This window comes from Notolabrus celidotus, chromosome 8 (genome assembly GCF_009762535.1).
Source record: "Notolabrus celidotus isolate fNotCel1 chromosome 8, fNotCel1.pri, whole genome shotgun sequence".
Lineage (NCBI taxonomy): Eukaryota > Metazoa > Chordata > Actinopteri > Labriformes > Labridae > Notolabrus > Notolabrus celidotus.
In genome coordinates, this window is record NC_048279.1 from 8,786,667 (window position 1) to 8,889,379 (window position 102,713).

The window sequence follows — 102,713 nt, forward strand, 5'->3', positions numbered from 1 at the left end:
GCGGTCCGCGTCGGCTCTACGCGTAGTTACATTTTGGAGGAGGTGCACGTCAGCTACGTGCGTAGGCCTCTGCGTAGGTACGGGAGCTACGCGGACCTACGGCGTAGGTTACGCCGTCGATTCGACGCAGAAGTATAAATCAGCCTTTAGTCTCTGGCTGTATTTGAAACCACCTGATACATACTACCTAGAAATGTAGTATGTAGTACATACTGCATTTATTAAAGTTTTTATTGAACAAAATGTATGAATGAATACGTTACAGCAGCCTCAAGAGTCATTTTAGCAATTTTTATTTTACCTCAACATCAAAAACAGCAGCAATTACTTTAGCAAAGTTCAGTCCATCATAGACTATGTCTCAGTTAAAGTTGGTTACATGTGCTTTGGAACATAATACATGAGGACGTGGTTGTGGGATGCAACCTGCTCCAGTACTGTTTACTGTCACTTCTTCTTTGTCCCATTGCAGCTGTACCACTTTGCACCCTTAAAAGCTAAAGTCTGGATTTGCAGCGTTTATCTTTCGTAGTTATTTTCTGGGGTTTTTTTTTAGGTTTTTGCTTTGAATGTATTTTGTGTGTATTTGCAGCGTGATTGCTGTTGATGCATTTGTTTCAGCTGTTTGCAGCACATCTCTTTCCCTAGCAGTGCATTTCTGCTTTTGCGTTTGCTCTGGACCTGTGCGTGTGTTTTCGAAGTTGCATGCCAATTCTGCTCAATTAGAACTAAAGTAGACTTTTTTAACCAAGCAGCAAAACTAGACAGAACACCATGCACATGATATTAACATCAACACCCCCACCTGCCTGCTCACAGGTGTATTCCTGAAGATTTTCTGTTGCATTCTCTGAGCTCACCCTGAATTTAACCCAAAATCATAGCATGGTGCTGGTAGGAAATAATCATGGTGAAATAGGGGTGAAAATTACCTCTTTGTTTCCTTCCTCTGCTCTCTGTCTAGGACAGAAGCAAACAACTTCAACATCTTGAGTAGACACCAAAAGGACAAAATGTAGGTATTTGCTTACTTGTGAATGAAAACGGTCTGCTGTGTTGGGCTGTATGCGAGCTGCAGGTGGGAAAGAGGCAGAGCAGAGAGACACATACAGCGCCCAGGATGAAGCATGGCTGCAGAATCCAGCTCATTTCTTTTATGCAGTAAGGTGTGGGCTCAATAGTTCAGCATTTTTGTAATCACTAAGAAACATCCAAAAATCTCCTCTTTTCCCGTGTCTCTGCTTTATTAACAGGGCTCGCTCAACCAACGCTCCTCTCTCACTTTTGCTTGCAGCAGCTGGAGTTTAAAAATATGACTGCAGATGTTATTTATTCAAAGCGTTGTTACTTTGCCATATCAAAAGTAAAAATGACAGATAGTGGTTGAATGAAGCACGCAGAATCAAATTCTTGAAGAATGGAAAGTTTTGAGAACCCCTAAAGCCTCGGGTCCACAGGATGCGCCGCGCACTGCGCAGCCGATACGTTCCATTCGTTTAATGATCGTATAGATCAGAAATACTCATCGATTATGGATGTAAGCTACAAACAGCCACATATCTGTTCCATGTTGACCACAACAGGACTTAAAGATGATAACTGTCAGAAGGTAACAGGACAACAAAATAGAGTAGAATTATTTATAGTAAACTATTCTAAACCTGCAAAAACTTAACTTAACAGTTCTGCAGCATACTCAGTGATGATTAAAGCACAAAAGTAATGGAATACTGTCCAAATGAGCAGAAATTCAACCACAGAAAGGCTCTGTAACCTGTTGTTTGTATGTGGTTCTCTCTATGCTGGACCCAGCTGATCCTGCCTGCTCTGAGCTGGCGCTATGACCCCAACACGCGTCCTGTGGACCAGGGCTCAAGCCCTCGGACGAAGCAAAGCCACGTTGCAGCCGTAACTCGGCGCACCCGCATCCTGTGGACTTTCTGGGTAATAGTTACTTAACCAACCCAAAGAGACTGAGAGAGACTAAAGACTGAGTATCAACGAAAGATGGGCCACATTCCAGATCCGGACCAAGATCTCGCCCTCTCTGACCTGATATTCAACTTGAAAAGCACATCTTTTCATGCCTTTACAGCAGTCTAGTATTAATGGTTCTGCCTCTATAGCTGTGATTTAGTAGCCCAAGAAAGTCCCTGACAATGGCGTTCAGTGAACATCATCACGGGTGATGCTTGTAAGAGGTAATAATTGAAATAGTTAATTTATAAGGATTAAGATAAATATTTACCTGTGTAAAATGATGGTAAAAGCTAAAGTTCATTATGCTGTAAATATTTTCTTATAATATTTAAAATGTTTTTGGATTTGTGACATTGAATGTCATGTGTCGGAAGTTAAATCATTGCATGCTGTCACCCCGCCCCCTTAAGGTTTGTTGATAATTAAGCTAGCAAGCTAGTAGCTAATGTCATTATTATTCTTTGTAGTGTGCTGTATGACCTATTGAAATAGCCACTGTGCAACTGACCAGCATGTGTTCCTGTCCCGTTCAGCTATAAAGTGATGGTCTGGAGATTCAAACAAGCCTCCCTTCATCCTTTAAAAACACAACACAGAGTTTCTTGAACCAGCCAGATGCAGTTGAGGGGCACAATTATTGTTATGGAAACTTCAGTAACTTTTATGTGATGATCAAATTTTCTCTCAGTGTTTCTCCTCTACCTTGATGATCTGGTGCATATGGTGCCACAGGAGCCTCATTTGTCAACAGAGCTGTCAATCATGGTGTTAGTTTTTTTCTCTCGCACTAAGTATTAAACTTGCTGTGCAAAGACAAGACGCTGCTAACAGCTAAATCTAGCCCTCACTGAGAGGGGGGATGACCCCTGATGTCAGTAATTCAATAATACAGCTCAATACAGCTCAATAATACCCTGTCGTGATCCTGTGTGGGCTCTCTTCAAAACTTCAGGGTAATCTGGTGCGTGCCGTCAGCATGTGTGTGCCCCTCTGTGTGTGTGTGTGTGTGTGTGTGTGTGTGTGTGTGTGTGTGTGTGTGTGTGTGTGTGTGTGTGTGTGTGTGTGACACAATCTTACCCCTACCAAAGGCAACAAGGCCTGCAGGTCGTTTGACTGTTTTACAAATTCAAGGTGCAGGGGCAGTTGTGGGCAACAAAAAAGGTGGTTGATGCAATTCCTCAGCTCAGAGGTTTGTCGTACACAAACAAAGCTCAGCTGCTGTTTCCTCCGTAAATAGCTGTGATGAGTCTTCAGGCTACGCTGTGACAGAGGCTGGCTTCGGATCGGGAGTGAAAGAACACAGCAGCACTGGCAAAGTGGAGGAAACTGATCTAATAAAGTCAGAAGTCAGCTGTGATCACAGAGAGGGGAACTGACAGGAATTGGGAGGATTTGTAGTTCTGTGTGCAGAATATTTGGAGATAGATATAGAAAACATTGAACAAATAAAAACATGAATTCCAACACAGGCTGCAGAAAAAGTAAGGGATTAAGTATAGTGAATTGGTGGTTATTCAACGTAAAATCCTGATGGGATGAACAGGTGGCAGGTGTGGTGGCATATTCTTGAACAAAACGAAAGAGTCTGGTCTGATGATCTGAGGCTCATTTAATGATAGATCACACTCAGCTTTTATACACTTCAAAACAGCGTCACACAATCTTGGCTACGTGATGGCCTCCATGACCACCAGGTCAATATATGGTGATGTCTTGGTCCATTTTAGGCAATGTCCTGGTCCAGTGACAACACTGATTAATATTCCTGAAGAGCATCCTGTGGCTCCCTCCTCAGTTCCATACACACACTCAGGTATCCCGTTAGTTAATGTTGCTAGCCAAAAAGGATGTTTACATTTCTAACTCTCATAACCTCATACAGTTACACAATGGTAACAGCTGCACAATGCCTGAATGTCCCAGCTTATTGCCTTATACGGATCTGACACCAAACCTCCCAATAATATTGAATCTCCCAACATCATCTCTGCTTCTTGTCTCTTCTTGGACTTTGCGTTGTATAGCCTTCTGCTCACTCTTCATAATCACACTGCCAAGCCAACAACTAAAACTAACACACAAATTAAGGTCGGTCCCTGGTGTTGCTTCTGGTGCTGATAATTTAACACCAGTGTCACTGAGCTCTGACCAAGCGGCAACCTCCGGTCTCAAAATATGAAGCCCATGCGGTAGTGTTATAAACTGCAGTCCCCTTGAGACTGGGTGCAACACCGGAAACCACATACACAACAATTCAAGAAGACAATCTTTACAGCAGAAATAAACATCTTTACAGCCTGGTTCAAAAAATGGTTTAGGTCTGAAAAGCTTACTTCTCTATCAGCACACACTGTATGGGGGTTGAATTTTTTTGTAATGCAACAGTTCAGAAGATATTAAGATTACAAGTTTTGCCGCTTTAAGTGACTTGATTGACAGATGGGAACACTGTAGCTGTTGGCTAGGAGGCTCAAAGGCCGCTTCTTTACCTCACACTAGCTCGACAGGAGTTAGGTTGAGTTCAGCATTTCAAATATGGCTCCCGCCGACGATAGGCTTCAAAACAGTGCTCAGGAACAGATGGGTGATGCCATAGATACTACGTCCATTATTTACACAGTCTATGGTTCTAAGTGATGGGCAAATGAAGCTTCAGGAACCAGTAGTTGTATTTTTTTGACTCCTCTAGATGGTGCTCTTGGTTTAAAAATAAAGGCTCAATGAATGGCAATTCAGTGTGCTTTCAACTCTTTGTTGAACAGAGAGCGCCATCTAGAGGAGTCAAAAAATACAACTACTGGTTCGTGAAGCTTTATTTGCCCATCACCAACCGTTCTAACCAATCAGAATCAAGTATTTAACACAGACATGTAATGAGAACTTCAAAACCCTGGTGGGAGAGGTTCATGTCTGTTTTTATAAATTGAAGTTTCTGTAATGGTTCATTGGACACCTAAATTAAGATGTTACCAAACCATGTGGAAATAAATCTATGTCTATATTTATGATGAGAACAGAGCATTTTCTTCCAGTGACTGAGGAAATGAGTCAGAGTGATCAGTCTTGAATATACATGAGGAAAGGAAGGAGATATCATGCAGACCTGGAGTCCTCCTTGAAGAGTGAGTCATCATAACAAGAATAAGGTTTATTTTGGGATAATCTCAGATTAAATGTAACATATTGAAATGCATTTAGATAAATTATAATTGTAAAGAGTGCTGGAAGAAAGATGAGTCAGGTGGAGACTGATTACAAACTGATGAATATATTAATGTAGTTTAAAGCTGAAGTAGGACATGTTAGTTTGATACATTTTTATCAATCACTAGCAAAAAGCAATGTATACATCGATAGGGAGTAATACACAAAGTTATCTAACACTGAGATGAGAAATCTCAGTTGTCTGTGTCAGCAGCTAGACTGCAATAAGTCCGTCCAATGATCCATACCGGAGTGCGCGTGACCTGACTGAGATCATCATCAACAGGCTGTTCACAAACACAGAACACCTGATAAACATGTCAGAGAGAGAGAAACCAATGTTTTTAAACCAACTTCTGCCCTCAACTTCTGCCCTCAAGTTCTGCTCTCAAGTTCTGCCGCTACACAGAGCAAGAAGAGGAAGACTGTGATGGAAAAGGAGACGACTTAAAAACGCTGGAAGAAGAGACAAACATGAGTCAATATTTGGGATGCATTTCCGCGACGGCTGAAGGATTTGTAGGGTCTCTAAAGCGACGCCATGGTTGCTGATTTTCTACAGGACAGGTAATCATGTAATTTCATTTGTCTTTGTGTTCATGCTTTTGTTCATCTATGAGACAGCTAGCTATAACTTGGGCTAATGCTAGTGGCCGGCTAACGGCTTGTAGCTATGTTTATAGAGACCTTTTCTAATAAAAGTAAATGTAAAACAACTCTTTGATATTGCAATTATTTGTTTATAATGTTGTATGTTACTTGATACGGATTTAATTATTTTGTAATTTGAAGAGAGAAGGCCAGTGTACATTTAAAGATTTATTTAACAAATGTATACACAGCACACTCAAGTATTTTTTTTACATGAAGATAAATATAAAATATATACAGAGGAACTAAAGGGTCACCATACAAGTATTGTATGTAATCATGTCATAGTTTCATTCACTCCCCACTGAAACCTTTATACTGTCCATTTGGATCTGGGTAAGGGTCACAGATTTTTCCATATACAGCAACAAGGTATTACTCCTCTATGACCTGCACCAAGTGCTCCATGCTGCCAGACAACAACCTGTCAGTGCAGCATGGCAGAACTTTTTGCTGCTGTCCCCAGGATCTGGAGCTCGTCCCCGGTCGTTGCTCTCCCTCTCGCTCGTCTGGCTCTGCCTTGCACTCGACCCCGGCCTCGTCCTCTCCGACCTGAGGTGCTTGGCTCAGGATCGTAATCAGCAGTCATCATGAGAGCTCTAACAAGCACAAAAAACAGCCAATATGTTGTCGTTCCAACACGAAAATGAAGACTGTCAACAATGGTGAACACTAATAAATATATAGGCCCTGTAGCCGTCTAGTAACTAAACATCATGAAATGCGATGCTAAATCAAAATAAACATGGCTAGCCGGAGTTATTAGCCCGGCAGCAACAACTTTCTCTAGCTGTATTCAGATGATAAAAAAAAAACACAAGTAAAGCTAACATGCAAGCTATGCTGTGCATTCTAACTAAGTACATTATTTTTTAATGTGGTAATATCAGCGGTTTACTTATATGGGAGATAGACACTTTTTTCTTCGATGCAAATAATAAAGTCAATTGCTCGCCGCTCCACAGCTAGCTATCGTGACGTCATTCTCCAGCTGTAGTCTGCCACAGCGTGTTCATGTGTTTGGAGGCGTGTCCCTCCCCTCTCCCTACAGGCTGCCCTGAAGGAGAGGGAGGGCTCTGTTCGGCTGTGTGCTTTCAAAATCAAGCTAACTGCTGCGGCTTTCTCAGGATGTCCTACTCCAGCTTTAAGATTTCTGTAAATATGTGAAAATGTTTCCATTCATGGAGCTCAACATCGACGTCGCAGCTCTGAATGGTCAGGCTGTTTCATCACTTCTACCATATCAACATCACTTTTCATGAGATCCATTCGAATTGAAATCTATTTACCCATTTTTGTATTTGGACATTTATAATTTTTATTAATGATTTAATCTTAAATTAAGTCTCATTAGTGGTTTTAGTCACTCATCACAGTCAAAAATGGGTTTAAATCTTGTTGGAAGTCTGAAGACTAGACGAGAGTGTCAGAAACTGTCAACATGTACATCACAGACTCCATCATTCAATAAACAAGACACTCAGTAAGGTGAGAAAAAGAGGGAAAGCACCCACAACAGCTACTCCCTAGAGACAGACACAGATAACTGATTGTCTCAGCACCTTAAAAGAGTCGTTCTAAAGGAGGCCTCAGAGAACAACCTGCACCAACATCTTGGATGAAGTTTATCATCTTTGGGTCAACTCAGGACGACTCATCAATAATGAGCTTTGTTGAGCTGAAGGAACACAGCGTATACGCTCCCTGTATAAATAAGGCGTTAAAAAACACAAAGAGTAGATGTATGAAAGAAGACCGAAATCTAAGCGAAAAAGGAGAAAATAAAACAATGAGGACAGCTACCAGGGGTCACTGAAAAAGGGACAGTGTAGACTAGAGGAAGCAAGGAGGAAAGATAGATTTAAAAACACGTGCGATACAAAACAAAGAAAAGTAATAGAAGGATGATTAATGACACTCAAAATCAGTCAAAATCAACTTAAGTGGATAAAAACACCAGCTCAGGTTATAGAGTTTAGGTTCTTATTTCAGAAGTGGAAGGTAACAGAAAAAATAAAAAATAAAGGATGGAGGTAGTTTGAGGAAAGTGAGATGGAAAGCACAAAAATGGATAAAACACAAGCATGTGGAGATGGATATGTGAATAAGTACATGAATGAATGGCTTGTGTGTCTGATCCCTGATGCAGCAAATGCAGAAGGATAGCAGTGTTTAGAGGAGGCCACCCTCCCCTCGTGCCAAATAACAATAAATGATTAGAACCACAAAGAAGGATGGTAACGATGGCCTGAATCGATGCTGCTATTCATCACAATGGAATTTACGTCCGGTCGAATCCACAGTGCCATTCTTACAGCTGAGAGAGAGAGAGAGAGAGAGAGAGAGAGAGAGAGAGAGAGAGAGAGAGAGAGAGAGAGAGAGAGAGCACGGACGTTTCAATGTATTTATTTTCATTTTGTGTCGGGCTGCAGTGGAATCCAAGGCCTTCATGATGAAATGCTTCTTCTTTTTTATTCCTCAAAGCTCTTCTGCTCTTTTCTCCATACACCAAACTAATGTTTCCAGTGTCAGGCTCTCGTACAAACAGGTGGTTATGCACATTAGAATCCTGACAGGTTAGACAGTGTGGACAGGACTTCTGCAGGAACATTTATGTTGACATTTCTGTCCTCATTCAGCTCTCCTCCTTCTTCTCAGAGCTTAACATGTTTAAACACCTTTAAACATACTTGATGTAACTTTAAAAATTGCTGATGTTCAACAGTGAGTCATTTGATTTACAGGTTTAAAAACAACAGAATGAGATCAGCAAAGAGGTAAGATGTGGACTGCTGCTCTGTCCACAGGGGGCGACAACATCATCACAAACTGATGGTTCCTCACAGGGGTCAAAGGGTTCATGATGCAAACATATCGTACCTGTTCGGCAACAACTGGTACAGGTAGGTTTATGTGGACACTAGGGATGTCAATTTTAAGTATTCTCCGTGATCAATCTTTAGAAATGTTAACGATCTATTATCCATAATAAAAAAAACATGGAGTTTTCTTCAAAAACGTCAAAAACAATGCCAAATACGTTGTTTCCCTCCTAAATTCATAAGAATATCATACAAATACTCGCCGTGGACACATAGTCTTATAAAGTGAAGGCTTATACAACTAACTGTAGTTTTGAACAGAGAAGTACTTCAGACTCAAAGTTCTACTTTTCTGTCTACTCGTTCTTATTGAGATTGTACTCAGGTGTCAGCCGGGAGTGCAAGCGGGTCATAATCAGTCCAGCAGCAGAACAGCCCAGACTACTCTGATGTTGCTGGTCTGCAAACATAGCGTACTAGCAATTCCCAACAGTCTGTTGGTTTTGTATCTAAAGGTGAAATGTCCTGTTTAAAGTTGTCAACCTTTGTGTCCGTGTCGTTGTTGGCAGTTGCGTATTGATCCTCTTTTAAAAAGCGCACGTGGAGACCAGCTGGCGCACAGCCGCAGCGGCCAGCTGATCGTATCCACTGTGCACAAACACTTTTAACCAGCTGATTCACTTTGAAACATGCTTTAAACTTAAAACACCTCCCTGATGGCTGAATTAAATATGAGACCACATGATGTTTGTTCCACATGATGGAAAATTGTATGTTTCGAGGAAGGTCTTAACAATCAATTACTTGATACTTGTTTCATTGTTTACATCTGTAGTGGACACAATGAGGGTTTAATGAGTCGGACCACTGACCTGGCTGGCATAAAAGACGAGTTAAGAGCGAGAGCATTTTGGTATAATATGGCGTGTTTCCCACATCCCAACTGTTTGCACCAAGCAGCAACTTCTGGTCTTGAAACACACTACCAATGCAAGAGTGCAGAAAACTGCAGTTCTCTGAGTGTCCAAAAGCCCCGGAATCCACATTTGGTCACATTGTAAAATGCCAATTTTTAGAGCAGAATTACGTGTTTGCAGCTTGGTTTAAAATACAGTCTTTGCTTTGTAGCTCATCCGTTTGGCGTTATCAGGACTAGGATTTGTATGTGCGGGGCACTGCTCAGTTCATGGACAGGTGGCTTTGTCGTAGCAGTTTGTGCCTCAGCTCTATCTCTTTGTTTCTCACTTCATCAAAAGTTAGGTTGGGTCAGCATTTCAGTCGTTGAGCCACTGTTGGGCTAAACAATGTTTTTTCAGAAACTAACGACACACCTCACAGAGACATCAGCCATGTTTCACACAGTCAGTGGTTTGCATCTTTGCACCATGGTAGCCATCCTCACTCAGCATCATGCTACTGTCTTCCATTAATGCTAATAGCAGGACGCTGCAAGGATCTGTTTGGTGTTTGAACTTCTCTCTGCCACACTGACTTGGAACAACACATCCAGCGAGTGTGTGGTCACCTGGAGACACAGAGGAAGAAAACATGTTTCAAGGACTGTTGCAGCTGTGTGTATGTTTGTTTGTGTGGAATAACAATTTCATGTAGCACTGTAATTTTATCATGATGACAAAAGAGCAGAGAATAAATCATCCCCTTATCACATCAGGAAAATAGCGGTGCTCTCTCTCTCTCACACACACACATACCGCACGCAATTCTCACCTGTTGCCTGGTAAATGTGTGATTTATTTTATCCATCTGTCCTTTAGATGCACACATACACATACACACACACACACACATACACACACACACACACACACACACACACACACACACACATACACACAGTGGTGATAAAGGTGTACAAGAAAAGCACAGATTGTATCTTTAATTTTTGTCCCTTTTCTTTTCATTTGTTGTTTTTTCATCCTTATTTCTGTTGCTCGTCTCCATTTCTCCGAACATTTTCTCTCTCTCATCGTTTCCTCTGTATCTATCTGGTGGTGGCCTATTTATCTGACTGGAGCTTCCTTGTCAGACACCAACATTTGGATAAATTAGTGCAGAAAGGGCACTTCCATTCATCTCAACTTTGCTGAGAGTCTGTTTTTGCAAGTATATTTATAAAGCTGCAACATACCTTTTTATAATGTTTTAAGGTACTGGAGCAAAAAAGGCTGATTGATAATGGTTTAGACTTGACTTTGTTTATCCTCAGCAGAAGACTCTTAAGTGGTTCAAACTGAAAGTGATTCTTGAGTAATTTGTTGTACAGGCAGTGTCTTCACAGAGCCTCTGGGTTTTAAAAGCCGAGCCTGGGACAGCCGAATACACCAGATTTTCTCTCCTGTCTTTTAGCATTTTAAATGTTTTTCTGAGAGGTTCTGAGAATTTAAACAAGATAAAGCACACAAGTATTAAAAAGAAAGTGACTATGGATTTGATGATACTGTGACATTCCTTATTTCAAAACCAGATATTGGATTTGGTTTTCGTCCAGGCCGTGGGACAGTGGACCAGCTCTTTACCCATGCAAGGCTTCTGGAGGGGGCATGGGAGTTTGTCCATCCAGCCTACAACTGTTTTTGTTGACTTAGAGAAGGCCTACGATGGCTTTCCCCGGGGGTGTCTTCTACTAAAAGCTATCCAATCCCTGTACGACCAAAGTGAGAGCTGTGCCCACATACTTGGCACAAAGTTGGACACGTTCTCAGTGCTTGTTGGCCTCCGCCAGGGTTGCCCCTTGTAACTGATCCTGTTTGGAATTTTTCATAGACAGGATCTCAAGGCGCAGCCGGGCAGGGAAGGGTCTCCAGTTTGGGGCCTCATAATTTCATCTGTTATTTGCAGACAATGTGGTTCTGTTGGCTTCTTCGAGCTGGGACCTCCAGCAGGCATTGGGGTGGTTTGCAGGTGAGTGTGGAGCAGCTGGGATGAGAGTCAGCACCTCCAAGTCTGAGGCTATGGTTCTCTGCCGGAAAACAGTGGACTGTTCTCTCTGGGTGGGGAGAGAGTCTTTGCCACAACTGAAGGAGTTTGTTCGCGAGCAGGAGTAAAATGGAGCATGAGATCAACAGGCAGATTGGTGCAGTGTCAGCAGTTATACGGGCGTTGTACCGGACGTTGTGGTAAAGAGCGAGCTGAGCTGGAAGGCAAAGCTTTCAATTTACGAGTCGGTCTACGTTCCAACCCTCACCTTTGGTCATGAGCTGTGGGTCCTGACTGAAAGAATAAGATCTCGGATAAAAGCGGCTGAAATAAGCTTTCTCAGAAGGGTGTCTGGGCTCGGCCTTAGAGATTTGGTTGGGAGCTCAGACATTGCTGGGGAGAGGGATGTCTGAGTCGATCTGCTTGGGCTGTGGCCTCCGTGTGACCCAACCCAAGAAAAGCGGTAGTAAATGGATGAATATCAGATTTGTACACTTATGGTATGCCTCATAAGTGTCAGACATCTGTAATATTGGCGGTTACATTTTTTGTGTCCAATAGAAAAAAAGAAGCTGATACTTACAATCTGTATTGTTCCACATCAAAATGTAGAATCTAGATGGATGAATGTGAGGAAACATAAAGCTGAATTTCACTTCACTTCTTTCCAAAAAAGAGAGTCAGAAAGCTGACTTGGGAGTTGTGGGAGAAGGAGAGCTAAACTGCGTGTGTGAATCAGCTTTGCCGAGCAGCGTTTACAGTCCTCCACGAGATGATCAAGAAGAAGGCTGAAACAATGTATCCCAGGAGTGACAGGGGGGACGGTGAGGATTTTATTGCTTGTGTTGGCCTTAAAGATGGAAATAAAAGCTGAAGTAACAACAAAGGCCTCTGTTCCTTTAACTCCAGAGCACCTGAGCTGACCTGATATTCGCCAACACTTCTCTGTAGTCATCAAACCACATTTTTGGCCAGCTATTTCAGTACATGCAACACAGTTTATCACCAAGACAACATCAATGGTACTTAATATTCTAGACAGGGAAGTCCCTCTATCTGTTCTCATTCTGAGCCAGCTGCCGTCGAACAGCATGGCTGCGTTTTGGGACCCAGACAACTGAATATTATCTGTGAGGATATCATGGTTTTATGATCCTTCTTTGCAGATAAAAATGGCAGCTGTAAACAGATTGGCATTTTCACTGTCTGGATTAGAATTAACTGTGGAGGGAAAAAGGTGCTCTGGGAGGAGGAAAATAATACAGTCATAAATCTTGCCTGCTGAGTGATCACTGAATGAGGACTGAGTGCTCTTTTCTGTGCACTCGAATTATCAATTCCTCTCTTTGAGAAGAAGAAATACTATTCAGATTTGAGTAGTTTGACGATAAGCAAACGACTTAAAGTACTCTCCACTGCATCAGCCTGCTCTCTCTGTTTGTATTCATCTTTTGCAACACTTTTATTCCACTTTTTTGTTGATTCAGTACAAGCTGTCGTCAATTGCCAGTGGGCCTGCCTGGTTTTACAAGGTGATGAATTTATCAGATGTTCAGGATGGAGAATCATCTCTGAGGTAGTATCCTGGTGTTTATGATTCATCTTTGCTGCTCAGAACAGATCGGCTTTACACCTTGGTTTAGTTTCAAGGGTGAAGATGAAGGAGAGGAAAGAAATACATGTGTCTGATTGCTTAAGAACAGGAAAATATGATAATCAACAGGTGACAAAAACTAGATTAATAGGTCGGGTGGGGGGCTTGGATTGGTGATTCATTTGTCACCCTTTTTTGGGGGGGGGGGTTTGCTACAAGATTATGTTTAACACCGTTATTCAGGACGGTCAAAATCCCACTCCAACATTAAGAGCAATTTCATTTAGAAGCACATTTCACTACAGGCAAGCTCAATGTGTTTTACATTGAGGATAAAAACATAGGAAAACACACCCAACATACATCACACAAAGACATGAAACAAAAAGCAGCCAGTCACAGTGTGACTTTTCATACACTCTGAAAAATAAATAGGTTTTGAGTTTGATTTTAAAAAGTGGAGACAGTTGTGATGGACCTCAGGTCAGCAGGCAGTTTGTTCCAGAGAGAAGGACAGTAATTACAGGCCTCTTCACCAGACTTTGATCTGACAGTGGGTACCATTAAAAGTCTTCCACCTGATGACCTAAGGGGCCGGGTCTGGTTATAGTCAGTGAGCAAGTCAGAAATATACTGAGGAGCTGAACCATCAAGTGCTCTATGGACTAATGATAGGATCTTGAAAGTGTTTTGAGAACCGGAGTGATATGTTCTAACTTTCTTGTGCATGTCAGGACTCTGAATGAGAACTTTTGAATGAGCTGGAGCCATCCCATAGATTGTTTGGATAGCTCTGCATACAGGGCATTGAAATGGATGCATGAACTAGTCTCTCACCGTCAGTTTGGGTTATGAATGATATAAGTTCGGAGATATATTTTCAAAAGGTAAAATGTTGATTTCTAAATCCAAAATTACACCAAGATTTCTGTCTTGTTCACTGTGTTTAATTTACATTAATCTCATTTGTAGCTGGATTCTTTCTCTCTAGGTTTTTGGGCAAACTAAGTACTCCTGTTTTGTCTGAGTTTAGTTTTAAAAAGTTACCAGACATCTAACAGTTGACATCCTTCCTACAGTTTAATATTTTATCAACAGGACTGAGATCATTAGATGAGAGGGAAATATATAACTGGGTGTCATCAGCGTATGATTGTAAGAAATGTTGTGTTTTTTCATGACTGTACTGACTAAATACATTCTAAACCGCAAAAGCAACACCAGATCAACCTGATTCGATTCGTCATATCAAATTAATCAACCAAAAGAAGTCCGGCACATTTCACCTCTGCCTGCCTGTTGACACTGTGGTAAAAAGATGAGTGGCTCATGCTGGTCTTGAGGGTGGGGAAATTATGACAGCGGGCACAGATGTGAGAGCGATGCTGTAGTCACGTCACCAAACCTCAAGTCCAAGTCAAGTCCTGAGTCCCCAGTATTCAAGTCTGAGTCAAGTCAAAGTCACCAAAGAAGAATCCAGGTCAAGTCCAAGTCAAGTCCCCTTTACCTGAGTTGGAGTCTGCGCCAATGCATGTGAACGGGGCCGTCATTTTGAAGGAGCTCTGAGCGGCTGTGAGGGCAGGGGGAGGGGTTAGACAGAGTATTGGGAAATGCTGCATTCAAATTCATGCTAGTTTTCCATGACTATCAACCCTAGCTTTAAGGAGGACCCAAGTGCAGTTCTAAAATAAAAAGGTTTTAATCAACAAAAGGTAAAAAAACAAAACTCACTTAAATGTCCAAAAACTAAGTCCAAAAGGAAATGCTGGGGAAAAACAAGGACACAGAACACAGGAGAGACGGACACCAGGAATATGAGCAATGATCCAACAAGGGACAAAGGAAACAGAGGAACTAAATACAAAGTAATTAATAAACAAGGGGAGAAAATCAAGGCATGAAACACATGGAAAAACTGAACTAAACATAGACTCATGACAACTTTGCTCCGTTTGGTTTCTCTCCATCAAAACAAACTAGTTGACCCCTCACTCGAACACTTCAAGTAGATTTTGGTATTTGGTGCATTCCCTTTCTGCTAAAAAAGAATGTAAATTTGTTTCAAAAATGGTAAAAGTGTTCTGTAGTTTGTAAAATTGTCTCACCGCTTGTAAAAGTGTTTCTTTGATTTTGTAAATTTGTTTTCTTAAATGTAAATTTGTTTTGGACTTTCATCATTGGGTTTTGCTAATGTCATTTTGTTTGATAAAATGTAAAAATCTTTCCCAAAATGTGAATTTGTCTCCAACTCTTTTGTAAATTTGTTTTGTCCTTCAGGGCCACTGTATGTATCAGCTGTGAGAAAGTAAACAGAAATCGTAGCAGGGCCAAAAACAGGTGAAAAGTCTATCAGAGAGACAAAACTGCCCTCAAGCTTTTAGGAGTAGTATTGCTGAGCAACATGGACACATCGTGGCAGAAGTATGTAGTGCTCATATCCAGGTCGACCACTGCTTTGTAGGGTTGCTGCAGAAATATAAACCGGCCTTCAGTCTGTGCAGCCAGCATTGTCATATATGTAGTCTTTCACGATGAACGAAAAATGTCATTACACCTGTTCAGTAACAAAACACACTGCAAAAACCTCAAATCATACTGAGCAGATTTGTCTCATTTCTAGTCAGCACATCTCACTACACTTCACGTCAGCCTAACGACACGACAAGTTCTATAGAAATCTGGTTGTATGTCATAAGTCAATGAGGGCTTGATTGATTGTAATCAGTAAAAATGTCCATCAATGCAGCACGCAACATTTCCTTGATACGTTTCTTGAAAAAAAATGTGAGTCTTATTTCAAGAAACTTCAAGAAAATCGAGCCTTGAAATAAGATTTATACCCCATATTAAGTCTGATTAGATATTTTAACAAGTAAAGGGAGAAAGCACTCTGAAGGTTTGAGTTTTACGGTGCATTAATGTAGATTTTCTATCAGAGGTTTTGCTCCCACATCACACTCTGGTTTCAGATGACACTCAATGTGGGAACCCTCCACCAGAGCACACAAATGGAGCTGAAGGGTGTAGGGAAAGGGTTTTGGAGTAGTTTAATAAAGGCAGTATGTGTGCTTCTGTACTCTGCTTGACTTTGAGTGTTGTGTTCAATGCCAACTGAAATGTTGTCACTCTGTCTTTTAGAACATCTTTATGTGACAGGCTGAACATTTCAACCTGTCACTGTTCTGAGCTGAGAAAGAGACAGGCAGAGAGCAGGAGAGCAGACGAGCGGGCAGACAGGCAGACAGTGGATGACCAAGCTGAAACCTGGAGCAAACATTCAGACTGGAAGCATTCAATCCAACGACAGACTCTACGACCCGAGACTCAAAGAGATATTTCAAGCCAAAGATGAATCTTATGAAATCAAACTATTCGCATATTTAACAATATTCTTGGCAAAACAACTTACCATACAGATGGACAACAGAAAAGTGGATCATGCTGTAGAAGTGGTGAGTATGTAACATTTTGAGTGTTCCTACAAAGAAATGGCTAAATGTCAAGCCTTCATTGTAGCATTGTGAGCGGTGTCCCGTCTGTCTATGCAAACCCTATGAAAAATACATGAAATTACATTTCCACGTATCTTAAATGCATGCTGCTGTGGTGAAGTGAACTGTTCCTGATGAACACAAAGTCAAGAGTACTCGACAGAGAGGATTTTCACGTGGTATTCATAGTGTTGGAATATTTATTGCAACCGCATCACATCCAGATGTTTTTGAATTTTAAGAGTCGACAGGCCGCTGATGGACAGCCGAGTTATTTTTGTGGAAACTGCTCAATTACCCTTTTGACAAAGGTCATGATGACAAATGGATGTGTTGTTCAGCAGTGACCTAAGTCTAACGTGCAGATATTCACTGCCAGGCTGAGAATATATAATATGCATATTTAAAGGGAAGTATACAAGTGTCTATCTTCTACATAAGAAAGACAGACCAATGAGGACGCTTTGAGACAAATTTACATGTTTAACAAAAACTGAAACACTGAAGTGGTGACTGGTATGGAAATCCTAATCTATCATAATATGCTAAGTTTTTTCTTTAATAAAGTACAAAAAAAAAATACACAAATACAGCAGCAGGACGTCTACGGCAGAGACTCAGAGGAACCAAGAAGACAAGGGAGCTCAGGGACTCCAGAAAGGTCTAAGATTAATCATGGGGTTCCCTTTCTGCTGGTAATGGGGTTGAAATGGTCTGTAGGGGCTTCTCTGTTTTTTTCAGTGCAGATAAAGTAGTGTAAAGTTTGAAGTTTGCAGGAATCTGTCACAAAAGACAAACTGTCAAGGGATTTTTCTTACACAATACAGCCTACAGTAAGCATGTCATTGTAAGAAAACACACTCTGATTTCGATCTTCAAACCTGCTCCAGCAAACTGCAACATTATGAAGCTCAAGATGCTGCAGAACTATTCAAACATACATATGCATTTGAACATCAGCAAATCAGCTCTGTCAAAGAAAGTCCCAGGTCTTGTGGAAACAGGAGGTCAAACTGAAGTTCAGCCTAAAGAAAAGCTGTGCGTCTCTGCACAGCACTGCTGCAAAACATGATATGCATTCAAATGAAAAGCTCCATAAAAACAGATTTTATCTTTTGTGTTTGGTGCACAGTGGATGTCTTTTCTTTTTCTTTTTACTCTTTTCTGAGGAGTCAAACTACAATAAATGTTAGCACAATTTTATGACCCAGAACTATCCTGTAAACCAGCAGACTGTCCTCAGATCAACAAACGACATCCTGTTACATACACACAGGTATGCACAGGAGGTCGTAATGGATCGTTTTACATTTCCTAACACTGTCAGAGTCGTCAAAACAGTTTTTGTTTATGAGACAGTTTACAAAGAGAGGCAGATGCTCACTGACTGACGGGAAAATACAGGCAGATTCACCAAAGACAGTTTTATGAGGAGTATCTCTTCTAAAACAGCAAAATGAGCTGAAGATGTAATGGGACAGAAATGACAAAGAAACGTTCATTTTGCACAAAGAAAATGTTCCCAATAATCATATTTCATGTGCAGTTTTCCACTGTTCAGACCACTCTACAATTCAGTTTCAATTTCAACCATAGTCGGATTGTTTTTAGTTTTTGTCTGCATCCTGTTCTTCCCTCGTTGCCCCTGTTTTGACTCTTTATGTAGAAGATGATGATGATTTCTAAATCTTCAGCTCAGCAGTTGTGTAAACCATTGACCAACAGTCTGGTGAACTTAAATTGTGCTCTGTTAGAATATTTAGAGGTGTATCTGTTTTACTGTTGATAATAAAAGTGTTTAATTGGAAATAGTTTTGGGTGCTAATATGATCATTTTGATTTTATTTTCATGGATCTTTTCAAACAAGAGGTTTAAAATGCTGACAATAAACAAGATATATTTAATAAAGCACTCATTTTTAAAAATATAAGGAGACAGCAAGAAAAACCCACCTCATCAAATGTATAAATATACCATTTAAAACCTTCAAAGGAAACAATTAAAATGACTTGGTGACTTAAAAACAGGTCGTTCAAAACAGAGCTGTGATACAGAAAAGGAGACTAGATCAGCCGGAGAGGCAAGTCTGTAAAACATGCATTTAGATTTAAAAGCAGAAACACTGTAATAAAGTGTAGTTTGTGTAATGCTTTAAAAACTCTCCACATTTCTTTCAGGACCACTCTCTTCAAAATAATCAATCATTTGCATGCAGTAAGTTATATTTGGCGGTATGGCTCTGTTCTGGGAGCTCCCTTGCCTTCCACTTGCCTATGTGGAACGCAAAAGCCTTAGGTGGGGAGAGCACACCTCTCCTCTCTTTCATGTGCATACATAGAAAGCCAAGGCAGGGAGAGCAGCAGCAAAGACTCCCATTCGTACTGAATAGAGCGAGCATCAATACATATGACACTGGTGAAATCAGACAAGGCATAAAAGGAGGAGCTGGGGCGGAGGTGCAAAGTGGTTTGCAGGGGAAGCAGGAAGAGAAGGCAGGCTAATGATAGTATTAATAATGAGGACTTAACATGGGCTCAGTGTCAGGACTTGCCTCAGATTCTTTTCAGGGACCTGCATCCTGTTGCAACAGCCAGTAAGTTGAGTCCTAAGCTATGGTGTAGAGTTGTCACTAAACCATACATAGAAACTAGTTAGTTTGTAACTTAAGTTGTGTCATTGTTTGGTTTCAGCACGGAGACGTAAGGTTCATCTTCACTAGCAGGTCATAACATCCAAACTATTCTAAATATTGTCGCAAATATGACTTTTAAACTTCTAGCAGCCAATCAGAGAAAAGCACTAATTTTGATAAGTGCTTAGTTTTTCCTCAGATTTAACATTTACTAAATACTGCTGATTGAACATAAAGTTCTCTATATTTAAACCCTATTGATAGTACTTAATGACATATACAGGACAACGCTCTAATCCATAATGTTGGACTGACATCTCAGCACTCAAATCTGCATTATACTCTTTATTGTTCATATAGTTTGTTCTTCTCAAGAAAAAATCCCAGATAAGAAAAATATAGTGGATAATCTTGACGATTTTAAGAAGAAATGTCTCCCTATAAAAGGTTCGGACAAAGAGCCCCTCAGTCTTCATCAAGAGGAGCAGTTTGTCAGTTTCTGAAGTGTTAGTGTGTTATTCCTATTTGATCAAGATTTATCCTTCAGCTCTCAAATTCAGCAAATCTCAAAGTCATCCAATTTTCACTTGCGCAATATTTCTAAAATTAGACACTTCCTATCTCAGAGTGATGCAGAAAAACTAGTCCATGCATTTGTTACCTCCAGGTTAGATTACTGTAACTCCCTCTTATCAGGCTGCCCTAATAAGTCTCTAAAGACTCTTCAGCTAGTTCAAAATGCCGCAGCTCGAGTACTGACTAGAACTAGGAAGAGAGAGCACATCTCTCCAGTGTTAGCTTCTCTACACTGGCTCCCAATAAAATGTAGAATATAATTTAAAATCCTTCTTTTAACCTACAAAGCCCTTAAAATCAGGCAGCCTTGTATCTTAAAGAGCTCATAGTGCCCTATTACCCCTCTACAACACTCCCGCAGTTACCAGGCCCCTCTCCTTTGGAATCATCTACCAGTCAGGGTCCGGGAGGCAGACACCCTCTCCACTTTTAAGAGTAGGCTTAAAACTTTCCTTTTTGATAAAGCTTATAGTTAGAGCTGGCTCAGGCTTGGACCAGCTTTTGTTATGCTGCTATAGGCCTAGACTGCTGGGGGAACTGGCGCACTGACACACTGGGATCCTAGCTCACCCCCTTCCCCCCCAACCCCTTCATCACTTACCTTAACTCTGCCTGTCCTATTAAAGTTACTAACCATAGACCTGCCGTAGACGTCCTCCTGCTGTGGACGATCTGGACTCCAGCGGCAACTGCTTCTACGACTCGTCTCATCACTATCACCTCTATCTCTTACTCCCCTCTATCTGTCTTTCCAGACCCAACTCGGTCGAGGCATGATGGCTGTCTAACATGAGTCTGGTTCTGCCTGAGGTTTCTTCCTGTTAAAAGGAAGTTTTTCCTCGCCACTGTAACTAGCTAAATACTGCGATGTGCAATGCTCATGATGGATTAAGGTGGGGTCAGACTGAGTCTTACCCTGTCTTGAAGTTGAGTCTCTGTTCATAATTTGACATAGAGTGGTCTAGACCTCCTATGTTTGTAAAAGCGTCTTGAGATAACGTTTGTTGTGATTTGGCGCTATACAAATAAAGATTGATTGAGGATTGATTGATTGATTGTGTCTTGTTTGGAACCTTATTTCACTCTCCTCCTCTCTGACTTCAGAAAAAGCTCCTAAATCCTCTCCTTTCCTCATGGAGCCAATGCCCTGCCTGAAGTGCCCTCAATCTGCGCAAACAAACCCAGCAGTCAGCTTTATTCTAGCGCATGCTCAAACTCTCAGTAACAGTCAAACAGTCAACACAGAAACTATTAGGCCGACTGAAGTTAAGACTTGTTTGCTGTCAACTCATCTTGGGTCAAACATATATTTTGATTACCAGGCAGCTTCAGTAAAAAAAAAAAGAGAGTTGTCAGCTTTTCATCAGGATTAGATGGGAGTTCACGTTAAACCGTGTTAAAACACTGACACCAGCAAAATACACAACTTTAGCTTCATTTTAGCTTGTTGAGAAATAACACTGTAATGCTGTCTCTGCTGACTTCACGGCTGTAAATATCTGAAGAGTCACTTCAGCCTTTTGTTCCTTTTCTCTGTCTTGGATTAAAACTTCTTTAAGGTTGGATGATATGATGAACTAAAATGTATCAAGATACTAAAAGTTCATAAAGCACTGCCTCAGCAAAATCCTGAAGTGTAGAAATACAATTATTAAACTTTGAAACTTCCTTTGTTTCAGACCTCAGTTCTGGTGTTAGCATGTTAAAAACTGTCTTCAAGGTGAAACTAAATGAATAAATTAATATGAAAGAAGAGAGAAAACTATAATCACCACCATGTGGTCGTATGCCTCAACCAGCCAACCAAGTTACAGTTTACTTTCTCCTGTGTTTTCCCACAAAATAGCTATGAGTGTGTAACACGGCTGAAGTAAAAACTAATTTTGGGAATGAATGTGCAAAAAGACAAAGTGACAGACTGAAACTCGTTCGAACTGTCTTTGTCCACTCAGCAAACACTGTGACAGTGAAGACAGGTTGATTTGACAGACTGCCAAAACAATGAAAACTACAGTGAACACAAAGTCAGAATGAGAGATGAAACGACCTCTTTAGTCCACAGGAACTTTCTGACACAGTCACAGTTTACATCTGAACCTCAGGGTTTTCCTTCTTCTGACGTGACGTAATGTGAATCTGTAGGTTGGACAAGTGTGACTGGATAACTCTTTACGCAGATGAAGAGTCTTTCATTCCTCTAAACTCCTTTCTCTTTTTCTCACTCCTGGCTCCTCTCCTCTTCACCCTCACTCATCTATACATCATCAGCTTCAATATGATAACATGCTTCACATACAACTCCAATCCTTATTCTGAACCATGTTTGGGCTACAGCTGCACCAGTTTGTGGAGTTTCAACTCACATTTATCACACACACATACTGCTTCATAACTTTTTCGAACAGTTTTAATATCATTGGAGTCTGACTGTGCCTGTTTATTAAATTTGTATTCCTCCAATAAGCTATTTTTTGAACCAGGCTGTAAACATGTTTATTTCTGCTGTAAAGATCGTCTTTTTTGAATGGGTGTGTATGTAGTTTTGGTGTTTCTGCAGCCAGTCTCAAGCAGATGATCCATGAATTGCAGTTTATAACACTTCCGCATGGGCTTTGTATTTTGAGACTGGAGGTTGCCGCTTGTTTAACACTAAGCCACACCCTGAGGCTTCCACAACTAAACTTTGAGGTAAATAAATAGTGAGCCCCAACCCCAAATGAGACAAAAATACACTGTATAATTCACATAGAAGGATTAAACGCACCACAACTCTGCTCCAGAAACACAGTGTGTTACAGCTAAATCATTGGACTCATTTGCGTTATATATTGGTGTGAAAAAAGGAACTTTAGTCAAAGCTTTGACTTGAACTGCAAAACACACAGAGGAGGTTTGTGTGATGGTCATTGTTAAAGCCACAGGAGGATGTCTGTGTTTTCGAGTGTGTGTTCATAGCATCTGCGTTTCCTCAAGATCATGAAGGAAATGTTATATAAAACTTCAACTACTCACTTTTGACAGTTCAATGTTGCTCTGTGATGCTATCTGATTTGTCATCTGACTGAAGATGTGACCTCAGCAGACATCTTTTTATCACACAGAGAGCTGAGTGACAGCTGTGTCACTCCGCTTTGCACGGAGACGTCTTCAGATCACTCAAGAAAGCTACAAAACGTCAGTCAGACATTTTTTATTTTTTTTTAGCTTTCAAAGTACGAGTTACAACTAAAATATCACAGAGTCTAACCCCTTCATCTTCAGCTCTGAGTTTTGTTCTTGGGTTAAAAGTTTGGAGATATGGAATCTGTAGATTTACCTCCACTGGAAGAAGTGTGAGACAGAAGCACCGATACAGAACACGTTACCATCTTTTCATAAAGGTAGATCTCTGAACCATACCGTGCCTCATGCATATCCTCTTCTTTGTTCTCTTGAATCATCTGCTCTAAAAATGTTCTTAAATGCCTGTTAAATGTAAAAGATTAAAGATTCAGCTTTTGGATGTACTTCCATGCGTGGATGTTAATAATCATGGAGTTCTTTCATTTCAGCAAATGTCCCTCTTTTAAATAGTCTGTTTCTCTGAGAACACATTTGGGCTCATCACGGCCATCTTGTCTTGCTGTGGTAAAATACGCTAGCTGGGTCATATTGATGAGTTTGTCCTGCTACCAGGAATGCCGGACAGCTCAAGTCATGAGACCAGGGCTTTCCTGCTGTAATTACTGGATCAACGGTTTCCCCCCTCTTAATGAGCTTCTCCTCATCCATGTTGTCTTTATTGTCCTCTGAAAACCTCTGACCTGTTGACTCCAAGCCATGCTCCGCTCATCATGGCTATTCTGAAAATGTCAAATCAACCGGATGTTTTATTTTTGTTTTGGTGCCTGACTTCCTGTCCAGCTCAATCTGCTCTGTGCTGACTGGGCGTCGTGCTCCATCATGCAACATCCAGCAAAAATAGAAGTCTTGTGTATCTGCTGCATTCAGGTTCTGTTTCAGGTCCACCAATACGGAGCTACAACACAGCAGAGAGGAGCCAGTGGAAGTTAACACATTGACAGGAACCTTTCAGCTCTGGTGCTGTGACGGATCAGAGACGGACCAACGACAGATTTGGTAGAACTTAGCAATCGGTTTTACTCAGAGCAGCTGCTAGATTCTACTTGGCTAGAGTGGTTGGTTTCATTTTTTTAAATGAATTGCTAACTCTTTAGTCCCAAAGGAGCAGTGAAGCATTAACATGACAGCATAATCATTAAAACCTGTTCACAGACATTTAGCAGTTTTAGCGAGCAATGCCCTGGTTGTAGAGTTTCTTTACTACAAGTGCTTCAACAAAAAACAACTTAAACACAAAACATAAATTTTTTTCCTGCTCTAGGATCACAGCCAAATTCCACCGGATCCATCTCGGATCCATGATGGCACCGGATGTTGTAGGTTTCTATTCTAGTCAATGTGTGCTCCATTGCGTTCCAGCTGCGTCTCTGATCTGGCAGGTTGGGGCCCTCCGGATCAGATATGCAAGACTTCTATTTTTGCCAGATGCCGGAGCACAACGCATCAATTTAAGTTATCAATTTAGTTAATTTTCAGAATAAAACACTTTGTGTTATCACCAGATCGTATCTCACTTAACTGCAACAACAAACAGTCATGATGAGCGGAGCCAGGCCAGGAGTCAACAGGTCAGAGGTTTTCAGAGGACCAGAAAGACAACATGGATGAGGAGAGGAGGAGGATGTTCATTAATTCAATAATTACAGCGGGAAACCTCTGTCACATGAATCAAGCTGTCTGGTGGTCCTGCTCCCTGCTGTGTTCTGAAAGCACAACTGGTGGGTGTTAATGGATAAGAAAGCAAGGAGCTATAACGCAGCAGATCGGAGACAGACCCCAAACGGATCTGGTTGAAGTCCCGGGTCAGCCATGAGGACAAAAGATTATGTGAAAAGAAAATTATCTAAATAAAAAAAACTCCTCCTGCTTGATAACTTTACTTCTCACCGACAAACTTTACCAACAGAGCTCTTAACAGAGACACTTTAGGGTGGGTGACGAATGTCGACTCAGCTTTTTTCAAGTAAAATCCGTCTTGAGCACAGCCCCAGGATAAAGTAATAACCACTCTTGCCGCTAATAATCTTGTTTTACTATGTAGGTCATGAGCAGACTTCAGTTTAGTAATTACGTGATTTCAAAATAAGTTGAAAACTCCTCACCGCGACTTTAAAACTGACTCCTTTCTAAAAACACAGTGTATTGAAACCCACAATGATTTGCTCATTTTTATGAAATTCTGCAACAAATGAAGTTACATTTGAAACAAACTTGGCAGTTGGCTGTAAAAACTAACTGATAGCAGCAGCATGCTTGGGTCTGGTATTATAGACTTGTCACCAGGTACCTAACACCTGTTATGTTTATTGAAAGTGTTCAAAACTTGAAACTTTAGATAGAACTGTTCACCGACTCTTTGTCACTTCTGAGAGAAGCTCTTCCCCAGGGCTGGACAATTTAACTGTAATCAGCTATTGTATTGGGATATGAATCAATAATATCAAGGACATTAAGTTCAGCTTTGGTTTGCACCTTTCATTGATATGAAACACAAAAAGAAAGTGAAACATCTGATATTAAATCCTGACCAATAATGGGGTTGAAGTTTTGCCTCCAGGCCTCCGGGACAAGTCAAACACGGAGGAGTGTTTCTCAGCTCTCAGAGCAGGAAAGTATCTTGTCGACATAACAAAGAGAGATGACGGATCAAAGTTTCCTTCTTGGCAGATCAAAGATAAAATCGGTTTTATAAATAGATCAGTCCCTCTCAGGGATAAATGGGACGAAGTTGGAGGGGATAAAAGGGGATTGATGCAACCTTCTGCAAACATGAGAGACAGGAGAAAGTTAAACAGACTTCACTGTAACTTCATATACCTCTCTTTTTCATTTTTTATCTCATATTTATTCATCTCTCCTATATCAGAATATCCATCAACTCTATGCTAGTATTGAAAAATGTGAATTGAATCAGCTAAACTTTGTTAAAGGATCTTATACAAGAAGGCCCTGGTTTGCAATAACAACCAGTCCCTGTCGTCTGCCTGGTTCAGTTTGTTGGAGAGTCAACATTTTCTTGTCTTCCTTGTTTTGCTAATCTTCTCCCGTGCACTTTAAGTTTTGCTCCCCAAAAATCCTACAATTCAAAAGAAAATAATTAAAATGTAACATTATTTGTAAAGACAAATCATTTCAAACCTGCATTGTTAAAACCAAACTACACTTCACTGGGTGTCTTTTCCTCCTGATGCTCCATACCTTGGCCTGTTCCGCCAACGTCAACAAGTTACTGCTCCACATTATACATTCACTACAAAGTTACCATACAAAGCTCCAGCTGGACTGGTTAGAGGTTTTGAGGCTGATAAAACTGATTCAAGAGGGAAACATGCCCTAATTATGGACATAGTGATTGATATAGAGCAGGGGTACTCAAATATAAATCTTAAAGGGGCCACAAATATTTTTTTCAATGAACCAAAGGACCTTTTAATGAGGTTGGTCAGACCATATGCAATAATACTGTAATATTCAAAACAAAATGTGCTTTTTGTTCAAAATAACAACAAAAATATGAACTTCAATTGTGCTCAAAAGTTGACATACCCTGGCAGAATTTGTGATTTTTGGACCATTTTTCAGAGAATATGAAAGATAAGAGAGAAAAGAAATTTGGTTGGGTGAAGCAAATTATTGTCAAACAACTGTGTTTACTCTTTTTATATCATAATGACAACAGAAACTACCCAAGACATCAAAAATTTTGCAGGGTATGTATAATTATGAGCACAACTGTAAATGTTGTAGTGTGTTTTTGTGTCTCTCACCTGAGACAATGTATGGTGGATGTTTGGTTTTCTGATGTATCTGAAGGACTGAATACTGGTTTGTCAGGTTTCAGTTAAAGGTAAACGTCAAACATTCAAACCATAATTGAGATCTCTTTGCCACCCTGTCCAGATTCTAATTTGCATAACAAACTGTTTACTGTATAATATCCCCCATATATTAAAGAGACATAAAGAGTTTGAACGCAATAAATGATTCAATGGTGGTTTTGTGATTTTATTGGTTTAAAGATGATGAAAAATAGTCCCGCTTACGGTGGCCCTGAAGGGCAAAACACAACATTTCAGCTGCAGCAGTTTCCAGAGTCTTAGACCTCTGTACGTTCAGAAAAGGATGTGGGCTGCTGGTCGGGTACCAGTGGAGCTAATTAAGTGACTGCTTCTTGCATTATTTAAAGAGTTTTATGTTAATAAGACAGACATAACTGACAGCCTCCTGGACAATTTATTAACCCGAATGAGAACAATCAGAGCTGCTGTTCAAGAGTCTGTTTATTTTCCCAGAACTCCCTCTGAATCTGGCAAATATAACACAAAGTCACACGTACGCATGCACGCACACACGCACGTGCACACATGCACACGCACGCGCACGCACACACACACACACACACACACACACACACACACACACCGTAGACTGTATAAATAGATTGACATCACTGAAGCTCCATCTACGGGATACAACATGGGTGTAGTCTCTGTGACTTCACCCATTGGTTTCTGTAGAGGCGTTAAAAAGCTGAATGATGGAGTGTGCCATATTGGTAATACTGACTCAAGCTGACTTTCAGCTCATCTAGGAACAGGAAGAGTGGTGGAGCTGTGGCGAGCCAAATAAAAGCTGGTTTTCTGGCAACAATGTGCCCACCTGTCTTGGCCGTACTATCAGGACGTAGGTGATAGGCTTTTGCCAGATTAGATTTCACACAATACTTTTGGAGTTTGCTCTCAATGTTTTTGTTTTTTTAAACTCAAATTTTGACTACGGACTAACAAAGGTCCTTAAAAATGTATGCTCAGATGTTGTTACCATGTTAAGATTTTAAGAATGTGCACAGTAATATAACATCTGTATGATGCATTAATGTCTAAGTAGCTGCTCACATACACTATTAGTCAAAAGATTGGACACACCTTCTCATTCAATGGTTTTTATTTGTTTTAATTATTTTTGACATTGTAGATTAATACTGAAGACATCAAAACTATGAAATAATATTATTTTGCCTTATAGCTAGGGTTGGTAGTCACGGAAAACTAGCATGAATTTGAATGTAGCATTTCCTCAGGACTCCATCTAACCCCTCCCCCCCTCCCCTCGGAGCTCCTTCAAAACGACACCCCCGCTCACATGCATGAGCGACACTGATTCGTGAACATATGATATTAATTACTCTGTATTTAGTTCCTCTGTTTCCTTTGTCCCTTGTTGGATCAGCAATTAATTCTACAAATTAACTCTTGACAAGGCTCACCTGTTAATTCAACCATTCCGGGAGACCACTTCATAAAGCAGACTGAAAGAAACTGTGTGTGCAAAGCTGTCATAAAGGCAAAAGGGGGCTGAAATATAACACATTTGCTTTTTTTTAACACTTATTTGTTAATTAAATAATTCCATATATGTTCTTTCATAGTTTTGATGTCTTCTGTCTTAATCTACAATTTCTAAAATAATATTAATAAATAAAAAAACCTTCAATGAGAAAGTGTTTCCAAACTTTTGACTGGTAGTGTACTTCTTGCCACCCCTGTATAAATCAGTACCTCAGTTTGGCCACCCCAGGCAAAAAAGACTGAACATGCCCCTGATGATTGGTTGGCTGGGGCAGTGACATCAGCATCTTTCAGAACAGCAGAGGCTGAGATGTTTCAGTAGAAGCGCTGTGGATGCTGACAAAACATACAAAAAGAGTTCAGCAGTTTTTCTCCATGTACCCACATGCAGCTGATTACACACTCTGAATGTCACTCTGAAGTCTGAATGTACATGAGTAACGTGAGCCAATGACTGCTGACATTAGCACATTAATGCTACCATGTTAACCCTCTGTTCATGGCATTTTACCAGCTGTCTGAGATAGGCAAATTCACAAACCTGAAAAAATTGCTCATGATTCACTGGATCCAAACACCATGATCCACTTTCAGATAACTGAATGTTCATGTTAGCAGATAAGCTAACTATCAGGCCATACTTGGTCATCGAGGTTAGGTGGGAAAGCTGTTTGAAACTGAACATACACAAGACACAAGACAATGACTTCTCACTGTTTAATTTCTGACAAGTTCAGATGAAATAACAGATGGTGTTATTCCCCCATTAATAAAACATATTCATTAATTTTTAAATCGTAAAGACTGAAGCTGATAGCACAGAGTTATAGTGAATTGATGGCTGCTGAGTTAACACTCGAGGCTTGAGTCTTCTGTTGGCTGCTCTTGGCTTGATGTGACTTTGTCACCATCTTGTGACATATTGATCCCAGGAACAAAACATATTTCTAAAATCATTCCATAAATAATCAAAATATTAAAGTGAATCAGTTTTTCCCACCCCTACTAGGACAAGATATAAACCATCCTCTAAATGCTGGTACCTACCAATAGAGTATGGTTGAACTGACTTGGGACACATCATCAGTCGTATACCTTGGATGTTTCGACCGTTTACAACTAACAACAACTACAAACACAAGTTGTCGGCCAACATCCACCAGCATCTTCCAGTCACAGGCTACTCAAAGTTGCTCCAGTGGTGTGGGGCTGCTCCTGGATACTTTCACCCGCTCACAAACAAAGGTGGTTTGCAGGGGGTTGAGTGCTGCTGGTGATAAGGAGTTGGTGGCGGTTTGCTTGGTTTCCTGGATAGAGGCAAGGCTCTGGAGGACTTGGTTATGAGGCCAGGTGTAACGTCCCTGGGTAAGGCCGACCTTACACCCTGTCAGTATGTGCTTGAGGGAATAATTATCCCTGTACAGTTTTATGAACAAAGAAATTAACTTTTGAGATCAAAACCACTTCTTTTGAACCAGGCTGTAAACATGATTAACTCTGCCTTTAAAATAGACATTTTTATATCGGACTGATTGGAGGAACACTGAGGAATTGTTACCCCTTTGTCTCTTATTTGGAGGTTGCAAGCTAGTATAATAAGCAGAATAATGATAATGATAATAATAAATATTTCAAAAGTGCCCTTGAGAGTGTCTTCGGTTCATAATAGGTATAACATCATGATTGACAGCTATATCGACAAATAAAGGAGGAACAATGAGAGAGGATAAGACTGACTCTAACACAAGAGTCCTTGAACTTCCCATTACCATGTATGTCTGCTTCATATATACGCATGAATCTGATCTGCCTCAGGGATCTTCAAAACAGTAAGTTCAGTGTGTTTTTTAGGTTGCTGGAGAGGCAGGACGCCAATACACAGCTTCAACAGATCACTAACGCACAGAGGTCCAAATGTGATTGAGAAAATAACAGACTTATGGTGGTATTAATGATCGGCACATCTCCTCTGTATATATCACTCCATTTCTCATGAGCTCGTAGCCAAAAGCTAAATGTATTGACCAATCTGTCAAAAGTAAACGATTAATTGTGACACCTGGGCTTTAATATTTTTTCTTACATACTCCATCTATCCATCATTTCTCACATTTCTTTCGCATATGACCTGAATCTCTGAGGAAAAGTTAATAAAAGAAAGCTGGGAGTGATGAGAACTTGCTACATGACAGCAGTGACAGGCAATTGCAGGAACAACTGGGGAATCGGTTTCACAATATTTTGGGGGACGAGCGGAAAATTATAATAATAAAGAAAGGTGGTGATGAAATATAATTGTTGTCAAACCTCCAGTCAGCATTTGCCTTGGGAGTCTGTCTGACTTTCAACTGTCTGACAGTTCATTCGCAGGCAAAGTCACAGGAGAGCCGAGCTGTGCAGCAGAGCGGAGCTGTCAATCACACACATATATACACACATATATAAGAGCAAGCCCACATCTATCCCAGGGACATGTTATAATGATCCCTCCATGTGAGTGGGTAAGTAATGCAGTAGGTGTTTGTGTGTGTGTGTGTGTGTGTGTGTGTGTGTGTGTGTGTGTGTGTGTGTGTGTGTGTGTGTGTGTGTGTGTGTGTGTGTGTGTGTGTGTGTGTGTGTCGGTATGCTGAGTGTTGAGCAGTGCCAGAAGTTAAAGTGAACTTCTACTTCTTAAAACATCTCAATTAATATCTCAATTAATTATGATATCTTCCATGTTTTAGAACAGTCCATGCTCCACACATAGAATGTTTTGCTATGCTGCTAACGAGAAATACTTCTGGATGATACTTCTTCGATTACAAACAGAAGTTTGGCATCGAATGCTAACAACACCAAATCATAAACAGTAGCACATGGAAAACTGTTACTAACATGGGTTCTTAACTTTACAGTGTTTTGTGTACATATTTAAACTGATAAAATGTCAAGTGATATGAGGAAAACCACACCTGTAGCTCCTTCCTTCACAAGCAGCAACCTCTGGTCTCAAAATATGAAGCCCATGCGGAAGTGCTAAAAACTGCAGTTCATTGAGCATCCACTTGAGGCTGGCTGCAGAAACACCAGAAACCACATACACACCAATTCAAAAAAGACAACCTTTACAGCAGAAATAAACATGTTTACAGCCTTTTTGAAGATATTAAACTTACCAGTTTTGCTCAAATAAGGACATGTCTGATTTGATTGACAAGCAGGCACCCTGTAGCTGTTAGCAAAAAGGCTAAAGGCCTGCCTCTCAACCTCCCACTAGCTCAGACGAAGTTTGGTTGTGTTCAGCATTTCCAACATGACACCTGCTGCAATTTGGCTCCAAAACAGCACTCAGGAACAGTTTGGTGACGTCACAGATACTACGTCCATTTTTATACAGTCTATGGTCCGTGCTGAATGAGAATGTAGAGTATGATCCGTCTTCTGGATCCCGAGGCATTACCTACAGATCATTGAGCAATGTCTAATCCTGTTGCTTGAGCTGAATGAGCTGTCTTGACAACACCAGAGTCTTTTTGAAAATGGTGATATTTTAAGTGGAGAGCAGCTGCACAACAAAATGTTTAAGCTCTCTGGAAAAAGATGCCAGGTACAGAGTTGTCTCCATGCAGCTTTGTGATGACACATACACTCCTTTAAGGCTGGTTCATACTTCTGCGTAGCCCCTACGCAGCAGGGGCTGACACGGACATGAGCACCACATACTTCTGCGTCGATGTGTCCATGACGTGCAGCAATTCTCCCCCGAAACGCTTGAGGGCAGTGTGGTCTCTCTGATAGCCGGTCACCTGCTTCCGGCCCCACTACGATCTCTGTTTACTTTTCCACAGAGATTCAGAGCGTGTTATGTTAATCTACAGCTGATACATGTTGCTGTTTATCATACAGACATGATTACAGGGAAGAATAGAGAGGAGGAGACGAAATACACAGCCAATGTTCGGCCGACTAGCGGGGATCCCGGAAGTGCTGTAAATGCGGGAAACACAATGTGAACCAATCATAGGGCTTTCGGTCCGCATCAATTCAATGCTTAGTTACATTTTGGAGGAGTTGCATGTCAGCTACATGCGAGGGGCTCTGTGTAGGCACCGGAGCTATGCAGACCTCTAACGTCGGTTACGCCGTCGATTCGACGCAGAAGTATAAATCAGCCTTTATTGGGAACAATTACACAAATTAAAATTGGATCATATTTACGGCTACTTTTGATTCAGTTTACAGTGTACAATAAGTTTCAAACTGAGACCCTGTGATGGATGAACTAAAATGAACACATGTACAGTTACATCAAATATCTATACTCACATAAAAGCTTTAAACTTTATCAGGCTATAACTAGTTATTGTTGCTCTTGAATTATGCAAATCAAGAACACAGAGCTACATTTTGCTGCTGCAGCAAAAGGAAGAAGCAATGCACATCAAGAGCATGTTTTTGTTTTTGTGTTCACCCTTTTTATCCAAAAGATGTTGTACTCATCACTTTCACAAGCACTTGCTGGAAGTGCTTTTTTGTGCTTAGCCTTTAATCTGGCAACAATGGGATTATTATAAATTCCCACTTTCCCAGTCCTGCTATTGTCTGCTTTTGTGCGCTCTCTGTTCATCATAACAATATTTTCAGCAGCACTTGAAGGTAACATCATGATAGCTGGAAGAGAAATATATTCCATAATGGTGCTTAGCAGCAAAGAAAAACCGCAAACACAAAATAATGTCAAAGCTTCCCCAGAACTTTTGTTTCTTTAAGACAAGTCATAAAAATTATCTCAAAGCAACAAACTTCATGAAGAATTAAGGCGACACACAGTGAGCAGTTTATTTTCAGTTCAACAACCCACGATGGGTGGGATCAATAATGCATACTGTTAGTGTGTCTGTCCGCAGTGTGTGTGTGTGTGTGTGTGTGTGTGTGTGTGTGTGTGTGTGTGTGTGTGTGTAGGTGTAGGTGTGTGTGTGTGTGTGACTACTGCAGCTGCTGACGGAAGTATAAACAACACTCACTGTGTCTGAGCGAAAAGGTTGACAGTGCTGCCCTTTGCGTGTCTGTGCGTGAGAGACTGTGCGTGAGAGGGAGGGAGAGTTTGCATGAGTTTGGCAGTTTGTGAAAGACGTGCTGGCCCCTGTGTGAACAGAGTGTGTGTTTTTGTGTGTGCTGGTCTTCGGCTCCTGCAGTGACTCTTTGTGACGCTGTTTCCACTCATCACAAATCCACAACCACAGTAACCTCACAAAGTCAGGTTGTTTGGATATTGATGACTAAAGTGGTGTACATACTATCAGGTAATCAAGCAGACTTTGGACTTGATTCATGAGAAGCCACGGGATAATCTGATAAGATAATATTTAGAACCAGCAGTAAAACAAGACTGTGTTCAAATGTGAATCAGCTTGGTTTGTTGATATTTCCAGATTATCTTGCCAGATTTTCCTGTGGTGTGAGGTTTGTTAAGAGTGTTTTTCCCCTATCTGATTGGAAGGTAATTATGGGCACTCCGATTTAAAATCTTAAATACTAAAAGGGGCGTACTGAGGCTGTTTGAGGGGCAGGGGCAGAAACAAAAAACGGGCACCTCCTTTCAAACCCCTAGTTTAGGGTTCATTTAAATGTATTGATACAGTGGTGAACAGAGGGAAGCCTGGGGTCCTCCCCCGGAAAATGTAGAGCATCCAAAACTTAATTCGATCCGATTTGAACCGGTAAACAACTCACCATCAATTGACCAACTGTAAAGCTAGAGTTTCAATACAATACTCAACAAAACACTCACCTTTAGGGCGATAAAATCCACACAGGACAGGAGAGATGGAGCCACATGTGGGAAATTCAAAGTGTGGAAGACCCCTGTAGATTTGAGTTGGAGACCCCATTCTTTGCCTGAAGCATACTCAAATAATTTAGCCAAGCCCCAAACCCATAATTTCAAGTTTTGCCAACCTAACTTATGAAATGAGACCAACTTTACACAACAACCTTAATACAGGTAGTTGAGATAACTACTTTGATGTAGTTTGCAACAAAATGGAATTGTTTTTGTTTACCTTACAAAAAAATCCTTTTCAGGCCAACAATTTTAAGTTTTCATTTTTACAGTGTAGGAGTGATGTGATGTATGTTATAAGTACAAAACTGTCAAATCTGTCATTATTCGTCTTCATGTGAGGTTTCTCACATTTTGAATATCAGTTAAGATATATGTATAGAGGTCCAATGGTGACAGAGGTTTGTCTCTAAAAACAAAGACAAACTCATGGATGTTTTTCTTGGGGGACCAGGCCGTTCCCTGGTAGATGAGGAAAGCTGCAGCAGGAGTGGACACCCTGGTAGAAACAGAGTTCCCTTGTCCTTTTTAAAGTGGGCAGATGTCTGTGTCCACATTTCTTTCTTTAATGAGGAGACGCTCTCATCTAAGACCTGTTCATGGACTCAGGAAAGCTAGCAGTTTTGGAAACTGTCCTTGTTGAACAGAGATGTTAACTGTGCACCAAAACCTGAAAAGGGTGTCATGTTAGCATTTAAGAACAACTCCAAAGAGCTCAGTTGCTCAACAAGCAACGTCTTGCTGTAGAAAGGTGACGGGGAGTGGGTTGCAAGGGTTTTTATGTCCTTGGTTAGATCATGGGGAACACCTGTGGATTCCCACAGTCTTTCTCTAGACCACATTCGAAGTTAGTTAAACCAGTGAAACTGACTCTTACTTTCAAGCCCCTTGTATTTGACTCTCATCCTCCTAGAGACCTCTACCATCTTGTCCTAGGAAATAGATCTAGAACAAGCAGACACTCAGCTGCCACATTCAGATGTAAGCACCTCTTGGACTTCCTCCTAGATGTGTCTGCACCTTCTCTCCATGTGATGGACATCTGCTTTGATCCTCAACAATGGGTCATGGCTCCAATGTTAGTGCCTCTCTACAGTAAAGTCTCTCAAGGTCAAAAGATACTCCACAGGCTCTTACCAGGCTGTTTTTGTAATATATTTTTTGACCTTTTTGCCTTTATTTTATAGGACAGTTGAAGAGAGACAGGAAATGTGGGAGTGGAGCGAGGGGAAGACATGCAGGAAATGGTCAACTGGCCGGGAATCAAACTGACGACCCCTGCGATGAGGACTGTAGCCTCTGTACGTGGGGCGCTTCAACCGCTAGGCCACCAGCGCTCAAGCTGTTTCCAGACTTGTGGGATTTGTACACCTCCAATCAAGAAAGGCAGCTTGTCTGACATCTAACCCTCAGGGTACAAATGGCTCCACACTGGGACCAGGTGCAGAGCTTGTTCTGGCAGCTTGCTAACCTACATGATTTCTTTGAGGGTGGGCTCCTTGTTGTTGAACTGTGAGGTGTTCCTCCATGTAAACAAAGGTTAATAAAGTGTTACATAACACAGCTAATTAAAGTCTTTATGGCTCAACATTTAGTGTCTCTGTTACAGTTAGACTTTGAGATCAGCTACAGGCCAATAAGGAGTGTGACTCAATTCAGACAAACCAGGAAACCGTCTCTCTCTTTCACCATCGACACGCTGACAACAACTTTCATAGTTTGGAGGCTTCCACTGAGAAAGGACTGCTTAAGAATACTGACATACTGGAATATACCACTTCAGCCAGTGACTGACTGCAGACTGTGCAGAGCTCTGGAAACACAAGTCAAAGTAAGTTAGAGTAAACTCTGAGGAGGAGGGAGTGGAGCCTCACCAGCTGTCTGCCTGTCGTGAGTTTTGCTTCACTCAGAGGAAAAATGGCTTCTTGTTCAGAGGAGGATCTGTGCTGTTCTGTCTGCCATGACATCTTCAAACATCCTGTGGTTCTGTCATGTAGCCACAGCTTCTGTAAAGCCTGTCTGCAGAGCTGGTGGACACAGAAACAGAGCCAGGAGTGTCCAGTCTGTAAGAGAAGATCTTCAAGATCTGAACTTCCTTATAACTTGGTGTTGAAGAACCTGTGTGAGGCCTTCTTACTGCAGAGAGATCAGAGAGCTTCATCAGACTCTGAGGCTCTCTGCAGTCTGCACTCTGAGAAACTCAGACTGTTCTGTCTGGATCATCAGCAGCCAGCGTGTCTCGTCTGCAGAGACTCTAAAAAACACACCAACCACACATTCAGACCCATCGATGAAGCTGCTCCAGATCTCAGGGACCAGCTCCAGGGATCCCTGAGACCATTAAAGAAGAAACTTCAGCGCTTCAAAAAAGTAAAACGAGACTGGAATGAAACAGGAAAACACATCAAGGTCCAGACTGCAGACACAGAGAGGAAGATAAAGGAGCAGTTTAAGAAGCTTCACCAGTTTCTAGAAGAGGAAGAGGAGGTCAGAATCTCTGCACTGAGGGAGGAAGAGGAGCAGAAGAGTCAGAGGATGAAGGAACAGATGGAGGCTGTGAGCAGAGAGATAGCAGCTCTTTCAGACACAGTCAGAGCCACAGAGGAGGAGCTGAGAGCTGCAGACGTCTCATTCCTGAAAAACTACAAGGCTGCAGTGGAAAGAGTCCAGCAGCGCCCCCTGCTGGAGGATCCACAGCTGCCCTCAGGAGCTCTGATAGATGTGGCCAAACACCTGGGCAACCTGAGCTTCAGCATCTGGAACAAGATGAAGGACATGGTCTCCTACAGCCCTGTGATTCTGGACCCAAACACTACTAGTTCAGAACTCATCCTATCTGAAGATCTGACCTGCATGAGACTAGGAAAGGAGACACAGCAGCTTCCTGATAATCCAGAGAGGATTAATGGATGGTGCTGCGTCCTGGGCTCTGAGGGCTTCAACTCAGGGACTCACAGCTGGGACGTCGAGGTTGGACAGAACATGTGCTGGGAAGTGGGTTTGTTTGAGGAGTCTACAGACAGGAAGGGTAACATTCACTCTGGATTATGGCGATTAGAGTGTGATGATGATGAATACACAGCATTCACCCCGTCAGGTGAATTTGTTGATCTGTCAGTGAGAGGACTTCCTCAGAGGATCAGAGTTCATCTGGACTGGGACAGAAGGAAGCTGTCATTCTCTGATCCTGACACCAACACACACATACACACCTTCACACACACTTTCACTCACAAGATGTTTCCATACATTTGGACTTCTGAGTATCGTCGTCTGAAGATATTACCAGTGAAGGTCTCTGTATCAGTGAAACAGTAGAGGTAGATGTTGATGATGATGATGATGATGATGTTGATGATGGTGATGATGATGATGATGATGATGATGTTGATGATGGTGATGATGATGATGATGATGATGATGATGATGATGTTGTTGTTGATGATGATGATGATGATGATGATGATGATGATGATGGTGACGATGATGATTATGTTGATGATGATGATGATGATGATTATGAAGATGGTAATGATGATGATGATGATGATGTTGATGAAGATGATGTTGATGAAGATGATGTTGATGAAGATGATGATGATGATGATGATGTTGTCGATGATAAAGATGATGATGATGATGATGATGATGATGATGATGATGATGGTAATGATGATGACGTTTATGATGTGATGATGATAAGAAAACATGGAAAAGTGTTTTTTTCTTAGGATGAGAAAAAACATGAAAAAGGCCAAAATGTTCTTCTGAAGGAAAAAACAAGTGATTTTTTCCCTCTTCCAAAACAGGAACAATTTTTGATTCTGAAGCAAAGAAAACATTTAAGTTCGTTTTTTCTTCAAAGCAAAAAAAATAAAATCACACAGGACTGCAGACTTTGGTAGTAAACCAGCTCCAGTAATTTCTCAGAGACAGCAAAAAAGTCATGTGATGTTACAAAGGCATATACAGTGGGGCAAAAAAGTATTTAGTCAGCCACTGATTTTGCAAGTTCTCCCACTTAGAAAGATGAGAGAGGTCTGTAATTTTCATCAGAGGTACACTTCAACTATGAGAGACAAAGTGAGAGAAAAAAATCCAGGAAATCACATTGTAGGATTTTTAAAGAATCTATTTGTAAATTATGGTGGAAAATAAGTATTTGGTCAATAACAAAAGTTCAACTCAATACTTTGTAACATAACCTTTGTTGGCAATGACAGAGGTCAAACGTTTCCTGTAAGTCTTCACCAGGTTTGCACACACTGTAGCTGGTATTTTGGCCCATTCCTCCATGCAGATCTCCTCTAGAGCAGTGATGTTTTGGGACTTTCAACTCCCTCCACAAATCTTCTATTGGGTTGAGGTCTGGAGACTGGCTAGGCCACTCCAGGACCTTGAAATGCTTTTTATGGAGCCACTCCTTCGTTGCCCGAGCGGTGTGTTTGGGATCATTGTCATGCTGGAAGACCCAGCCACGTTCCATCTTCAATGCTCTTCCTGATGGAAGGTGGTTTTGGCTTAAAATCTCACGATACATGGCCCCGTTCATTCTTCCCTTAACATGGATCAGTCGTCCTGTCCCCTTTGCAGTAAAAACAGCCCCAAAGCATGAGGTTTCCACCCCCATGCTTCATCCAGGAGTCAAAAAATACAACTAGTGGTTAGCCAAGCTTCATTTGCCCATCACTAGTCGCTGTTGCTCGCCATGATTTCAGTCTATGGGCTTGATCTTATTCAGTCTGTTCACAGATTGCTTTATATGAAGTTATACAACTACTATGACAATCTACAGCACACACTGTGAACAACTATAAACCACACGTCATCGCATTTCAGATTTTTATTAGAAAAGACAGCAACACTTATCATGACCCTCGATTTTCACTCCAGGAATACAATCACACCCCTTAAAAAAAAAAAAAGAACAGCTTCCCCCCCAATTTCAACCTATCAGCTGCCTCCAGAGTTCAACCGGCGAGCAGCAATGATCACAGAACACAGAGAGAGAGCGGTGTATGGCAGCAATAACACGTCCTCCTGGAGGGGAATGACATGGCCAACTCTTCCTCCTGCTGTCTGAAACAAGAAGGGACTAAGGCCTCGTCCTCTACTGTGCAACTTCAAAACATCCAGACTCGCCGCAGCTATTTCTACTTTAACTGGAGTCAGCTCCGTCTGAGAGCGACGCTACAAACGAGGATGCAAAGAATTAAAATCGCTCACACTTAGAGGGCCTCCATTCTTATTTATCAAATATGAAATAAAAGAACTGAAGTGTGGCCTCATCCTCTCACATATACTGACTTAATATTTCAGTCCCCCCCAATAGTAACTGAAGAACTGACTCCTGATGTCCTCTGGGCTTTAACCAGTTTGCTAAGAGTCACAGGACCTCAGAGGAAGAGGATCAAATCTCCTCTGCGAGTGCTGCAGATGCTTTTTTTAAACAGACTTGAGGAATAAAACTGATGAAATGAATAAAAGTCATCTTTTGAGTCAATCCTGCAAGTCTTCAGAGTGCATCCAGGAGAACGAGTTTCTGAGACAAGGTCAAATAAACTTGAAAATGTTTGTACTTTAACTCTAGACGTATTGAGTGCGCTATTAAAAGATGGCTATAATGAATGTAGAGCACTGTACAATATTATTATTATATGTAGGAAAGCGTCTGGACTTAGCTCTTCTGGTACGAACATGAACAAGCTGAACTGCTTCAGATGACAAAACAAACATGAAACCTACATGATGTAGTAGACAAAAAAACAACTTTACTACCTCAGAATGTGAATGATCAGCTGTGTAAAAATAAACATACATGACATTGTTTATGAGACAATTAAATTACAAACAGACAGGATATCATAGGACATGGAGGAGCATACACTGACATTTATCTATTGTACTGCCAAAACACAGTAGAATAATTTATTACGCTCAGAATGACCAAGTTTTCAGTTTGTCACTCGTGGCTGCAACCCCCTCCCCGCCCAGTCCAACCCTCGAGTCCAACAGTCCTCTGTTGTCCTGGACTCCCAGTGACACAAAAGTGCAAAGGCTCTACTGCTGGCCCTCTTTCTTCTCTCCCTCTGATGAGCCCGAGCTGCCGCTGCTGCCGCTGCTGCCGCTGCCGCCACTGCTGCCTTCTCGCTCTGCTGCCATCTGCAGGAGGGAAGGAAGTAGTGAGAGGTGAGCAACTCGCACAACGTCTCGTTTTTCAAAATATCCACAATGATTGACAGGAATCTGGCAACACAGCATGAGTGGTGTATCAATTTATAGTGCTACAACATTTTATGGTAATGTCAGACAGGTAATATATGGCAAGTTTTAAAAGATTTCAATGCACTGTAAACGTATGATGTGAACAAACATGCATGGTATTAAAGTTTAAAGATGCAATTGCTGTTTTCATAGCCCCCTTGACTTGAATCCTCACTGCTCTACATTTCCACTCTCAGTGGAAAATAGTTCAACTCATGGGAGGCCACTTAGCTCATCAACCTCACTTCTCCATCACCAACCAATCAGAATCAAGAAAAGGCAAGACTGCTGAGATCATCTTTGTGAGGTATGATTTCTGGTCCAGGTTAAGACCGACCTTTTAAATCTGTTTTTTAACTTGGAATAATTTATTTAACCCTGGACTGCATTATTATAATCATTGTTTTAACAACATTTATTTTTCTTGTTCTTTTAAAATTTATTTTGATTTTGGTTTTCACTCTTACTTATTTTATTAATTTTACTGTATTTGATTTGATTTTAATTTGAAAGTATTTTATCTAGGATTGTCTTTTATGATTTTACCATTACTCTGATCCTTTGTGAAGCACTTTGGGCTGCATGCTTGTATTTATGAAAGGTGCTATATAAAGAAAGCTGAGTTGAGGTCTACAGCTGCTGCTAATGCTACGATTCTTACACCTTTATTTATAGGGATGCATCGAAAATTCGGCCACCCAAAATTCTGACCAAAAATGTCCCAAAAAGAGCCAACATGTCTGCATCCGTTCTTCCTTTAATTGCAGCACTAAAGCGTCTTCTAAGCAAAGAGGTTGAGATGGACCACGGAGTGAAAACAATGAAATACACTCTTAGAGTCTGTCAGCACACGTTTCACTCAGATCTATTCAGATCCTCTACACTTCATCGCAACTGTACTTCATCCGCGTTATAAAGATCATTACTTGGATGTGGGAATAAAGCAGCGCGCACGACAAATGATCCCGGCCGCGATGGATGAGGAGAACCCGCTTGGAGACGGAGAAGCGCACAGTCCAGGAGAACAGAGCGCAGAAAAAAGGACTTGTCTCTGAACCAGATGAGGGGCATGCACCCTCGTTGTCTGATATGTTCAATGAGATCCTTGATTTTAGTGAGGTTAGTACACAGAGCCATAAATGCAATGGTACTAATAATTGGCATAATTTATTTTCGTTGTTTCGGTTTTTGGCCTTGGTTTCCTCATTTTCGGTTTCAGCCAAGAATTTTTATTTCGATGCAATCCTATTTATTTACATCTTTGTGAAATTCCCCTGGATGAAGGCAATAGTAAGCATACTGAGCAATCTGAAACAGACTCAACAGTCACTACAGAAGGAAACACAAATGTCCAGGACAACTCTCTCTTAACCAAGTATCAGTGTGTGCTGGTGAAAGGTGCTCTGAAGTAGAGACTGTGGGTGCTGCCAGCAACTAAAAATACTGTCAGTTAACACAGGCCCTAAATCTCTGCATGTAAACTACTTATTAACACTTAATAGAGCATTGCTGGGAATCCACACAGTATAAGAAAACAATGTAGCTTTAGTCGAGAAAAAACAATCTTTCTCTACATGTACAGGAAGTCTATCCATCATTATTCTCTCTGATTAAAGCTTTTACAAAAACGTGATGACAATTTTATCCTATGAGAACTTTCTCATTTTATATTATACATAGATCTTAACAGCAAAAACTGAATCATTTATATTAAAGTAACATAAAGCACCCTTAGATTATGTTTTAAGACCAATATGTCATAATTACGTTTAATTTAATTTGATTTTTAAAAACTACATACGTATCAGATGCAGATTTTCATGTTTCGTGTTTTTCTCACAATGTTTTGTAAAGTAATGAGTCAGATTCTTTTGATTTTTCCTTCTCGTTCACTCCTGTTTTCTACCACATAATTAAATATATCACATAACTCCTGTCGGGTTAAATAAGTGCCGTCTTTCAGTCAGATAGAAACACAGACAGTAAACGTCTGCAGACACAACAACAGCTAACACCTCTGGTATCTGCTGCTGACATGCTCCCCAACTACAAGCTACACTGCATCCTTTGTAATGGTTACATGTGGCTTCATGTGTTCACTTTCTCTACCTTCTTGTAAGCCATTTCGAAGAGTTTGAGTGACGCCTGCTGCAGGGTGGTGGCTGCCTGCTTGATGTTCTCTCCTGTTTCTGAGTCCTTGTTGGCCAGAAGATCCTTAACCTTGGTGATCTCTTCCTTCAGCTTGGTGCACTGAAAGCAGACAAACAGAGAAATGGGAGGTCATCACAGAGTGTCTTCACAATGTAATCGACTCATCTTTGAGGCAAGGTTCATGTAATGGCAAGTAACTGGCTAGTAATTTAAGAAATGAGCTTAAAAAAGCAAAGCTGTGTTTGAAAATCTGAAAATATACAGAAGAACATTTTTAAAAGTTAAACATCAAGGCTGAAAAGTGTTTGGAACTCTTACACGTTTTGGTTTGAAGTTTATTTGAAGTACATGGTATGACTGTACCCTAATGACACACATCACTAATGATTACAGTTTTTACATTTTGAACTTGATACACTCAAAACACCATTTCATGTGCTGAGAATGCCTCAAAACAAAATCTACTAAACTCTTCATAAAAAAAGTTTGGAAACATTATTTCTGTCAATTATTTCTCCCCTTTAATGATACCAATAGGTGTTGTATTTTATATCGTTAGAAAACCTGATTAGTCAACTTTACAACGAGGTATAACTCGTAAGGATTGTGCATTCGTGGAATGAGCAACACAGCTGAACATGTTGGTAGCGTCCACCCAAAAAGTGTGCCAAAATCCCCTCAATATTCTCTCGTTTTGGAGTTGCATTTATTATTTACTATATTTCAGGACGTCACCATCAGCATCTCCTGCCCAATGAACTGAAACTCCCACCTTGTCCCAAATCTTTCTTTTTATTAACTTCTTCTTTTTAGCATTTTTAAAAATCTTACAGAGAAGCTAAAAGGTTTTTACCTCATCGGCAGGAAGCTGGTCCTTGAACTCCTCCATCTTGGACTCTGTGTCATGGATGATGCCCTCAGCCATGTTGACGGCCTCCACACGGTCCTGTGCACAACAAGGTGTAGGTAAGAAAGTGACAAGAGCAGGCACAAGTGCTGTCATTCTATCATACTCTCAAAATTACATGTTCTAAAATGACTGTTTTTTTAATGTTCTATTTGATCAAAAAGGACCCAAGCTGAAGAAAAACTAACTATCTGCAGTCATATTTCAAACCTGGAGCTAGAGAGAGAGAGAGAGAGCAGCTGTGGTGGAGTGACAGAGTTAAAGTGAAGGGAGTGAGTTCTGCTAATGAACACAAAGATAATGTTTGGTTGTCTTACAGCATTTAAATTCTAAAAAGTGCACCAACACATCCACAGCTCAACATGAGCATGCAGGAAATTAAACTGTTCTTTGTCCTGCCAGTTGTGTGTGTGTCTCTGCTCTGCTCTCTGTCACACATGCAGCTCTCGCTCAGCCATGACAAAGCAGGTTGTTTTCATTCACAGGTTGTAAGACAATAACTTTGGTTCAGTCCTTATGCCGTCTAAAGAAGTACAAATCACACTGGTGTCTGGTGAGGAGAGAGAGGGGGCAAAGGAGAGAGACAGACGTTACAGACTCCAGCCGATACGGACGTGCTGGACTCAAGGGGCAACAGCTACTACTACTCGTCTAATCACTATTATCTCTCTCTCTTATTCTCCTCTATCTCTCTTTCCAACCCCAACTCGGTCGAGGCAGATGGCTGTCTAGCATGAGTCTGGTTCTGCTCGAGGTTTCTGCCTGAAGGAAGTTTTGCCTCCCCGCTGTAATTTGCCAAATTCTGCGAGGTGCAATGCTCATGGTGGATTAAGATGAGATCAGACTGGATCTTATCCTGTCCTAGTGTTGGGTCTTTGTTAACAATATAACAGAGTACGGTCTAGACCTGCTCTGTTTGTAAAAGCTTCTTGAGATAACATTTGTTGTGATTTGGCGCTATACAAATAAAGATTGATTGATTGAGATGTAAAAGAAGCAAAATGAGCTGCCACTAGCTTGTGCATTGATACTCAGCTTTGAATTCCTCCAGTGCTGGTCTCTCTCATTGTTTTTAACTGAGAGCTTAATCATCAAGAGTTCTCCTCCTCTCCTCAGGTAGACCAGGTGAATAAAATGTCAAATAAAACATTGACAAAAGCAGTTTCACTACAAAAAGTTTCTGTAGTGCTCTTCAGAAAGAATCAGAGCTGCAACCCTGAGCTCACCAGCAGCCTGAATCCTTCATCCCATAACTTGATGTTTAAAACACTAAGAGTCAGATTTACTCCTGATTTGATTTACTCCTTTGTTTCTCATCTTTACCTTCCTCCTCCTGTCCTCCTCTGCGTACTTCTCAGCATTCTTGACCATGTTCTCGATGTCGTCTTTGCTGAGTCCTCCTGATGACTGGATCACAACTGAGGAGAGACGAGACAGATAACAGGTCGGTTAAAAGGTGATATTTACATTGATTATAAAATCTGAAATGGACTGCTACTAAACTAAATGATCTGAGATCATGTTAGGTAGTCATGGGATGAGTGATACATACTCTGCTGTTCCCGGCCTGTGCCCTTGTCCTTGGCAGACACGTGGACGATACCATTGGCGTCGATGTCAAAGGTGACCTCAATCTGAGGAACGCCGCGGGGGGCTGGGGGGATTCCCACCAGGGTGAACTGACCCAGCACCTTGTTGTCTGCAGCCATCTCTCTCTCACCCTGGCACACCTTGATCTCTACCTGAGTCTGCCCGTCAGCAGCTGTGGAGAACACCTGGAGGAGAACAGAGGGGGAAATAAAAAATGATCGTTTTAAAACCTGTCAACATCTTTTTAAAATAGTCAAAAAATCTGAACAAAAATTAGTGCTCCGTCTCTTTAAGTACCTGGCCCTTCTTGGTGGGGATCGTGGTGTTCCTGTTGATAAGTTTAGTGAAGACTCCGCCCAGTGTCTCGATACCCAGCGACAGTGGTGTCACGTCCAACAGCAGCACGTCAGTGACATCACCAGCCAGAACTCCACCCTGGATGGCTGCTCCTATGGCGACGGCCTCATCTGGGTTCACAGACTTGCTGGGAGCGCGGCCGAACAGATCCTGAACCGTTTGTTGAACCTGTAGAGACAAACAGGACGTTACATCTGCAGCTCTATCACTACTACTAATACTATTATTATTACTACTAGTACTACTACTACTGCTGGACAATAAATAATAAATTACACTGCACATTACTGTTAAAATTGAGTATGGTTATTGTGTTCATACATGTATTCCTGTACAGACGGTGGCAACAAATCTCCTTATTAAGGACAAATAAAGATCTATCTATCTAAAATTAATGTTTTTTTTCTACCTGTGTTTTAAATGTCACATTGTTGCAGCCACGTGTTTGAAAACAGTCTATAATGTAAAGTTGGTAAAAGCATGTATAGTTCAACAAACAAAGTCCACCCTCAGAAACTTGAAATCTTCCACAGAAAATAATCCTCAGTCCTTGTTATGCTTCTTTTGGCCAGCAGAGGTCACACTCTCCACATCATGTTATGATAAATGTAGCTCCTTGAAGAGATTCACTTTATTTTTCAGCAATAAAATGGGTTCTATTCAAATCAGCCAAACGTCCTTGTTATCATGACTGCTATCATAGCTTTTGAGTGTTTTGTTGTTAGAGCAGTGTCACCTTGTGAATTCACCCTCTCAGTCAAGGACTCTTGCAGAAAACAAATCCCAACTCAGAGTCATCCTTGACGTTTTTCTGCTGCATGTGACTCAATGTTCTTCTTCTGTTATTCAACTACATTTAAAAACTGAAGGCTCATGCTTTGTCTCATGTGTCGTACCTTAGGCATGCGGCTCATTCCTCCGACCAGCAGCACCTCTCCGATGTCTCCCTTTGACACCTCTGCGTCCTGCATGGCCTTCTGACAGGGAGCCACGGTGCGGCGGATCAGGTCAGCCACGATTCCTTCAAACTGAGAGCGGGTCAGCTTCATGTTGAGATGTTTGGGACCTGAGGCGTCCATGGTCAGGTAGGGCAGGTTGATGTCAGTCTGGAGGAGAGAACAAACACGATGCAAACATTTAGTTTTTCATATCATGGCGACTCTGTCACCAGGTTAAAGCTCTTAAACTGTCGACCATAGGTGTTTTTCGACCGCAGGAACTTTACCCCGGAACTAGGGATTTTACCCCCAAACCCCGTGCTTTTTGACCCGAGGAACCAGGGTCTAAATTTAATTCAGGGGAAGTTAATCTCCCCTAAAATGACCCTGCTAGAGGAGTAGTAAAAAAAAGGTCCCGTGGGCTTTCGTGGGGCAGGGCCTGCAATGCTGAATGTATCGTATTGGTAGATTAACAGCAGTGTTTTTATTCCGCCCGCCGTCCACGATAACATCACACACATCTGTGATTCACTTGATTTCTCTTTCTTTTTTTATGTGTGTGTACTTTTCAAAAGGAGAAGCTGTGATTCTCTTGATTTAGCAGCTTGTAACAGTAGTCTTCTCTCAGCCCACCATGAAAGCGTCTCTCCCGGTGTTACGGTTTTAAAAGTGACCCTGTAAACTGGAGACCTTCAGCTGAACGTGTCAGTGTTTGTGGAGTTTACACAGCTGTTGAAACACAGAGGGAGTTCCTGTGAATGCAAACTAGTTAGTTTTTATCAAGATTTCAAAATATCCTCATCAGATATTTAATGATCGTCTAAAGACGTTTGTGAGGGAAGCATCCGGCTGAAAGTCTCCAGTTAACATGGTCGCTATTTAAACCAAAACACCAGTCGATACGGCTATAAAATCGTTTTTATACGCTCAACTAAAAAACAAGTTTAAAGCCGTGTTGAAACGTCTTTGCTACTTGCACTTGTCTCCTCTCACGTGCTGATTCATTGAATCCATCTGTGATGAAATATAGCACCATCTAAAACAGCGCCAGCTGAGTCTCTTCATGCTAACAGGCATTGTTTTACTGCCCTCTACTGGTCTGGTGGTGTAGTGAATTTACTTCCCCCCCCCCTTCATAAGTCACTGGCCTGGTTTGCACAATCTACCTGGGACTTCAGCCCACAGTCCAAACACAGACAACAATGGGGACACAGGAACCTTTTAGTTCCGGGGAAAAGTAGTTCCTGGGGTTAAAAAGGTACGACACAGGACGTTCTCTTCCAGCATTGTAACACTGAGCCAGACACAGGCACTGTACGGATACTGAGAGCTGGGCTGCGAGAGCTAATGTCATGCTGTAATTCCTGTTTCGGACTACAACAAACTTAGATGTGTATTTTGATTCAACACCTGTGAGGATAAAAGAGTCTTGTGTACCTGCAGTGAAGAGGAGAGCTCACACTTTGCCTTCTCAGCAGCCTCTCGGACTCTCTGCAGAGCCATGTTGTCTTTCGTCAGATCCACACCAGACTGAAAAGAGAACAGACAATGCTCATGAAATCCTGAGAGTGCAGACAACTACAGGTCAGGGAAACCATCTTTAGGTTCAAAGTGTTTACTTCTCTCTTGAACTCCTTGACGATGTGTCTTAGGAGGTGCTGATCGAAGTCCTCTCCTCCCAGGAAGGTGTCTCCGTTGGTGGACTTGACCTCAAAAACTCCTTTCTGGATCTCCAGGACTGAGATATCAAAGGTACCTCCACCCAGATCATACACAGCAATACTGGGAACAGACACGATGGTTAAAAATCTGTTAGTGTTTCTTAAATAAAGTAGTGTGTATCCTGAATGTGTTTGTCCTGGTCCTAACCTACTCACATCTTATCCTGAGTTTTGTCCAGGCCGTAGGCCAGAGCGGCAGCTGTTGGCTCGTTGATCACACGCAGGACGTTCAGACCAGAGATCTGACCGGCATCTTTAGTCGCCTGGAAGTCACAGAAACACGTCAGATGTGGGAACGTTGAGGTGCCAGGGTTATTAAAATCCTCACAAGGTGACTAATGTTAAAAAACACTTCTTTCTATCGTACACTGAAAGACTTGAATAAAAAGACTGGGAGAATCCTTTAATGTGTTCTGACATCCTCTTGAATCTAATGACATTTCAGCCACAGAGGATAAAACTTCATCAAGACTGGGTTGTTTTACAAGACAAAGGAAACATTATTGTTCCCATAATGCTGCAAGTGGAAATTTATATGACCAAAAACAAACACTGGAGCAGACCAAAGGGCAGTTTTCAGCCACAGCTGATAGTGTGAGCAGGAGCTTGTTTCATCTGCACTCATTGAAGCTGTAACCTTCTGAACAACATTACAATCCACCCTGGTTCTTCATCTCTTAGTGTCATGTTCAATTTAATCCAGACTGTGAGACTTGAAAAAGTAAGACTTAAGACTGCTCTGTATGTATTGCATTTCAACCTTGAGCCGAACAATCTGGATGCCTGGTCAAATTAAACTACACACAGGCGGTCATGAGTTGGTTTCATCATTAGAAAGTAATGACAGTAAAACTGCTTCAAAGTTGTGCTGGAGTGAGGTCATCATAATGCAGGTTTTCCCATTTAACAAGTGGATAAACTTTGGGCTTTTGGGCTCATTTGTCCTTGAGGATTTCTGTGCAGACAGAACTGCCCGTTTATCTCGATCCAGACAAATTTTTGAAGCCATCGTCCTTAAAGAAAGGGGGACTATGCTAATTTACAGGCCTTATTTTGTTCCACTGATACCTCTGTGGTAGCTTAACATGAAACACAGCTCATTCACCTCAGGCTACTTTCTTTACAAACCCTCATTTCTGCTTCTGTCTCTCTGAGGCTTTTCAGACTTATAGTATTCACACCTTGCATTAACCATGGGTCTCCGGTGATCAAGTCTTACCCTCCTATTTCAGATGCAAATCAACACTATTCTAAACACTATTCTGTTTGTTAGTCTAAATGTGACACATAAGCGCCCACACGACCAGACCACCACCATACGAGGACTGAGGGATCAGACCTCAGCCCCCACTGATGAGCGTCTTCTCTTAGGATCAGATCACCCAGATCTGACGACACCGTTAGCTGTAATGTGATTTCTTCCTATGTTGTCACTCCTATCTTGTTTTGTTTTTGAACGTGACATGATGACTTAAAACAAACTAAACTAAAAACTGTAAACAGGGTCTTTGACAGCTCTACGTAAACCTCCTCCACTGTTGCCATGCAACAAAGTCGTTGTCATTGAGTCATCTGGTGTTTCTCCATTTAAGATGACAAAAGATGAAGTATGACTGTAAGTTTTGGACCCATCATCTGACCTGGGAAGTTTGGGAAGAGATCAACAATAAATTCCCCAGCATCAAAGAACAGAGCAGAGATTCACCAATCAGTGGCGTCACAAACTAGACTAAGCTTGTGTCCCTCTCTGATAAGTCTTCTGACTTTTAGAACAAGCCGTTCAGAGCCCATGTTTAGTGTTGACATGAACCTCTTAGTTTTAAAAAGCGGCATACTAGCGCTTTAAAATCATCAAATACATATAAACGGGCATTCAAAGAAGACCCTTGAAGTATGAAATGAGTCTCTCGTCGACAGATTGCGTCACATGAGGCATTTCTTTACACTCATTTAACACTTGGTCTTTTACAGAAAAAATACAACATTTCACCTTCAAGAGAATTACTTGAAGCAGGTCAGTAAACCTGTTCCTGTAGTGCTGGTCAGGATCTCATTGTGCTGTTCGTGTTCATGGTGGAGCATTGAGTTTATAGTAACTTCAGAGCTGTTCTGCGTGAAACTTATCCAATAGTTCAGTGCTCATGTTTCCATAAAGAGAATAGTTTCACTTAGAGTAAAAACACACTGGCTCAAAAAACTGCAGCTCCATAGTACCTGTCTCTGAGAGTCGTTGAAGTAGGCTGGTACAGTCACCACAGCGTTCTTCACTTTGGTTCCCATGTAGCTCTCTGCAACACAAATATCAAATCATTAATCAAACTCACACTGAAAATAAAATGATATTGGATATGTTTTAAGGAACAAGAGCAGCAACTGCCATACCTGCGGTTTCCTTCATCTTCATCAGGACGAAGGCTCCGGCCTGACTGGGAGAGTACATTTTCCCATGAGCCTCCAACCAGGCATCGCCGTTAGACGCACGAACAATCTTGAAGGGTACGTTCTTCCTGTTGATGAAAACAAATAGATTTAAATTGTGCGCCCGGTCGTTCTGTGTGTTCAGACACTTCGTCTCAAACATTAGAATATATGTGGGAAATAACGGGCCGCTCACATGTCTTTCTGGACCTCGGGGTCATCAAAGCGACGTCCGATAAGCCTCTTGGTGGCGTACAGTGTGTTCTGAGGATTAGTGACAGACTGACGTTTAGCGGGCATGCCCACCAGACGCTCCCCTTCTGCGGTGAAGGCAATGACTGAAGGAGTCGTCCTGGCTCCCTCTGCGTTCTCCAGCACCTGATAGATGAACAGAGATCAGTCTGTTAATGAAACTACACACTGGAGGGAACAAAGTTCATGAACCTTGATCAAATATTTCACAGCTTTGACTTTTTCAAACTTGTTGTTTAAACTTCAGACATTTTGTTTCTTCACTCTAGCTCAATAGAGGCACACAGACATGGAGGTAGCTGGCAAAGATTTTGCAGTTTAGGACGCAATACCGGTGTTTCTCATGCATAGACAAAATCTGTTTGACCTGCCAAAGGATGTCACAAGACTACCATCTGCTGTCAATTACCTACGATGTCTTTAACCCTCTTCATGCTGACAGTTAGAGCGACATTTACGCCCCTTAACATCCCACCTTCATGTCTGAGAGGCGTGATAGTGGGACCATGTTGTGGAATAGCAGTAACAGAGGAGGTACAGGATCGCTGCCACCATGTTGAGAGGATCATTAAGACAGTACAAAGGTATGATGATGATGGATTTCATTGCTGCACTGTTACGAACTCACAATATTAAAAAGGCTCTCTCTCTACTCCTGGCATACATGTCACAAGCAGCGTGTACACACTGGTCCTGCAGGGAACACATTGATACTGCTGATCAGTGTTTCACCTTGTGGTCAGTCAAACAGTCAAAACTTGAAAAAGCTTCACAAATACGTTAACTATGAAAAAAACATCATAAATCATATCATGAGTCGAGTGTGTCGTTACATCCTTAAGTCACATGACTACAGATTTCAGAAATGGCACATAAACGTAACAACGATGAAACAGAAATGTGACTTTAAAGAGCATCTCCAGTAAAAGTTACGCTTGCAGCCTCGTGGAGGATGTGCTCGTGACATAAGGAATCCAGATCTTCTCGTTTCAGAGCCTATGTCTTAGTCAGACCAATAATATTAAAGTATGTTCTGCTTCTACTTTGAGGCAGAGAAACCAGCAGATAGAAAGAGGACATTCAATCAAGAATGAAAAAACAACAACAACAGAAGTCTTGCTCTGATGGAGCAAGACTTTAGTTTCTGGGTGAATTCTCAGCTTCAGTGTCATCGCTTTCAGGGCGAAGGAAATATCTTGTTTACAATCAGAACTTTAATTCCATGAAACTTAACTGAAAGCAACCAACACAAGATAAGAACACCCTTATCAAACACTTCTGTTTGACCTAAAACCCTGTTTACCAGAGCAAACAAAGAGAGAGAGGGAGTGCTGTAATTCAGCTCCCCTAGACTGTTTCTACAAAACAAGACAGTAAACAATCAACTGAAACACACTCAGGCGGACAGACGGACGGAGTTCCTGCCACACACTGAAGGAGTCAGCCTGAGCTGAAAAAGATTTAAACTACAGGATCATATTTGTTTCACTAAAACTGGAACCCCTTCAAATATCAACTCCAGAATATTTCAGATTATTTCAGGACATTCAGCTCAGTATATTTCCCAATATGCTTTGTGGAATGAAACGGCTGCTTCCAATGCGCAATGAACAGCAGAGGAGCTTTAACAGGTCTGTAGTAGCTGTCAGAACTAAGCTTTATTTAGGTTAGAGCTCCATCCTCTGGGTGAAATTCTTCTCCCTGCGTTCTGTGCTGGTCTATTGTTCACATCAGTGTAAAACGACACAGATAGTTTTAGGGTTTAAAAAATAAAAAGTGTGAAATGAATTTAGGAGGTACATTTCAGGAGGTTTCAGGGAAGATGACAACTATCTGTAACAGGACCCAAAAAAGATCAGCTGTCAGAGACTTCCTTGAGGCTGTTAGGTGTTTGCTTACTTTAAACGCCACAGGTGGTAACAGTCAAATATCTCTACTGTTGTCTTAAAGTAACAACATAAAGCTGCAGAGACAACAACGTTTGAGACGAACAAGGAGTGAGTCACGATCTCTATACTGCAGCTTCAGGAACACGATCACAGAGAGCCAGAAAATAATCTGTGTGTGTGTTTGTGTGATCACTAATCAGTCATACAGAAAGGTCTGAAGGCCCGGGAGTCTGCAGCGCACTGAGGTCAATGTTTACAAAGTCCTCACATGTATGGTTCAATCCCATTTAGAGAGAAGCTGATTATCGAGGCGGAACGAGGGGAAAGATGTCATTTCATCACAGGGTTAAAGTCGTACACCTTCTGACGCTCTCTGGGAGACAGAAGTTCAGCCTCTGATCAGCCGACAAGTCACAGCAGAACATGTATAAACATTAAATCAGAAAGACAGAGAAAGGTCCAACACACAGCAGAAAGACTTGGGAGGGGGAGTGCTGTCCCCTTAGCTGTGGGGGTTTTACATGTTCCAGTCTTGATGTTTAAAGGAGAACCTACTTCAGACTGAAGCGTCTGATGTGTGAGGTGTGTATTCATGCAGGGTGGTAACCATCAGTGGTGAAAAATGAAGCCTATTCAGATGTGCAAAAAACTGCATTTCCTCAAGTGTCCACTAGAGGCTGGCACCAAAACCCAAGGAGAGCCAATGAGAGCTCATATTGAAATGCCAAATTCTTTAGTAGAATCAAACATCATTACAGTCTTTGGAGGTGTGGCTGATTTGACTGACATGTGAGCCTAAACTTCACCTCTTACCAAGTTTAAAAAATAACTGGAGTCTGCTTTTTAAATATTCCAACTTGGTAAAGCCTCTACAAGAACAGAGGTGACGTCACTGAGACGACATCCATGGCTGTTTTAGAAATCGCCTGTAACATGCAACCTATGAATGCAGTATGTAGTAGGGCTGGGCGATTAAATGATAAAGATAATTATCGTGATATTATTTTTCTAAATATAAATATAACAAATGTACGATCAAATCTTGATATATTTAAACCTCTAATAACTAGGGATGGGCAATGATTTCAAATATTAGAATATTAGTTCACTTTGTAAAAATCGAAGAGTTACTGCAAATATCACATTTTAGTACAAATTTTCATCGTTTTTACCGGTGCCTGGTTGTAAGACAGTATTCCCGTCAAACGGTGTCTCTATAGAGTCTTAAAGCTGTTTGCTAACTAGAGTAAATAACAGAAGAAGAAGAATGCTAACTGCAATAAATAGCAAAAGAAGAAGAAAACATTAGCAACCGTCACGGCTAGGGCTGGGCGATAATTTGATAACGATACTTATCGTGATATATTTTTTCTCAATATAAATATAACCAAAAAAACGTGATATAATTAAACGTGTGACTACACCCCCCAACTAATTGAAAGGGGGGTGCTAATGAGCCTCAAACGGTAGTTGCCACTCAAAATTAGGCAGAAGAAGAAGACGGTATTGAACAGCCAATCATGTCACAGGGTGAGAGGAAGGCGGGGCTTGAAGACGTTTGGAGCTGAATGTAAACACAGCTGAAATGAGCGACAGCAACACTGAAGGAAACTCAAAAGCTACCAGCTCAAAGCAGAGTCGTTAGTCTGACACTGTGTCGACTCTGTGTTTACTATTAACTTCATACACTTCATTAAATGTACTTTCAGGATGTGGGTAAAGGAAGAGCCTGGAGCAAACTTCTGCTGTGCATCTCCAACACGTTTAATGTCCACCATGACCGTAGTACAAAAGAACACTGAATAACCGTGAGCACTGTATGAAACAACATCACTCTGCCATAATCCTTAGTTATGTTAAAGGGGAGAGCACAATACTCTATAAACTTATACACAGAATACAGTTTGATATATCTTTGTTGTAAATTTAAATCAAATATTTGAATAATCAAAGAATAGATGCCTAGGATTATAGAATAGTATTTTGGCTTGAAATGATCCATCCCTAATCAGTACGACATCCAGGTGGTTTTGACATACTGCAGATTTTGCTCTTGTTCACATACTACATACTGAATTTTGGCCAAATCAGTACGCACTGCTAGTTAAGAAGGCGGTTTTGAAAACAGCCCATGTTTTTTCATAAGCGACAGTTCATCCTCACCTTGGCCTGTTTACCCTCCATGACTGCGACACAGGAGTTGGTGGTTCCCAGGTCGATGCCAATGACTGCGCCCTTGACAGCTTCTGACCTACAACACACAACACACACACATTATCATTTTTATTATGACACAAGTCGTGTGAGTTTCACCAGGGTTCCCTACAAACAATAGGGACATTGAATTGAATGTATGATGGATGTTTTCACCCTCAACATGAACATTTTATTTGTCAGATAGAAGCCTGGGCGTTATGAACACACTTCTATAACATCTAGATGAAGTGAACTGCAGCTGGAGGCAGCTGTCAGCTGACCTCGGATTAATTGGTGCAAACTTAGTGATGAAGAACAGCTTTCTGGATGTTTCTGTGATTCTGCAGGAACATGGTGATGTGTAAAACCTGAAGAGCAGCTAGACGACAGAGATACTGGCTGATATGCACTTGTTAGTATTTAACACTCTTCATGGATGTCACAATATTGAACCCACATGTTGTATATTTTTCATTCCTGTGGTGCAGGCCTGGTGTCAGATTATCTGGTAGAGGGCTGAACTCAGTGTAGTAAAATAAGATTATTATGTTGAAGAAAAATAGACTTAAAGTCACAAATTATGTAAAAAGAGACCCGTGTTTAATTGAAATCGAATATATGCAGATATATTAGGGATATCAATTTTAAGTATTCTCCGTGATCAATCTTTGGAAATGTTAACGATCAATTATTAATGAATCCTTAATTAAAAATGAGACGTTTTCCATGTCAAAAACAAGGACAAATGTGTTTTTTCCTCTAAATCAAGCTTTCCTTTGCAACAAAATGTATAACTGACAGTATTGAGTAGCTATGGATTATATTGAGGTGTACAAAATGTTAAACATGGTTAATATCAACGTCTGGAGCAGGGTTATAATAATAATCTCCATGGACATACAGTTATATAAAGTGAAGGCTCAGACTACAACATGTGGATTTACTGCAACAAGAGAACTGAACAGAAACATATTTTAGACTCAGTCCAGTTTTCTGTCTACTCGTTCAGCTCTACTCGTTGTTTCTTTCAATATTCTGCAGGGTATACGACGTGTGTGTAGATGTTTCCTCTTATGAGCTGATAGAAACTTTATCCCCAAACACAAAAAAACAAAAACAGTGCATGGACAGATTTAAAGAAGGAAAGAACATGTAGTTTGTCTCAAACTCCAGAGTCAATAACTTCCTCAGCACTGTCTGCAGCTCATGTGGCAGAGCATCAAATCTGAGGAGACAGTGGTCCACTCAGCTGAATGATTATGTAGACTAATGCCTGAAGAAGGGATGTTCACAATTCATCGAGTATCCGTTCATTGATTTTTAACAAATTCTCAAACATTTTTTTTGTTTCGAATTCTCTATCCCGTGCAACAAACATCATGTGGTGTCATATTTCGTTCAGCTATCAGGGAGGTGTTTTAAGTTAAAAGCATGTTTCGATGTGACTCAGCTGGTTAAAGGTGTTGTGCACAGCGGGGGGCTGGGCACAAAGTCTCCATGAGCACCAGACCGTTTATGACCGGGTTGCGCTCCCGGCTGACACCTGACCACGTACACATGCTTATTTTTCTCAATAAGAACGAGGAGGCAGAAAACTGGACACTGTCTGAAATATGTTCCTGTTCAGTTCTCTTGTTGCAGTAATCCACATGTTGAAGTCTGAGCCTTCACTATTATGACTGTGTCCACAGAGATTATTTTATGAGCCTGCTCCACGCGTTGATATTCAGTGTGTATTACTTTTTGTACGCCTCAATATGATCCCTAGCTATTTAATACCGTCAGTTCTATACATTGTGTTGGTAATTATTATTTTAATCATTGCTTTAACATTTATTTATCTTATTTAATTATCTATTTATCTATTTTATTCCCTGTATTCATCTGATCTTGTTAACGCTGCCTTATTTTTTAACTTTTCTTTCAACTCTTACTCTTGTTATTAATTTTATTGTGTTGATTTATTTTATTTTTAAGTATTTTATTTATAATAATGGCTTTTTTAATTTTACCATTGCTGTTGTTTTCTCTCTCTGTTATTCTGTGAAGCACTTTGGGCTGCATGTTTGTATGTATGAAAGGTGCTATATAAAGAGGAGTTGAGTTAATTAGGGAAGTTTTGATTTAGGGGAAATACGCATTCGACTATGTTTTTGACATGGAGAACATCTAATTTTTAGTAATGATTCATTGATAACATTTCCAAAGATTGATCCCGGAGAACACTTAAATTGACATCCCTAGTCTGAAGGTTCTCAGTCACTCAGGTCATGGTAGTTCAAAGCTTGATCCAGAAAGGAAACTGGATGGGGTGGAAATGGCTTCAGAAGAAGAAGACATTAAAGCTCATGATCCGTGGAGGTGAAATGTCTTCAAGAATATCTAACCAGTCCAGTTTCCTTTTCCGATCAAGCTTTGGATGAACAATAATGTTCAACTGCCTTTATCAAAGTCATTTCAGAAAGCAGCCTCCTGAGAACATTTCCTTGGACATGTGGTAGAGAAAACCAGCAAAAAGTACTCAAAGATAAACTTCCTTTCCTCACACTAAGCTTCTGCACCAGTACATGTTCTGAAATGTACACAGAGGCTGCCCAGCATCAGTCTGCTTTTATTGTTGAAGTCAACATCACAAGATATGCTTCAACTTCCTATCGTACATTGCAGCAACATTTTACTCTTTGGCACTCTGTCTGCAAAATCTCACGTTACAAAAACACAATGTCAAGCTTCACAGCTGCTCAACACTGATGCACGTGTGTGAACACTACTCTTCCTGGTCCACATTATCCATGTGCATTTTGAACAGGTCATAGACATTGTGCTGATACTCACGCATAGTCTCTTCTGGACAGAGCTCTGAGCGCATCAGGTTGGAAACCGCTCCAGCATGCCTGTGAACACACCGAATAGAACATTACACAACATGAAATAATACAACAATCAACGTCAGTTCATGTCTTTTGATGGCTGAAATGCAACCTTGTCCATAACATGATAATAACACACATGATAAGTAACTTATAAGAGGGACTGGTGGACTTCAAAGTGGTGAAAAGGAAAGCATACAAATCCCTAACAGCTGATGTGTTCTCATGGGGCTTTAAATCTCAATCTACATAAAAGTAACCTTATCTATCAGAGATAACAAGCAGTGAGACACATATTAAAGTTATTAAAGCTTTTATTACATTTTGGAACATCATGTGAGAGTTTTAGGGGCATGTTGGGAGGGGGGACGAACCCACTGAAGGTCACTGAGAGAGACACCCGGTTCAGTTTTTAAACACGTGAACATACATCTCATAACACACATGCTGATTAACACACACCATCTACTCACACAGCGGTCATTGAAACACAAAGTGTGTGTTCTTAACTCGAATATCTGACTTACAAGCTGTCAAATGTGGGCTGTTAGCATAGCATATAGCATCTCGTATCATGTCGGCGTTTTAAATGGTAACTCACATTTACGCTACGTGAGAAGCGACAGTGTTTCTTTAATAGAGCCACACGTTTCTGTCATTTATCGGTTAAACTTTATTTAATACTTTCTTAAAGACAACGACACATGACATCTTGATTGTCACGAGCAAGTAAGACGGCCTTGTGTGTTAGCCTGATAAGCTAGCCGGTGTTATATCGAATAGTGCTACCTATCAAGACGTGCGCCTCTGCTCAGGTCTGCGCCTGCGCAGGGCCACAACCGTATGCGTCTATGGTCAAAACTTTTTATTTACAGTCTATGGGTCAAAACGACAAAATTGTGCAAGTTTCCCTTGAAATCTTTCTAGGTTGGTGTGGTTATCAACACATGCTCCCATTCTCTAACAATCCAAATGCAGTAGATTGTGGGGTGATGTAATATGAGTCTGTTCTTGGTCTATCGAGGTGCCTGTTATTTCAAAGAAAGATCTTATTATAAAGTACTGAAATATGTTCTCCTTCTCTTACATGATAACTAATCCCGTTTATAGGCAAAATCATAAATATGTTATAATCCTGTCAAAGTTTCCCCTGTTCGTGATGAGCACAGCTGGAAACGGAGACCCATAAGGAGGATTTTTTTTTTTTTCGAGGGTAGCAAAACTCGTCAAAACACCTGCTTATTTGACATGTCTCCAAACCAAAGCTCTACATGTACGCGTATTTAGAGAAACGATTCATTAGAAACTCACCTTCTTGATCAAGGAGGACACATTTCGTGTACAGCTGCTTGTCGGGAGAGTCCTTGAAACGGTTCTTGCGACACTCAACATTTTGACAGCTCGGCTAACAGGCTAACAAAATTCAATAAAACGTCCGAAGCGGTCAAGAGTCAGACTAAACTTCCCTTCTGTGAATCAGAAAGCTTTAAGATGTCAACTCTCCTGTGTCTGTACACTTCCAGGTGGTGTGTCCAAGGTGAAGCTGGAGCTCTGCTTTGACTTTACTCTGCAACAGCGAAGGAAACTGCGAAGCTCCTTCTGGAATTATCCAACACATGTTGCACCATGCACCGCCGAAGGCCCCCATACCGGGCTGACCAACGTACTGCCTGAGTCATTTTTGCCACTTCATAAAGATGTATTCGATCCCATTTTTAATGATCGCAAATACACAACCACATGTATGATATGAATACAATATAAATAGTTGTGGTGCAAAAACTCTTCATATTTCTGTAACTTTCAGGTCCTTTCCGTTCAGGAACAATTCGGGACAGTTACACGTAGTGGGCATGTGAAGGTCATGATGTAACGAGTGCAACGCCGGGGTTTCACGTGTGTTACATCAGGAAGACTGAATGAACATACCTATTTGTAACCGGGAGCGTAACTTGTAGTATTGTGTTGTTTTATTTAGGCAGAAGTTTGACTGTGTGTGTTTTTAACGCTTGTATATATTTTCTTACATGTTTAACACTTGTATTCTCCCAGAGCAAGGAGCAACTTCAAATGTGAGCATCCACTTTAAATTGAAGTCAACGAGAATACCTGCATAAGGGTTTGAAAAGATGACCTGAAATTATCAAATGCACGGCCAATTAAGCATCCAGGTATATAAATGTAAATGTCAAAGAGGCTTCAAAACAGGTGAGAAGTAGACTACTGAGTCTGTAGTACAGAAAGATGAAATTTCCCTACTTAATCAGTTGCATCTGCAGTATTTATTTCTAACCCGGTTTACTGCAAAATTATTTTAACCTAGGATATTTCTAAAACTCTATATAAAATAACCACATGACACATTTACTTATCTTTTGTCTTTTTGTATATACCACAGAAATTGAGGCTCATCAAAGTTTTTCAAAGAGAAGAAAATACATGAAGAATGTTGAAACTAGAGCATTTTCCCACTGTGGTTGAATAATGTCCCACCATTTATTTTTTTTTACCAGTTGTAGATTAATGATCTGGCAGTCAATTACCACATTAATCAAGAACAAAAATTCAATGATTCACACTTATTTATGTCCACTAGGTGACAGCAGTGATAAAGCAGCCAGTATGGAATATCCGTTGAGTTTATTGCGATGGGGAAATGCTTAATTTCTCATTGGAGAAAACTCAACTCTTCAAAGCATCAGGAATCATTCTTGAAAAGTGTGCTAAGACCAACAGAGAAACTCTGAGCTCTGTTGGTCATCCCACAGTGAAGTGACAGTCCTCCATTACGCTGGACACATCTCTGTGGAAGAAAAGAGTGCATACATTTAATTTTCTCAGAACATTAAATTATTTAAAAACCAAGTCAGGTCCTCGTGTCTCATGAAAACCCTTAAGGTCAACATACAAAGGGCTGTAAGGGCCACATTAAGAAAGATTTTGTGAATTAAGTTGTAATTTTAGGAGAATACAGTTAAGTTATTATAGGTCCTAAGTGCACAAAAATTCACAGAATCACTTCAAGCATTTATTACTTGTCTGTGTTAATTCATTGATTCTGATTGGTGAAAACCCACAATGGTGATTAATTGACACATCATATTAAATCTAGGGGAAGCTAAGAATCTGTTACCATAGAATCAGATGGACTTTTGTTTGAGCTGTAAAACAAACCTTTTTTTTTATTAATGAAATCTTATTTAAATTAATACTTTAATACTTTTTTACGTCTTTATCAGGTGATAAGGAGGATAAGCGCCAGGGTCTGGCTCACTCTGTGGGGATTTTTATTTGCATTATCACCTGCTCAGTATACGTTATTCCATTCATAGGTTGCTCACTGGGAACATAAAGTCATACAATACTGGCAGAAGAACAACAGAAATAAAGCTTAATATTTTCAACCTTACTCCAACAGCTAACTTTGTTGTTCACTCTAGCTTCCTACTTTTGTTCTTTTTAAATTGTTTGTCATTGTGCACCAAAAACACCACAAAGAACTCCCAGAGGAACATTTCACTGCTCAAGGCTTTCTCTTCTAAGTCTCAGGAGACAAAATTGAGATTCTCACTTCAGCCTCATTCAAGTTTCAAATAGTTCTCATTGGTTTCTCATTTGTTTCTCCTAAAATTCACTAGGAGAAATAGTTGAGACCATGACATGAGTCTTATTTGAGACTTAAATGAGAGATCTCATTAATGGCTCATTTTCATCTTTTTTTTTAAAATATATTTTTGGCCTTTTTGACTTTATTTGACAGGACCGCTGAAGAGAGACAGGAAATGTGGGGAGTAGTGAGTGGGGGAGGACATGCAGGAAATGGTCAACTGGCTGGGAATTGAACCGGCGACCCCTGCGATGAGGACTGTAGCCTCTGTATGTGGGGCGCTTAGACCGCTAGCCCACCAGCGCCCAAAAGAGTCCACCCCTTTAATTATAATAATCTGGCTAAATCTGGTCAGCCCTTTTGCGGCCCATATTTTAAATAAATGGTCTGTCATACCTGGTATGAAATCTCTATCTTTTGCAATTTTTCTCAAATCCACTAAATCTTTGTGAAGTTGTTTTGTTCCAAGCAGACTTGTAAAGGAAGGACCATATTGTGAAGTCAAAGAAGAGATCATTTCACATCTAAATAGCTGATCTTTAAGTGGTTCAAATGTTTGAATGAGAATTGTAAGTTTGTGGACAGTTACATTAAAATCGTAATTTTGCAGGGCACTATAAATGTTGATGAAAAGATGAGCTCAGGCTCTTTCTTTGCTCCATCTGAGCTCAACTTGAGACACAAAAACTGAGTCTGAAAAAAACAAATGGATGAGGTTAGATTGAGACGTTTGAGAGAGCTCCCTGATTTCTCCACCTGAGCTCAAAAGGAGTCACAACACTTGAGAAATACCTGAGAATCATTTCAGATTTTGACCAGATCTCATTTTGAACTAAAAGGGAGACTAAGCTGAGACTTTTTACAACTTTTTTCTGGAGGCAAGAATGAGAAACAGGAGACATAAGCTATAGTCTCATTTTGCTTTCAAACAGATCTCATTGTTGTCTAGGAGACATCAATGAAACACTTTTGAGATCTCCTCTCTACATTTCTTTTCCTCTGGGCTCTCTCTATGTGTAACCCTGCTTGTCAATAATGATTACAGAATAGTAATTTTGATTCAAATTTATAGCCACCATGATTTCACCCAAAGGTTTGTGACGCCCCCTTTAAACCCTCCAGGTCGGCATTTTGGCCATTGCTTTTTTTTTTAATTGGTTTTTGGAACTGGGGGTGACTGAGTGGGAGAATCGTAACATCTCTGTGATCCTGATTGACTTGTGTTAGTGAAAGCAACAAGATGGAAGTTATTAAACATCGCACAGAGTAGAGGTAGACTCACAACAACTGAATTTCAAACAGATAATATTTACTGAAGAAATGAATCAATAGTCAAGTATGCTCATTTGCTCATAGATGCTTTTATACAATCTAACTACTTTTTGTCACCCCCTGCTGGCTATCAAAACTACATGTTTAATCCACCTTGGCATAGACTTCACTTTTGAACCAGACTGTGTCCACTTCTTATACACACTCTAGTGTCTTCTCACCTTTACTGGTGTCATAGTGAAACCTTGCAGGTTTGGGGAACTGCAGACATTCAGCCTGTTTCCCGAAGGTCTCCAAGACAGATGCAGATAGAGTCTCATTCCTCCCTGCAGAGATCAGAATCTTACTGATTACATTTTCACAGTGAAGCATTCATTTTATTCTTACTCACAGATGTTTCTTTATTGTTTCACCTACATGCATGATTTAGACCTGCTCTTTTAACCTGGAAACATACCAAATAAGTAGAGTGACTGGTAATCGTTCTCTTTGTTGTAGGTGTGCATGAGCAGACAGTCGGCGCATGTCTGCAGGAAGCGATGGTAGGTCGAAGCCACTGCCACTGCAACACACGACACAAAGACTCATGATGAAGACTATATTCTTGGCAAACATAAGATCAAAGTGTATAACAGTTCAAAATGTGTGAAGTGTGATTACTGGAGAATATACTGTATCCTCAATGAGACAACTTACAGAAGATCTCCAAGTCTTTGTCATTGGTCAGGGTGGCATTGATCGCAATTCTTAGACATCGGTCCTCCCTAAAAAAGATCAGACAGGAATTCAAGTAAACCAAAAGGAAAAACACGAGCTGTCTGCAGCAAAAGAACTGACAAGACCAAGAGCCCACAGTCCTTTCTGTAACCTCCCAGGGCCAATAATGTAAAATGTAACCCTTTTTATTTACTGTTGGTGTTGGCGTCCACTGGGTTGTCCCTTGTCACTGATTATGTTTGTGTTTGTCACAGACAGGATCTCAAAGCATACAAGGGGAGGACAGTTTCTGGTTTGGGGATCTCAGGATTACATCTCTGCATTTTACAGATGATGTGGTTTTGTTGGCTTCTTGAGGCTGGGACCTCCAGCAGGCATTGAGGGGCTCAAACTACTATGACGCAGTTAGGATGAGGGTCAGCACCTCTAAGTCTGAGGCCACGGCTCTTGGCTGAAACAGATGGGTTGATTCATGTGACCCTTTGCTCTAATTGAAAGAGTTGAAATATTCTTCACATGTGAGGGTGAAATGGATTGTGGATTTGACAGACGATGAGATTGCAGATACAGAGTGGAGGATTCTGGCACAGCATCACATTCTTCCATGCTGCACAGAGAGGAAAGGAAGTCTAAAAGGATAAAACTCGAGCAGCACTTGTTGTATGAAGAACAACTTTATTCTTAGAACAACGTGTTTCAGATTGTGGTTTTCATGTATTCTGTCATTTCTTCATGTATTCTGTTGTCTTTCTCAATGCATCCTGTTACTTTATGTATACCCCTCTAAAAAGGTCTTGTTTTTAAAGTGTTTTTAAAGTAGGCCGTAAATACATCAAACATGACATTTTTTTAAATCCCTCCTCTGCACAGGTAAAGCACCTATTATGGACTCAACATCACCTAGGTCCCTGATTTGACACTCAACCTGGGACAATGATACCCCTTTTCAACCAAAGCAGTTTCAGGGCCGGTTTGGAGCCGGCGCTCAATTGAGAACAGGTTTTTCGTGTTTCGACTGTGAGTGAACTGGCTCCCGGCCAGGAAAACCGGTACCAGAGCGGCTCCAACCTTTTTCTGGTCTAGAACTGTGAACCGCTTATGTCAGGGGTGGGGTTGCCCTGATCAAAAACACAAACCAAACGTGTTCCTGCCATTGTCCTGCAGCCAAAAAAGAATAAAGACTAATGGATTCCAAGTCAAAGCAGGGGTCGGCCGAGGAGAAAAGCTGCAGTTGTCCGCCATTGTTGTTGCTGTGAGGGAAAAGCAGTCACGTAAATCTGACGTCATAACGTGCCTCTTCCACGGGCTCGAGTGGGCAGAAAAACAGACAGGTGCCGTGTTGGTTCACGAGTTCAACCAGTTCCGAACCAGCGCAAGCACCAGCCCAGAAATACAATCCAGTTTGCGTTGGTCGAAAAGAGGTATGATTAGCCTGAAGCCCCAGGACCACATGCCCAACCCACCTTTGGGGTGACCTTATTGGCTGACATGTATGTGGATGCATATGATTGGATGTTTCAGACTTTTTGCTGTCCTTAACCTATCCTATTTAAATGCTGTCTGTTGTATGTTCTACTAAGACCCCATGAGATTGCAGATACAAATTTCTCAGCCTTGGGGATAACGTGAAGAGCTCAAACATCCGGGGTTGGAGTGGAGCCACAATTCTTTTGAAATGAAAGGAATGCATAGACTGTATAAATAATGGACGTAGTATCCGTGACGACACCCATCTGTTTCTGAAGCTCTGTTTTGAAGCCAATCGTCGGCGGGAACCATATTGGAAATGTTGAACTCAACACAACTGCTGTCAAGCAACTGTGAGGTGTGCTTTGAGTCTCCTCGCCAACAGCTACAGTGTTCCCACCTGTCAGTCAGATCAGCTCTGCCTCTCATAATGGAAAACTCGTAATCCTAATATCTTCGAAATTGGTGCGTACGAAAAAAATCACCCCGTTCACTGGGTCTCATTCATGAAACGTGAGTAAATCTGTGTGTAGATTTGCACATAAAAGCTCATGCTACTAAAACTCTACTCGGGATTCATGAGCGGTGCGGGAAACTCAGATTTGAACATAACCACGTGTGTAAGATCATGAATGCCAACCGATCGTAAATTGACAGCGCACTCCCGGTTATCATCAATTAGCATAAATCCCCGCTCATGAATAGCAAATAACCACCATATAAGGACACAGACCTGTGCATCTGGTCGGCCTGCCCTGCAATCAATGTGCAAGGAAAGAAGGATAGAGAGTGAAAAAATTACTTCTCCGAGGCAGAGATTGAAATTATTTTGGGCGAAGTCGAATCTAGAAAGCACATTTTATTTTCTATGGATCTAAAATGGTAAGTCTCTACATATAAAACACATGCATTTGTATAGAAGAAGAAGCTAGCTGTCTCTCACAGCTCCATTCTCCAAACGGGTGCCAACTTATGAAGCTGTCATGCGTCCCACTGGGCCAGTGGCTAAGAATCCCAGCACGGAGAGCACCTGCAAATGTATGTGTATGGCGTGGCTTCTTTTAGATGGCCTCGTCAGATTAGGCTCCAGTTAGTCTGTGGGGTTTTTAACAAGTAGTTCACAATCTAGATAAACCTAATCTAGATCTCAAAGCTTTAATTGCCAACTTATTTGTTGTAAAAATTTGTTATATATATATTTGTAATATTTTGTCATGTTTAAATTATGTGTCTCAAAGGCAACTGCGTATTGTTTACATAACAGAGTGCAGTACGTATTAAAATTGTAATTTCCGACAGTGACAAGCAGTATTTATGTGTATTCCTACATTTACACAAGCGCTACACACAGTCGGGAGCAGGTGTAGATTTTGTGAGTAGTTACTCACAGATCAGCGCTACTAAAATATTGATGAATGCGGAAATTTCCGCTGCACACGGTTTACACACAAATTTGTGCTGCTCACGTTTCATGAATGAGACCCATTGTTTGCCGATCAAGAAATTAGCTATCCAGACTACACAAATTTTTTGTACCAGGCTGTAAACATGTTTATATCTGCTGTAAAGATCGGCTCTTTTGAATTTGTGTGTATGTGGTTTCCGGTACTTCCCGAGCCAGCCTCAAGCGGACACTCGAGGAACTGCAGTTCGTATCACTAATGCATTGGCTTCAATTCTCACAGCCAGAGTTTGCCGCTTGGTTGCATGGGATTAGGATGCTACACCCAGCCGAGCCAGTGGGGTGCTTCACACATGTTGACAAGAGTTGATACCCATCAGTTCCAATGCTGTGTCAGTAAAAATGGCGCCAAAATGATTAATTTGCAGATGTGTTAATAACTGGAATTCAGCCAACGATTAGCCTCAACATAGCCAACAGAAACAGATGGGTGACGTCACGGATACTACGTCCATTATTTATACAGTCTATGCTTGTGACTGTTTGGCTTGACAACATGGAATCATTTGGAAATAAGTCGCTCTTGAACATTGATACTTTTCATCATGTGGGACACAATGAGTCAGCTATAAGTGGATTCATAATTCTCAAGCATAATTGTCAATATGAGCTGGTGGCAGGATGTTTGCTAGACTCGATCCACTTGAATAAAATTGGTTATGTGGAGTTATAGACAATCTATACACAGTGGGAATATGAACTTAAACTATGAATAAATGGATCACACTGGATCCAAAGTTGGAAAACACATTGGACATTAGTGTATTGCTTCACCCAGAACACACCTCCAAACTAGTCCCTCAGTTCATACCGCAATGTCTTTGAGAGATGATCGTATGCTCAGGTGCTCCTGCTTACTCCACTCTAGTGTCAGATGTCATCAAATATAAGTGCAGAGAAAAATATCAGAAGACAGAACTTACTGTCTTGTTACGTGCTGCTGTGGTATCAGGCGGTTGGCCTGTTCTATGAGCAGAGTCTCGTTGTGTGCTGTCGTATTCACCACCATCCACATACTCTCCGTATTCTCCAAGATGGAGGCAAAAAGTTCATTATTCGCAAACCCCTCGATTAAAGTCCACCTGCCCAGGATCTGATCAGAGCAAAGACTAGTGGTCAGCTTCCTCCAGTGTCACTCATGATTATTAAAAGTTAGACATAGGTCAAAATGCAGTGGATTTGGGTGAATTCACAGGTCAGGTATTACTCTGATGTAAACACAGGTTCTGAGACAATGGTACGTGGACTGTACCTGGGGGAGCTCATGTGCTGGCTGGGTCAGCTGACTGCAGTCGTCTGACATCGGTGCGGCTGTGCTGAAGGACAGCAGAGAGACGAGGACAAAGGGTAACAGGAGCGCAAACATGACGAAGAGAAGCAGGTCACACTTCTCTGCATAGCTGGAGCACCTGATATTTAAAGGCAGGTTGTTTACACTGGCTCATGTGCTCATTGGATGAGGGAGTGAGTTTGCAAAATCTGGAACTTTCAGTGTTGACCAATCCAGGAAGAGTTGAGTTGTACAAACCTTTGGTGACAACATAAGCAAATATTTTGTGTTTCTCCCTGGCTTCCCATCACTTCTTGTGCACACACCATTTCCCATCATCTCTTCATTATTTTTTCAGCTTTATTTACCTGGAGGAGCCAGTTGGTGGCAGTCACCTCATTGAAAATGCTGAAAATGACAGATTATCATAAATACAGTTCAGGATTGAAAGCCTCAAAAGTTTCATAGTGCCAGCCTGTGAAATACAACTTCAGCAGTAATAAAGACGTAGCACACAGTTTGCTGGTTGCATCTGAGGTCCAGGTAAGAGTTTCACTTCAAACAAAAGTAAATCCTCTGTGGATATTCATGGTCCCCAGAGTCTGTGCTGGATGAAACGTCCTCTTGAACACATGACACAACAAGCCAATAGAACTAAAATTCCCGAACACACCTGTGTCCTCTTTTAATTTCACTGACAGCATGGTCTCTACTGTAGAGTGTTAAATAATGACAACACACACACCAATATAATCACTGCCTTTTATTACACGTACTCATTGGCTTATCAATCACAGAATTGTTGTGATTTCCTCACACAGCAAACAATCAGCTCTTTAAATCCATCACACAAAAGCTCTCTACATGCTGTTTGAAAAGAGCTCCATGCTAACTGTTCTAAATACACGTATTAATGTCCATATTTACACTTTGAACAGAGGAAACAACAACTCCATTCACCTTCATTGACCTGAGAAGAGCACAGATTTGTAGAAACTTCAGCTCCTGAAACAAAACATCTGAGAACCTGAAAATCCACTTCAGTGACTGAAACTGAGACAAGATTCATCTTTTGATACTGAAGCTGAAAACATGAGATCAGAAAAACATGAGACTGAACTGACTTCATCATCATCATCATCATCATCATCATCATCATCATCATCACTTCATCAACGTCATCATCATCAACATCAACATCATCATCATCGTCGTCGTCATCAGCATCATCATCATCAACATCATCTTCATCATCATCAACATCATCATCATCATCATCTTCATCACTTCATCAACGTCATCATCAACATCATCATCATCGTCGTCATCAGCATCAGCATCATCAACATCATCTTCATCATCATCAACATCATCATCATCATCATCATCAACATCATCTTCATCATCATCAACATCATCATCGTCAACATCATCATCATCATCATCATCATCATCATTGTCAACATCATCAACATCATCATCGTCAACATCATCATCATAATCATCATCATAATAATATCTATTATTTCTCTTTCCTCAAAGCAATAAAGGAAAGAGAAGTAATAGATATTATTAGTAAGAGTAAAAACAAAACATCAACTGATAGTTATCATATAGATATGAAAACCGTAATAAAGGTTATTGAGGGGATTTCAAAACCTCTAACTCACATTTTGAACTTATGATTTCAAACAGGACAATTTCCAAACAAAATGAAAATGGCTAAAGTCATACCAATGTTCAAAACTGGAGACAAACACCACTTCACAAACTACAGGCCTGTTTCTCTTCTTCCACAATTCTCAAAAATCCTAGAAAAGCTCTTCAATAAGAGATTAGAAAAATTCATAGGCAAACACAATTTACTCTCAGACAGTCAATATGGCTTCAGATCAAATAGGTCAACATCACTAGCTCTAACTGAACTCATTGAAGAAATCACTAACTCCATGGACAAAAAAAAGATCACTGCTGGGGTATTCATCGATCTATAAAAAGCATTTGACACAATAAATCATGAAATATTAATCAATAAACTGGAACGGTACGGGATCAGGGGGTTGGTTTTGAATTGGGTAAGAAGCTATTTTAAAAACAGGCAACAGTTTGTGAAGACGGGACAGTTTGAGTCGAAATGTTTGGACATAGCTTGTGGTGTCCCCCAGGGGTCTGTGTTGGGACCTTTATTCTTTATTCTCTATATCAACGACATATGCAAAGTTTCCCAGGCATGTAAAATAGTACTTTTCGCTGATGACTCAAACTTTTTAGTTTCTGGTGAAAACTTCCAGCAACTTTTCCATTTAATCACCTTGGAGATCTGCAAATTAAAAATATGGTTTGACAAAAACAAATTATCGATTAATTTAAACAAAACAAAAATCATGGTATTTGGAATCAATAAATCTAACAATAACATACAAGTACAGATTGGGGGGGTCAACATAGAAAGAGTGCATGAACACAAATTCCTTGGTGTAATAATAGATGAAAAAAAATTGCTGGAAACCTCACATAAAACACGTCCAATCCAAGCTGTCAAGAAGCATTTCAGTTCTCGCCAAAGCCAAGCACATTCTGGATCATAGATCACTTCTTATTCTCTACTGTTCACTGATCTTACCATATCTCAGTTACTGTGCTGAGGTGTGGGGAAACACCTATGAAAGCTTCCTGCAACCACTGTCAGTCCTACAGAAAAGAGCTATCAGAATAGTTCACAATGTTGATTTCTGTGAACACACAAATTCATTGTTCCTCAAATCAAAAATATTGAAATTATTTGACCTTGTAGATCTTAAAACTGCACAAATTGTGTTTAAGGCAAGGAAAAATCTCCTTCCAGGAAATATTCAAAGATTGTATTGTGAAAGAGAGAGGGGTTATAACTTAAGAGGGAAGTTCAGATTAAAGATGATGAGTGTTCGGACCACAAGGAAAAGTTTTTGTATTTCAGTCTGTGGTGTTAAACTATGGAACAGTCTCAGTATGAAACTAAAGCAATGTCTGAACATAATTCAATTCAAGAAGAAGTACAAAGAAATGATTTTCATGAGGTACAAGGAGGAAGACTAGTGCTGAGAATCACGAGGGGTTCACTTTTGTTTGTTGGTGTAAATATGAAGGTAATATATGAAGATTTGACGTGTTGGATTGCACTCGGATAAGGACAGAAAATAATGAATAGAGGGGTAAGATCAGATAAGTTTTAAATTCTTCCTACTCCTTTTTGCACATGTAAAGTAAATTGTTTCACTGCTTGCTAATATTGATTTTGTTTCATTTGTATAACTGTTTCTTTTTTTTCTTGTATGTTTGTATAACTCTTTCTTCTTTTCTACTTGTATGCTTTTATTTTGTATTTTTACTTTTACATGTTCGAAATAAAGTCATCAAATCATCATCATAATCATCATAATCATCATCATCATCATCATCATCATCATCGTCGCCGCCGTCGTCGTCATCATCATCATCTTCATCATCATCATCATCATCATCATCCTCAACATCATCATCATCATCAACTTCATCTTCATCATCATCAACAATATCATCGTCAATATCTTCATCATCATCATCATCATCATCATCATCATAATCATCATCATCATCATCATCATCATCGTCGCCGCCGTCGTCGTCATCATCATCATCTTCATCATCATCAGCATCATCATCATCATCCTCAACATCATCATCATCATCAACTTCATCTTCATCATCATCAACAATATCATCGTCAATATCTTCATCATCATCATCATCATCAACATCTTCATCAATAAAATCATCAACATCGTCATCATCCTCGTCAACATCTTCTAAACATCATAATCATCATCATCAAAATCAAGAACAACATCATCATCTTCAACATCATCGTCATCATCTTCATCATCATTATTATCATCATCATCTTCATCATCTACCTTTACTGTTTCACTGATACAGAGACCTTCACTGGTAGTATCTTCAGAGCACGATACTTAGAAGTCCAAATGTATGGAAACATCTTGTGAATGAAAGTGTGTGTGAAGGTGTGTATGTGTGTGTTGGTGTCAGGATCAGAGAATGACAGCTTTCTTCTGTCCCAGTCCAGATGAACTCTGATCCTCTCAGGACATCCTCTCACTGACAGATCAACACCCTCACCTGACGGGGTGAATGCTGTGTATTCATCATCATCAAACACTATTCTCCATAATCCAGAGTTAATGTTTCTCTTCCTGTCTGCAGACTCCTCAAACACACCCACTTCCCAGCACATGCTCTGTCCAACCTCGACATCCCAGCTGTGAGTCCCTGAGTTGAAGCCCTCAGAGCCCAGGACACAGCACCTGTAATTAATCCTCTCTGGATTATCAGGAAGCTGCTGTGTCTCCTCTCCTTGTCTCACACAGATCAGATCTTCAGACAGAATGAGTTTTGAACCAGCAGTGTTTGGGTCCAGAATCACAGGACTGTAGGAGACCATGTCCTTTATCTTGTTCCAGATGTTGAAGCTCAGGTTGCCCAGGTGTTTGGCCACATCTATCAGAGCTCCTGAGGGCAGCTGTGGATCCTCCAGCAGGGGGTGCTGCTGGACTCTTTCCACTGCAGCCTTGTAGTTTTTCAGGAATGAGACGTCTGCAGCTCTCAGCTCCTCCTCTGTGGCTCTGACTGTGTCTGAAAGAGCTGCTATCTCTCTGCTCACAGCCTCCATCTCCTTGTTCATCCTCTGACTCTTCTGCTCCTCTTCCTCCCTCAGTGCAGAGATTCTGGTCTCCTCTTCCTCTTCTAGAAACTGGTGAAGCTTCTTAAACTGCTCCTTTATCTTCCTCTCTGTGTCTGCAGTCTGGACCTTGATGTGTTTTCCTGTTTCATTCCAGTCTCGTTTGACTTTTTTAAAGCGCTGCAGTTTCTCCTCTATGGGTTTCAGGGAGTCCTGGAGCTGGTCCCTGAGATCTGGAGCAGCTTCATCGATGGGTCTGAATGTGTGGTTGGTGTGTTTTTTAGAGTCTCTGCAGACGACACATGCTGGCTGCTGATGATCCAGACAGAACAGTCTGAGTTTCTCAGAGTGCAGACTGCAGAGAGCCTCAGAGTCTGATGAAGCTCTCTGATCTCTCTGTAGTAAGAAGGCCTCACACAGGTTCTTCAACACCAAGTTACAAGGAGGTTCAAACTTTGAAGGTCTCTTACAGACTGGACACTCCTGGGTCTGTTTCTGTGTCCACCAGCTCTGCAGACAGGCTTTACAGAAGCTGTGGCTACATGACAGAACCACAGGATGTTTGAAGATGTCATGGCAGACAGAACAGCACAGATCCTCCTCGAAACAAGAAGCCATTTTCCTCTGAGTGAAGCAAAACTCACGACAGGCAGACAGCTGGTGAGGCTCCACTCCCTCCTCCTCAGAGTTTACTCTAACTTACTTTCACTTTGACTCGTGTGTATTTGAAGCTCTGTACAGTCTGCAGTCACTCACTGGTTGAAGTAAAGGTAGTCCAGTTTTTCCTGGATTCCCTCCTGGAGCTGTCCTCTCTCTGGACGTTGTCTTTTAATAATTCATCACAGTGACTTCTCCTCTGTTGTGCATGTGTCCGTGTGTGTTTATAGAGAAACTGTTTCCTGGTTTGTCTGTGCTGAGTCATAAACAGGGTGGAGCTCTGTTGGTCTGTTTGGAAGTCTGACTGGAGGAGTGTTGGTTCTTAGATAAATCCAAAGGTGAGAGTTTCCATGGTTGAACTCAGATTAAGTAGAAACTTTTCTCTGAGCTATTTTCCAAAGTGCATCAAGTGTTTTGAGTTTTCATCATATAAGCAAACGTCTTTAAATGAATTTCACACAGACAAATGAAAAGTTTGAACTATTGTTAATGTGATAAGTTGGTAATTACCAATTCTGTGATAAAGCTTGAATGCAGCATGACATGAAGAGGCTTGTCTGAGAAATATGAGGGAGGAGCCACTGATGTAAATCTTTTCATCACCCATAAGAGGTGCATAAAGGTTTGATTTAAAAACACATAAAGACATATAAATGACCTGTTTCCTTCACTCCTCTTTTGTCATGTGACTTCAAAGGTTGTAAAAGATCATGTTACATCAATATTTGGATGTTCTTACTTTTTTAACTAATGTTTAATTATTAATAGAATAAGATTATAAACCCTGAGACATACAGCAGAGAAATAGATACTATAATGTATAAAGTGAGGTTATGTGCATTGGAAGAGGAAACATTACAAACAGGGTATTTCTGTGTGATGGAAAAAAGGGATGTTATCTTTCCCCAAAAGTCTGCCCAGCATTAGATTTCACATCTTAAAACATGCTCCAGTCATAAAGACGTTGAATAACACTGACTTTTTCCAATGTTGATTTGTTTGTAACAATAAAAGTATAAATTGATTCTCATCCACTTAATAAGGAAAGTGTAGCAGAAACAGGGCCAGTATGTGAGTGAGGAAGGAGACTTTCACAGCAGCTTCATTCATTCACCTCATCTTCTGGGTGGGGAGCACTTCTTTTCTCTCTCTTGAGCTCTCTAACAACTGGGTAACATGTCTGCTGCAGGCTGTTGCTAAATGCTGGGAGGGTGCTGCAACAGTCTGAAGTTTTGAATCCCAACACTAGCTCTAGTTTCACTTGTATTAAAGGATACTGCATGTTTTGTAGCATTAATATATTTATGTAGATAGTATTTATTTTTCCTGAAATACCTGTTCTGGGCTACACCCAAATTTTTTTCTCCTCCTTCAAGTTCAGGACAATAATATAGTTCCAATGGCATACTTTCTTCTTCTATTGGCTGTACAATTTGTGATTCCTTCAATCATAACTTGCAGCCCCTTCCAGACGCAGACCTCATTAGTTCTACACAAAGCACCAACTCATCAAAACACTAAACTGAGTTGCTGTCTTCTTCAGGGCAGTGACCTTAAGAAGGCCGGTGCTGTAGACAGTCCAGACAGCTCTGTGTACACAGGCTGTTCATCCCTGCACTTGAAACGCTTGCTTTTAGACATGTCTTCTTATCATGTCTATTTGGTCCTTAATAACATCTTTAAAATGCCCTGGTTCATTGTTAACAGCACTGTCAAAGACTTCAGACATGTCTGAATAGCACTGTGCAAATTCTTGTTGAGCTGCTGCCTGATGCTCCACTGTGGGAAAAGGGTTTCAGCCAAACAGTGAGAATCGTGCCAAAGAGGACCCAACTTCCTGGTGAGAAGGGTCTGCGGTCTCTGCTGATCAAACAAATCAGCAAGGTCCATGGTTTCTGTGATATCAGTTACAAATCATCATGTATATCAATTCACCTGAAGCAGGGTGTAATCCTGGGCAACATGGAGAAAAATAAGATCTCACATCTGCAGCAAATATTATGTCTGTTGCTGTTTTGATATCGGCAGAGTTTTGATAAAGACTGAAGCACAAGTAATGTCAATGTGATTACCAAATGTGTTGGGTCAAATACAACTGTTGGAACAGATAACAAATCAAAATAATCAGTTTAATACAAGCTCTCAGTGGAATAGTGATAATGTGAAGCATGACAGTAACTCATCATCTCAGGTAATATCTCATATCAAAACCACAGTATGATGATATATGTGACGGGTCAGTGTTGTGGGGTTTGTCTGTTTCCTGTCTGTTGCATGTGTTGTATTTTACTATGTAGTTTATTCAGACTGCCCTTGAAGGACATGCAGCCCCCAGGCTGCAATCAGCGAGCAACAAGCAACAGGCGTGAGACGCGGTTGGAAAGATGAGTTGATTAGAAAACAATGTTGGTTTGCTTTCTACCATACAACAGTGGAGCACACAGCACTGAACGTTACCTGTGAACCTCTTGATATGTGCTCAGGTTGTTTTTCACTGGCGTGGTAGAGTGGCTGACAATCTTGCTGGAGAGTCCCTGTTATTGGCTTCAAAAATACACATGAAAGGTGAAGATATCGATCTGATTACACTCTGTACTCTATTATGATGTTTCAAATAATCAAACACATGGTGTGGTGGGTGCTTCAGTAGCAGTTACACAAAAATTGACTTTATAACAGTAATCTGAGTAGATGTAATTAGCTACATGCCATGGTGGATCCGCTGCAGCTCTGTACTCTCTTCGTGTGTTTGCAGACAGGTTGAGGGGCTCAGATGTTGAACCAGGGATTCACTTTATTGTCCAGGTCTACGTGAGGTCGTCCTCCTTAATCAACCCAAGTGTTATACAACACGTCTGTCCAGCAGATGGAGCTATTACATGAAGTATGCTCAGTGTGTGAGTGACATGAGCTACACTTATACAAACCCCTGTTCTGGCTCGAGTTACATTTATAAAGCACCTCTCTTCAAGTTATGATGCTGTCCTTATTGAACCCACTTATCAAACAGCCCAGGGAACACTCAGCCATAAAGTGAATGTACCTCTCATGACTGAGGCCAGAGCTCACTCACAACTCCAGCACCCTCTCTACTTTTAAGATTAGGCTTCAAGCTTTCCTTTTTGATAAAGCGTATAGCTAGAGCTGGCTCAGGCTTTGACCAGCTCTTAGTTATGCTGCTTTAGGCTTAGACTGCCGGTGGAACTGGCACACTGAGACACTGGTATCCTATCTCACCCCACCATCACTTACTTTAACTCTCCCTGTCCCATTAAAGTTACTAACCATTGACCTTTCTGGAGTCCCTGAGCTCCCTTGTCTCGTAGGTTCTTCTGAGTTGCTGCCGTAGACGTCCTGCTGCTAAGGACGTGCCAGACTCCAGCGTCAACAGCTACTACTACTACTACTACTATCCATCCCATCACTATCTTCTCTCTCTCTTATTCTGTTCTATCCCTCTTTCCAACCCCAACTCGGCCGAGGCAGATGGCTGTCTAACATGAGTCTGGTTCTGCTCGAGGTTTCTGCCTGTTAAAGGAAGTTTGTCCTCACCGCTGTAACTAGCTCAATACTGTGGGGTGTTGAGAACCACACGGATCATTTTTACCTGTAAATTGTGTCATTATTGAATTATATTGTCATCATTCAAATTGAGTCTGTATCTGATTGTGAACATCATATTAACACTTATAGCCTTCTTGTATGACGTCTTAGGAGCTCTGAGAGCCATTTATTCAATTCAGCTGTACTCATCATTGTTTAAAACTTGAAGCCTTAATATTTTAAAACTAATGAGTTATAAATAATGGAGAGTGTGTGCGGATAGAGAAACATATTTATTTCTGCTGTAAAGATGGGCTTTTTGAACGGGTGTGAATGAATCCTCTGGTGCTTTTGGAGCCGGCATCAAGTGGACAATCGATGAACTGCAGGTTTCTGCACTGGCTTCATTTGTCAGGACTGGAGATTGCAGCAAACATAGAGATGAGATGATACTCAATGATGCTCAAAATAACAAAATAACATAAATACAGTCTAGGATTACACGGGTAAGTAATGATGATTCTTAATGAAGAACTAGACTGAAAAATACAGGTCAGGTTCACTGACAGCATGGTCTCTACTGTAGAGTGTTAAATAATGACAACACACACACCAATATAATCACTGCCTTTTATTACATTTACTCACTGACTTATCATTCACAGAATTGTTGTGATTTCCTCACACAGCAAACAATCAGCTCTTTAAATCCATCACACAAAAGCTGTCTACATGCTGTTTGAAAAGAGCTCCATGCAAACTGTTCTAAATGCACGTATTATTGTCCATATTGACACTTTGAGCAGAGGAAACAACAACAACTCCATTCACCTTCATTGAGCTGAGAAGAGCACAGATTTGTAGAAACTTCAGCTCCTGAAACAAAATATCTGAGAACCTGAAAATCCACTTCAGGGACTGAAACTGAGACAAGATTCATCTTTTGATCCTGAAGCTGAAAACATGAGATCAGAAAAACATGAGAGACTGAACTGACTTCATCATCATCATCATCATCATCATCATCATCATCATCATCATCATCATCAACACCATCAACTTCATCGTCACCCTTTATCATCATCATCATTAACATCTTACTCAACATCATCATCATCAAAATTCTTCCTCATCATCATCATCATCGCCATCGTCATCATCTTCATCATCAACCTTCACTGTTTCACTGATACAGAGACCTTCACTGGTAATATCTTCAGAGGATGATCATCAATCCAAATGAATGGAAACATCTTGGGAGTGAAAGTGTGTGTGAAGGTGTGTATGTGTGTGTTGGTGTCAGGATTAGAGAATGACAGCTTTCCTCTGTTCCAGTCCAGATGAACTCTGATCCTCTGAGGACTTCCTCTCACTGACAGATCAACAAACTCATCTGACGGAGTGACTGCTCTGTATACATCATCATCACACAAATCTTTAAAAAACTCTATTCTCCATAATCCAGAGTGAATGTTTCTCTTCCTGTCTGTAGACTCCTCAAACACACCCACTTCCCACCACGTGTTCTGTCCAACCTCGACGTCCCAGCTGTGAGTCCCTGAGTTGAAGCCCTCAGAGCCCAGGACACAGACACGTCCATCAATCCTCTCTGGATTATCAGGAAGCTGCTGTGTCTCCTCTCCTCGTCTCACACAGGTCAGATCTTCAGACAGGATTAGTTCTGAACCAGCAGTGTTTGGGTCCAGAATCACAGGACTGTAGGAGACCATGTCCTTCATCTTGTTCCAGATGTTGAAGCTCAGGTTGCCCAGGTGTTTGGCCACATCTATCAGAGCTCCTGAGGGCAGCTGTGGATCCTCCAGCAGGGGGCGCTGCTGGACTCTTTCCACTGCAGCCTTGTAGTTTTTCAGGAATGAGAGGTCTGCAGCTCTCAGCTCCTCCTCTGTGGCTCTGACTGTGTCTGAAAGAGCTGCTATCTCTCTGCTCACAGCCTCCATCTCCTCCTTCATCCTCTGACTCTTCTGCTCCTCTTCCTCCCTCAGTGCAGAGATTCTGACCCCCTCTTCCTCTTCTAGAAACTGGTGAAGCTTCTTAAACTGCTCCTTTATCTTTCTCTCTGTGTCTGCAGTCTGGGCCTTGATGTGATTTCCTGTTTTATTCCAGTCTTGTTGGACTTTTTTAAAGCGCTGCAGTTTCTTCTTTAAGGGTTTCAGGGATTCCTGGAGCTGGTCCCTGAGATCTGGAGCAGCTTCATCGATGGGTCTGAATGTGTGGTTGGTGTGTTTTTTAGAGTCTCTGCAGACGAGACACGCTGGCTGCTGATGATCCAGACAGAACAGTCTGAGTTTCTCAGAGTGCAGACTGCAGAGAGCCTCAGAGTCTGATGAAGCTCTCTGATCTCTCTGCAGTAAGAAGGCCTCACATATGTTCTTCAACACCAAGTTACAAGGAGGTTCTGATCTTGAAGATCTTCTCTTACAGACTGGACACTCCTGGGTCTGTTTCTGTGTCCACCAGCAGGCATGCTTTACAGAAGCTGTGGCTACATGACAGAATCACAGGATGTTTGAAGATGTCATGGCAGACAGAACAGCACAGATCCTCCTGTGTGTGTGTGTGTGTGTGTGTGTGTGTGTGTGTGTGTGTGTGTGTGTGTGTGTGTGTGTGTGTGTGTGTGTGTGTGTGTGTGTGTGTGTGTGTGTGTGTGTGTGGAGAAACTGTTTCCTGGTTTGTCTGTGCTGAGTCATAAACAGGGTGGGGCTCTGTTGGTCTGTTTCCAGTTTTGAAGTCCGGCTGGAGGAGTGTTGGGTCTTAGATAAATCCAAAGGTGAGAGTTTAACTCATGTATGAAGTAGACACTTTTCTCTGGGCTATTTTCCAAAGTGCATCAAGTGATTTGAGTTTTCACCATATTAGCGAACGTCTTCAAATGAATTTCACACAGACAAATGAAAAGTTTGAGCTATTGTTCAATTGGACAGCTCAGAGCTACACTGGTTCAGGAGCTAATAAGATCAGGTGAATTTGTATGAAGTGAAGACATGATTTTGAACTGTGATCACAAAGCCTGATGTACCTCCACAGGTCTGTGGCTGATCAGTGAAATATAAGCACTCCACGACTGACTGGAGTCTCATTGGAGTGGAAAAACGCAAACTGAACACCGAGGTAAACACAGAGATGTTGAATGTGTATAATAGTTAGCTGGATAAAGAAGTACCACAACACACTTTTTTTTTAAATGCGGGATGATTTTGATGAATGAGCTTCTTTTCCATCCAAAGGGCCACTAAATACATCTACAATGAGATGATCGGGCAGGAGAGGAGAAAAGTTATGCAGATTTAACACTAGAAATGCCAAAACGTTTATTAGGCCAATGATCAGGAGGTTTATACAGCCTTCTTCTGGCCCTGCTACGTCCTCTGTTTACTTTTCTACAGCGATCACGAGCGTATTTTGTTAATTTACAGCTGATACATGTTGTTGTTTATAATACAGCAATGATTTCAGAGAAGAATAGAGAGGAGATGTCAGAGGAGTATACCCAACCAATGTTCTGTGATTAGATTTGATAGTGTGGTACTCACTGCCTACAACTAACTCACCTGGAGTCTTAGAACCCACCTCTGCTGGCCACTTGTTGTCTTATGAGGAGTCTTTTCAACCAAACATAGCACTCCAGCATTATTATAATGACAATGATAAGTTAAAAAAAAACCTACTACAAAGGTCAAAAGAGGATGAAAAGGAGTGAAATGAGTTCCAAATTACTATTTAAAATACTTTTCATGGATATATTGTCCTATTGTGTTCCTTTGTGACGTTTCTTTTCCTTGTTGGCATTTTACGATCGAGCTGGTTAAGGGAGAGAGAAGCAAGATAGTAGGTAGTGAGTTAAAGTTGTTTATTTCAACAAGAAAAGATTTATTAAAGAATGGATGACTAATTTTGGTTAAGAGTCAAACTTTTTCTTTTTAACTGAAAAGAACAAAATAAACCCTGACTAACTAACCAACCCAAACAACAAGAGAGCAGCACCCCTAAACCATGGTGCACTTAACAGATACTCAGGTGAGTGAATGTGCAGAAAGTAATCTGAACCTGGTCGTGGAACACAAATGTAGATCAGAGACAAACAGATTTTCAAGTTAACAGGACTCACAAACAGAAGAGGGGGCGTGGCAGTGGATGCAACAAAGACAAATTTGAATCTTTTTTCATTATTGTGTATTTCAATTTAGAGTTGTCCCATCAAAAACAGAGCTCATCATGTCTTACATCAGTGCCTCTGGTCCCTCCTCACTTCCTCTCTGCTAGAGCGAACTCTGACGTCACGCTCACAGCTGTGACATCGAGGTGGAGGGATCGGACTTAGACTTTTCTGAGTGACCTTGGTTACAAGTAGGGTTGCAAAATTCCGGAACTTTCAAAGTTGGAAACTTTCCATGGGAATTAACAGGAATTTATGGGAATAAACAGGAATGTATGGGAATTTACTAAATTGAAGGTTGGCTCTTAATAGGGAACTTAAATGTAGTTTGGGAAAATATATTTCAGCATAATCCTGACTAAAATAACCAGATTTCATGCAAGTACAGTTGAATATCTCTGCTATTCCTCAATCACATGCACATAGCACACTGCCTGCAGCAGGGCTATTCAGACCACGCCCCCTACATGCACTGTGCATTCCTCCATCACATGCACAGATGATTTCTAGAATCCTGCAGAGGTTAGGCTTGAGAAACGTGAGGGAAGATGCTTTTTTATTAGCATGTTGAATGGGACATTTTTGGAAGGAGAGCGGCTCTTTTCATTTAACATTTTGAATGGGACTTTGTTGGGATTGCATTTTTGTTAATTTTTGAATGGGTTGGGTCGGGGGGGGGGGATGAGTACTATTCAACTCAACATTCATATTTTTATTCCCTCAATGAAAGAATTGATTGTTCAATAAAATATTTAACACTTGTTAAAGTTCTACTTACAAATAAATCTGTTTTAATTGTATTATTTTGGATGGATGTCTGCTTATAACAAAACAAATATGTATGCTTTGATATGATTCCTTTCTATTACTTCACCCTCAATTCCCATTAATTCCCATAATTCCCATGGAAAGTTTCAAATTTGGAATATTTCCAAAATTCCCCAGCTTAACTTCCCATGGAAATTTACCGGAAACTTTCCACCCCTTTGCAACCCTAGTTACAAGTCACATAAATTAAGGGTTTTATGTTTATAAAAATGCAGCTCCAGTTCACGTTCTTTCCCGACCACCAATGAACGGGACATCAACCTAATCTCGCGAGAACAGACTTCTCCTGACAACACTGTACGTGGCTTCACAGCTGAGGACTGGGAGTGTTTACTGGGATGTTTGGCAGTACCTGTGTGTTATGTATCCTTCACTTCTGACTTTATGATTGAAAGAAAGCGGAGGCTGTTGTCGTGAAACAGTTTGTGTGTCCCCGGCAGCCTGCAGCAGGACTGACGTTAGCTTCACGGACTGCCACCAGTGCGGGATCCGCTGCTGCAGGAGGGCTCCCCCCGGTAGATCACCCAGCCTGTCGGTCTGATATGGCGGAGATCGGGTCGTCGGTTGAATTCTCCGGCTCTCTGAGGAGCTCGACCCTTCCTCCGCCGAGGACCCGCATCTTTAAAATCATCGTGATCGGGGACTCGGGGGTCGGAAAGACGTGCCTCACCTACCGCTTCTGCGCCGGGAAGTTCCCCGAGAAGACGGAGGCCACGATCGGGGTAGACTTCAGGGAGAGGCTGGTCGAGATTGACGGAGAGAAAATCAAGGTGTGCACTGCAGTCTTATGACACCTCTATAAATACAAAACATGATGCAAGACCCGGATCAGGTGATTTTTAGGGAGGATTTAATCATGCAAAATGTAAACACAGAAGAAAAGAGGTAGGGAGAGTGGGGGACATATGTCTACGGAAGCCCTTTGAGGACCTACATCCATACATTTAATTTAGTCCCTTTTCCTACTCTTTACTTCAGACCCAGAGGTCCATATCAGCTTAAAAAGGTATACAAACTGGAAAGAAATAACAAATATAATGATAATAATAATAATAATAATAATAATAATAATAATAATAATCTTTAATCAAAAACTATGTTACAAAGTGCTTTACAATGCCTCTAAGGACATTTTAAAAGGCCATACAGTCAGTGCAAATGTCATAAGCGTTAAAAGAACATGAAATCATAAAAACAAATTAATGCAAATTAAAAACAAAATAAAAATAAAATAAAAGCAGGACCCTGCGCAAGACACCTTGATCAAATAAAATCAGGAAATGCTCTCCTATAAGAGAACGTTTTGAGTCCACCAACCTAATTTCCTCCGGCAGTTCATTCCACAGCTGTGGGGCCCGGACCGAAACTAAAACGAGTTTTTGGGACCGAAAGCAGCTCTTTGCCCGAGGATCGCAGATTGCACACTGGAGTGTAGGGTGTTGAAAGGTCAGAGATAAATCCGGGGCCGAGACCGTGCAGTGCATTAAAAGTAACCAATAAAATCTTCAAATCAATTCTAAATACAGGGTCAGTAAGAAACAAAGATCAAATAACTACAGTGTGCATGTTCATCATGATTAAAACATAAAAAGACATTTGTTCCAGTGTTTTCACAAACAAGAAAAACACCTTGTGTTACTTAATGTGGACTGAACGAGCTCCCTTAAAATGTCATTATCTGAATCATTAAGGCGACACATACATTTAGATACATAACATTTCTTAGCACAGCATGAAATGTAGGGACATTATTAGAAACAAACATAAAGCTTGCACTCGTCCATCTTGGTAATTTGAGAAAGATTCTACACGCTGTAAAGTCATTTGTGGTTCATTTCTTCAGATGTCGGCATATTTATCTCAGGTAACACTGCTGGTTTCCCGATAATAACAAGATGATGTCCAGGGTTAGTAACTGATTCTGTCATCCTCTTGGTAACAGCGCTTGTTTTCTTGTGAAAACAGGATCCTGTCATCACGAGAAAACAAGCTTTCTTATTTCAAGTTACTTGCTGTGAAATTTTGTTACAAGATGAATAATTAATACCTTTACCCTAATATCTTGTAAAAATGCAGAGATAGGTACTCTATTGTGCCACTGTATTTTACCCAGAGGTTGGAGAAGCAAGCCTCTGCATGCTTGACATCTTTTTTCCCTCATTAGTTCATAAGTCTGCTTTTAAAAAGAGGGGTGGTGGAGAGCTGGTTTCATTGAAAAGACTCCTCCATATCAGACCAGCTGAGTGGGGCTGCACGGGTCTCTGCAGATTGGTAGGGTAGCTAGCACGATGGTGAAACAGATCAGAATCAATCAGAATCAGAAATACCTTATTTATCCCAGGGGGGGAATTCAGTCATTACAGTGCCTCCATACACAGTAAGTTGTCCAAATACAATAATAAGCTATGTAGAAAATAAATACATGGTTGAAGTCCCCAGAGATCAGGAAGAGGGCTCTCTGGTGGTCTGACTCCTGACTAGTCCTGTTTGCTCGTCCATCTTATTAGCCAGAGATCTCAATACACGATGATACAATACAGAGCTTCACAGTTGCACAGAAATTGAACGTTGTGGACTTAATTGAAATAAATGTATGAGTTCACGCAGTAAGACTGTTTAAACTGCTTCCCTCTGGTACAGCCCCCCAAAAAGTATGTCATATATACTGATGAGACTTCTATTCCAGATGTTATGGTTAATAAATGTATCTTTCATCATGGGAAAACTGTTTTTGTTATTCTGAGATAATTAGAAGGATAAGATACAGTTAATAATTAAAGGTGGATCCATGTCTGCTTAGGGCTTCCATCAAATTTCAAGATTCAAGATTCAAGAAAGTTTCATTGCCAAGTGAGCTCGCACACACAAGGTATTTGACGTGGTGATTGGAACAATGGTACTCCCTACAACAAGACAGAAGGGACAATAAATATAGAAACCTTAATCTAAAATTCTAAATTGAATATTATCTGTCCAAAGAAGTATAAAAGTACTATTTAAAGACATAAATACATGTGCCTAAGCCAGAGTGCACATTTTAGCAGATGAACATAATTATACATTTGGCTACAGATTAAATTACAGTATTGCACGTGTGTTGTGATTTTGCCCAGGTCTGTATTCCCTTTAACACTAAAATGATAGGAAAGATAGTAACTTCAGAGTTACATGTGGGAACAGATCTAGTTATATGGTCCATCAGGGCTTGGTAAGTCAAACGAAAAAAGGGAGGCTATACAAAAAAAGAAAATGCACTGAATGTAAACAGTGTGTGTGTTTACAAAGCAAAAAGTCAGGAGGAGAACACTAAGACTAGAGCTTATAACTTATAGAACTCAACTAACCCTAAAAACAGCATTAAAAACTCCCTCAAACATTTAAAAACAGCAGCTGCCTGATGTAAAGTAGACCTTCTTTGTTGAAGGGACAGTAAAGCCACTTCATGAAACTCAGGCAATATGTGTTATGGAGTTGCCAGAAATACAGGATATAAAGATGATACGAGAGGTGAAGGTTACATTAATGTTCTAAAATAATTTATCTTGAATGCTTGAATATCTGCTGATATTTGCCCTGTTGACAGATGCTGGCTCAGCAGCAAATAATTCAAGATTCAAGATTCACTTTATTGTCATTTCCTTTCATACTTGCATACGTAGTGGAACAAAATACTTTTCTCACCAGCTTGACAGTGCATATATATAAAAAGACACTAAGGGCACATAAAACACATAAAATACAGTGTTATAAGGAGGAAGGTGCATCAGTCGGTAAAGTAAAATGCTTTTTGTGGGATTTGTTCTGAGAGGTCACTCTGTCAGCTAAACATGTGTTGAAATAATGTTTTCTTTAGCACATAAAGTTAATGCTTGTAACCTAGCATGCCTAGCTGCTGATTCAGAGAAGAGGGGTTTTTAGGGCTACACTGGTGAAGATTTATCCCAAGAACAGACATCACTGGAAGGATTGGATTTGATGTTTGCCTTTGACTGTAGGAAAGCAGTATAGCTCTGTAAGCCGACAAAGAGGGGGATTATATGAGTTCATGCAAAAGTTCATAACTTTTGAGCGGAGTTTGGTGTGAAGTGTCCATGGTAAATTCCATGTCATAGACCAACATGTTTTCTGAAGCGGTGCGTCACTGTGGTTTGTATATTTTGTTTTCAGTTTTTTTTTTATTTCTTAGCGTTTTGTCTTGCAAAAAGGAATTCAGCTATTTCCACTGATCTGTCTCCCTGCTGCCCCCTATAGATCCAGCTCTGGGACACTGCGGGTCAGGAACGCTTCAGAAAGTCCATGGTGCAGCACTACTACCGCAACGTGCACGCTGTCGTCTTTGTCTATGATGTCACCAACGCTGCCAGTTTCCGAAGCCTCCCCGCCTGGATCGAGGAGTGTAAGCAGCATGCTCTGGGCACAGAGGTACCCAGGATCCTTGTAGGAAACAAGTGTGACCTCCAAGACTCCATCCAGGTGGGCACAGATGTTGCACAGCAGTTTGCTGACGCTCACTCCATGCCCGTGTTTGAGACGTCTGCAAAGAACCCAAACAGCCAGGGAGACGGTGGGAGCTGTGGTGGAGCAAACAGCGACCATGTGGAGGCTATTTTTATGACCGTTGCTCACAAGCTGAAGTCTCAGAAACCTCTGGTGCTGAGCCAGCCACCCGAGGGGTCAGGGGTCACCATCAACCTCAACAGGGGGAGGGATGACGGGGGAGATGGGTCCAGAAGCTGGGGCTGCAGCAGCTGCTGAGGGGGAGATACGTGAAGGACCACAGGGAGAAATCTTCAACCCCGGACTGCACATGGCTGAAGAAAGTGAGGATGGGATGAGCTAAGGGAAGAGCGAGGATCTAAAAGAATGAAGGTTCTAGAAAAATGGCTTCATAATCAGCACCACACATAGTTTAATGTCACTGTTAGAAGAGGATACAGTCTTTTGTCAATGCTTGTGCTAAACTTTATAAATTATTCTGAGCTACTATGAACAGAATAATTATTGTCCATCATCCTGAACAAAGGGCAAACAATCAGATAAGTCCTGAGCCACATGAGGTTTGAATTCACTCTCTCTTATATGTTCTGAGGACAGAGAACATGGTGACACAGTGTTAGCACTGGATTACTTAAAGAGAAAGACCAGTAAATCATAGGGGTTCAGAATTTGGTTTCTGATGCAGACTTGACAAACTGTGCCATTTTATTTGTATTAAGCCTGTTAGAGAGGTTTTAATTGGTTGATTCTTAAGCCATCATTAATGACAAACCAGTAATGACAGCACTGTATTAACAGGTGTGTATGTTGGTTTGTCTGACCCTTACTCATGGTTTGGGTTGTCACTTCCGCTGAGATACCCTTCAGATGGTAGGGGTCAGTTTCATTTAAGGATTTCATTAAAGGCGCACCATTATCAACGTCACTATGCTTTTCCATTCAGTTTTTCTAAAACATATTGTGTGTTTTCAAACCTTTAAACATTTGAAATCCACTCATTCATTCAAAAACATTCGCAAAATTGCAATATTTAGAAACCTTCAATAGGTTGCACCAGCTCCGTGTACGCTCAAACGTAGCTGAGTTTGACTGCGATTTTTAATTGAGGACAGGGTTTGCACTCTACTCACATTTCAGGGGTTGCACCAGCTGAGATAGTTCCAACGTAGGCTCAAGTTAAATCTACATCCTCCGTAAAACTTGGGTTGTCATGGCACATCATTTTGAAAGATGTGATAACTTTGAGGATGCAGAGGCTAGGAGGGCTTCACCGGCTGCTCTTCATCAACAACACTGACAGATCCTGTCTCAGAAACTTGATCTCTATTCCTGCTTTGTTGTATCTGTGCAATGACACAACAGAGTAAACTTACATTAATGTATGTTGTAGCTGACTGTCATCTCTCAATGCTGCTTGTTTTTTTACTCTCAACTTATCATAAGGCTTTGTCATATTTCATTGTTGTTGTCGATTCATGGCAGTTCACTGAAGATATTTTTGGCCCATTCGCATTAGAGACAATCAGGCTTTAGAGTCAGCACTGTAACAAACATATCATTAAGGAGAGAGCTGTTTAGTGTTTGGCCACAGGAGGTACAAATATCATCTTTTCAGGAATATTTTGGATAGTGTGGATGTTACGCTCTTCTTGTTAGGGTGAACCTGACGTCCCCATGGTACAAGTAAATATTGAGACAACTTGTCACAAACTAACTAGTTTCAACGCATGGTGCCGTGTGGACTACGCAACCCAAATAAATACACAACCTATAAATAGCTGGTGCGACAGGCCACTGATTTGTAATACTCATGGTTGCCAGACAGCAAATCTTCTTTCCCTGACCAATACACTGCTGAATTTATCACATGGTTTCAACCAGTGGGGTAGAATGTCATCTGCAGTGTGCACAGGCTATAAAAGTATATACAGTTGTGCTCAGAAGTTTACATACCCTGGCAGAATTTGTGATTTTTCTGGACATTTTTCAGAGAATATGAATGATAAGAGAAAAACATTTTTTTCACTCAAGGTTAGTGGTTGGGTGAAGCCATTTATTGTCACACAACTGTGTTTACTTTTTTTTAATATAATGACAACAGGAACTACCCAAGAAATCATAAATTCTGCCAGGGTATGTAAACTTATTTTGTTAACAAAAAAGAGTTTACATGACATTGTGTTAAAAACTTTAAAGATTAGGAACCTTTATTCTTGAAAATAAATGTTCCTCCTGTTTTGGGGAAAAGATATTACATGTTTAAAAAAAAATGCATACCAAGCTCTTTGAAATCATACCATGGTTAAAAGAGGTTTTTGTGAATGCATCTTTAGAAAAACAGCGGACGATACCAAATACAGTCAAACAGATTCAGATTCAGTTTCTCATCAGTGTCACTGGTTAGTTGAAATGTGTTAGCTTTGAGCGCATTCCTGTGCAATGCACTTAGTGTTGTAGTATTGTCCATGGGATTCGCCGGAAACAACATAAACCAAAATGTCCTTACAGGAGCTCAAAAGACCAGTTTGGAATTAAGTGTGCAGAAAAAGATTGGGCTAGATCTGAGTTTAACTAGTTCTACTACCCCTGCTAGCTAGTATGTTAGCTGTCACTAAAAACTGCCCCACATTGGAGAAGAGTAACAGTTTTGAGACAGGAGCTAGATAACAGCTCAACTGCATCCATCTTTTGCTGTTACTGTTTATTCAAAAAAAATTTCATCAGGGAATAAAATAGCAGTTGGGATGAACATATAGATCTGTAATAAACTGCTGCTCGCCTTGCTAGCTAGCATATTAGTGGCCAGTTTACACTGCTCAACACAGGGACAAATCTTGTTTCTAACAGTTTATAGATGGGAGTAACTGTTAGCTGACAGTAAGTCCGACTTTTGTCTCCTTCTTTTGGAACTTTGGATTGAAAATAAAACGCAGAGACTGGTAAATGGAAAGATAATCTGTTGTTCATCTACTGCTGTAGCCCTGCTAGCTTGTGTCTTAGTGGTTAGGTCGGACGCTGTGTAAACGCTAAAGTGGTCCAACAGCTAGGCTGTGTTGTTCACAGCTTCTTTCTGCTTCTTTAAAGGAAAGGAAAAAAGGTCACATGTTATATAATTCTCACCAACACTTGGATCAGTGGCTTTATGGTTTTATTTTTTTTAGCACACGGCACCAGAGCGAACACTTGGATGGTGAATGAGTCTTTATGAGGCTCTGGGTGTAACCAGGAACCATGGATGTGTTTGAACTTGAGGACAAGGGACTCATAGGGAAACTGGAGTAGAAGGACATGGAGGTAAAAGAGATCTGTTTGTGTCAGCCATGTTTGCTTTTTCCTTCTTCTGCAAAAAAACAGAGAAATGAGATTAAAAACTGTGTAGGCTAGCCAGTGAATCAAAAAACATACCTCATAATGTGTACTTCCGTACATGGACTCCTTGACCTCCCACACATCCTGTACTCTTGTGATTCAATATTCAGCATGTCTTATAAACATCTTTGTATGCCAAAAGCAAACCTTTTTTATTTTCTGTATAAGCCATGATTCACCATAGGCTGGCATCCACTGGTTGGCAGCTTTGTCTTTGTGGTTTTGTTGTGGTCACAGCTGGTCCTGTGGCTCCTCTGCTGAACATTAACGTCTCTTTGAAGGATCTGGACTATCAATCAAACCAAAAGGCCTTCTCTCAGGACTCACCGTTCAGTAGCTATGCACATGGGTGAAAAACGGGAGCAGAGAGACAGGCCATGCTCGCTGCATCTCTGAAGACAACACACAGATGTTTTATGGTTTTACATTTGGTGGCTGCTTTCTTCTGTTCTTTAAGTGTCCTTTGTTTTTGATAAATATGCCTTCACACCGACCTGATGATCATTTTCTTTGCCTTACTTTTCTTTACAACAGCCATGAACAAGTAACACGACTGTATCTCTAATCACAGAATGATATGATATGAAAAGGTCACAAATGAAGGAGGGTGTGTGAAAAAGGGAGATGCTTGCAATGTTTGTGTGTGTGTGTAACATTGCAGTAAACAACTTTGAACCTTCAAAATGTGGAGTTTTTTCTCTTTAAGGCCATCAATCAGTAGCTTAGTGAGGCTTCCTTTATTACATACACATAAAAAAAAAAATCTTGGAATTAATAAACCAAAAGGACGACTCTGTCAAACAGCACACAGGGAATTATGCCTTCAGTCTTGGCATGTCATACACACAGATATTCATCTTTGGCAAAGTTTAAAAGAGTATGGCTGCAGAAATCTCAGGCAAAAGAGAAAATAAAGCCCAAAGTGCTCACTCCAATCAAGGACATGTATCTCTCTGAAATATCTCTTTACAACAATCAAAAGTAATTTCTAGTTGTCAGCTTCCTTCTCTCTATTATTCTACAAAACATGAGAAATGTGTTGGCCAAACTTTACAGAAATATAATCCCGAGTTATCGCCTGCCTCCCCTCTGAGATTAATACAATAAAGAAGGAAGTGCTAGATCAGTCTCTAATGTGGACGAGCTGTCAGGTCAGCCTGCTGTACGGAGGCAGTTTGGAGGAACCGTCCTCTTCCTCAGTGGTGGCCTGGTCTGTAGATTGAGCTGGAGAGATGAAGAGTCTGTCATCACCTCCTGCTGGTCACAAAAGAGAACTACTTCAAAACTTGAACATCTTCAGAGGAATTCTGTGATTTTTTAAAACCGGGCCACTTTTTTTTTAATGTATGTTTGGGATCTAAACTGATAGATTAGAAAGTTCTATACGAGACTTCTCAAACAAGCTGCCTTTAAGCAAAAGTTTATACTTGCAACAAACTTTTTCAAGGCTACAAAAAGAAACAACTGAATATTCTGTCTTTTAACACATTGGCACCAAAACGACAACAAGAAATAAGATTCCGAAAGACTGTGCAACATACTAAGTCTATAATGAAGAAAAGCAGGCTAACAGGCAGCCTGTGCATGCTTCTACAACCTCTGTTTGTCCTCAGCTATTGAGTTGAACAGGCAACTGGCTTCTCGTCTGATACACCATAGACTGTAGAAATAATGGACGAAGTATCCGTGATGTCACTCATCGTCGAAGCGTTGCTTTGAAGCCAGTCGGCGGCGGCAGCCATATTGGAAATGCTTAACTCAATCTAACTGCGGTCGAGCTAGTGTGAGGTAAAGAGGGGGGCTTTGAGCCTCCACGCCAACAGCTACAGTGTTCCCACCTGTCAATCAAGTCAGCTGCGTCACTCATAATGTTAAACTCGTAATCTTAATATCTTCGAAATTGCCGCGTTATGAAAAAAAATAACCCCCTGTACAGTGTGAGTCTCTTACATTTGTATTCTTGTAAGATAAAGACTTTGATTTTAAATTAATTTCCATAAATTTACAACTTTGATCTTGCACATTTTAAACTTTGATCTTGTGAATAAATTCCTTTTTATCGTAAATGCACGACTTTTATCATACATTTAAAACTGTAATGTTGTAAATACATGATTTTATTATCATAAATATTTTACTTTGTACTCATGAATTTATTATTTATTGTTCTATGTTTATGACTGTTACTGCACAAGAATAAAGTTAAGAGAATACATTTATTCTTTTAAGATTCAAATTCATTTCCATAACTTTTAAATATTAAATTCATACGATCAGATTTTTAATCTTGTGAATTAGATATTTTGACCTTGTAAAGTCATTGCTTTATGCCTCAAACTTCTTAAATGTATTACTTTTTCTCACAAATTAACTACTTTTCTGTGGGATAAATTCACGAGTGTTTTCTTGTACATTTATGGTTTATTCTTGGGAAAAGATCAGCTCTGGCAACTCTCACTGGTTCAGACTGCAGGCTGAAGAGAATCTACTAAAGCAGGTTGAATCTGTTTGGATCTATTTGCAATTTAGACCCTAAAACATGGAAACAATCTGGCCAGGGTTTACAGGATACTGGGATTCCCCTTTCACATTAGTACTTACCTTGCCAAGTACAAACCATCTCGGTGCCGCTGGGGTCACACTGAGGAACCAGTGTCTCCTGAAAAAACACACAATACATCAGATTCTTACAGATATGATCTCTTTGGTCAAAATGTTTCAAGAAAAATTCCAAACTTTTACAGATGAAAAATGAATGTCAATACCAATTTTAAACAGCAGAGGGCATAACAAGTCTGTGATGCATCATTACGTCACTGACACGGCACGCTTACCTCACGGAATATACACTGGCAGCCGACCTTAGGGTGCTCATCAATCATTTTAGTACTTTTCTTTTCTATCTACATAAGATTGCTTTCTGCTATTCATCGACAAGTTGACAATCACCATATGTACACTCCTTGCATATGCGCCATGAATAGTGTCTACACCATAGACTGTACAAATAATGGACTTAGTATCTGTGACGTCACCCATGTTTCTGAAGCACTGTTTTGAAGCCTATCATCGGCGGGCGCCATATTGGAAATGCTAAACTCAACCAAACTGCTATCAAGCGAGTGTGAGGTAAGGAGGCAGGCTTTGAGCCTCCTAGCCAAAAGCTACAGTGTTCCCGCCAGTCAATCAGGCAGCTGTGCCTCATAATGGAAAAAATTCACCCCCCGTACAGTGTGTGCCGGTCGAGAAAAGAGCTATCCAGGCTACACTTGTTTTTTGTACTAGGCTGTAAACATGTTTATTAATGCTGTAAAGATCATCTTTTTTGAATTGGTGTGTATGTGGTTTCCGGTACCTCCAGAGTCGGCCTCAAGCGGACACTTGAGGAACTACATTTTTTAACACTTATGCATTGGCTTAAATTCCGGAGGTTGCCGCTTGATCTACACAAGGGATGTTCCAAATTAACTAATTTGCTCAAAGCTAAGATTTTTTTCTTAATTAATTGAGTGTGGGATCTGAGTGTATCCTTCACCTACATCCAGAATGATTAACACCGATCTTTGCTTGGAAATGATCGTACACCCAGTTTTTGGTCATATGCACGTTTGATAAATGAGGGCCACTCTGTGTTCTGTGTGCTGTGTTCGTCCCTACCAGTCCAGTTCTGGCATCGTAGCAGGCACAGCAGGGGAGACTACGCATGCCTACATAGGCGATGAGAGAGGACAGAGCCAGGCTGATGGTGCAGGTCAGAAGTATGGTGGCGTTGGCTCCCTTCACCATCCGATGAAGCACAAACGTCTGAGCAGAGACAACCGATGAATGAAATGTCATGTTGTTTATTTTGTCAAACAAACCCCAACTGGATTGTTGCCGTTGTTTGTGAATGGTTCGGTAAAAGAAGCTTTAAAGATTCATTGTCATGGTTTGAAGTGTTGGTCAAAGGCAAATCTGGAACTATATGGAGGATCAGGAGGACACAAAAGTGGTGCTAACACAGTCTCATTACAAAATGAGGAAGGTCTGTTCATGTGTGTAGTTACCACTTCAGGACTGTGGTGGTGGTGGAAGACCTCCTCGTCCTCCTCCCCGTAGGTCAGTGTCAGACAGGAGTAACCTGATACAAACACTGCAGCTGCACAGGAGAGTCCTGCTGCTACCACCATCGCACTCACCTGAGGAGAGAGAGAAGTTACACAACCCAATCCAAATCACACTTTGCATGTGTCACACTCTGGCTATCACTCGGAATTCATAACTATTTATCTACACATAGCAAATATAATCCAACCAGGGGGGTCAGCATAAGAGTTAGGGCGCCATGTTCATTTTTATATACCCTCAAAAGACATGTAGCATAGCTTTTCCACATGAAGCCATTTGGTATTGGGTGGGAATACAAGATGTATATCCGTGCAGTAAAATATCAGCTAATCGTGGGAACTCTTTATTCTTTATTCCTCACATTAGCACAGTAGCAGCTACACCAACTACACTGCAATACAGGCTAGCTTGCTGGCTGGTTCCCGAGTATTCGTCTTTTGCTGCTGCTGCTTCTTCTTCTTCTTCTTCTATCATTTGTCTTTTAAGACTCTTATCGTCAATAATGGTAAGTTGCCCCGATATTGTGATCACCATCCAGCCCTAATTGAAAACTTACCAGATTGGTCAGCTTCAGCCCAGCGCCCAACAGTATTATATGCATTTTAAATGTTAGGCTTACTGTGGCCCAAAATTCTCCTCTAACTGAGAACTGAATTGTCAGTTACCAGGAGAGACAGGAGACGGAGACGGGAAAATGTGGGGAGTAGAGAGTGGGAGGAGGACATAGTGCAGCGGTCTCAGGTTTGACTCCTGGCCTCGAACATTTGCTATGAGGACCATAGCCTCTGTATGTGAGGCATGCTCTTCAACCGCTATGCCAATGACAAGGATTGGCATGTTGATTGCAAATGATGATTGCCAAAATCCCCCTGAATAACAAACACTTATAGAACCCACACCTAGCTTCTACAAGCTGAACTAATGTTAGCAGCAGCTCACAGTCCCTCCTTTTGTGCTGTGACCAACATACCGCATTGAAGAAACAAAGTATTTTTAGATGAAACGGTTTCGTATAGTGTTTACACTGGTGTTAATTAGCCAGTCTGTTTGTTTTATTGAGGAGGACACCGGTATGGATAACTCCTCTACCAGTAAAAACCTTTGTGAACAACGAATATTTAAGAATCTGCTCAGCTGGCAGCCCCTTCTTCGTCTACTCAAGAGTATCAGACGGAGACACTTTTTAAAGAGGAGCTAAATCATTCTGATGAATCTTTTTAATTTTTAACACTTTAAAATAAAGTACAGCTAAATATGAGTGACAGGTTATTCTAAATTAAGTACATACACTACTTCGTATTGTGCAAGTACTTAACTGTCTGTTTTCTGTAGGGTACTCCTCTAACATTATCAAACCATGATATGTGGTAAAATGTGACTAAACCTTTACTAAGTAAGACAACGAAACACTTACCAGTATTGAGTTTTTTCTTTGGGAGGCAAACAGCGCCAGAACCCCTGGAGAGGCCATGATCTAAAAGAAAGTGATGGAATAGTGACAGAGCTGTCTCTGAAGCCAAAAACTGAAACTTGTACAAGTTAAAATAAAATTGAAAATTTTAATTTAGAGCAATATTTGCAATCCTCTTCAAATTTAATTTTGTTGTGAAACATATATTCAAGTCACAATCACTGTTAAATCCAAATGCTAAATATAAATATAAAGGTTAAATATAAATGTTAAATCCAAATACTAAATATAAATGTTAACTGTTAAACCTAAATGTTAAATATAATGTTAAATGTTAAATATAAATGTGAAATATTGAATCTAAATAATAAATGAACATCTAAATGTTACATTTAACATTTATATTAAGCAATCAACATTTATATTTAACATTTATATTTATATTTTACATGTAACATAGATTTATATTTATTATTTAGATTTAACATTTAGAGTTAACATTGTGCATTTAACATTAGCCTTATATTTAGCATTTGGATTTGACAGTGATTGTAACTTAAATGAATTTTCACAACAAAATTAAATGTGAAGAAGATCGCAAATATTGCACTAAATGTGACAAAAAAAAAATTACTTTGAGTCCCGTTATTTCTAGGAGTAACACCAACCCCCATTCGGTATTCAGTTAAAATTCAGTTAGAATAAGCAGCCTGTCCTGGTATTGAAAGAAAGATCTCACCAGTCCTCCCCACACCGGTGTCCTGGTGGTACTCAGCGCGGTATCCTTGCGGAAAACAGCGTCCATGAACCCGCACACCACACAAAGACCCGCACAGGCGATCTGGAGGATCCCGAGAACCAGCACGCTCTTCTGGTTGAAAATGAAGTACCTGTATCGGTCCATCTCCAGGTGTTTACCCGCTATCGTCCCCGGTTTTTGTTTTGATAAGTTTGTATCAATCCTCGGTCAGACGTGGGTGAAACCTCCGGTCAGAGAGGAGTTCGGAGTCTTTTCCCTGTTTTCTGAGACAAAAACATGAGTTCCGGTGGTGATAACTGCTAAAATGTGTCTTTAACTTAAGGTTACATTAGTTGTCCCTCTAGAAACCCGCAGTGTTTCAGTGTTTGTCTCCGGCGGTGTATCTTCCGGGCTGCAGGTTGGTTTCACTGTAGCTTCAGCAGGTAGGAAGTTTATCCATTAACCTGGCTGACCAGCAGCAGGTGGAGGGAAGGGCGGGGGATTTATGCCCAGAGTTTGGACTCTCAGGCTGCCTAACCCCGCCCCCTCCACAGCGCTGGGATTTAAAGAGCATTTAAAGGTGCATTGTGTGCATTTAGCAGCATTTTAGCAGAACAGATTTGGTGGAAATTAGATATAATGTTTTTATAACTATACTAAAATGTGTGTATAATCACCTATACAAAACTATACTGTCCTACAAAGGCAAAGTGTAGTGACTATGCAAACAGTGAAACTGAGAAAATAACTTGCCAGCAAAATATGTTGGAGGTGGATCAGTGTGAATGCATTCATGTGATGTCTTTTCCTGAAGAAATTTTCATGGTCTAAAACCAAAACCATAATGTGACCTATGACCCCCAAAATGCAGATACTGCACTCTGCCATTGGAATACTTTGAACAACTCTATAGGTGTTCCAAAGGCAAAGTGCAGTCACTACAATATAAGCATGTTAATTTGTTTACCTTGCTTTTTTCTGTTAGGAAAAACTGTTTTCACCCAATTTTGATGATTTTAATGGTTTTAATGCAATGAAAGACCTCAGAGGTGGGTTTTAGATGAGACCTTGCAACCCTGCTTTTATCAGCGCAGCATTAGGGGCTGCTGCAGCACTAACTTTACTGAGTCTTTGACATCCTGGGAGCTCATATTAATATAATATCACTCAATTCTCTGCCAGAAAATGTATCAGCATAGCACTCATGGTGTGTTTTGTGACACAATTTGACACCCATTTATTTCTACGACGTCCATTATTTATAGTCTATGCTTGAGAACAATAAAACAACCGTCTCCAACACAATAATGCTGAGCCAATATGTACATTAGCCTATATAGTTCATTAATTCACTAACAGTAATTGTCATATAGATGTCAGCCTATAGTATATATCTGCTGATTTGAGTTAGAATGACACGTCATTCTTGTAGATGGTGTAGGCCGGTGCACATGCATATCTCTGTTAACTTAAAATCATTACCATTAAGTTAAATAACAATTTAGTTTTACAGCATGAGAGTGATTTTAGTCTGACCTGATGTGCAGTCATGATGAGGAAGTGATTTAAGTTTTAATTTGCACATCGACTCTAACCTGACAGTTCTTCTTTCATTTGACAAACACAGCCCTGTTGATTGTAGCCTTGTTTGTGTGTTTGTCGCTCTGTTTTCTTTGGTCCTGCAGTGCTGGGACAGAATATAGACCTCTCTGTCGGTTTTTGCAACCAATAACAGAGCAGTATGTGTGTCTGACTCAAACTTTAGACATCTGCAAATCTAAGCAAAACCACTATAGCCAGGGGCGCCGCCAGGGATTTTGAGGCCCATGAAGAAATATCACATTGGGCCCCATGACCAAAGGCCAATGGAGCCCTGTGCAACTGCTGTAACCACATCTCCAGGATCCAATCGACCCAGTCAAAGATTTACATAACTCTACCTTTTCAGTTACCTTGCCTCTTGGAGTCAAATATTCACTGTATGACTGGCAAAAATGAAGGATTCCCTGCACACAAGGTGCCCCTTCTTTTATTATGTTTTCATGGCTTCATCATGGAACCAAAATGAACATATCGGATATCACAATATCGGATCAAGTTTATTAATTACAATTATTAAGAGGTTAAAGCTACTTAAACAAATTGCCCCTCGTGGGACCACCCAAAATTCACTAAGCATCAAAATATCTGATTTTAAGGTATTATATTATTAAGACAATACACTAACAACTCAAATAAGACACAACTCCTTCAATATTTTGCTGCATGAGTATGACTTCCTGATGCATGTTTTGATGTAAAAAGAGCTACATGTTCAGTATTTTCATCCCAACATAGAAATACTCTCTTAAATATTTTTAGGTTCATTAAATCCAGATTAATCTAGGCTTATGTTTGTTAAACATTGAAATAAATTGTGTGTGCAGAATTTTCTGATGCAACAGAACTGGGTGATATTCATTTTGAAAACAGAAACACAAAAAGAATCACATCAAGATGTGTACCAGAGAAAATAATGCATCAAAAGCTTTTATCACCAAAAAACTCAATGCACCCTAAAATGTTTTTAAAATGATGTTGAAATGTGTAAACTTTGGTCAAACAAGGAGCATGAAACCCATTATTGATTTATTTATATTATTTTTTATTTGATATTTGATAGGGCTGAAATGTATTTTATGCAACTTTAACTGCATTAGGGGGGTATGGAGTTTAGGGGTAGAGTTAGGATTTGACTTTTTGGGGTTGATGGGAGTGAGAGGACGATTGAAGAGTTGAAGAGTCTTGGCTGTGGGTGTCAGAGGTCTGAGAAGGAGTCCCTGTATCTCGTTTGAAGAACTGCAGGAACCTTTTCCTAAAAGACTTCTTTGGTGGTCTCCTAGCCTCCTCTACCTGAGTTTCTAGGCTCCTCAGTCTGTCCATTAAACTGTCATTAGTCTTTGCTCTTTCTTCTTGTTCTTCCTCCAGAGACTTATTAATGGCGGCTAAAGACTCCATGAGAGAGGCCCTCTCCTGCTGCCACTGGACCTGGTGTTTTTGCAGGTCCTCTTTGGCCTGGTCCAGGGAGGTCTTCATCCTGAGGGTTTCATTCTGCTCTGCAAGTAGTTGTGATCTGTCCATATCCCACTCTCTTTTTTGTTTTTGGAGGTCAATTTTTGCCTGCTTCAGTGCATCCTGCATCTTAATGGTCTCTTCTTCATGACAGGACATGTCCTCCTTCCACTGGCATCTAAGATTATCTTCTGCCTGTTTATGTGCAGTCTTCATCTTTTCCTTTTCCTCCATCTGCCCAACAAGGAGCTGGAACCGGTCCTTTTCCCACTGGCACCTCTGGGTCTTTAGCCGCTCTTCAGCTTGAAACAGGGCAGCCTTTATTTTGGATGTGGTCTCCTTTTGCTCTTCTAGGAGGCCAGACTTTTCATTCTTCCACTCCTGCTGCTGTTTCTTCAGTTCACCCTGAGCCTGGTACAGGGCAGCCTTCAACCTGCAGGTTTCCTCTTGTTCTGAGAGAAGATTTGATGCTTCCTTCTCCGACTCCTTCTTCTGTGTCTTCAGGTTCTCCAGGGCCTGGGTCAGGGCAGCCTTCAACCTGCAGGTTTCCTCTTGTTCTGAGAGAAGATTAGATGTTTCCTTCTCCCACTCCTGCTTCTGATTCTTGAGGTCATCCTGAGCTTGGGTCAGGGCAGCCTTCAACCTGCAGGTTTCTTCTTGTTCAGAGAGAAGATTGGATGTGTCCTTCTCCCTCTCCTGGTACTGTTTCTTCAGGTCCATGTGGGCCTGGTGCAGAGCAACCTTCAACCTGCAGGTTTCCTTTTGTTCTTCGAAAAGATGAGATGTTACCTTCCCCCACTGTTGCTTCTGTATCTTCAGGTCCACCTGGGTCTGGTACAGGGCAGCTTTAAGAGACTCGTTCTCTTTCATGGTCTCGGCCAGGAGACATGAGTTCTTCTCCTGGCACTGGTGATCCTTGTTGGCTGGGACCTCTTGGATCTGGTTCGGTGCAGCCTGAATGGCACAGGTGCCCGGGATCCCCTCCGCCTGGAGACTGGCCTGATCCTTCTGGTTCTTCTTTGCCTGTTCCAGCTCAGCACGCAGTTTGTAGATTTCTCCAAGGAGAATAGATCTGTCCTGCGACCACATGCGTGCCTGATTCTGCAGGACCTCGGTAACGTGAGACAGACCAACCTGCAGTCTGAGTCTTGGCTGGGATGGATGTTCATTTGTCTCTGTTTGCTTCTCCTTTTCGATGTCAAGGGCTTCCATGGGTTGGCTGATTTCAGTGACAGCCACCTCTGCTGTCTCCTGCTCATTGAAAACCTTAACAAGGTCTAGATCCATATCTGATGTTGCCATGTCTGAGGTTGTCCTGTCTTTGTGATTTTCAGGCTGTTCTTTTAGCTGCTCTTCCTCATGCAGCAAGGCAACCTTTTCCCTCACAGATGGCCGTACTCGCTTCTTTTTGAGTATGAGCGATGGTGATTCAGGCTCAGGGATTTGAACCTGAGCCTGGCTGGAACATAGGTCACTGTCCCCTTTCGGCTCCTGCAGAGATTGCCTTTCTAAAGGCTTAGTCTGAAGTTGAGGAAAGTCTTCTGTTTCCACCTTTTGGACGACCTTCACTCCCAACATCCTGACTGGGATGACTACATCCTCCTCGTCTTCAAGGTCCGCAGGCTTCATGTGTGTTCTGAGAGCATCAGCTTCCTCAGTCCACACCTGCAGGACAGGGGTGGTTGTTTTCCTGTTCTTTCCTTTCTTGTTGTTCTTTCCCATCTCGACAATAATGTGGATGTTCTGGTGAACTGTTGTGTATGTGTGTATGTCTCTCGCTCTGGTGGCTGGACTAAAATGACTGCAGGTTATAGTCTAGTCTATAAGCATTCTAGAGGGGCACTGTTCAATTATGACATCACAGTTCAGGCAATAGAATGCAATAAATCCCAGAATGAATAAAGTCGGCCATTTTGTTTAATTTGTATGTTTTCAAATTAAAAAACAAAATGGCAGACTTTATTCATTTAATGAATCTGTTTATACAGGCTGTGTTTGTATGCATTATATAAAATCCATGTGTACAAATTAAATTTCAGTGCTTTTTAGTTTCTGTTTCTATTTTAAATATCATATCCCAAATACAAAAAAAATCCTCATTGAATAAACATACATTTAAAAAAGAGGCTATTTTATTTTGTAAGGTTTCCAGCTCTGAACTGAGTATTTAGACTGAAGCATCTCCTTGGATGCATAGTGTATGGGCTATATTTTGATTTTTCCAAATCTTTAAGCCTTACAACATTTTCAGGTCCTCACTGCAAAAAATTGCAGTCCTTCCTTTCAAAATATTTTAGAAAAAGCAAATGACCTGACAGACTGAGTTATATTTCACTCATTTAAAACATGTGGTTCAATGCCAGACAATGATCGATGAATAAATCGATCAATCTATCAATCGATCAATCAACCAGTCAATCGATAAATCGATAAATCGATCGATCAATCAATCAATCAATCAATCAATCAATCAATCAATCAATCAATCAATCAATCAATCAATTAATCCCTCTTACTGACATGACTCAGTCTGATCTCATCTTAATCCACCATGAGCAGAGCACTTTGCAGCATTTAGCAAGTTACAGTGGCAAGGACAAACTTCCTTTAACAGGCAGAAACCTCCAGCAGGACCAGATTCATGTTAGACAGACATCTGCTGAGACCGTGCTGGGGTTATAAAGTGATTCAGCCATGTTCCAGGTTGTAAAGTGGATAAAAAGAAGAGAAATGTGCCAAAATGTTACAATATCAACACTTAAAGGCTTAAGAGCTTTGAGACCATAGTGTCTCCTCCTGTCATCTGTCTCCATTCCTTAACGCTTTAGGGCAGGAGGCGTATCCAGGGGCGCCGCCAGGGATTTTGGGCCCCAAGAAGAAATATCACATTGGGCCCCATCACCAAAGGCCAAAGGAACCCTGTGCAACTGCTGTAACCACACCTCCAGGATCCAATCGACCCAGTCAAAGATTTACATAACTCTACCTTTTCAGCTGTCTTGCCTCTTGAAGTCAAATATTTACTGTATGACTGGCAAAAATGAAGGATTCCCTGCACACAAGGTGCCCTTTCTTTTATTATGTTTTCATGGCTTCATCATGGAACCAAAATGAACATATCGGATATCACAATATCGGATCAAGTTTATTCATTACAATTATTAAGAGGTTAAAGCTACTTAAACAAATTGCCCCTCGTTGGACCACCCAAAATTCACTAAGCATCAAAATATCTGATTTTAAGGTATTATTTGAGTAATCTCTGTGACATTAAAACTGACTGGATCACTCAATGCTTCAACCTGCTCAGCATCCAAAACAGACTATAGGCTGTAGCTTATGTAGCTTAGCTATAGCTTTGTTTTTATATGCTTTGCAATGGTACAGATAGAGAGAGAAAAAAGAGATTCCCACAGACCCCCTTCAATAATGCTAATTGACATGCTACGTTGCTCACCTTCTTGTTCATTGGGTTGGGGGGAGTTGTGGGGTGACAGTGCACCTGCTGACATATCAGCTGCTGAGTCTGGTTGGGAGGGCGGGGAAACCTATTTAGTATAATTAGCTACAACGTAGTTTATCTCATTGTGGACATCAAACTAGCAAACAGGTTGATTTTAACCACTCACAGACTATAACAACCTTATAGTCTCTCTCTCTCCTCTCTCTCCTTTCTTTCCCTCCTTTCCTTTCTGGGACACTTTAGCTGCCTTTAGCGCACTCTGTGCACTGTGCAACTTCTGTCTGACTGCGCGGTTCAGCTGATTAGCGCGAGTCAGGCTGGGCTGTACCATTTCATGCCGATACAGGGGGGATTAATATGAACTTGCTCAAATAAAGTAGAGATCTCTGATATACATTTTATGAAGACAACGGGACCGTTTTTTAAAATTACCATATTCTGAAAAAATATTAATTGTGGGGTTTTTTTTTTTTTTTTTACAATTATTATTTTCGGGGCCCCTGTCAGTCATGGGCCCTTAGAATCATCCTAACTTTTCCCCCCTATACGGCGCCACTGACTATAGCATAGGAAGAAGCTGAATGGTCTGCCAATGCAAATTACTCGTGTCATTACATCAAAACAGGAGCCTG

General features: G+C 40.9%; 6 protein-coding genes and 1 pseudogene across 10 annotated transcripts; 2 read left to right on the forward strand and 5 right to left on the reverse strand.

The window, feature by feature from the left end:
• Window positions 1-36,097: 36,097 nt before the first annotated feature.
• Window positions 36,098-37,498, forward strand: LOC117817698 (zinc-binding protein A33-like). Its single transcript, XM_034690452.1, has one exon. The coding sequence runs from the start codon at window positions 36,098-36,100 to the stop codon at window positions 37,496-37,498; it is 1,401 nt and encodes a 466-aa protein (XP_034546343.1).
• Window positions 37,499-39,008: 1,510 nt separating this feature from the next.
• Window positions 39,009-59,365, reverse strand: hspa9 (heat shock protein 9). The gene is made up of 16 exons (XM_034689304.1): window positions 59,045-59,365; window positions 57,699-57,757; window positions 54,831-54,918; window positions 50,723-50,904; window positions 50,491-50,615; window positions 50,323-50,396; window positions 48,265-48,371; window positions 48,007-48,169; window positions 47,825-47,917; window positions 46,346-46,555; window positions 45,390-45,617; window positions 45,055-45,277; window positions 44,826-44,920; window positions 43,449-43,541; window positions 42,554-42,694; window positions 39,009-40,342 (listed from the first exon to the last, which is right to left on the reverse strand). The coding sequence occupies exons 1-16, from the start codon at window positions 59,123-59,125 to the stop codon at window positions 40,241-40,243; spliced, it is 2,064 nt and encodes a 687-aa protein (XP_034545195.1). The 5' UTR covers window positions 59,126-59,365; the 3' UTR covers window positions 39,009-40,240.
• An 11,541-nt stretch (window positions 59,366-70,906) lies between these two features.
• Window positions 70,907-73,130, reverse strand: LOC117817578 (zinc-binding protein A33-like). The gene has a single exon (XM_034690332.1). It carries the CDS (start codon window positions 72,858-72,860, stop codon window positions 71,463-71,465), a length of 1,398 nt encoding a protein of 465 aa, XP_034546223.1. The 5' UTR covers window positions 72,861-73,130; the 3' UTR covers window positions 70,907-71,462.
• Window positions 73,131-75,292: 2,162 nt separating this feature from the next.
• rab33ba (RAB33B, member RAS oncogene family a) lies at window positions 75,293-86,866 on the forward strand. 4 transcript variants are annotated; one of them, XM_034689530.1, is made up of 6 exons: window positions 75,293-75,464; window positions 75,655-75,796; window positions 79,147-79,230; window positions 79,488-79,571; window positions 81,885-82,214; window positions 85,696-86,866. In XM_034689530.1, the coding sequence occupies exons 5-6, from the start codon at window positions 81,987-81,989 to the stop codon at window positions 86,197-86,199; spliced, it is 732 nt and encodes a 243-aa protein (XP_034545421.1). In that variant the 5' UTR covers window positions 75,293-75,464; window positions 75,655-75,796; window positions 79,147-79,230; window positions 79,488-79,571; window positions 81,885-81,986; the 3' UTR covers window positions 86,200-86,866. The 4 variants fall into 4 exon arrangements, with proteins under 4 accessions (XP_034545421.1, XP_034545420.1, XP_034545419.1 ...); XM_034689529.1 differs by having other exon boundaries at window positions 79,157-79,230; XM_034689528.1 differs by having other exon boundaries at window positions 75,655-75,783; window positions 79,118-79,230.
• LOC117817052 lies at window positions 77,535-78,989 on the reverse strand (annotated as a pseudogene).
• Window positions 86,867-89,826: 2,960 nt separating the features above from the next.
• zgc:113425 (uncharacterized protein LOC541425 homolog) lies at window positions 89,827-96,091 on the reverse strand. 2 transcript variants are annotated; one of them, XM_034689533.1, is made up of 6 exons: window positions 95,568-96,091; window positions 94,832-94,891; window positions 93,357-93,488; window positions 92,968-93,114; window positions 91,912-91,969; window positions 89,827-90,564 (listed from the first exon to the last, which is right to left on the reverse strand). In XM_034689533.1, the coding sequence occupies exons 1-6, from the start codon at window positions 95,730-95,732 to the stop codon at window positions 90,458-90,460; spliced, it is 669 nt and encodes a 222-aa protein (XP_034545424.1). In that variant the 5' UTR covers window positions 95,733-96,091; the 3' UTR covers window positions 89,827-90,457. The 2 variants fall into 2 exon arrangements, with proteins under 2 accessions (XP_034545424.1, XP_034545423.1); XM_034689532.1 differs by having other exon boundaries at window positions 89,827-90,567; window positions 95,568-96,088.
• Window positions 96,092-98,291: 2,200 nt separating this feature from the next.
• LOC117817579 (golgin subfamily A member 6-like protein 22) lies at window positions 98,292-100,340 on the reverse strand. The gene has a single exon (XM_034690333.1). It carries the CDS (start codon window positions 100,338-100,340, stop codon window positions 98,292-98,294), a length of 2,049 nt encoding a protein of 682 aa, XP_034546224.1.
• Between the last annotated feature and the right edge of the window lie 2,373 nt (window positions 100,341-102,713).

Excerpts from the sequence above, each read along its gene's own strand:
- LOC117817698 (XM_034690452.1), top strand. The coding sequence starts at position 36,098 with ATGGCTTCTTGTTCAGAGGAGGATCTGTGCTGTTCTGTCTGCCATGAC.
- LOC117817578 (XM_034690332.1), bottom strand. The coding sequence starts at position 72,860 with ATGGCTTCTTGTTTCGAGGAGGATCTGTGCTGTTCTGTCTGCCATGAC.
- rab33ba (XM_034689530.1), top strand. The coding sequence starts at position 81,987 with ATGGCGGAGATCGGGTCGTCGGTTGAATTCTCCGGCTCTCTGAGGAGC. Across the intron at positions 82,215-85,695 it reads TTGACGGAGAGAAAATCAAG|ATCCAGCTCTGGGACACTGC; the intron begins GTGTGCACTGCA and ends TGCCCCCTATAG.
- zgc:113425 (XM_034689532.1), bottom strand. The coding sequence starts at position 95,732 with ATGGACCGATACAGGTACTTCATTTTCAACCAGAAGAGCGTGCTGGTT. Across the intron at positions 93,489-94,831 it reads AAAGAAAAAACTCAATACTG|GTGAGTGCGATGGTGGTAGC; the intron begins GTAAGTGTTTCG and ends CTCTCTCCTCAG. Across the intron at positions 93,115-93,356 it reads ACCACCACAGTCCTGAAGTG|ACGTTTGTGCTTCATCGGAT; the intron begins GTAACTACACAC and ends GTCTCTGCTCAG.
- hspa9 (XM_034689304.1), bottom strand. The coding sequence starts at position 59,125 with ATGTTGAGTGTCGCAAGAACCGTTTCAAGGACTCTCCCGACAAGCAGC. Across the intron at positions 48,372-50,322 it reads TCAACGACTCTCAGAGACAG|GCGACTAAAGATGCCGGTCA; the intron begins GTACTATGGAGC and ends TGTGACTTCCAG. Across the intron at positions 44,921-45,054 it reads CACAGGCCGGGAACAGCAGA|TTGTGATCCAGTCATCAGGA; the intron begins GTATGTATCACT and ends GTCTCTCCTCAG.
- LOC117817579 (XM_034690333.1), bottom strand. The coding sequence starts at position 100,340 with ATGGGAAAGAACAACAAGAAAGGAAAGAACAGGAAAACAACCACCCCT.